We start from the raw sequence: 144,179 nt of genomic DNA on the forward strand, positions 1-144,179 counted from the left end.
GGTCTAATATATGTTAGTAGTAGCCCCTCCAGTTACCTCTCCACCACTCACCTACAGCACACATCCCTGCCACACAAGTTGACAGGATTGTTTCCTTAGGATTATAACATCAGAAGTTCTGGTTGTCCGAATTCACCTTTTTGAGGCCATTCTTGGGATACAACCGTTTATTTTCAAATTGGAAATATTAAGCCATTGTGGGGGTGGGGGTTTCTCTACTGTACGTTTGGGCTGAGGGTAGTTTATTATTAATACTATTATTGTTGTTGTTATTATTATTATTATTATTAACATTAGCTGATGTGACAGGTAGGCACATTCTGTGTTTGACATGAAAAGGCTGTTTGGAGTTTTAGCTGGATGTATGGTGAAGTTACTGAAACATTAGCTGGTGCAGACAAGCCGAAACTTGAAAACTGGGCGGATCCTCGTTAGGGCTCTTTGGCTTCACTTGTCCAAACACCTGCTGGAGAATAGAGAGAGCTCACCGGAGGATCTGCTCCACACACAGATCAGCTCGTTGCAATGGAAACGAAGATTTTCCTTGTATTTCTGTCTTCTCTGGGTGAGTAAGGCTTGTTGTTTTATGGCGAAACTGAGTTTACTTGAAAGAATCTGCAGCGTGATATTGTTTCTGTGTTTTATTATTTAAAATTTCATTTATTGCCTGCTCTATTAGAATAATGTCCTTTCATTGCCATAAAAGAGAATATATATATATATATATATATATATATATATATATATATATATATATACACAATATTAGAAATGTTTAAATTTGAAAATAAAATACACTGTCCATAACAAACTCTGAAAAAACGCAGCATTTCTGTTTCCTTGAGAAACAGCTCTAAACGTCATTTAAAAAAGGAAGGAGGGTAATTGATGAGCGGCCATTTTACAAGCATGACAAATATAAATAAAGATATTACCGCTTATACGAGCAAAGCTGAAAATGAAATAACAGTCTGCAGCGAAACTATAAAGACAAAAAATAAAGATATAAATGTATAATTCGCTAAAACTTACCTCGTATCTTATAAGTCCTTTGCTGTGGAGTCTTAAATGGCGGATGGTTGAGAGCCAACGCCCCATATCCAGTTTAAAATTTTGTGCAGGTCATTCTGTCTCCGACCTTAAATCTTTGCGCCACTAGGATTTTTATAAATCACAGTTTTAAAGAATACTTTCTAACAAAGAAATGTTCGAGTATGTGTCGGTGTTCAGTTGATATATATTCGCTGTCGATTCCTAGCGATTGGAGCCGATTCCGTGATTCCTGTCCATTGCATTATTCGATTCTCCTTTTAGAGAAATGTACCATATACTTCATCAACATTAAACTTTATCTTTGTCATATAACTATTTTTATAAAAATTGTTCTGAGATAACTTTGGAAGAAAACGAGCGGTTTTATGAGTGGCTAAACTGATGCTAATCTGTAGCTGTTGTGATTCCTGAATTTCTTACTTTATTTTTCACTTTTATAATGTAAAATATTTTAAATGGGTTAATCTGTGAGTGGCGAAAGTGTAATATATAACAGTAGGCTCAGCACTGACATATTGTAACTTAGTGGGAGATATGGGACGCTCTGCTGTCCTGGATAATTTACAGTTAATAAAACTTGTATAATACAAAAATGTCTAAACCTTTTAAGATGTTGAATTCTGTAAGTCCTGTAAAGGAACATATAATTTATTAGGTGATCTAAAAAATAAAAATATAAATAAATAAAAAATTTAAAACACCCCTTAAAATGACAAATCTGGAAGAATGGACTGTCCCCAGCCAGATTCCAGCTACATCTTTCACATTTTGGTTTGGAACAACCTGTTTGGGTTTTTTTTTAGGAGAAGCAACACCATAAATATTGATTTAAACAGTTAACATTCACATAGACTTGCACCCAATGATTCTACATAGATTCCGTACCCACCGTGACCCTGAACTGGATAAGCAGTTACAGATAATCAATGAATGAATGAATGAACATTCATATATGTTGATTAAGAACATACAATTATTTATCATGTCAACAAATAAATAGCATTTTACAACTGTCCCCAAGTTTTTGTCAGGTCCTGTCATAAAAAAAAAACACTGCCTAAAAAATGTGCAGCGTGCCTTAAACGATATTACTCCAAGGCAGTGACATAATCTGACCAATGGGAATGCAGAAGTTGATGAAACTCGAGTTTTCTCATTGAACTGTATGATTTTAAGCTTGCTTTTGCATGTTTTTTGATGGGGATGATGAGCAAAATATCCCTGAATAAAATGAAATTGTTGTAAATCCAAAACATGTCTAAAATGTTTCTGAAATTCCTTGCTGGCTTGCTAACAGTTTTGATGCATCTGACCGTCGGGCCCTGTCACGTCACAACCCTATCAAAACCCTGTATGACAGGACCTGACGTCCATGTGACGGGGCCTGACAAATGAATAGAATTTTCCCTCTTTATTATATTTATTGCATTCAATATTTATTTAAATGCACGCCATAATAGAATATTATTGATTGAATAAGCATTACAGTGTAAATTTGAATGTTTTTATGCTTATATACCAAAGTTTTGATTGTGGTCCCTCTTTTATGGAGCTATGTAGCTCTGCTTTTGAGCTATATGTTGTATATTCATGATATTTTGTCACAACTCAATAATTGTAAATTGTATTTTTGAGTCATAATGATTAATTATAAAGATTGCAGTTAAATGGCTCCAGTTAGTGCAGCTGAGAGACAAAGAAAATGTTGAGTGAGAAAGGGAGAGAGCTAGAAAAGGAAGAAAAATATTAATGAATTGAATGAGCAAGTTAAATAAGTAATGTTCATGATATTTTATTTTAAATATTCTGAGTGGATTGAATTAAATATATATATTTTTGGTCTTTTTCAGCTGTCAGTCATATTCTAATGAATCAAGTCCTCATGTATTTGGCTAAACTTGACCATATTATTCTAATATTACATTAACAATAAAATCATAGCCATAAAATAGGAATTGGTATAACTTAAGGTAAAATAAAACACCAACTATACTTTTTCCTGCATAAAATTAGTCCTGTCACAGCACCATAAGTGTTGTAAAACAGGACATTATGATATGAAAAGTTACTATTTGAGAAAAAACGTATAAATGAATATCTTTAATTGTGTAGACGAAAGTGGGGTTATATATATCTACCAATACCTGTTTGTAAAAAATCTCAATGTAAATATAGTTTTTGTAACAATACCAAGTGCTTGTGGTTACTCTGTCCAATACACATGACCAAAATGTTGTTTATATATCTTTTCGGAATTACAGAACCGTGTTAGAAATTATCAGCGTCATTAAATCAATAAAAAAATGCTATGTGTGTCCAAAATAAGACATTATTAAACCATTATTATATACACAGAGTAGTCTGTGAGCGCACCTGACATTTTAGGAGAGAAATTACACTAAAAATGTATTTCATTCAAGCATTAATACATGCTGAGATGGCATGATGCGTGTTACTCATAGTTTAACATGTGTTCCATATGACTTAATGCTCAGATTAATAAAAATAAGATACTTTTTCTCCCCAGGTTTTTCAGACATGAAATTTAACTTTCTGGTAGAGTCCGATTTAATAAATTGCCATATGTTGATACTTGGTCATTTTCAAACTAAACAAGTTAATCAGTGTTGTTTAAGCAGTGATAGTATCTGATATGTTCAGATTTACAAATAAGGAACAATGTACAGAAATGCTCAATAGGTTATTTTTTGTAATGTTTGTTTTTCTACTCTCCACAGTGATTTACCAGAGTTCTGCTGTAACTGTTGACATCCCACAAACTACATATGAATTTGCCAAAGGCGCCAACGTTACAATACCCTGTAAATTCACACCCGTGACTCCAATCAGCTCAATATCGATGGTGAATGTTGAATGGATGGCTCACCCAGATGTTCCTACTGATCCAGACGTAAGGGGTTGTGTCCATATGACTTACTGCTTTTTACTGTTTCAGTTCACAGTCGATTTTCTTCACTGTATGATGTAGAGTAGTAAAGTTGTAACATAGTGTTTCATTTAATGTCTCTCTCTTTCATCCCACAGATTGAGATAATAAATGCATTCATGTCCACCTCGGCTGCTCCAGCCATTAGTGTAGGTGATGGGTTTGAGGGCAGGGCATCTCTGCTGTATGACCTCACTAAGGGACAGGCAAACTTAATGCTCAGTCCAATAACACCCAGTGAATCTAGACTGTTTGTGTGTAAAGTCAATATTCCTGCTGAAAAGGGAAAGTCAGATACCACAACCGTTGTAGTTTTGGGTAAGTGCTACTACTAAACATGTTTTATATAATCCTTTTTTTAAAAAGTTACTCAATGTAATGATGAAATGCTCTATTTATATTTCTTTTATGAGAGTTTGAAAAGAAGAAAAACTGACAGTTACGCACAGCTCAGATTTTAGACTAACTTGGAAACATTAAAATGTGTACTTGAATTTGGTTATCTTTTTTTATCAAGGTATTAAGTGTACCAATTTAAGAAAAATTGGTGGAGAGAGAAATAGTGCAGACTATTGACTGGTAAAAAGCTGTCCTTCTAGAATTGTGGTGACTGGAGATTCTGGTGTTTTTTGCTTCTTAATGTGGGTGAAAAACACCTACAGTTGCAATAAAAGTACATTTGATTGGCATGTTCAACCAGCATTTCTCAACCTTTTTTCAATCATGACAATTCAAAAGTATGCAAAATTTCAAGTCACCCCATTCTGCAATATTTAAAAACATACTCTCAGCATCTGTCTGACAGTCAAAGCACACACACACACACACACACACACACATATATGCGTGACAACAGCAGATGAGTTGGAGTTTTTACTGAATGGTTTGCTTGAGAATAAAATGCATTTTCGGCTGTGTCCACTGTGTCGCAAACCCCTTTTGTTCACTCTGCAGCTAGTGCACAAACCACTCAGATGGAACTGACTAAATTTCTCATTGGCCATGTTTACATGCAGCCTGATAATCTGTTAATAATCCGACTAACAGTTCAATCGGAATAGAATACGTCCATGTATACACCTCAATCGGATTAGAGCAGTCTGATTGGGGTCATTGCGTTTACGTTTTCTTTGAATGAGGTTTAATCTGTTAAATAGAAGAATAAAAGCCATGTAAACATAGTTGGTATAAGTCTCATTTTGACCATTAGCTCCTGTCACCACCACTGTTAATAAATTAGAGCATGTAGGTTTTTCTACAATTAACCACACCATGACTTATTTATCAGTGTTTGAAATGTGCATGTATATGACTCTGTGATTAGATGGAAGAGTTACTACACCTTTAAAGTGTGTGTTTAAGGTTATAGTTAAGCTTAGCACTTGATTTAAGATGTATTGGTGTGCAAACACAAGCACTTGGTCATGTTACAACAACGTGCTTGAACGCAGACCTATAACTGACTTGCAGCAGGTCCCACAAATTGTCTAATCATTCGCATGTTTAATTAACAGTGGCTCCTTCCATACCCATCTGTAAGATTCAGGGGAAAGCTGAGTATTACCAGAACATCAACCTGACGTGTGCCTCACAGGATGGGACCCCAGCACCTACATATAAATGGGCAAATTTTGATGCAAGAAATACACCACGGCCCAATCCTCCTAAATCCACTGATGGTATGTGTGTGTGAATTTAGCCAATGGAGCAAATTTTGTTTATGTATTTGGTTTCTTATTCTGTTATCTCCTGTGCATTCTTTGTCTCTGTTTAGTGAATGGTGTTTTGTCACTTTACAATATCACTGCGGACACCAGTGGTTACTTCATCTGCACCTCAACTAATAAAGTGGGCTCACAATCCTGTAACCTGACGTTGACTGTTATGCCACGTAAGAATGCTTTATTATTTAAATTTTCACTTTTACTTTCTTGACACATTTCCAGAGGTGTTGTGCTCATTTATGTCTACTGTTGATATTTATACCCAGAGGAAATGCCTTGTTTATATTAACATAAATGCATTTTCCATTACTGTACCCCAGTGGAACCGCTACCATTTTGCTGACCTACTGTTTACTTATCCTGTGGTCTGCTCATCTTTCCTCAGCCTCCATGAATATTGCCTCTACTGCAGGAATAATTGGAGCTGTTGTGGCTGCACTTATCCTGCTTATAGTCATCATTTGTTGTTGCCGCCACCATAATAACAAGAAGAAAATGGCAGAGGAATATGCCATGGGGTAGGCTACCACTTTCTCATGGGGAATAATAGATTTTTCATTAAATGTTTAACCGGGGCAATAGAGGATGTCAAAGGCAGGAGTTTAACATAGAGACTCTAAAAGGAATTTTGATCTTGGCCTATTTTCTTCAGATCCCCGGAAGCTGGCGAATACTCGGACAAAGAGCCTCACGTTGTAGAAGAACATGAGAGTAAACCTGTGAAGAGTGCTGACCAGCGCAACCAGTATGAAGACCACAGCGAGCCGGACCAGGAAAACCGTAGGGACCATTACTCTGATCGTCGAGATGATTATGATGATCGCAATCTGAGGTCAGACGACCGCCGAAGTGACCGCTATGACGACCGCCGAAGTGACCGCTATGACGACGGCCGAAGTGATCGTTATGATGATCGACGTAGCGATCGATATGACGACCGTCGTAATGATCGTTATGATGACCGGCGTGATCAGTATGATGAACGAGAACGCTACGATGACCGCCGCAATGACAGAGACCGCTATGATCGAAGAGACCGTTGACCGCATTAGACCTGCTGTTAAGCCTTCTAGGGGCTAATCATGCCTGCTAATGTTTTATATTTGTTAAGGAATTGAAAATGCTTTTGTGCACAACTGCTAAGTCAGGAATAGTGTGTACAAAACTGGACAACTGTATTGTGTACTCTGTCATGGAACCATGCAATGAACATGGCTTATCTAATCCAGTGCTTTAGTTATGTAGCGGTGTTATTTTACTATTTAAAGCTTTACTGGGTAATGGTTTAGTGGTTTGCTATTTTAGATGCTTATGCAGGCTCTGTATGAGGGATTGACTTGCATTGCTTTGCTGTATATGAACTCCTGTTTTACTCAAGTTACTTAAGACCTGAAAATGGTTCAGAGATGATCAACTGCAATAGAAGAGAGCTTCCTCAAGTTGTTTGGCAGGGTAAAACATATGAGTAGCTGTAAAGGCCATCTCACAAATCATATTTTTGGACTGTACTGAACTTTTAGGTTCCGTCAATTAAGTTTTTGTACAAAGCTCTTGTGTTTTTTGTTTTTGTATGTTTCTTTTATTTGTGTTTGGATGCAGTACGAGTTTGGATGCTTTCATCAAATTAACTATTATTTTTATTATAGATTTTATTAAAATTCTTACTTTTTAAAAAGAACTTATGTAATGGGTTTTTATCATTTTGTGAATTCTGTAACTGTGTCATAAGGTGATTAGACGCAGGAAGAGCAGTGTGATAGAACAGCTGCCTCATGATCAAATACACCCACTGCTCACTGCAGGAAGACTAACGTCAGTGACTATGGCCCTATATTACACTTGTATGAGTATCAAAAGGCAACCTCAGTATGGGGTTATTCTTGATGTAGGAAACCTGGTGGTATGAGTGAAAGGAATGAACCGGGCAATCAAAATTTCGGAGGGATGTTTTGTTCACTTCACTCGCCCAGTGGCAGAGAGCCCATTGTTTGGATAAATAACATCAGAAAAAATGGCTCCAGCCAAATTCTGCTATGTTACGTGAACAGAATGTTGGAAATTAGATGTTCATTGAATTTTGAAATCTTGCGTTAGTGAACCTGCCAGTGCTCAAACTGGCTTAAGACCATGTGCTGCGTTTAGAAAACCCACATGGTCTAAGAATTTTTATCAAATACTTTTTGATTGCCCTTTTTATAAAGTGCAGTGATGTAAATGTCACGGTGAAAATGGCCAATCATAGATGTTACAATATGCTTTTCTGTGTAGTTCTTGATAATCACAAATGTTTAAAGAAAGGACAAAAGAAAAGTAGTTTTATTTTTTATAGTTTAATAGTTATATGAATCTTGTGAATTTTCTGAATTGTGTTGGTTCCTAGTAATCAAACCTGAGAATACAATGTCAAGTTGAATACTGTGTATCATGTTTTCGAATACAGTAATGTTATCTAGGCTGAATTGTTCTTTGGCAAGATTAGTTAGCATACAGCACCAGAGCTCCACATACCCACGTTGCATATCTATTATTGCACATAAAATATTTTAATATTGTTCTCCAAAGTTCAGTGACCAGAAATTTTTAGGAAGTCAATGCTCAGATTGCAGAAACACACAAATAAGAAGTGATCTTGAAAGTAGTCCATAAGGCTATTGTTTCTGCCTCGCCCTAAACAAATGAGCTTGGAAGTGTTTTTAACTGAAGCCTTAAATGCTGAGTGGATCTATATGGCTATTTCTGTAAAAAAGAAAAATGTGACGCTGCAACATTTATTAACTAATTTCTTTGCTTAGTTCTTGCTAATTCCTGTTCAGTACAATATTTTATATTTAGCCATTTGGGGTTGGTCCTTTTTTTGGCACAGGTTTCTACATGTATATGTTTATAAATGTAATCTCAGTGGGATTCATGGCCCCCAGTTACAGAATCAGGCAAATAATGTTTTTGCCTTGTCTCACTTCAAGCTGGACATTTTTGTACTCGGTGTAACCCCAATGTTTTATGTCTACAGAAAAACTGCTTTCTTGGATTGGATACTTATAAATCTAGACAGTTAGCCTTTACATTTTGAATACTTTGTTTATTTGAATGTATAGGTATAGGTATATCCCTGCCATAACTATGAAAGTTCCATTTCAGTTGCTCATATCTCGGATGAAACCGGCTCGTAACAGGAACATGCATCATGGTTAGAGAAAAAAAAACCCAGTTCATGAGAAACTCTCAACACGTCATCAGGCAGAACTGACTTCAGCTGTACCTTCCGGTTTCTTCCACTCACCCCAAAGGCATGCACCAAGTTGTTTGTTGAAGATGTTAACATTCCAGTGGCAAAGGAAAAGAAAAACTGGTTTGTTGTAGGTCCCCAGGCAAACAAAGCTCAGCTCTCCTTCCACAGATACTGTATTATTAGGTAAACATATTACAACAGGACTGTCCCTAACAATATTGTACATCAAGTAATCATCCAATTATACTAATGATTATTCAAGAAATCAGATTATAACTGTCATCAAGTTGACTGATTATATTCATTCATTCATTCATCTGAAACCACTTATCCAATTCAGGTTCATGGTCGGTCCGGAGCCTGGAGGGGGCGCCAATCCTTCACAGGGTGACACTTTTGAGTCACCAATCCACCTACCAACGTGTAGGCAGCTGTGGCCTGGTGGTTAGTGGTTTGACGGGTTTGGTCCCCAGTGCTGGCAGGTCATGACTGAAGTGCCCTTGAGCAAGGCACCTCACTCCCAACTACTCCCGGGGCGCCGTGGCTGCCAACCCCTCCAGGCATGTGTGCTTACTGCCCAATAGTGTTCACTAGTGTGTTTGTAGATGTGTGTTTCACTGCACAGATTGGGTTAAATGCGGAGAATCTGTATGTTTTTGGACCGTAACCACACAACAGATATATAACAACAATCCGTGTTTAATCACAGACTAGGATTTTTTTTTGCAAAACCCGGGGATTTTTTATTTTTTAATGTCCCTGAATCTTTGAGAGATTTTTTAAAACAGCAGTTCCTCAGTTCCCAAATTCAGTGCAATTAAAAGATGAGGTGATGAATCATTGTTTTGAATTTTTTTTTTTTTTGCTGGCATCAAATTTAAAACTGGTATTTGTTAAATAAATAAATAAATAAATAACATTAAAACCGAATGCTGTGTACTATACCTTTTGCCTATTGAAATAAACCACCATTATACCGTTTCCATTTCCTGTGATGAGGTATTTCTAAAGGTTGTGCGCAGAGTCGGCTGTAGTCTTGATATGAGTAGGTCAGCCATATAGAAATTTTAGAATTAAAATTAAAAGTTAGAATCTATAACCACTCTGGCCTAAAAGTAGCATTCATTATATTATCATACAGCATTGTGTCCCTCAACCTCATTGGTATCCCACAATGTTACAGTTGTATGCCAAAGTTCGGGCGCCTCTGGTGAAATTACCAGAAGTATTATATCAGTTTTTAGTTAACAAATTAAAAGATGGTTGGTTTTATTTTTCATTAAACGCTGATCATTTTGTGCCCAAACACACCTTTGGTGGTGATTATAGCAGAAGAATTACATATTTCTCAATCCACAGTATTTGATATCGAGCTTCATGTTGTATTGTATAATTCAGATGTTCATACACATGTATTTATTTATTTATTAAATAAGTAGGTCTTGAACTCACAGATTAAGGTACTTTCTGTTCACCCTTTAATATTGATGGTAGTTTGGTCTGATCTACTGAGGATTTATGCTGAAAATTTCACACTAAGAAGAGAACACCAGAGGGCGACAGTAGAGATTCTATATAAAACCGTTAGGACTGTTTCACGGAGGGTAGAGTATTAAATAGAGACGTTTACTCAGCTCCATGAAGTTACACAGATTTTCAAATTCTAAATACTTCTATTTAAGTGTAGAGAATATTTCTGTTTTTTACAAGTTATTTTTTAAGAAAATCAATGTAGTGGTCTTCAGGCTTTCTTATAATGAAATAAGTTTTATTTTTACAGCACTTTAAATATCAGTTTAGTTGCATACCAATGTAAAAAGTAATAAATACAAACCTGGTTCTTAATGGTTTGAAATGTAAAGGTAATTATTTGTTAAGATCCTACAACTAGCGAGACCAAATCGTTAGAAAAGAGGAGCCTACTATAACCAGAGTTACTTCCAAATTCATTACTATCCGTTACTGATTAACATAGGTCAAGAAAGGCCTGCGGGATAAAGGCAGATTCTCCAGTAGTTTCCGATATAACTCCTACACAGAAAGTGGGCGCTGCACGGAGTGTGCAGGAAGTGCACTGCGCTCTTCACAATGAGTGTGGATTTGGTTTTAATTTGAACTTTCTGTTCCAACTTAAATGGTTGTTGTACCTTTTCACTGAGGCCAACTGCAGGGTAAAGTTGTTCAAAAAAGCTAGTTTCCGTCCCATCTTTGATACAACTGTTACATTTTGCCGCCAAAATGTTGTTTTTAATTTCTCTTCCATTTGAAATGGTTCAGTGAGATATACTTTGTCGCTGAAGTGGCTTAAATGTTCAATTCCCCTATTTAATAACCCAGCATTTACAAGTAACGGTAACTCGTAATTGCTGCACTATTTAAGGTGGACCTACTAATTCGAATGGGAGCAAACTTCAGCACAAGAATTGCTGCACTATTTAAGGTGGACCGATACATTCTAAGTGCAAGCTGAACGCTCGATTATAATTGCTGAATTACTTAAGGTGGACCGGAGTACTGGAAAGAGAAGCCAACAAGAGTGCCAGAATGTAACTGCTGTACTGTTTAAGGTGGACTGGCGTATACGAGGGAGAAGCCAAGTTGAGCGCCGGAACTGCCTAACTAATGCAGCATTTAAGGTGGAGCGGAGTGTTGTACTAAGAAAACCGACCACAGCCTCGTCAGTGTGGAGGCGGGCCGGTCCCGTTACTCTCAGTCTCCTCAGTGTGGGGCTGGAGAATAGAGCGGAGCTGGAGAATGAGGAGGAAAAGGAAAGAGGAAAATGTCCACAACTTCTACAAGGATTGTAAGACGCCTAGTTCTGAAATGTTTTCTTTGCCGAGGTGGTGGATTCCGCTGATACTTCTTGCAGGTGAGACGGTTTTCTGAGGAGTTCTCCAGAGTCCAGTGTTGGAGAAGTTAAGAGCAGGTTATTTCCCCAGCGGCAGGTTGCTTGCTTCAGACTCAGGTCTTAAGTCGCAGTTGTGTTAAAGAAGAATCTAGTTTTCTGCTAATAGTATAAATATAGCGTTTTGTTTTAAATCGTAAATGAATGTGAAATGACAGTGAAAGTATTTCATAAATCCTATCAATTTGCTGTGAAGTAGTACCATTGGTTCAAACCTATTAAACTAACGTGAAGTGTTTGTGTTGTGCTGGTCTCTGTAATGTCGTTACACTGTTCGGGAGAGAAAGTAGAGGAGCCTAAGTCCATTCACAGAGATGTATTATGTATTATAAAATGTATTATGAACAACTCTGAAATATAAATATATACACACATTGAATGCTAATGATTTTAAAATATACTTTTGAAAAAATGTAAATGTGGATAGCTACGCTACCCACCTCGTTTGTTTAGTTTTGACAGAGGTTTATTTTTAAATACAGCCATTTAAAACCCCATAAAAAATTCTTAAACATTGTTAACATATTTGTGTTTATAGGCTAGAAGACATTTCATGAGTGAAATATGCAGCCAGCACCATGGCAGGGCATTTCCATATTGTGTAATGTGGTGAATTCAGAGAACTAAGGTTTTTTATGTCATAAACGTATTGCACCAGTCCTGGGTTTTGCTGAACTTAGATGAGTTTATATGGGTTTAATCGATGACAGAAGGTGGAATTTTAACATTCGCATTAAATCCAAATTACAGCGCTTATAAGGAAATTCTGAGATGTTAAAAATCTCAAAAAGTAGTTTAATGTGAGGCACTGTTCTTCAGACACAAATTCAGTGATGATGGAACCGGACATCTGAAGGATTTGACTACTTTGAAAACTAAGATTTCATGAAATGGTAATGAATATCAGCCTGTAGCCTGAGATATTATTTTACGTTTGTTTTGAGAAGCCTTGGGTTGGTTCATGTCATTACCACTGAAAAGAATGTCTGACTCAGTTTCTCTAGAAATGAGCTGGCACTCCAGACCACTGTTTATTTTTCTGTGATTTATTTATGCAGAAATAACCCACCAAACACCAGATATCATACGAACGCTTTTTTCGAGTTAAATTTGGTCCGCACATCAAGGCTTGTTTTTTTTTAGCCCAATATTAGAAATCATTTTGATTTGGTCTCATTTAGCCAAAGGTGGACTTTATTTATTTATTAATTTATAATAATATTTTTATTTTAAGTCAAAGACATAGGGTCATCTTTTCACCTTCCTCTTTTCAAGCCAATCTCAATGTTTAGGCTCCAGGCCCAGTTGTTCTTGCTGTGTGAGAATGATAATATTTTCCTGAATACTCCTTTAATGTACTGAGAGTTTTGACCGTTTATTGATATTAGTTAAAGTCTGTTATTCTCACTTGGCCAGTGAGATGAGTTTCACTGCACAGAATGGTTCATTATACACTGAACGTGTACTTAGATACATTTAGTCTTGTGTCATTTACTTTAAGTACAGATGCCTACGCTGCACAAACCCATCATCAGAGTAAAACGGCTGATTCAGCAACTACAAGAAACCTCCCTTCACCTTAGTTCATCTCCTCATCAGCTGTTCTCCAGCTTTCTATTTCTGTGTCAACTAACATGATAAAACCATGTTTGGAATGCACTTCTCCTGTGGGTCTGTCTGTGGGAGACATCTCCACTCCAGCCCATTTATCTGATCCGGTTTAAAAAAAAAAAAAAAAAAAAACACAACCCTGGAACTAATAACATTCCTCATTTCTTCACATACAGACTGTTGTAACAGGGAATTTATTTAAATTCCAGCCAAGGCTCAGGCCCCTCCTAGAAGAGTAATAAACAGACCTAAAAACCTGCTGCTTCTTGCTGTTGTTGAACGTTATCCCCCTCCTGAAAAGGGCAGAAAAACGACAACAGTTTTTCAGGGAAAGTCTTTTGTGCTACACCACTGAAAGAAAGGACTCCTGCGTGAGGAAGGAAAAAAGAGGTCAACTTCTCTTTCCAGTCTTCTTATATCCACCCACTTCATGTTGTATGTTCTGTCTCTTGTTGCTCTGTTGGTCCAGTTCTTAAGATCTCTGCACAGACCCTTTCTTTGTCATTATTTTATGATTGTGTTGCGCAATTGGATCATTAACATATCTAACAGTGTTCTGTAACAGAACCTAAATACAGTAATAATGTATTTGTAATGACAGTCCAAATGCACTGAGTCTTCATAATCAGCAGTTTCAGCAGTAAGCTTATTTACTGTTGCTACCAAAATAATATATGGTATAATTTATTAATTATGTATGAACTGATTAATTATAATATTAAAATAAACCCTTTATTTCTTAAGTCTGATTTTAGCAGCCTCACTGACCATATCGATACACTTTGTAGCTTTACAGTTACAAACAGTATTCCATCTGTTACTCTTCAGTGGTCAGGACCTCTTTACAGAGCAGGTATGATTAAGGTGGTGGATCATTCTCAGCGCTGAACTGACACTGACATTGTGGTGATGTGTTAGTGTATGCTGTGCTGGTATGAGTGGATCAGTCACAGCAGTGCTGCTGGAGTTTTTAAACACATCGGTGTCACTGCTGGACTGAGAATAGTCCCCCAGCCAAAAATATACAGTCAGTGGTGTCCTTGGGGCTGTCTCTATTTACCAGTGATGAAAGAATACCACAAACTGTGTTAAAACAGATGACCAACTCTCTCTGACTTGACATCTGCAAAGTCTCAAGATATGTGTGCCTAATAGCGTGGACTGTGAGTGGACACAGGGTTTAAAAACTCCAGCAGCACTTCTGTGTCTGATCCATTCTGTGGTGGTAGTGTGGGGTTCTGATAAAAGAAGGACAAGGTGAATGTGGGGTAACAAAGTATGCAGAGCAGCGATTAGACCACAGTCTGTAACTGTAGAAATACAAAGTGTCCCTATACCAAAGATGGAGCTGTTAAGCGACAAAGGGTGCAGCAACAAGGAGTTTTAATGTTATGACTAATGGATGTGTATATGATTTAACTACATTTACAGTCTTCCTTAGACTTTCAGGCAAAGGAAGAGTTTAACTATTTATCACTTTCTTATGAACCGGACTTTCCAGCCCAGATGTTTTTAGGCGTGTGTGTTTTCCTAAACCCCCACCATGTGAAAATGATTATTAGACCCTCAGAAGCACAGTGGCCCAGCGGGGCGTGTTTAAGGCTGCACTACACAGACAAAATAACAGATTGTGTTTATGCTGCTGCTGGTGTGTAACAATACAAACTGACATTACCTTGATATATTCATTTGATACATTTTTGGATAGTAATAAAGAATAAAATATGCCCATGTACTGATCTATAGTTCAATGGGGAATTGAATACCATAGAAGAACAAAATTGGAAACAAAGCCTGCACTTTAAAGTGTTCCAAATTAAATCTAAATTAAAGCTCTGGCCACAAGCTGATATGTTAGGCCAAGCTAACAAACTAGTCATGATACTGTGATACTAGTAGTGCACAATGATAATGGAATTAAATCGGTATCAGTGGATAAATGCGTTTCTTTTTTTTTTTTTTTTTTTTAAGATTATTATTATTATTTTTTTAAATTATTGATTTTGAGAAATAACTTTATGCCGTAAGAAGATTGGGCCATGCACTTGTTCTAAAAAAAAAAAAAAAGAAAACCCTTTATTTATGTATTCATTATAATTGTATTAGTTTGAGTAGTTTTTGTGTCGATTTAAAAATAATAAAAAAATTTTAATAATATTTTTTTAAAAATATAAGCCATTTTTAAGTCTATGCAAGGGCTAAATAATTGCAGCTAACAATTTTCTCAGGAGACGCATTTCATCTTATTGTATGTCCATTTTTCTTACAGATTTTACCTGCTGTGCACCTTGGTACACGGATAAATCAGTACATTGAAATATTTAAACAGTAGTTTGTCCTATTTTATTCAAAATGATTTACACTCGCAGAAACCTTCATTTGGATCGCTGATTGGTCACAATGCATAGAGTGAAGCGCACAGTTATTGTTTAAAGGGTTCATTTACATATAGTATCTCATTAGTATTGTAAGACCAATAACAATGACAGTTAACATACAGTCTATTGTGCATCCTTTCTTTGTTGCCTTTCTTTGCTTATTTGGCAGTGTCATTGTGTACATCCAGTTGAATGCGAAGGTGTCTGAGCTAGTTGAGAAATCAACAGCACTTCACCTCTGTCAGTAAACCGCAGTCTTTCAGTCTAATGAGCTGTTTTTGAGGATGGTTTCAGAGGGCTGGGATAATAGGCACTTCTCAGCAGTGCTGTAATGTGCTGCTTCACCATCCTCTGGCTAATGATAATAGAGGAGAGCACTGACAGAGATTCCTGTTTTATCAGACAGTGAGTAAGAGGGCGGAAGAGGATTGTCAAAGATGATACAGTAACAGTCATATGGTTTGTTAGCAACTCTGAAAAAGAATTTTGCTCACTGCACCAAAGTTTCTTTTTTTTCTTCTTTAGAACGTCCTAAACTTTCATCTGAATTATTTACATCTCCGGCTCTGTCCTTTCTTGCTGTGTAACTCCACTACATACAATGCATATGAAAGTTTTAATAAAATGGGTTGTAAGCAACATGTTTTGAACCAGAGTCACCCACTCGTACCGCCTGGTCCTGTTCCTATTAAAAAGTTTGAAATTTTTTTAAATGAAATTTAAAATTTATAGTTGGGCAACATGGAGCCCTGTAGGTAGCATTGCTGCTACACAGCTCCAAGATCTCAGAGTCCTGTGTAAAATCCTTTTTAAGGATTTAGTACCCACATACAATGACACAATGTATATGGGTAATATTGACTTATTGAATTGCTTATGGTGTAAATATTTTCAAATTTGGAAGATGGCTAACTACATGAAATTAAACACAGATGAAAAGTGCTACAAAATGAAACAATTAGAGTTGCAAATGAGATTCATAAACAGTGTAAATCAAACAGTGAATAAAACTTACAGACAAGTTAGACGTCAACCATGTATAAACAACACTCATTTGGTCCCTCAAACATACTGCTCCACTTTGAGATGCTGAGCTTCTGAAAAGTGATCATCTGAATGCGTTTCCATACAATCATGGACATTCCCTTTAAAGCTTGGAAGTGTCTTCTCAAGGCATTTGGAATGGAACACTAAATACCAGTTTTATTAAATAAATTCAACATAAGGCCACACTGACTTTTGGGGAGGGGATAGGACTGACCTCCCCAGTTAAGGAAATGTATATTTTTGCCTCATGATATTTTGTCTCAGTGTCTTTCTCTCTTGTTCTGTGTCTCAGGTGTGTCGTGGTGCGAGGCTGTGCAGGTGACTGTGCGAGATGAGCGCAGGTTTGCTATGCTTTTCCAGTCTGTGGTTCTGCCCTGCCAGTACACCAGCGTCTCCACCAAGACGGCTGTGGTCCAGTGGTGGTACAAGTCCTACTGCCGAGATCGCACTCGAGACTCGTTTAGCTTCCCTGAGAAGCTCGGGGTGAGGGCCTCTGAGCTGGGAGCCACGTCCCACCTGGATTGTGGAGACGGCAGCCGAACGGTTCGCGTCGTCGTCTCTGGGCAAGGATCCTCCATCACCCTCGCCGACTACTACAAAGGCAGAGACATCTCCATCATAAACAGTAATATGCTGTTTTTACACTTGATTTTGTTGCTACTAAATCCCTGGTATAGTAATGTTTGTGTAAGCTAATGACACAGCAGCAGCAGAATGAATAATAGGTCTTCAATTGAAAACCCTGATTGTAAGTTCTACAGGTTCTCTCCATTATACATGAGAAGGCACTATTGTTCAAAAAGGCTTCTAAGGTCTTATGTGTTCTCGGTGCTCCTTGTAGCTAGATCATAGCCTCAAATGATTGAAGCATTATACATCTTGACTATTAAATATAGTGTTTTCAGAAATGATTTTGCAATATGTTCCCTTAAACCTTTCAGGAGCGCTGTGTGATCCACACCTTATAAATATATACAGTACAGTACAGGCTTTATTATTAATTGAATATAATTCATATTAATATAACATTTATTTTGTTACAATAGTGGTTTTTTGAAATTAAATTACATTTAAGTATTTTTCAATGTTTTTTCATATCATCAAGAATATCGTTATCACCAAAATACCCTGAAATATCGTGATATTATTTTGAGGCCATATTGCCCACCCCTACTGCTGGCACTCAATTTTAAAGTTAGTTTATCAATATTAAAATTGACAAAGCCAAGAGGTTTATGTTTGAAGGTGATGTCATGCTGCATTCAGTTCTTGTAGAACACTACGAAGAACTAGAAGAACAACGCACACGAAGCAAGGAACAATGAACGAATATAACAACACAACAAATGACCGATAACGGGAAGTGACAACACCGGAACTTATATATGTGAACAAACAAGAGACACCTGACACAGATAATGAGGGAAAATGACGAGGAAGCGGAAACAAGGTGGAGCTAGGGCGGAGATATGAACAATGACAGACAGACATAGCCACATGGAAGGGGAAAACAAACAAGAAAGTGCCAAGATATGACAATTATTGTTCATATCATTATCAGAATTATATCGTATTATTACGTGATAGAAATATAATTATATATAAATAATTATATGGTGATAGAAATTTTGCCGATATCGTCCAGCTCTAATTATTACAGTAATTAATGAAAGTCTGTGTGTGAATGTTTTGGTTTAACCCTTTATTAAGTTATTTAAATAATAACTGTTTAAACTGAGAGCAGATTAATAAGTGCTTTTATATAGCATGTATTCTGTAAAGAATGTTAATGTGCATATCTGAGCAGCATGGTGGTGCAACACGTAGTGTCCATGCCACACAGCACCAGGGTCCTAAGGTTGTGCTTTATCCCCATCTTTGGCATCTGTGAGTGTGAGGAGTGTGTTGTGATCTCCCTGTGTGGGTATCCTCTGGGTGCTATCGTTTCCTCCCACATTAAGAAACCACATGTTTGTAAGTGGATTGACTGTGCGAAATGTCCCATAGTTGTGTGTGTGCCCACGGCCCTGATTGGGATGAAGTGGTTACAGAGGATGAATGAATGAATAATGAGGACTAAGAATACAAGCTGCTGTTATCGCTGAAGATGAGCTAATGAGACTTAACAGCACTACCTTTCAGATTCTTGTGTGATGTCACCAATATATGAGGTAATTAGAGAATCTGGTGCCATTGTGCGCTCTGACAAGTGCAATGTACACATCTCTCCGGTGATTTAGTCTGTCATATACTGATATATCAGAGTAACACGTCATGGAGTGATTCGCCTAAATGTTTTAATATGTCATGTTCACTATTGCTAATATAAAAATTACCATGTTTAAATTATTTAAACCAAAACAAAAATATAGATTTTGGATAGAGGTTTATCCACAAGAACAGGAACAAATCGATGCACGTGCTTTTAATAATATAATAAATTCTTCTTGCTTGCTGTTTTTAATTTTTAGTTTCTTTTTAGTTGAATAAAATGAGAATTGTCATTTTTAATACTATACGCAACATGCCATAAAATGATAAATCAGCAGGAGAATGTTTGAATTTAGTTATAATTAAGTTACAATTACATGTTGCAAAACAAAAGCTTTAAAACATATTTGTACGCCTAACATATATTTGCTGAGCTCATTGTTTGACTTTGATCACTGGACATTTCATCATTGACTTAGCACTAGACAAAACATATGCTGTGTTTGATTTAATTCTAGATTTTGTCTTATTATTGTAGTGTGTCAGTACAGGCTCAAATCCAAATGTCCCAGGAAACTCACCAGTATATATATTCTCACCAGTATATTGCTGTATCACTTTCACTGAATCTCCCCCTAGTTTCCCTAGCCTCAGGAAGGTTGGAGGTGGAGGTAAGCGTCTACTTTCAAAACACGAGGCAGCCCAACACACCTGTTTTTCAAGCTGCTTCTGAAGAACAGTTTAGCACATCGGAGACGAGTGCATAATGTCCAAGTCTTACACGTCAAGTAAGAGATGCCTGTGCAGGTGAGCAATATGGGCAGTGATGGAGGAGGGAGGGCCATCCTACCCATCTAGAAAGAGAGAGAGAGAAAGGGAGCCTAGTTGTACTCTCTAGAACTCCTGAAATTGGGCAGCTGAGGCAACACCTGGATTGGAGCCTGCAGTCTCCTTGTGCTAGGACAACTGCACCAAAGATTGCATAAGCTTTACACGCAAACTAAATGTCCACAATGGTTGTCCTTTAAAGTACCTATACACTAATTATACAGGGTGTACACAAAAATTTGGATGTGCCTCTCATATCTGCTCAATATGTGTTCAGTGTTCACATTTTTGGATGTTAATTGATCTAAAACCAATAATTTATGATCTTGTTTAAAAGTGTTTAATCTTATATTGTTTAATCGTACATTGCAGACTCTAGATATTTTTCTGATAATCTACCTCTTTAAAATTATATATAATTAGCCCTGTCCCTTAAATCACACCTTTAAAACCATGGATTAAAATATTTTTGCCATATCCCCCTCTTCTGCTTTGTTGACTTGATGTCATGCTCTTAACAATAGCAGTATAAGTAGAATAGGCTTGGGCTCATGGCCTTTGGGTTTGAGTCACACTTGGATACAGCCTCACATATTATGAAAAGTGACTTCTTTTAAGCTGTTTTTCAGGTTCCGTCTGTAAAGCCATTGGGACCATAAAATCTTAATGAAGGCCCTGTATTTGCTGCCCTGCATGTTTAAAGGCAATGTTTATGATTTCTAAGGAAGTGCTTTTCCTTCCGGTTTGTTTACATTCAAAAGCTCCTCAGCTTCATTCAGCTTTTAAAGTGAAACCATATGTTTCAGGACAAAAAAATTTTTTTTTAGAAATTCCCTGTCCTGAGCAGAGAGAGGGAGAGAAAGCCTAGCATATAGAACTGAGACCATTTTTAACCTATTACAGACACTGGGTATTTGCAAACACCTTAGACAAAGTTCAAGCCTGCAAATAGACTGGAGAGCTATCGGATTGTTGAGAGCTATCGGAGAGGATTGTTTTTGGGTGTTTTTTTTAAGAGTAAATCAGATCTCCTGGGAAGCTCTAAAGTCAATCATTCAGGTTTGACTTCTGGTGGCCAATTGAAAACATATGATTTGCCCTGAACATCATGATTTACGATGAGTGGAGTAAACAAGTGATGGGACAAAGGTCATGGATGTGGTTAAAGTGGTTTTTTGCATGTTTATCTTTTCTAGCATTCTTCATTGGGAAAGATCCCCACAAATGCTCTTATAATTAAAATGAATGTTATTCTGAAAGGCACTTGGTGTCTAAAGTGCATATCATTCCAATGTCCTGGAAAACTCAATTTTTTCTAGCATGGATTCAAGCAGCACAAACAGCCTTCTTTGACTCAAAGGCAATATTCATGATTTTAATCAAAAACACTTTTTTAAAAAATCTTAGGATGTTTCCTTGACATTTGCTAGCTCTCCAGTGTTTGCATGCTCAGCAAAACCCCAGTGCCTGTAAATCTGAAAAACTACATTTTGAAGGTTTGAAAAGCATGAATCGAGATGAAGATATTGCTCTATTTCTGCTCTGTGGCTGGGTAATATTGACTTATTTTTGCTGTAGATGGAACTGACTTTAAATTCAGGTGCGAAATGCATGAAAGGAAACACAGACAAAGAACTACAAAACTAATCAAACTGAGTTACAAATGATTTTCTGTGGTAATTTAAACATTGAATAAAAACTTATAGACAAGTTACACTTCACCTACATACTGTACAAACAAGTTATTTTATTTCCATTTACATCCCTAGCTATTTCAGATATCATAAAGGGAAACTGACCCTAAATTTGGGAAAGCGTTAACTACATGAAAGTAAACGCAGATGTAAAGTGCTACAAAATGAAACACCTTGAATAACAAATGGGTCTCTGTGGTAATTCAAAGAGTGAAAAAAAATTCCAGCTACGTACAAACAGTAGGTTTTTTTCCCATGAAGTACTGTTTCACCTGAAAAAGCTGAATGAAGCTAAAGAGCTTCTGAAAGTAAACAAACCAGCGTTTTTACCCACAATCATAGATGGTCCCTTTTAACTGTTACTGTGATTTCACAAAATGCTTATACATTTAAATATCTGCAGAAGTATAGTCCTGCCTACTCACACAGAAGTCAATATTCACCCTTTGAATGTTTTTTTTTAAAACATGCCTTCTTCCACATGATCTTTCCATTTCCCTTTGAAGGAATGTTGTGGTTAATGGATTTGTAGAGGTAACAGTACACATGCCCCAAACAGTGATTGCATTGCAGTGGTGAGCAGGGCAAGATGGAGAGGAAATCCACTATGTTTACTGTGGTGTCTGGCTCGGTTTCAGCATGCTGAACATTTTTAACTGTGCTGCTTGATTTATACACCATTCAGTCTCACGTTCACACTGTGGGAACATAGAAAAAAGAAGATGTATTACATAGCAGTCAATAGGTTTCTCTCTCTCTCTCGCTCTCTTTATCTCTCACTCTCTCTGCTTTGTACTGTGGACGTTTATGTGTGGTGGTTCCTCTGGTGAACACAGCTATGTTCAAACAGTTTTAGCCAGTGCCAGAAGTCCTTCTGAGGACAAGTTTTCAAGGTTATCTGAATCGCAATGAGATTTGAAATTTGGAGGATACAACATTCATTGTCTGACCATCACTGTACTTGTGTTTAAAAATTAAAATTAGTCTATATTTATAAATATATTATTTGTATAAATTAACTCCCAGGCCTGTAGGTGGCCTGTACCGGTGCCGCTGGTAGTGTCGCAGTCACAAAGCTCCAGGGACCTGGAGGTCGTGGATTCGATTCCTGCTTCGGGTGACTGTCTGTGAGGAGCTGGTGTGTTCTCCCCGTGTCCGCATGGGTTTCCTCCGGGTGCTCTGGTTTCCTCCCACAGTCCAAAAACACACGTTGGTAGGTGAATTGGCGACTCAAAAGTGTCCATATGTGTGAGTGAATGTGTGTGTGTGTGTGTGTGTGTTGCCCTGTGAAGGACTGGCGCCCCCTCCAGGGTGTATTCCCGCCTTGCGCCCAATGATTCCAGGTAGGCTCTGGACCCACTGAGACCCTGAACTGGATAAGTGGTTACAGATAATGAATGAATGAACTCCCAGGCCTTTTATTTTCTGAAGATTTATTTAGGCTTCAAGTTTAATGTAGTGCCAAAGAACAACTTCCCTACTTTTCTGGATGATATTAATTAATATGTATTAATAAAACATTAATTATATTTTATTTAATTTATATTTATGTAATATATAATAATCCTGATCCTGTATAAAAATCCTGATTCACTGTAGAGAATTCTATTCTGCTGAACCATTTTGTTGATTCCATGTCATTCACGTAACCTCAGAATTGCCAAATATTGTGATGTAAATAGTTTATATTGAATATGCAATGCCGTACCTATGCTGTTTCTTCCATCCCTACTGAGAACACATCTGTACTATGTTTGAACAGAGGTCATTACAGTTATCTAACTGAAAGAGTAGGCCAAGAGTGTCTGTGGTAGATCAGTGTCCATTCTTGGCCCAGAAAGCAAGTGGGTGGACTGAAATGTCCTCTGTCAGTAATTCGGGAAGACAATGAGCCGTTTTATTGCATTTTTTGAGATACATTATATTTATCAAACATTCAGCCTCTCAGTATTCTATTGCTAAATATACCATTGGGAGTCAAAGTTCAAGAAGTCATCGTCCGGTGCTATAAAAATCCACGGAAATTTCGTGAATTATGTGCTCTGAGTGGTTTTTGGACGCTTTGTGGAACTTACACGACGGGTTGAGTGTAAAGTCGACTCTTTGAGTGAATCGGTTCACGAATCAAATGCAAACGTTGTCAAGGCGGCCGCCTTAACTGTAAAGCACTGCGGGAAACCCTGAACTAGTTCTGAGCAACTGCGTTATTTGTTTTTTGGGTATCGCTAGGTGCTTTAGTAAATTTGGTAAATAATAATACTTTGACTTGAGTTTGTATTTAGGTTACTCTCTATCGACCTCTGATAATCTAGCTGTATTCCCCAGCGTGTTTAGGTCTGCATTCTCCCTCAATCTGGGTTTAGCTCCTAATGTTGCTTCTTACAGGAAAAGCCTTCCATTGTGTTGAGTGTTTCCTGTTCCTGAAATAGTTGTGTTTACTCACTGCATGTGTACCAGGCTGAAGGAGGATCCTAGACCTCCTGCTCCCCCCACTTACAGTTTAACAGTCATAGCCAACACCTTCCAACCTCCTCCAATAATTCCACATGTCTTATTCATTTGGGACAACACGTTCTTCACTTTTCAGAAGGTGGTATTAAAAAATCTTCAAAAAATAATAAAGTTTTATTTAAAAATTTTCCTTACTTTTCACTTTCTTCAAATAGCCTACATCATAAAATTAATTTAGAGTGAAATCATCGACAACCAGCACAAATTTACTGCCTTCTAATTTATCTGATATATTCCCATGGATTGGTAGTTTCCAAATGCTTTGCTGAGAAAATTCCTTTACACCAAACAAACCCTAATTTCCACAAAAATGATTCACACAAATTATTTTACCATGTTTGGCTTCAGCCCCCATAATTCATTCTTTTTACAGAGTTCATAATGTGGATTACATTTTATTTATGCTGAAATACGTATTGAATGAAAATATGCTGAAATATGTATTAAATGTCCTTATCTGTTTATTGAAATTTTAACAACAGTTTATATTCTCAGTCGGATATAAAAACTAAACATTGTTTCTCTCTGTGTCCAGAAGCTGACCTACGTATTGGAGAGCTACAGTGGGGAGACAGTGGAGTTTACTACTGCAAGGTGGTGATCCCAGATGATCTGGAGGGCCAAAATGAAGCACAAGTGGAGCTTCTGGTTCTGGGTGAGTGATAAAATGCAGTAAGAGACAGCCTTCATATACAGGAAATAGACCCATTCAGGCCTGAAAATGAGTAAACTAACACAGGAAGGGAAAGCATGCCAAGTGTCTGCTTAGCATGTATGCTCAGGATTTAGTCATAATTTCCTCTTTAACAATGTAAAAGAAGACAAAAACAACAGCTAACTTGTAAAAACTCATGTTGTTGAACTATACCTAGAATGTTAATAGACAAAGCAAAGTGTCACATTTATATCTAAAATGACATACCTTTTAATATATACTCATTATTATTATTATTATTATTATTATTATTATTATTATTTCTCAGAAATCATTAGGATTTCTACATCTAGAAGACCATGAATGTACCTCATTGACTTTTTTCAGCCACTTTTTGTCACTTCAGAGAAGTCTTTGAAGTTATGCTGAGGCAAATGGCTAAGAAACACTACTGTTTGAAGCACTGTAGCGCAGTACTGTGTTAGAAAAATGAACATTTGGAAAGACACCACTTTAGTTTCTCATCCTCTTGGGATTTTCTCACATCAGTTGACTCTACAAAGAGGCCCATTATCACATTCTCTGTCCCCTCAGTGATTTGAGTCTGGCTGTTACACAACAGCTGTAGGCAGGAGGAGGGTCGTGAGGCACCTCTGTCTTTCACAGCCCAAGTGAATTATGGGAGCACTTCACAAAGGTCTCACTGGGAGATCACTCTGCTACGCATTTGAAGACTCAACAGAGCTATTTACTTCAGAGTTTCATAGCCACTAACCTTTTCATGTGAACTGTGCTTTAGGTATTTCATTTGTGGCTGTGTAGGTGTTTAGTCATAAAGGTCAGAAACAAAACAAGAGATTTCTGGACCAGAAATGAAGGGTACTTCAAATATCGTAATTGAGTATTCTGTCAGATCTCCCATATTACTGCGTAATTTGATGTAAAACATCTCATGCAGGCAGGGTTTTTTGTGAAATAGCGCATTGCATGTTCACACCTGGTTTGCAATAGTTAAAATGAATGTCTTTTAGGCCAATTTATGCTTTTGCATTAAACCAATGGCATAAATAAATGTGTAGGTCCTGCATGAACCCTATGCTGTAGCCTGATGCCCTCCTCCCCGACATGTCAGCACAGGCCACCATGTCACCATGTCAGCACAGGCCATTATGAATGTGATTGGTTGGCAGTAGGACGAATATGTGTTAATATCACCAAGGAATCAAGAAATATGAACTCCTCTTCTTCACGTTACAGAAGAGGAAACAACAAATTCGTGGTGAGACATTTCCTCAGTTTAGTTTGGATATCACAGGATGAATCCAGAAGCATAAATTGCCTTTACAATGGACCAAGATACACTGCAGGGGTGTGTCTGAGTCTCATTCTAGAAAAACACAACTGAAATTAAGGTATATAATTATATTATATATTATATGTATATAATAGTTCAAATACAGAATGAACCCTCATTACTTTTGTACATGGGAAAGGTGGGTTTGTGGGTGTTTATAAAGTGAATGTTCAAATGAGACTGAGATGTGTTCAGCATCAGTTTAAAGTACTATGCAACAAATGGTCATATGAATCAGTTACATTATATTTTATTATTGTATAATTTTTTAGTGCAACAAATTGTATAGAAAGCAGCAACCCACTGGAGGTCGTGCTTCATGTCACAGTGCTCTAGAATATTAAACTGATTTTAGTAAATCCACAAACTCACTGCAGACATAGTACAGTATAGTTCAGTTGTCATTACCCCAGTTATTGCTGCCAAACATACATCATTACTTACTAGCTTTTACACCTTAATTTTAATGTGTATGTGGTCAGTTGCCCCCTCCAGGGTGTATTCCCGCCTTGCGCCCAATGATTCCAGGTAGGCTCTGGACCCACCGCGACCCTGAATTGGATAAGCGGTTACAGATGATAAATGAATGAATGAATGAATGTGGTCAGTTGAATTAGATCAGAGATTCCTCAATTATAACACACCAACTTTCAGCATTGAAGTTATACAGCTTACCATGAAAACAACAAAATATAATTGCACATAGGTATTGGATTTATGTTAAAATAGACAACACATTTGATCAACTTTAGAATCAGTGTTGAATATTCTGAAAACAGACCATTCTTCACTTGAAGCAAACTTAAAATTCAGACATGTTTGACCATCTTGAAATTTTGACAGGTTTAGTAATTCAGGATTTTTCCACTGTGGGTTTCTAAGTGTTGACTAACCTATGAAAAGACTGTACTGTGTAACAGTGCATGTCAGTTAATACCAATGGTGCTTTTTTCAGGCATATCTAAATAGTATTTTCCAAGCAGATTTTGAGCAATGCCTCACAGAAAGCTACAGATTTAGTTTGCTAGACAATGTTGAGGTAGTACTTGATAATGGCAGGCTTGTCTGGGCCGTGTAGCCCTTCAGCTAGATTTGCCTTGTCTAAGAGGTGGTGTGTTTTGTATACAGGCAGCTCTCAATTTGGCGACTGCTTTATGCCTTCACAAAAGCCTTGAGGCAATGTCATGCACTGGACGATCACCGTGATTGGGTGCTACATGTCCTCACTGTTGAGCATCACCCACTTGTGGAGGTGCTCCCATGGTAACAGAAGGCATTCTCTGTTCAGAAGTGGAGGATGGCGCAAAGGCCTATTGTACAAGCTGTTAAGAGTACAAGAAAATAGAAAAGATGGCAGTGGGAACTGGGTCCCGCTTTTTTTGTGCAATTTTTAAAATAAAAATTAATTTACAATTTTATAGCATTTAAAATAGTAAGCATAGTATGATTTAATAATGTATAACACCTCCAAATTCAATAAATGCAGCCATGAATTGCTTAATATTTTAAATGCTAGTTAAATGTATTTTTAGGATCTAGCCTGGGTCAGGAATCAAACCGCAGTCTGCCTCATGAAATACAGTGGTGTTACCCATTAAGATGTACCCACCAATTTACAATATTATTTGGGTTTGATCAGTATAAATACACATACAGGTAGGTGACAAAACCAGTTAGGCTACAGCAACCCACCTGAGCATATAATTTTCTTTTGGCATGGACTAGAATGTAATCCAAATAATATTTCCTCAATTAGACTTGATGATCTTTAGTGCTGTTTCACATGTCAGTCCAAAACCTATAGCTGGGTAAATATCTGCATGTAGCACATTGTGGGGAAATGCTGTTCTCACTTGTTTGTTTACGTTCAGAATCTCCACATATTTTAAAGTGGAATGGTATGTTTTAGGGGGGAAAAAATGACCTTTGTTTATATGTGACTGAAGTTTAATTTGTACGTTTTTATTCACTGTTTAAAATACCACAGAAACTCATTTGTAACCCGAGTTTTGTAGTACTTTCAGTAATGAAGTTAGCCATCTCCCAATTTGGAGACATTACACCTTATGACATCTAAAAGAGCAAAAATATGTCAAATATTACAAACCTATGGCGCAGGAATAGAGCAATGTCCTCATGTCAGTTTGTGTTTTTCAACATTTGTGGTACTCTCTGTTGTTCAAAAACTCCAGAAACTTTGCTGTGCCATGAGCAGAGAGAGAGAGAGGAAGCCTAGAATTTACTGACACCGGTGCTTCGTAACACATTAGATTAGTTTCAAGCACGTAAACAGACTGGAGAGCAGCAAATGGTCGGAAAACGTCTTCTGAATTTTATAAAAATGTTTTTGATTAAAATCTTTAAGGCCTTTTCCATTTGATGCCACATATTACTCACTGCTTTTGTACAACACTGAAACCTCAAATGAACAATTGTCTTTAGCATGAAGGACCTTTGCACTGTAACCCTAGTATAATATCTCTCTTTATATAGTTGGTGCGGTGCACTGTACTTGCTGGCTACTGAAACTCTAGCCAGCTGAGCTCCTGCCACCAGCTCCTCAATAATGAACCCTTTTTCAGAGTCACTTCGAACTTTTCCTTGTAATCATGATCCAAAATCAAGGTCAGCTTGGCCTGCTCACCATTTTTCAGACACCACACAACAAGATAGATGTTAATTGTTTAACTGGATGTTTGACCACTTGTTCATGTTTTCCCTGTCTACATATGGAGTACAATAAGAAGTTATGTACAAAATAAATCATAAACAACTCATTATTACAAAATTGATCAGGATAATACATGAAGAAATAATATTGAAATATATAAGTATAATACTCTTCAGTCATTTACTACTATTATAGCACACTAAACAAACCACACCCAGGGCACACTGAAGATAACAGAGCCAAATAATACCTGCTAGTCATTTTGGAAGCGTAAAAGACCTAGTCCTATCATGAGATCTTGTAAGGACATGTTTCTGAGCTAGTTTGTTTATGCAAAGCCCTTTTCTCTCATTGGAGTAATTGTTTTAATGTGACCATTAGCAGAGGGAGAGGCTGCAGATAAGCTGATAAAGTATGTGGCAGGACAGTTATGGCCTTTGGTAAGTACCAGTGGACAGTATTCCTTGGACGGTTTAGACACATTTTGACACATGTTGCTAAAACGTTTTGGGGTGGGTGGTAAAGCAAAAAGGTAGATACAACTCAGTTATATTTTAATCACAATAAATATCTCCACCTGCACTTACCAACACAATAGTAAGATGAACTTAAAATGTCTTAATGTTTCTAACAGTCCATTTGCAAAACAAAGTCAGATGTAGGGAAGTTTGGGAGGATAAAGTCATTGCCAGCTTGCTGGATCAAGCACAAATATTTGCAGTCGTTTGCTGATTTATGAGCATGGTGTTGTTGATAGTTAAAGGATACTAGCTGAATACTTGTTCTCAGTCAAGACCAGAAACAGACAGCCAAAACCAAAACACGTCATAGTACAAATACTATCAAATTCAGTATAATCACATCCAATAAAAATGTCTGTATTAGGACCTAAGACCAGACTCCATGGACATGGAAACGAATTTTCTTTTTGTAAAAAATATTGTGAAATAAAAACCTTTTTTTTATCCAGGTTCCTGTCATTAATTTATGAGAAAATCAAACTCATGGAAATTGGTTTTAAATGCATGTTGTGAGACACCCAGCGACATCAGCTCATGTTTTAATATACATTTAAGTCTTTAATTTATACCCTGGTTTTCACACTGATTTGGACTAAAGAAAAGGACTGTGTTGTAATACAGTGCTGCAGTAAAATGGCAGTCCTGTTCCATTCTATTTTGAAAAGAAAGTGCTTTGGATGGAGCAGACGGACATTTCCTTCAGTCCAGAGCCTGAAGCATCGTCCTTTTGTGCATGTGGGTCAGTTTAGGAACCCGATCTTCTTCTGTCCAGTTACTCCACGGTATGAGAGTTTTCATTTTAAAGTTTCTAAACTAGCCGTCAGAGGAGACTACAGATGTTCTGGAGAACAACTACAGGGCTTTGTGTCTGTACAACGATTTCTTACACACATTGTGCAGTGAAGCTAATAGGAATTATACCCCTGACCTCAGCAGTTCACCCTTCTCTGGTGCCAGGCATAGAGAGCGAATTCCAAGCTCTCGCTGATTTAAGCTTTTTTGACTGTAAGCTCAGAGCAGCACTGCCCAGGAGGTCCTCAGTCTACATACAAGCCCCTTTCCTGAGTGTCTGCTACAACTTTGTTAAAGTGGGTTTGTTCGGAACAGTAGGGCAGTCTGTCCTGGACAACATCAAAAAGCAGTGGTGGTCAGAAAAGCAGCGAAGATTAAAGGAGCAGTAAATAATTTTACTTAAAATAGTAAAGAATATTCAGGAAAGTCGTCATGATTTCTGATGACTATCACTTACATTGATACATGAGTTCAGAAGTAATGGAGGAGAAAGCATTGGCTGTGCTCCCATTTTACTACATTGTCCCTTACATTGATGAGGTAAATACAACCCCCTTTTCTCTAGACAAAACTTTTCTGAAGCTCTGTTGATGCTACAAATCAATCTTCGCCTTGGTCGTCTTCATCTTCTGGACTTGGAGTTGTGAGGATGTCGCCACATATCTGTTTAACTTAACTTTATAAAAATATGACCATTATAATTTTTGTAATATTTTATACTTACATATTGCGGTTAAACACACATAGTAATTTTATATGATAATTCAGTTATGAATATGATAATATATCAGTTTTTGTCTATCTGAAATACAGTGAATACAGAACACCCTGAACATGACACAAGCGGCGCAAGTGTGTCCTAATTCAGCTCTCAAATCTCTGAACAATTGAACACTTCAAACTCGTGCCTTCTGCTCACCTTTCAAGAAAGTCATCATGACTTTCAATGAAGAATTTAGGGCTTATGGCAACAAATGTGACGGGGGAAAGCTTGCAGACAGCAAAATCCTGGACATATTTGGCTATTTAGAAATCACGGCCGGATACATTTTTAGGTCCCAAAAAGAGGACTTGTCCTGGGAAAAGAGGACGTTTGGTCACCGCCGAACGGTTCCAAATTTAGTTCACAAACTGGAATGTGAAACATGGCTCAACTAGTGACAGATGGTGTAGTAGCGCCACATTAATTTCTCTCTGTTAAATATGACTGACAGTTCCTACTTGCTCATGTGCATTCCACCATTGGGTGTCAATCAGTCAGGCAGTAAGTGAAAATGCCTCTTCTCATTGAGCAAAAAATATATGTAGAAATTATATACATTACATAACCTGAAAATAAATTTAAATACAAAACGCATAAAAGCATTTAGCACTAGCATGACAGGAAGATATTTTACAAGTAGAACAAAAAACCCTGTTGGCTGCCCGTCATGAAAAGAGTTTCTTGCATTTTGAACATAATCTGGAAGTCTCATTTACTGTCAGTTTTTTTTTTCCGATGGCAGTAATTACAAAATAGAATGCATCATAGCAGAGCATAATGAGAGACATGCGCTGGCCTGAGGTTCATGAGAGGGGAAAAAAAAACCTTTATTCTGTGAGCTCTGCTAAGTGGAGCAGCAGATTGTAATGAAATGTGTGATTTTGTGCCTCATTGTGTTTGATCTATGACAAATGAATTTTCTGCTCATTTAATAATTTACACAAATACCTATTAATGGTAAGATTTCACAGACATGTCGATTATTTGGAATCTTTAATAACATAATCATGCATTTAGAGGCTAAATTTATAGAATTACTTTCTGTTTTGATTGCTTTGTATTCTACAGGTAGGATCCTGATTCCTTTCTCTTTTGAATACCTTTTGCTGCATGCACCAGTCACCACTTTCTGCCACAGTTCTTTTCAAATCACGTCCTGCACTGCTTTTGCTGATTTACCCTCTGTCACCTTCTTCCTCTGGATCTTTCTCTCTTTTTCTCTCTCTCTCACTCTCTCTCTCTCTCCAGGTCAGACAGGTGTGGCTGACGATCTCCTGCCTGAGTTTGATTTGGATATTATGCCAGGTACGGGTTCCCCCCACCTGTTGCAGAATCACCCTCACTGATCACCTCACTTCCTTCTTAATAACTGCTGTGATTTCACTGGCCAATCATCAACTGAGCAGTAAAATAATAACAAGAGACCACGCTTTTCAGTGCATCCTTTCTGTACTAATAATGTAGCTGTTTACAAACCCCATTTCTAAAAAAGCTGGGACGACAGAATGCAGTGACATGTACGTCATTTAAACTCAATATTTTATTGAAAGCAGTACAAACACAATGTTTTTTTTAAATATGCCCATTTTGCAAGCAAGATGTTACAGAATGTTGGGAGAGGGCAATATGCTACTGCTAAAAACTTTAATTAATAACATATATGTGACATAATTGGGTTTTAAATGAGCATTTTAGATGGGTTAAATGGAGAGCTTCACCATTGTGTGAAACACTGCATGGGCAAATACTGAAAAACTTTAAGAATCACATTTCTCAAATACAATAGCAAAGATCCTTGATGTCTTCATGTACAGTACATACTATCATTAAAAGTTTCAGAGAATCCAGAGAAATCTCTGTATGATTATGCGAAAAGGCCCAAATTATGTTTGGGCCCTCAGGTAGCACAGAATTAAAAAAACAGACATGTTTCTGTAGCAGAAATCACTACATGGTCTTAAAAATATTTCTGAAAACCATTGTTTTTGAACACAGATTATCGCTGCAAACGAAAATGCAAGTTACTATTCTATCATACAAAAAAGATACCATATATAATCTGGATCCAGAAACACTGTCTCGTTTCATAAGCCTGAGCTCATTTAATATGGACTGAAGCAAAAAAGTGTTCTGTCGTGCGGCACGGTGGCGCAGCAGGCAGTCTCGCAGTCACACAGCTCCAGGGACCTGGAGGTTGTGGGTTCGATTCCTGCTCTGGCTGACTATGAGGAGTTTGGTGTGTTCTCTGTGTCCGCATGGGTTTCCTCCGGGTGCTCCGGTTTCCTCCAAAAAAACCCCAAAAAAACTCCCGTTGGTAGGTGAATTGGCGACTCAAAAGTGCCCATAGGTGTGAGTGTGTGTGTTGCCCTGTGAAGGACTGGCGCCCCCTCGGGAGTGTATTCCTGCCTTGCGCCCAATGATTCCAAGTAGGCTCTGGACCCACCGCAACCCTGAACTGGATAAGTGCTTACAGATAATGAATGAATGCTGCGTTCTCTGAGCTAAAGGAAAGGGACCATCCAGCTTGTTGTAAGTGCACAGTTTCAACATTTTTTTTTAAAATGTATTCATTTTTAATTGAACTATTACTTTATCTTCTTTCTATTTGTCATTATTACTATTTTAAATAAGCATATCTATTTTGTATGTGTTTATTTATTTGTGAATTTAATATATGTTTGGGTGATTGTCTCTCTGACTAATGTGTGAAGATGGAGATTTTGGTATAACTACTTGAAATGTACACTGATTTACTTTTCCTGCTATTGGGTCATCAATAAAAAGAAGAAGAAAAAAAGATGATGCAACACAGTAGTAAACATGCCAGTCCCAAGGTTTTTTGAACGTGTTGCTGGAATGGACATTCCTCAGTTTCAACATTTGAAATGCTGTCTTTGTACTACTTTCATTAAAACAAAGGGTTGCACAACAGATTTGCACAACACTGCATTGTTCTTCTGGAAATGGGGTTTGTAGAAATTGTTGTTTCTAACTACTCATTGGCTTTGTGGGAACTACTTCTGAATCAACAGATGCTCCCCTCAAACTGCAATTGTTTAACTGATCTCTATTAGATATTTTTGTGACACTGTATGATTTATTGTAAGATACATCATAGTTAAAATTGACAACAGTATGGATAACATTCAAGCATGAAGCTACTAGTATTTGGAGATAAACCATGTACTTTTGTCCAGATTTTTAGATCACAATATGCCATGTAGCCCTATGAAAAATCATAAGCAAGTAAATATAAGATTTAAACATCTTGAGAGTTTGGCTAATATGTCTTCATTTAGAGATCTTACAGAGTACAAGCTGGTGGCTATAAGCTCCTGTTACTTAATAGATAGGAATCTTGTAGCTCAAGATGCAACAGACCTAAAGATGTAAACAGGATTTCAAAGCATTTACCAGTGAATTAAAACATTGAGAGTTATCAACAGCAACCTGGATTCATCACTTTGCCATTTAGAAATTATATATGTAGTGTCTATGATGAGCTGTTACCACCATTATAATCATCTACAGTTGTCAACTGAGCCAGGTTACCTTTGTCCAATGCGTCCAATCTGATGTGACTTTGGCCACATTTGTCAGTTTGGGCTATATGAGATTTGCCTTCATTACCCTTCAGCTTGATGAGCTATGTCCTGTTTGATGGGTCTTAGTTTGTTCTTCCTCAGACTAATATAATCACTAGTGGTGAGTGCACAGTGCTGTTGAATGGCAGAATACTGCAAACCTTGCCGTCTGGACCCATACTAATAAAAGATATCACTTGGCCCTTGTCAAAATTTCTCAGATATTCACACCTATTTCTCTCACATTCAGTATATATATCTCAAACCAGCTGATGAGAACCAACTGTTTGCTTACTGTTATATCTAGAGCATGACATGTGCCTTGGTTACAAGATACTTAATGTCATTCACTAAGTGGTCTTAACATTTTGCTTCATTCATATATTTGTCTAATTATTTTTGAAGCGTCACTTTTAAAATAGAGCATGTTGCAGAGCAGGATTTGAAGGTGTTGTCATGCACTGCTAGCTACACCATTCAGATTCTCAAAATATTTATATTCTGAATTAAGCAATAACAGATAGTTATAAAAAGAACAGTACTGTTATGCAGGATCTTGAGCAGGTCTCAGTACTTAGCTACATTTCACAGTTAGTTTTTACCATAGGCAAAACCAATGTCCAGTAAATATGTTTACAGTAGAATTGGGCTGAAGTGTTCATACTGGGTGTGACTCCAAAGGAAAGAGTTAAATCAGGATAGCTGTAGTGACTAATGAGTGTGGTAATACGGGATTAAACCGCTGATTACACAAAGCAACTCACTGACAGCGCTGTGCGTCTTCAGTCTGACTTGTACGATATGGCAGAAAGAATTTCAGTGACAACTCACATTGACATCATTCATTCACTTTACAAGAACAATGTGTCAGCTTTCTCAGCTAGGACATATTAAGGAGTCTCTTATCTCTAGTGACTGTAGCAGTAATGGCAAACCAAGTCGTTCATGGCTCTCAGTGTTCCTCCCAAACTATTGTGTCTGTAGGTTTTGTCCAGAGGAGCTAGCATGTTATCAGTATTTGTCCAATAACATAATGTTACCTTTATCATAAAATCATAGAGAGCAAAGTGAGCAAAATGACTCTCTCAAAACAGTTTTTGTTATTTACATGTGCTGTTTTTTTAGCTGGTATGGGGGAGCTTACTATATATTTCCTTCAAGACATGTCACATATCTTTTGACTGCCAGTAACACAATGTCATTGTACAGTTCATCATATTTTAAGCAGATCACTAGCTGCCAGAACCTGTTACATCTATTAACTAGTGCCTGCCTTGGCTACCATCTCACCGAGTGATTAGGAAGAAGGAGGGACGTCCATGGATAGCTTTTAGACTTGTGTTAGCTAGGAAACCACAGTCTGAATTTTTAAACGCCATGTTTATTCCCAGTAAGAAATGAATGATAAATAAATAAAATAAGTAATAATAATAAATAGTAACACACATACAGCCGCTGTTAGATTTTATTTCACAGTTGATTTAATTGATTTGTTGATTAAAATTAGGATAAAAACAAAAGGCAGTAAAATCAGACTATGTTTTTATTTTTTAGCTGTGGAACTGCTATATCAAGAGCACAAGTCAGAGTATATTTATCACCTTACCTCAGTTATGGCTCCACCACTTTGAATTTGGTCCTGAATCTGATATTGAAGTTGAATAGAAAAAAAAATTTGAGCTTGCGGAATATGCATTTATATTTATTTATTTATTTTTTTCATTTAAAAGATGCTTTCAGAAATCTGATTTAGACAAATGAATGAGCAAACATAGGTGAGTAAATTGCGCGCAAATATGAAATAAGATCAACTTTCCAATTAATCAGACTTTACCCATCCCTCCTATGGTCCAACACATTTGAAGCGTCTAAGAAGTTGAGATGTTTTATTGTTTACTTGTTTACTTTGTATGTTTGCATTTTACAGTCTGCTGCTCCTGCTAGAGGGAGTTGTTTTGTTTTGTGCTGAATTAAGAATGTATTATACAACTTCTCAATTTCCTCCCTTCTGGCACTTACACCTCTCAAAAAACCCAGATTTATGACTTCAGCCATAATAGATAAACCATCCTTTCTCTGTTTTTGTTCACCATCGCTATTTACAACAAGTTTGTGGGAGTCTTTCATTGTCCGTAATTACTGGGTGTAATTTTTTTCTCTGTACTGTGCTTTATTACAGATCTACATTGTAATGATCTCTGTGTAAAGTGAAGGACTGGCAAACATACCGTGTATAGTTAATTAATTACAATTCTCTGTTTACTGATTGACAGGATGGATAATTCGTGGCTTAAATCAAGTGGGATTAGAAAGCACTGAATTGTGGTTATTTTATGTGAGAAGTTTATTGTTCTTTTTTGGTACGCTTGCTTTTGTACCTGAACTCACATGTCATTTGTGCATAGCTGCTGTTTCATCTACACATGATTATTTCACTTCCATGCTGAGTGCAGTCCTCTCTGCTCCTGAATGGAGTAAACATCTAACCATAAGCTCTGTTGTTGAGAGTTATTTATGAGCTGGTGATACCATGGTCAGGAGTCAAGGGAGAACAACTCTCTCTTGCTACTGCAGGTAATGGCCCAGTCTATTCCTCCTGTACCGAGAAGACTAAGCTAATGTAACACAATTGGCATGTAGTGTTCTCTTACAAGCTTCTTGGTGTCTATTGTCCTTACTTTAACAACAGTTTGTAAAGAAGAGGTGGCACTTTGCGTTTTGGAATCAGCACATACAAATATTCACCTTCGCAGCTTTAATGTATATGGTGCAATTGGGGACAGACCTGTCTTAAAAGGTAATGACTAAATTAAGGTAAACCTCCACCTGCTGAATCCCCCCAAAAAACAAGAGAATAAGAGAGGTTCAGCACCCAAATTATCTGGTTTGTTGTAATTATTGTTCAAGAAGAGACTAGAGGGGAGATAATAAACCAGGAAGCAACAAGTGGAGGGGTTTCTTATAAAATGTCCATAAAAGGGAGGTGTACCTAATTCACTGCTCATCTCTGTGTATATTCTAAATATAACCTTGAATATTGCCTCAATTACAGACTGTAGAGAACACATTCTACTGTTTATCTGGGTAATTTTATTGCCTTTACTCTTTATTTCAGAATGGTTATTTGTGGCATCTGTAGTTCTGGGCAGCATCCTGTTCATCCTCCTTGTGGGAGTGTGCTGGTGTCAGTGCTGTCCACATTCATGTTGCTGTTACGTCCGTTGCTGCTGCTGCCCGGAAACTTGCTGCTGCCCGCGACACTGTGAGTACCCTACACTCTCCCAGCCCTCAGTATTTACACACAGTTCTAGAGAATTCACTCCATAAATGTTAGCATCATTTTTGAGTGCTTATTCATTAGCTTTTAGGCCCCAAGACCAAGCTTTATGAACTTCTTGAAAGCTTCCATTGTGGATTATTTCATGTGAATCAATGAGCATGAATAAATTGGTGCTTTTAATCAATAAATAATACTTTAATTCTTCACACAATTTGAATTGAAATGAATCAGATTTGCTCTTAATACTGAAGCATTTGGTAATGAATATTTAAATGTAAAATAAAAATATAATTGTAAGAGCAACACCGTGGTTATATTTATTAGATTAGTAATCTTTCAATTAAAACTAAAATCACAATGTTAAAATGCAAGTACTTCCTTGTATTTTTTATTTATTTTATATGTGTATTATTGTATTATTATATATGTGACAAATTTAGACATCAGGGTGTAGTCTTCTAACTATTATGTTTGGTTTGTTGTCAGCAAACTCGACAATAATATGACAAGTATGTAAAAGATATGTTTTATTTCAGGTAAAGTAGTACTGTTCACACAATACATTTTGTCACATTCAAATCGTAGTAAAATATTGTGTTGTAATTTTCAGCACAATGTGGTTTTTCCTGAAAGTTTACCATCTGCACTTTCAACGGTATTTAAATTAATTAAACATAAACATAATTAAGCATAAAGCTCCAAGCAACCCAATTCTGTTAATTTAATTATTCTTTAGGTTTAGGTTAAGTGTTACCTATGAATAACAATTCAGGGTCCAATAACTGACTACTTGAACGGGCAGTGTTTTGTGTACAGCTAACATAAGAGTTACCCTCACAAATTCTAATGTTACTTGTCCTGTCCGTACAGGTTTAACTAAAAAGGTTTTTCAATCGAAAAACATAGAATATCATCTGTGTGTCAGTCTGTCTGTCTCTCTGCTTGTTTAATAAGATACACCCCAACGAAAGAATACGTGCTTATATCCTCTATGGCATCACTACCTAAATACTGATGTTTTGAATTGAATGCTCGAACGTGTAGGAGGTATAACAACTATTTTCAGAGTTAAATCATTTTTTTCTCCTAATGAAAACTCTTTTACAGTGTACGAAGCAGGCAAAGGTATAAAGACAACACCAACTACACCTGTAGCCATGTACCCTCCCTTCTATGTACAAGGGATGCCTGCCATGGTGCCCATTGCTCCTCCCTCTCTCATAGACCCGAAGATATCTGCTGCACCATCCATTGAGAATAACTCGTCTGCAGGTGAGTAGTTTTTTTTTTCAGGGAATGCTTGAACATGTTATCAGCCGGGCTCTGTTGACAAGTGACTATGTAAATGTGATAAGAATCCTTAGAGAGGATGCCGTTTTTGTTACTCTGCTGTGTTTTCTGTGTTGCCGTTATCAGTTCAGGCTTATCAGTGTTAGCTTGGTGAAAGGACAGTTGTAGATAGAAGTGAACAGAAGTACTTGTCATTAAAGCTGTGCTTAGTGATAACGAACAATCATTTAACATAGTTGTTGTTTTTTTTTTGTCTGAAGTGCTATACATTTGAAAACACAAGGTATTTTGCAAAAGAAGGAAGTGGTTTAGTCTTATTAAAGATACCTTTCAGAAATTAGAAATGCCTTTGCAGTCAGAATCCCTTAACTGAAAAACACTATCATGTTTGTAATTTTTGTTAAATAATATTTTGTATCGCTGCAGTGCAGCCTTCAACTTTCAGTCATGTCTGTTTGGCATTACTTTAAAGCAAATACATCACACAAACCCAGTAAGGGGGTGGCGCGGTGGTGCAGCAGGTAGTGTCGCAGTCACACAGATCCAGGGACCTGGAGGTTTTGGGTTTGAGTCCTGCTCCGGGTAACTATCTGTGAGGAGTGTGGTGTGTTCTCCCTGTGTCCGCATGGGTTTCCTCCGGGTGCTCCCGTCTCCTCCCACGGTCCAAAAACACACATTGGTAGGTGGATTGGTGACTCAAAAGTGTCCGTAGGTGTGAGCTAATGTGTGAGTGTGTGTCGCTCTGTGAAGGACTGGTGCCCCCTCCAGGGTGTTTTCCTGCCTTCCTCCGAATGATTATGGGTAGGCTCCGGACCCACCACAACCCTGAACTGGACAAGTGGTTACAGATAATGAATGAATGAATAAAACCCAGAAATTCTCTCCCCTAGCAACAAGAATCATGTCTTCTAAGACCCTAGCCACTGATGCAGAGATAGCTTTTTACAAGTAACATGATGCATTGTGGGTGCGGCACGGTGGCGCAGCAGGTAGTGTCGCAGTCTCACAGCTCCAGGTACCTGGAGGTTGTGGGTTCGATTCCAGCTCTGGGTGACTGTCTGTGAGGAGTTTGGTGTGTTCTCCCTGTGTCTGCGTGGGTTTCCTCTGCAGAGCAGCTATCAGTAGAAGTAGTAGTGGCTGTATCTTACTTACTTTATACAGCTGCACATTACACCCTTTAAGTACATTAGAGTTTATAAAGCCGAAGTAGTTTAGGGTGTACATACCAGATTTCCATTTTCATAAATAATGCTACAGTGAATTGTTTCCATTTTTACTTCATTCATAATTTGAGATTCTGGACTGATATGTGTTTATGTAAGGCTGGGCAATAATTCAACATCAATATATATCGCAAAAAATGTTTCAATAACAATGATATTATTTTTAAACACATTTTCAATACAGTATACAGTACAGTATACAATACCTGTCACTGACTGATGTTCATTACAGCGTGCTCTTGTCAGTTTGGCACACTCGATTTAAAATTTATAGTATAAAAATATTAATGTTCACAAAGCCAATAGGTGATATCATGTTTCTTGTTTGTTCCTGGAAGTTTTTCAGTGGGTTTTATGCTGTTCATATCGATATCGGAATTATATAGTATTGACCAAAATTAAGAAATATATCGTGATATAAATTTGAGCACTATTATCCAGCCATATGTTTGTGGCTTATATTCAGTACATTAAAATATTCATGATTCTAATTTCTATACTTTGAAAGCACTATTTTTTCACAATTTGAAAGCACCAGTTGCCCATTACATATGAGGTTAATCTTTTACTGAGAATAAACAAGTAAAAATGAACCGTTCCTCAATTTCTTTGAAGAATGTTTCTACTTAATCAGAGATTGGTATTTTGCTGTGGCAGTGAAGATGTGGATAAACCAGAGATTGTAAGAGTCTATTTCTCTCCCCTCTATACACTCACCCATGATTGCACACACACATGGTCTTTTCCCTGTAGTGCACAGTGGGTTTCGTCTGCAGCCGACACCAAATCAGAACTCCCTGAAGGTGCTGCAGTATGTGGAAAAGGAGCTGGCGCATTTCAACCCATCAAAGACCCTCAGCAGTCATGACTGTAAGCCTCACGTGGTACTCAGAGTGTGACCACATGCTGCATGCCCTTGCGCTTTTGTCTCTCAATTCCATTCTTCGTTTTCTTGCTTTTTTTGTGCTTCGTCAGCCTTTGGACAGTGTTCTGTCTGTACTTTTCATCTGACACTGCATGTACTGTAGACTCTGAATGGCCTTTCCTCTGTATGATCAGTGACTTTGTTAACTTCGACACTTGCTTTTATTATTTCTACAATACAGCACCAACCAGAGGAGGATGGACTCCTCTTTTTGAGTCATGATTCTTCTCAGTGTTTTGTCCTCATACCCTTAGGGATTTGTCCTGACACTTTTCCCCATTGTTCTCAAAGTGGATCTATGTAGGATAAGATACATATGTTGGTCCAGAAGGAAACTGCAGCAAATTGTAAAGCTTGTAAACCTACCTGGTTACAGTGTCTGTTGTAATAAGATAAGGAAACTACAAAAAGAAATTTGTGGCAAATTGTAAAGATTGTAAAACTATTTGGTAACAAATCTGTTATTTAAAAATAAATAAATAAATGCCTTACAGATACATATACTGCATTAAGTTATTCATACTCAGGTCACGTTCTTTGGATGCAACTATCTAATGTTTGCATGCATTTTAAATGACGTCCCAGTTAACATTCAGCCTTTCGACTAACGTTGAAACCACATGCATAATATCTGTGCTGTATTATGTTTGAAATATTAGGCTGAAAAGAAATCTTGGCTACTAAAAAGATATGACCAAGATATATATTTTAGTTAAAAAGTCATTGAAAATATGTCTAACGTGAAGCAGTTTATGTTGGTACTTGGAAGAAAGTTGTAGACTTTTTCAGCACATTTTCATCAACCTGTCAATTTCAATACATTATTTCAACATAGTTTTCAGACTTTTGTACCTTTTTAACTAGGTATCACACAAAAAAAGCATATCAATGGAAAAAACATCTATTTATAACCCACTGCATCAATTAGGTGCCTAATTTATCTTGTTCTTTATTGTTCTTTATTGTATCTTTATTGTTATCACTTTTATTGATTTACTTTTCAAGGATTTGATTATATGGTTAAAGGGGTTCATTTGTAGGGGTTTGGTTAAATATCCCTGAAGAAAATGAAATGTTGAAAGCAGCTTTAAATATATATGTGGTCACCCCTGGAATTTTATCATGTTTCTTTCATTGGCAGCTTGCAGCATGTCAGAGCTTAGCTCACTACATGAAGCAGAGACGGATTTCCACCAGAACTTTCGGCAGGTACAGAAGAAAGCCCTTCCGGCCATCCCTGATCTGGATGACCCTCCAGACCTCCTGACCAGAGAAATATCTCCTGTGCACGTGCGAAGGTCCACTCGACACCCTCACCGTGCCACCCGGCTTGATGAAGACCACACAAGGTAATGAATGGTGCTTAATGATGGAAATGTCCAGAAAAGATATTTTTGGATATTCCAGATGTATAAAATTTATGTAAATTGTTACAGATGTGAACTAAAAATTGTGTATTTGTGTGTCATTTCAAGAATATTAAGTGATAAATTAAAATGTAAGATTAAATCATCAAAGCAACACTTATGATACAGATTGAACCTGTGATGTTTGACTATGATCTTATTAAATCCCAGGTGTTACCCTCGTTCAGAGCACCTGCAGAGGAAGGAATTTCAAATGAGCGGCCGCACAGGTTCCCTAGACGAGCTTGAGGAATTTGCCATGACTTACATGCAGCGAGGTCGCCGTGGGGACTTTGGCAACATGGAAGACGATTACCGGACACGTGAACGACCGAGGGAGCGAAATAAAGAGTGGGAGCGAGAGCGGGAAAGAGACAGGGAACGAGAGTGGGAGCTGGAACGTGTTCGTCCTCCGCACTATAGCTCCAAGCGTTATTATACAAAGGACAGCCCAGAAAGACAAAGGGACCGGCCTCTGCCTCCTAGCCCTCCTCCCCTACCTGCAAACGGTAAGAGACGAGGCACATGGGACAGCGACCGGCTGATCACGCGGCAGGACGCTGGGGAGTGGGAGCGCACTCGGAAGGACTGTAGAGGGAGGAATGGTGACATTGGGCGGGACACGAGAGCGAGGGATCGTGACAGTCCACGGGACTCCAGAGGGAGGGATGGTGATAGTGGGCGGGACTACGATGATACTCTTCTTAACAGTTTGTTGGAGCGGAAGGCGAAAAGTGGAAGGAGCACATGTTCAAAAGGTGGACGACCCGAGGATGACTCGGACACACCCTCCAAGGCCAGCTCAAAAAAGAGCCACAGCAGGTCGCCTAGCAACCGCTCACCTAGTAACCGACCAGCAGAGGAGGATTCCTTGCCACCTTACACAGAAAAGGAACTGGAGCGTTTCCGTGGTGCTGAGACATCCCAGCGTCCCTTCGCCTACACTCGGCCTGCCCAGCCTCCCCAAACAGAACAGGAGGGCAGAGAAGAACAAAACAAGCCCCGCAAAGTGGTGAGTTACCTATAGGCCCCTCAGTGACACGGTTCTTAAATTTAGAGCCCTGAGAACACTCCAGGGACACTGCTGTAGTTCTAGATACCATAAAACAACCACAAAGCAATAAATGACTCTGAAGAAGTAGCCCTTTATCTTGTCACAATAGTTATAACAACAGTATTTGCCATATGAATTATTTTTTACAGTATATGCGCTCTATAAGATTTCCTCGTACTTTTTCATCAATGATTTCATATTTATTTCTTATAGACATTTGTCGATGAACAGAGTTCACAGCTTGATTCTGACCTAGGTTTTTCAGTCACTGTGCGCTTTGTGCCTCGCTTCGACAACAGAAAGTAACCTGTACACAGGTAACAAAAATGAGGAGAGAGATAAGTGTTATATCAAACGTTTATTTGCATTTCAGTTTGTCCTCCCTAAATTGTCTGGACCAACTCACACTCACTGGAACCTTAACACAACTAACATATAAAATGTTAATCTATGTCCATAAAAAATGTCAGTACATATATATATATATTTTTTTTTTTACTTAAATGAAATATTCATAAATTACACATGTTCAGATGTTCTTAAAGTATGTTATAAGGCTAGACTAATGGATTGAGCTAAATGCTTTTAGGAAGACATTGAAATGAATCCAAAATTAGTTTGCCAATTCACTTATGAACTTATTATTTATATAGCAAGATCCCAAGGACTTCAAATACTGTGGGGGTGGCATGGTGGCTCAGCAGGTAGTGTCGCAGTCACACAGCTCCAGGGACCTGGAGGTTGTGAGTTCGATTCCCGCTCCAGGTGACTGTCTGTGAGTAGTTGGTGTGTTCTCCTCCGGGTGCTCCGGTTTCCTCCCACGGTCCAAAAACACACGTTGGTAGGTGGATTGGTGACTCAAAAAAGTGTGAGTGAATGTGTGAGTTGCCCTGTGAAGGACTGGCGCCCCCTCCAGGGTGTATTCCCACCTTGCGCCCAATGATTCCAGGTAGGCTCTGGACCCACGGCGACCCTGAACTGGATAAGCGCTTACAGATAATGAATGAATGATGTGTTCTGTCATACTAGTCTCAATAAACATCGTCCCCTATCAAGAATACATGCCTGGAGTGGAAGTTAAAACTATGCCATAAAACTATTCTATAAGGCATTTTTGACTGGGGAACATGGAAAAAAAAGAGAGGAACAAATGTATTCTCTTGAGCTGGCAAAGCTCAGTGTCTGCTAATGTAGAGCCCTACTTTATCCAGTTCATAACTGTAATGAGAGGTTCTTTACTCACCAAAAGAGATCTGTAAATCATGCTATTGCTATTGTTAGGTTTGCTTATGTAGTTTGAATTTTTTTTTATGTGCAGCCAGTATTTTTGGTAATATCTTAGACCTCTGCATCAGTCAGGAGAACTTTGTTTATCATTTTAATAATGTAAATAAAAATACAAAAAAAACTACATTTTTATCACCTTTAATCACAATCTAATAATGGCCACTGTGTTTTCTATCACCATTCACTGATGTACTGGGGTTCATAAGACATCTGCCCTCACAGTTTCACCATTCACCTTCACCCCTACAATCACACTGATTAAGTGACACATTCTCCTGCAAGTAAATGGTAAGATTAATGTAAGATTTGGTCAGATTACTTCAGATTGTGATTCTGTGCCTCAGGGAAAGCACTAAAAAGATGTAAACCTGGCAGTCAAGGTAGCAATGTCTTGTGCGCACATTAAGGAAATCTTATGGAGTGCATCATTAAGAAATGAATTTGCTTACTTGTTATTGTCTTGATTTCATTAACTGTCCCTTAATTTCAGCCGTGTTTAACGTGTCCTGTTATATAAATTGAAGTTGTGTTATTATGGTTAACCCACTTACAAAGCCTCCTTTGACAGTTTTTTGCAATTTCCTTTGCTGGATCTTACTAATAGAGCACAAATACATTTCCACAGCTGCTTTTGCACATGCACCTTTCACACTTCTCTGTTTTCTCTTTTTAACAGAGCACTCTTCTAAGCCGTGATTCACTCATAGTGTGATGCCCTTAAAGGTGAACCAAGCAGTCGTTTATGGTGCTGTCACCAAGCAGGCGACACGTATTCCTCTTCAGCAAGCTTTCCACTCGCTCACTGGTCTTCGCGCTTTGATGTGCAAAGTGGTGGTCAGACATCATGCAATGCTCCAAAGACTGAAAAAAAAAATGGCATTTTTTCTTCTTCTTTTTTTATACATCAAAACTGTAGAGGAAAAGGCTTAAGTTAACATGGCTTGCTTCAAAGAAATGTTACTATGGCATTGTTTACAATCCTCAACGCATTTCATATGAAGAGCTGTTTACTTGGATTCTATGAGCTGAAAAATATGCATTTAACAAGAGCCAGAAGAACAAGAGATAATATTTATATTAAAAAAACAAAAAAAAACAAAAACAAGGATTACTCTGTGGCATTTCTTTACTTTAGAGTACCATTGAACTCAGCTTCTAACAACTCCAAACACTTCAACAAATCACAGAAGGGAGCAGAATTATTCTTGTTGAGCAAACTACCTTTCATAACAACAAAAATCAGGACTAATTGCAGTTCAAGACTATAAATATTCTTGACGGAAGTGTTATTTATAATTTAATATATATAATTTATTATTTTATATATACGCTAAATATGCTAGCTATCAGTATCACAAATCTGGTCCCACTTATTGATAAATGCACAACATAAGACATTTTCAGTTTTGGGATATTTATTCAGAGTAATCCATTTGAAAACTACTAATTCTCTGAGACCCTTTTATTCAATACATCTTTAAAATAGTCATCGTTTCTGCTTTACTTCTAGGTTACTGTGTAAAATCCATGCAGCTCTGTATTTGTATTCTGTAATTTATTTAGAAATAATTAGCCGGTCACGGTAATGTACTTTTAAATGCCTGTCACTACAGCTGACACAAATTTGAACAAGATACAGCTGGCTATACTTTATTAAATGTATGGATTGCTGATGCTAGGAAATAATCTAAAAGCACCTCTGATATCTTAGAGACATTAACACAAGTTCAGTATAATTCAGTCAGTATCCATTGTGTTATTGCATATAATTAAATGTAACGCATTACACTACTTTGTTACAGAAAAAATCACCTTACGGTAAAGCATTACTATGTAACGTTATCCTCTGCAGTGTGAAACCTGCCTTTGCCCTCCAGAGTTTGAGGTCAGTAGAAGCATAATGGGCCTAAAGTGTACACTCCAGAGACTGACTGAGTGGACACTGCAGTAACAATGAACACTCTTTGTGATGGCACATGGGGATGATTTCATGAGATGTTACTTGGAGTCACGCCTCAGTGTTTGCTGCGTGAAATCAGACGCGTCCAACTTCGGATGATTTTTTTATTTTTAGCAGTCTTTGCCACACAAAAGGCACCTTGATCTTATAAAGGCAACGAACAGTGCCTTGTTTTATGTACTGTAATGTCTAAAGTGCTGAAGAAATATTTTAATGTATATTTACTACATAATGAACTCCTTGAAATTGACAATGATTAATGTCCTTTGTTTTATCTGTGAATATTTTTTAATGTTTATACATACTCGAGTATACTGCCTTTTTTACTTTTAGAAGTTGATATTGCTGTATGCAGATTTTGTGTTGAGGTTATGCTGTAGTATATGTGCTTTTGCTGTTCTATAGTATTATGCAAATGTCAGATGCTACTCTTTCATTTATCTAATAATGAAGTGCATATTAAGATTTTCAAGTTTTCTGAAAAAAGAAAACATTTTCAAACCCACAGCAGCCTAAACAACTACATATCTAACTTATTTATTAAGTATGTTGTGTATATTGACTATATCCATTCTTTTTCAAGATACATAGGTAAATTATTTCGTCTGTGCTTCTCGTAAATATCTAAAAGTTCATTCTTAAAATGTGTTGCCACTCTGATCTCAATGACAAATTCTGATCTATGGCCTTATTTTGATTTACGTTATTACTTTTTGTTTTTGCTTTATTTTTGCTCTTTTTTTTTTTGAGATTCTTGATTCTCATATACTTTCTTTTGACTTTCTGTTTCTTTAGGCAAGCTGATAATCTCAATTAGATTTTCAGAAATATGTCCTGAAAAAAATCAGAGTGGTTTCTGGCTTTTGTACAGTGCTGTATCACTAACATAAAAAAAAGAGTATTTTCTCAGTACAACGATGGCAACCTATTAATGTTTTTAATGTGTGTGCATTTCCTTTCAGTTTTTCATGTCATACTATATCAACATGTAGTATGAAGAGATAACTCTTGTATAATGCTGTTTTGGTATGTTTGTCTTTACTGCACTGGTGGTTTTGTGTTGGGTAAATGAGACTGTGTTGTGTGTTGAGAATGACTCACGCTCTGAAATTCTTTGTCCATTGTTATAATAAGCGTCTCTCTGACAGACGTCTCCGTGCAGCAGCGTGCAGACACCTAACTGCACTTACGGCCCACGCTCGAATACGTATGTCATGCACACTTTGTAAATGTATTCAGCCACTGTTTTCTAACACTGTATCGGTGGTACATTTGTGTTGAGTTATTTGTTATTATGAATATTAGTTTACAAATTTTATATATATTGTAGAACATCGAGGACAAAACCCTTTTCATATGTTACAAACTTACTGTTATATTTTGTTGATTTTTATCATTTTTTGCTAATCTGACCTATTTATTTCACTGCAGACATGCCATCTCTCTCCCTCCAGTTATTATTACTGTGTGAACAACTATTCCGGCCCCATTCAATAAAAAGGAACTGCATTTAAATTTCATGGCATTCATCATCATTCTTACCTGACTGGTGTTTTTCTGGTGGTTGGCAGTTGAAGCAGGAGCACTTCCTCCGAGTACCAGCTCTCTGATTTCCCACACTGGATCAAGGCTCAAGGAGTTCTGGCTCTTGGAAACAGAAGAATGTTAGGAATGCTGTTGAGCAACTCTCACATTAACTAAGAAATCCAAAGATGAATGACGACACCCAGCATCAAGCAGCTAATCAGGCAACCCCTTCGGATCTGCTCCTAATTATAGAAAATTCATTACATTAAAAAAAATTAAAATATACGTAAGCCATATTAGTTAAACCTTAAGAAAATGACTTACACCAATTAGAAACAGTATTAAAGAAACTCTTAAAAAAAAACACCAGTTTCACTACAATGGCACCTGGCCAGGGACATTTTGAGGAAAAGTTAGAACCTTGTGTTCATGCCATCTACCAGAAAGTTTTTGCAGACCAAGTACGCCCTTTTTGGGAGCAGTATCCCCTCACAGCACTGGCCTCTTTTAACAGGGAAATGCACCCTGCCACACAGCAAATAATTCTTCACTGATGGTTTGAGGAATATGACAAAACAGTTCATGGTGTTGGCATTGCCTCAAATTCCTCCAAATCTCAATCTGAGCAGGATTTTCCTGATGTGATGGAAAACAATCTGATCCATGTAGACCCCAATTTGCCACTTAAAATCTGCTGCTAGCGTCTTGGTGCCAGATACCGCAGGACAGCTTCAAAGGTCTTGTGGAGTATATACATATATCTGAGCTGTACTTGTGGCAGATGGTTTTAAAGTTATGGCTGATGGGTGTATTGTTAGCCAGGTTAGTGTTTGAATTCCAGCACATAACTTCCATGTTGATTCACAGTTGTACCTCAGACAGTTCACCATATCACTGTGTTGTGAAATGACAGAGCAGCAGTTACTCAAGAGCATTTCAGCTGTGGATGTTGAGGGAGGAGGTTGTTCCTTCCTCCATCCCACCCCCAGTGACCTTGCTGGTTGAGGGGATCAAACCAGTGACCATCTAGTCCCAAGCCAGTTTCTTTAACTAATAGGCCTCTTTTACTTATTTATGCACCGCGACCCTGACATGGAGAAGCGGAAAAGAAAGTGTATGTATGTATTTATTTACGTTTCTTAATCACTGCATTTATACACCCCCTGCAAAGGGTGGCATGGTTAGGGTTAGTGTCGCAGTCCAGGGACCTGGAGGTTGTGGGTTCAAGTCCTACTCCGGGTGGCTCTCTCTGACTGTTTATCAAATTGAATGTGTTCTCCCCGTGTCTGTGTGGGTTCGTTCTGGGTGCTCCGGTTTCCTCTCACAGTTCAAAGAAACGCGTTGGTAGGTGGATCAACTCAAAAGTGTCCATAGGTATATGTGCGTATGTGACCTGTGAAGGACTGGTCCCATACCCTCTAAGCACTGGGCTATGACTGTCCCCTTTACAGAACACTGACAAGTTCTCTGGAACCCAAGAACACAAGATCAGAGCAACAGATCAGAATCTCACTAATCAATATTTCTGTCCATCCTTTGATGTACCTTACTGTTGTTACCATGTAGGAAATGCTATATAGCCAATTGTGTGAACCAACAGATCTGGTAAATTCCCCAGACAGCGAGCATATATCGCTCCACTTTCATAAAACGGCTGGCACACCATTGACTGTAGACCACTGTTGGTCCACCTTCGGACAACTCAGATTACTGTCCTGTACAGGACATAACTCATTTATAATCTCTTCAAACAGATTTTAAATTCAGAGAGACTTTAATTCTGGAAAACAAACTAATACAAATATTACCAACAACTATGAGAGATATAATAATGAGTATAAGCCTGATATAAAATGATTATGCTAAAAATGTTGACATTGTGCTGGATTAAAATTATTTACTAATCTTATTTATAAAAGATAACAAAAGAACCTAATGAACCTAAACTAAAACCTAAAAAGAACCTAAACTAAAAAATAGTAAATTGGACTGTGAATGGAAAAGTGCTAAAATGAGGCATTTTGTCTAAAATTCTGTTTAGTGGTCCACCCAGAAAATGCTGTGCAAAACACTAGTGGACCTCCAATTTTGTCCTCAGTGGGCCAACAGTGGTCCGCCATCTCCTTGCTATCAGGGAGCTGAGACAAGCTTGACAAAATTTGGACAAAAGTATGATTAATCCCTGAGAAATGGTAGTGCAGTATTAAATACTTAGAATCAAAAAGCAATTTCATACTTTATTTCATTCATAAACAAAAAGTACTTAAGATATATCAGATTAGTTTTTTTTTAGTAGTATCTGGTTAATATGGCAGATAAGGACAGTTTCGCTGCCCACATTAAAAGTAAATGAATATAATTTAGTTGACTCCAAGTGTAATAATAAGATTATCAGTGATGGTATGAGACAAAAGATTTATTTTGAATACAATAAAGAATTTTTCAAGAAACTTCCTAACACAGTTTTCAAAACCACAATGACTTTTGCTCATTCAGAATTGATCAAATGGCCCATATCTCCAAGGTAAAGTAAACCCATTTAAAACTAATAAATATGATATATCTTGTAGCTTGGTTATTTTTGAAAAAAATGTTGACTTATGTGTATTTTGTAAGTCAGAAAAAAAATCTCTGAACATTTGTTTTTTTTTTTCATTAGAAATTGGATTAATCTCAAACTTAACATTCCTTCCTTTGATGTTGATGCCATTTTATTTTATATTGAAAACTTAAGTTCAGCTTTCTCTGATGCTATAAATGTAATCATACTCTTAGGAAATACCACGTTCACTGCAGTAAGTGGAGGGGAAATAAGCCCTCTTTCCTCTGTTTCACGAATGAATTTAATTCATATTATTCTGCTTTAAGTAGATTAAAAAACTGGAAAACTGCTAGAATCATCTCACACCAGATCTCTCAAAACTTTTGATTCTAAGCTTCTCTCTCTTTTTTTTAAAATCTTCCTTAGTGTGCGCCCCCTAGCGGAAAGTTTGTGGATATAATATCCTCCAGAATCTGTATTATTGTTTATTATTCTGTATTTTGTGTTGTTAAATATGATAATAGAAAGTTAAAAAATAATAAAAAAATTAAAAATAAATAATATTATGGCAGATAACCAGCTTTGGATGGCTAGCCAACTAAGCTTAGCTAACAATAGCGCCCCTTACTTGAAATGTAAACCATTATATATATATATATATATATATATATATATATATATATATATATATATATATATATATATATAATGGGTGAGCAGATGTCCTCTTTTTTAGACTTAAAAATGTCAAGGGCGGAATTCCGGGATTTTGTTTTTCTAGAGCTTATATGTATATATATATTTGATGAATTGTTTTAATTTAATATTCTGTAAAGCTCATACCAACAGTGAGAAAGTGTTTGGGGGTAGAGAAATCTGTTTGTTACACTTCAGGCCCAAAAAAATGTTAGGTGGAAGCACTCTGTGCATGAGGGGAAGCATCTGAAAGCTGAAAGGAAAAATATGCAGCTCTTCATGACAACTGGTGTGACAAGTGTACAATAGTAGGAAATATTTTGACTTTGGCCTTGGTGTCTTGGTACAGTTTATTATACACGCCCAAAACAGACCATACTATATTCAGAGGCCCAAGCTAACATGAGCTGATGCTAATAGGATTACAAAAAAGTGGAGGCTACAGAACTAACATTACAAGTATTTCTGTGGCCTACATCTACTGACTGCCAATATTTTTTAAAAAAGCACTAGGTCGTATGAATAGCTGACACACACTGCATTGTGACATTGTCACTGTTTTGACACAAGCTTACAAACTCATACGTTCCAGGAACATGGGTGGTTTTTCATTCTCTTTGACTAGAACTGCAGGGCTTCTTATTCAAATGCTAATACTGAAGACCTCCCACTTTCTTACACCAGACACACCAGCTCAATTCAGGAAAAAACAGCAAGTGTTCATAATACCCTCAGCAGCACAAAATAAGTGGAGGTAGGTCGTATTTTGCAGAATAAGGTTAAAATTTTAGTACAGGTGTCAGACTGAAGCACATTTAATCAGCACAAACATGTATATCATAATCATACACAAGATAAGATGTAAAATATCCTATGCCTATACATTAAAGCTTTACATAGGGCCCACCCCACTCTCCTCCTACCTGCAGCCACACAATTTCTGTTATCACCCTTTGTTTAAATTCTACACCTAATCACTAAGGTTGCTGTGGTCGTTTATGATCCGATTAGCAACCAACTACCCTTAACAACCAGGGTTACTCACTGAGCCCAGCACGGGTACCCAACATTTTTAGTTTCAAATATTGACAACAATTACTTATTTATTTTTTTATATAACTGGGAAAAAAGGATTGATTTTGGATCTTGGACTGAATTATCTGAGAAAAATGCATCACAATTTTGCGTAAGACCAGGAAAAATTTTAAAAATCTCGAAAAAAAAAAAGGTAAAATGCTGCTTAACAGTTAAAAATAAATTTGAGATACCCGTTATTTTTATGACAACAGTTAAAGCTGGAGTACACCGTTAACTTTGGAAAGGTCTGCTGTAGTGTGACAAACACATTCTGTGACTGTGAGGGTGAAGAGTGGACTGCTGAATATCAACTAGAAAGCTCTCCATGCCATCTGCTGGTTGAAAACTGAATTGCTGCTCAAAACGTTCTATATAATTTAAGGAAAGTTTCTGAACACGTTGAAAATGTAGGAAGGCTAAATGTGGTGTAAAATAGAACATGGAACTTATGGACCACTTTCTAAAATAAGTTTTAACAAATAAGCAGTGTGGAAAAATTGTCATTTCAAAAATGTTTTTGAGAAGTTTCCTGGATTTAAATAGTTTTTTAGATTTATGATAATGTTTGAATTGGCTGTTGCAAAGGTTGCCAAAAGTGTATTTTAAAGCTATACAAATGTATTTTTTTATTTATTTTATGTTTATTTATTTTTGTTACTGTTATTATTTTATTTGTTGTTTATTCATTTTCATTTATATTCTATTTAATAAAATGCAATCAAATATATTGTAATGTTATAAATTCCTTATAAACAGCTTGGATTGAATCCTGCCAGACTTCTTTAATGGTGTATAGCTTTTGGCTCAACACCCAAAGAGTTTGGGTACTTAAGATCATAATATGATCTGCATGTTATATGATACACTCTCAGAAAAAAATATATACTTTCACTGGGTGTACTAACTGTTATATATTTTTTAAGTTGCCCTGATTTTAAAAATGCCGTGACTATTTTCTATTCTGGTGAAGATGAGGTACAAATCTATATTGATTTAATAGAGTGCAACTTGAATGTACTCACTTGGACCTTAAATTCCTCTTCCAGTCATTGATAAACCCCTAAAAACTGTTTACTGTTCGTTTTGAAGTCATTTCCAAGGGGGGAAAACACTTTTAGCTACAATATACTCTAGATGTAGCCTTCTACACCTTCGCCTATATATATATATATAGTTTTCTACAAGGTTACCATGATATAAAAACACCACTCAATCATGGTATAGAAATCTAGATTTTAAATGGAGGGCATCCTTAAGACCACTACTCTTGGTTCGTAAAAAAAAAAAAAAAAAAAAAAAAAAAAAAAAAAAAAAAAAGAAGAGAAAGAAAAGAAAGACCTAACTGAACATGCCTTTTTCCTAACAGAATGATGTGCCATAAGAAATAAAGGTATAATATATAGTAAATTGACATAAAATTAAATGGGTGGCTGGCAGGTAACTTTCACTTTACTTGGCCATGTGACGTCACACGATACACCTGTCTCAGGGCGTGGTCGAGAAAAGCAGGAAACAGGGAAAGGAGAAGGTAGCACTAGTTTCAGACGGAGGAACAAGGTGGCCGTTTAAAAAAGGAATAAACGCTGTTTACTTTTCAGCTACGGGTGTTTGACTGTGTTGTTGTCTATTGATTGGGGTTGAACTTCGACTGGTCGTGTTTTTGACCGTTGGAATTGGAGATAATGGCGAGGTTTTTGTTGACTTCGCTATTTTTTTGTTGTTTTCTCTCAGGTAAGACTGAACACTAAACAATTCACTCACTGGGAGTTATTTGTTAACGTTGCGCATTTTTATTTGGTGGTTTATGCCTATAAAAATCAAAAACAAGTTTTATTTTTTGCTCAGTCGAAACCGAGCGCGAGGGGAAAAACCGGTAAACAGGCAACCGTAGCAACCGGTATCGGTCACGTGACCCGCGACTGTTTACTGATGACACTCAGAAATGCATTTGTGTTTGTCTGGTTTTGTTTTGGTGCTTAGGAACCATACAATTTCGGTGTTAAATATGTTTTTATTTGAAACTGAATTATGAGAACCTTTTGAATCTTTCCAAAATGTAGAAAACTCTTGAGGAGCAGCACCAAAAGGTAATCCTGAAGATACTCCTGTACTGAGTATCTAGCAAAAACCACAGTTAAACTCTGTGAAGCTGCGTGTGGCCCCTATTGAGGCCAGAAAATGTTGTCCACAAGCTAAAGGATACCCTCTGGGGTGAGTGATGGGTGCACTGTAGAATAAACATAGGGCCAGCATGGGTAGCCCATTGGAAAACCCCTCAGTATTCTAAATTTTAAGAAGCTAGTGTCCTTGTGGACCCCATGTATAGAGATTTAAATGGCAGCCCACCTATACCACCTGTAGCGCTTGTACCAACCGACCCTTTATGCCCCTCTTCAACCTAGCTCCATGCCCAAGTAAAGTGTGCTGGCTGGGGAAAATTTTTTTTTTACCAGCAATGTATTTCTTGAAACACCTGAAAAAAAAATCATGCTTTAAAAATAAAGAAATGTTAATGTGGTAACGATAGATGACTGTTTAATATACTCAGTCTGTTTGGTTTGTGAAGTGTGTGGGAGGAAAGATAAGCATTTAGCCGCATGTTAGCCTACGCAATACAACAGTTAATTCCTCTAGGTTTAAAATGGAGAAAACCTTTTTTATTTTCTATTATTTTTTATTTTTAACACTATCCCACCAAATCTTTGCACTCTGGCTCAAGGCTAGGCTATTTATTTTATGTTTCAGTATGTCCCTATAGAGTTTAAACATTTTTATTGTTATTATTATATATTTTTGCTAAATGATTAAATTCAGGTTATTTCTTGTTTTAGCAAAACGCTGTAACAAAGGCTGTTTGTGTTGGAGTGTGTGTGTGGGGGGGGCTTTAATGGCATTTCCTGCTCTTTCACTCCCTTTCCAGTTAGACAGGTTTTAAGGAGTACATTTTCTGTCTCTCACTCTCTCTCAATGCCTGTCCTTTTGTAGTGTTATAGTTGTGATGACCACCTTTTTTATCTCCCCCTCTTGCAAAAATTCCTACTCACTAATTTGTCCTTCTCACATGCAGGAGTTCTGGCTGTCCAGGTCACCGTTCCTTTCCCCCAGGTTAGCACAACACTCTTTGTCCCAGTTACATTGAACTGTGACTATACAACTTCAGCGCCCATTCAGGGTGTGATCGTCACCTGGCGCTTCAAGTCCTTCTGTCTTGACCCAGTGCTGCAGTACTATTCAACAGGTGAGAAGTCAGAAGAGCTTCAGGTTTCGTTTGTGACTTGAACCATTGGTTTTATTTACACCATCCTCTTTGTTATATTTTCAAACATTTGTTTTCTCAATAATGGCTTCTTAACAGCAAACAAAAAATGTTTTAGGCTGTGTTATGTTCCTCCCTTCATGTAAAAGTACATTTTTATATCTTAGTCCTTCAGGAATAAATACAAAGTAAATAAAATACATATTGTCTGAAATATCTCATATTTAGTAGGTTTACTTGTAGCTCTGTGTATATCACCTATAAGGGGAAGCAAGCATTGCTTTAGCTTGGTATAGCTTTAGTGTAGTGTGGTGATATAATATAAATAAGCCTTAGGATCAATGTGCAAACTTTATTCTAGATGTTTGATAAAAGAATGTTCTTTGTTGATTTATTGGACACCACGTGTTTTAAAAAGGCCATGTTCTGCCATTCTACCTTGCTTTGAGATTTCATCTGAGATGTATTTTACTGTCTAGCCTATCAGGCCGCTCAGCAGTTGGGACAGGACCCATCCAATGACTGTCCAGATAGCCAACGCAAGGTCAGGATTGTGGCTCAGAAGCATGGCACTAACCAGGCCACCTTGGGTCCTGAGTACCAAAACCGCAAAATCACCATCCAGAACAGTAAGCATGCTCAGATTTAACTTATGGTCTAGTGCAGCATATTGCGCATAGATTGTATTTAAAATATGAGAAAATTAGTGTACATATATTTCGAGATTTCTTTTCAATTTATTCATTTTTATTGCTTTCCTCTGCTAATGAATCCCATGTCCTCTCACTCAGATGCCGACCTGTGGATTGGTGAGGTTAAGTGGTGGGACAACGGTGTCTATTTCTGCTCCGTTGAGGCTGCAGGAGACACGAGCGGTGGTGGAGACAAATTTGTGAAACTCATTGTCTACAGTAAGCTGCTTCCTTTCTGTGCAAATTAAAAACGATTTAGCTGCTTTGTTTGTAGGACATGGTCAACCTTAACATTTGAAATAATTCATAATAATATAATATATGATTAAAAAAATACTAAAAATCTTTTTTTTTTTTTTTTTTTGTGAGATCATTGAACAAGCCAATTGTGTCTCTGTGATTTCAGACTGGCTGACTGTGCTCCTCATAATCATTGGAGCCATTCTCCTCATCATTCTCTTTGGCGTCTGCTGCTGTCAGTGCTGTCCTCAGCGCTGCTGCTGCTATGTCCGCTGCCCGTGCTGCCCACAGACTTGCTGCTGCCCTGAGAAAGGTGGAACAAACACGTGATCACAACAATTGCATTATTGGCTGAGTTTCTTTAGAACATTAAATGAGGTATCAAACTCAGCTGGATTGCTTGACAAAAAAAATAATGAAGGGTTTTGGAAATATTATTAAATGTAATGATTTAATACTAATAATTTGAACTATAGATAAGAATTTTCCAGTCTGTTGTCTGTCCATTTTTATGGATCTTCAAGGACTATTAAAAAGGAGGAGAAGGAAAATGTTGATATCTCTAATCAAATCAGATCTCACCTCTCACAAATAATTAAATCAAAGCTCTCTTAATTGAACATATTAACAGATCAAATTAGCATATTGGTGCTGTCAAAACAAATCCTTGTATAGTAAAAGTGTAACATTTGAAATTATTGTAATTGTAAGGACAAACATTCTTAAATTTCAAATGTTAAAGCTCATGAAACAAGACTCTGATGGCAATCCAAAAGATACCCTCTAGGTACTTATTGTGTTCAGGGCTTGTATAATCTACATTCATTAATTCACTGTCTGTAACCGATTATTCAGTTCAGGGTTGCAGCGTGTCCACAGCCTACACAGAATCACTGAACACAAGGCAGAAACACGGGCTATATAATCTACATAGTAAACCATTTGATCATGTAGTTTTATATTGAGGCAATTAAAGGAGTTCCAGGAGTCAGGAATTGCACTGACGGCATTAGATTTTACTGTATAAAAAGTTATAATTATCTTATAATGTCATATAGACTTTGATGCTCTTTGCAGTATATCAGTTCCTAATTTTACTTTTTCACTACAATTGCTGCTGATTGTTATGTCTTCGAAACACTGAAGCGACTTGTGAAATGCAGTGTTTGGCCTTGGCCGCACAGTTTATTCCCAAGTACAAGAGCTTCCCCTTGTGTCTAGTTGCAGTATTGTACTTTCACAAATGGTTAACCGTTGCCTTGGACTGAGAGCATTGTCCACTGACCACCTATTCTTCCTGCAGCGGTGATGGAGTACAGGATGATTAAGGAGGCTCAGAAGGCCATGAACCCTTGGGCACATGGACAACCTATCTATGCCCCCCTGAGTAATCACTCGTCATACCAGATGAATCCCTTGCTTTATGCAGGTCAGTCAGTTGTGTGTGTGTGTGTTTGTGTGTTTAATGATTATAAAAATGGTGATTTTAGCGTTAGCGATTGCGAACATTGTGTATTAATATTTAATTTTTAAGTTATATTTTAAAGTAAAATGATGATAAAAAATGTTATTTAAAATGTTGTAAAATTACATTTTTAATACTATGCAGCAATTACCAAACAATGACAAACAAGCAAGGGACAAGTTGACGTTTGGATTACAATTATACCTAATAACACTGTATTAAGCAAAAATTGAACTTTGATGTTTTAGATCAGTTGTTCTCAAACTTTTTAGACCAAGTACCACCCATTATCAAACCAAAGCCTCCAAGTATCACCAATGATTTTTTACCACAGAAACATGAGGTTCTTCCTCTGGTCCGGGGGCATAAGGCAAAATCTTGCTTGAATTTGGCATGTTTTTGTTGCTGTTTATTTACTTTAAATTTGCATTATTAACACAAAATTATCTAAAATAATTACTAAAAATTATAGAGAGAATAGAGAGAAATAACTAAGAAATAACTGAATGTTTTAATCACAATTATACATTCATGAGAACATTTATTGGGCTATAAGCGTTTTGAAAGAAGTTAGTTTTTAATGTCAGTTATGTGTTTTGATAGGCTACAGGTGAAAATAGTGTGGTGCATGTGGCAGGTCACAGCAGCTCTCTCGTTTTCCTTAGGCCAAGTGTTTTTTTCTATTTTTCCTCGTGTACAGAAATCAACCAATATATCAATTAAAGTATTCCTACATCATATCCTAGTGCCATACATAGTGCACGCTTTGGCCAGGAAAAAAAAAATCAAATAACTACGTTAATAAATCTCTCTTATCTGGCGTTGTTGTTTATTGCTGTATGATCTTTTTTTTTTTTATTTTTTTTATTTATTTATTTTTTTAAATAAATTTTGGCCACTGTCAGACACTGCATATCTAGTCCTGCTGCTATTGATAATGCAAGGGCAAGTGGTGAGAACTGAAAAGACCAGAGCTGTTTACTCTTTAGCACTTATGCATTTAGAACTGTCGTCTTTGCTGCGGCCGACATGTTGCTGACACTAGCCAAATTAATGTTGGTGTGTTCATACACCTTTAGGGCAGAGGTGTGTTGCGTTTTAAGATGCTTGCTAATGCTAATAAACTGTCAAAGCAGAAAATCTGAGGGGAAAAATGTTCATCGTCTAAGACATGTACTGGAAGTATAACCAAAGACCCTAGTTTGGTTTTAGAGTTGTCTAAACCTAATTCCTCAGCATTAGAAGCTGTAGCAAAAGCATTGAGGCATTCACCCTTTTATGGAGCCAAACAGTGACAGCTGTTACAGGAATAGGAAATTCTTCCCTCACACAAACAGAGTAATTGCAAGCCTGCTGTTTTAAAATAGGCATTATTATTTAGCCTGTACAATGTCTGGAAATATGTTTATGTCGAAGTGCAGATTGTGGACCTTTTTAATGAGGTGATAGGAGTTTTCAGTTGTCTGGAGGGAGTTTATCCAGTGTTACACAAAGGAAGACATGCTGAACCACCAGCATGTATAGCATACTCATGTGACAGAAAACACACTAGGTATGTTTACATGTTCTTTAGTCTTGCTTTCCTTGGGTCCAGCAGTGCTTCTGAACAGTTTTAAAGCAATGATGCAGCATGTTTTGTCCATCTGTTGATGTCCAAAGATTTTAGTTATTACTCCCATTTTGATAATAGGGTAGTATACTGCTGTGCTGGCTTTGTGCACCTTTATGTATGAATTGAGGAACTTTGCACATGTCACACATTTTTGCAGTAATGTAATTAGTCAGTTTTGTAGCAATGAAGGCTAGCGGCTAACAACCTCAGGAATTTGGAGTAAATTTCTCGGTTGCTACGACAGCGAGCCGTTCCGCTCAGTCGCCCTGTGCTGCTGACCGATGATGAGGATCTCTTGTAGAGTTTATTTATTAATTGCACTGCTGAAAGAGCGAGCGAACGAACATTTGCGGCCCCTGCTGGCAGGGAAAAATTATTTCAACTCAACGCTTCTAGACAGTTCAACTAGGCCCTTCTAACGAGACGAGCCTCCTCATCCTCCCCTTCTGGGGGCATAGCCAAAACACCTGTAGAAACAGCACTGAAACTGGTCACAGGTTGAGCAAAGTTAAATGGTTACGTGTGGCATGGTGTGGGAATATCAAATTTACATTTGTGGTCATCTCTGCAGAACAAGCTGAAATCCATAAGCACGGGCATTTAAATCAGTGCCTGTTAGATTTTATTTATTTATTTGTTTATTAAGGTTTGTAGAACATTCTGCAGTGACCCCCTGCCCCCTGCAGTGACCAGTCAAAGTTTTGGGACCGATAGCAGGGCTGCATCAATTACAATCACCAGCTAACAAGGCTTTAAATGAACTAGCTAAATAATTCTACTTTATCCTTCCAGGTTCAGCATCAGGCAAGATCCCCATGTCCCCCTTGCCCCTCCCCCCTCCACAACCAGTCCCCATGCCCGTCGCCATGCCGCCACCCAGCATCCACGGTAATGGGAGCGCCCACGGTGCCAACCACATGCTGGACTACCTGGAGAATCAGGTGCGGGGCATGGACATGACCAGTCCCCTCCTTCAGCCTCAGCCCGCACTGCAGCAGATTCCTCCTCCACCACAGCACATGCCCCAGAACGTGCCCTTTTCCGCTGGCCCTCCTAGCATGCTCTCTGGGTTGGATGACGGCCCTGCACACCGCAGGCCCCCTGGAGCCAGACCCCCAAGTGGCTCATCTGGGTACGGCCGCCATTACCCCCCCCAGTCGGGACGCAGCATTCCCCGAAGCTACAGTCAGGAGGATATTCTGGATAACCGTAGCCGAGCAGGAGGGGCCGGCTACCGTCCACGCTCCCGTTCCCGTGACGACCTGATGGCAGAACCCCGCCGCCCGGGGCCCTCCAGACAAGACAGGAATTACACCCCACCGCACCGACGAGGATCCTGGGGCTCAGCCAGCGATGATGGCAGCAGGAGGGGAGCGGCCAGAGGACCAAGAGGTGGAGGCTGGTCAGACTACCCTCCCAGTTACAGCGAGTATGAGCCAGGAAATAAGCCGGGCAAGCGCCCTGAACGCTTCTCAGTAAGACTCAACAATGTTCCCTTCTGAAAATACTAATATATTCTAATTTATTTGTTGTTTTTATATATATATATATATATTATTTTCCAATAAAATGAAAAAAAAAAACTGTAGAGGATATGTGTTTATTTTTACTTTTATTTGAACAGATCTGTGACTAAATGTATCTAAATAAGGTTGTAGCTGTTGTCACCGATGTTGTATGTTGTAGACATTTTATGGGTTTTATGGCACCCCATCAGTTTAGAACGAGCATTAACTAAGACTTGTCTCTCTTTCAGGACAAGAGCTCACGCAGTGGGAACAGTATAGTAATCTGAAGCTCCTCTCTGACTCACTGCTATGAAGCTTATCCAGAAAAGGCCACTTTTAAACCATCGCCAAGGATGACTTTGGACTGTGATGATTTTTTTTTTAAATATATGTGTATGTGAAGGTTTTATATACCCAGACTGAGCATGCCTTGCCCTGCTCAAGAAGACCAACTGCCCCAGTTCTGACATGCTGATACTTCTACAGACCATGAACAGCTGGACAAGCAGTGGTAGGTTAGTTTTGGAGCTAAACTCTGCAGGTGGTAGACAGACGTGAAAATTTTTGAGCATCTGCAGCCTCATGCGTGCCTTCACTTTTGTATTAATTTGTAAACTTAAAGTAAGATTTTATAGCAAAGAAATTGTCTTTGCATCTGGACATCTGGTATGTCACGGTCATGAAATCTTAGCTGAAGTTTAATGGCAATAATTTGATCGAAATCACACGGCTGGGAAATCGCTCATTTAATTTAAGCCAAACTGGCTGATTTAGATGTTTTGCTTCCCAGTAGCTACATTCTAGATAGTTATTCCTCACTGACACCAGACATTAATCCAACTCAAATGACTCTCAGCACTGCTCTCTAAGTGTTTTAGCACTGACTCTGAATTTTATTTATGTCTTTTCGTTTTTGTAAGACCCATGACACATCACATTGAATATGATTTCTGCTTTCTTTTATTTGAATTTTCTCCAGCTCCACCTTTAACCTCCTGCCTCCAGTGGAGCATTTTGTTAAATGTGAGTGAGTTACAATCCGGGTGCATGAAGTACCTCACTTCTGAAAAGACCTCTAACTTAAATGTATGACGGTTAAATATAACAGTTATAGCAACTTAGCAATTACTTCAGAAATTGCTGTCAGGCAATTTTGTTTTGAAGTAACAAGTTTTGCTGTGATATTTTTATTCCCATACACATTTTTTTAAAATCAGATTTATTTTATTAATAAGATTTTGTCACTTAGCTGTTGCACTGTATAGAACATAGCAGCTTTCCCTGGTTCAGTAAGTTCTGGTTTTAGGGTTTTTGATACTCAAGATTGCTTCCCCTAGAACCAAGGATATATTTTGTATCTTGTAAAACTTAAGTTGGTAACACTTAGTCTAAAACATTGACAAATTTTTGAATTCTTTACACTTCCTGCTACAGGGAAAAAAACATCTCTTTAGTAACAAAAAGACCAGAATGTAAAATACAATGTTGTAATATATTTTTTTAGAAATACAACTTTGTGAATTTCAGAATAGTAAAACTAGGGGCCTCTAGAGAATGTGTATTTGCTAATGTTTTCACACTGCCATCACATATATCATGTTATTGTAGACATTTGTTTGAACAAATGAGCCATTAAGTTCTGTTAATGGCAGAAACACAAGCACACCAACTAAATAACCAAATTGACTTTTTGAAAGTTGCATGAAAAAGCAATAAATAGAAAGATGCTATTTTGATGGTAGCAGTACTTGGAACAAGAACTGGAGATATGGCTTCCACAGGTTCTCCTCTGGGGCACCTCCAGATTTTAAACTGACTGCAAGGTTAAAAATTGTGGCCACCAAAAAGGAATTCAGGAGATGTTCCATTTTCAGTAAAAATGAACAGATTACAAGATTTTAGTCATTAATATATTTGTACAGTGTATATAATGGTGAACTGTTGGACGTTTGTTTGTGGCATGTTGATATATAAAAGCTTTTAGATTTGTTTACGTGCGTGTAAAATATTTATTCTCCAGTACATATCGTATCCCATTATACACCATTCATTTTTATACAATAACATTTTTATTTTCCTAAAATCCAATGTTACATGTTCAATTAAGTGGTTTACAAACAATAATGAACACCAAGTTATAAGAATATGTACAGTAAATATATCTCTTCTTTTCAGCCCATTGGCTTTTGATAGATCATGGTGAAACCAAATGGGTAAATGCTCAGATATCAGTTCTTAACCTAAATATAAACAATAAGTTTATAAGCCATTGATTTTATTCTTCTGCCTAGAGAGTTTTGTATGTTATGTTCATTCTAACGAAGGAATGTTTCGCTCATGTTGAAGATTTTGATACAAGCTAAAATGAATTTCTAATAATGTAAGGCACATTGAAAGATGAGTCAGAAAAAAGAAAGCCTGTGTGTGGTGGAGGGATTTTATTTTATTTTTTACATACCTTAGTTGAAATATAAAACATGAAGGAAAATGCATTAAAAATCATAAAATGTGCAATAAAATATTTTAAATAAATGTGGTGTTCCTTTTTTTTTTTTTAAAGAAATATGTAGCCCACAAGCTATATATCCCAGACCTTTAGTCTTTTGTCTTTGCATCTGGACATCTGGTATGTCACGGTCATGAAAACTAGTCTCTGTAAAATGTGTTTTGTAATATACTACCATGATGGATGTAGTTTTGTTGATTCTTTGTGTCTTTTTGCACAAAAGAAATTAACTGCTAGAACTGCTTGTGTCTTTTTTATAATCTTACATTTTAGCAGATTGTATCACCAAATTGCAAACAGATATCTGGCACATACTGTATGTTTTGTGTCAGAAATTTGCTCTTCTACACCATTATGCATCCCAGCTTTCTCCAGATTCTGGGTGTAACGATATTCAAATTTACAGGGTAATATTTACCTTTATATATACATATATGATTCAGACAGCCAGGGTTACTTGCATCATAATTTTCCTGTCAGTTAGTAGGGTGGAGCTGTCAATCTGCATTGCAGGGGTGGATTATTTGGAGATAAGACGCAGGGACTATTTGCATATCCGTATTTCGTCACATTGTAAATGAAGGCAAATATGTAGCTTTACATCTAAACCGCTTCATTAGTGTATGTTTCTGTTGGAAAATTGTATTTGGATGAACTGAGAAAAGGCTTTATGGGTTTATTTAATGGGGCATTTAAAATACTGGGATAAACAAAACGTTAAGGCACACTTTTATGTTATGTTTTTCCCCCAATATGTAAAATAGCACTTGTTCACTTGTGTAAAAAGCAAGGTGTTCACTACGCAGTGCACTAGATATGGAGATTGGCGCTGTTTGGAGCAGTGCGCATGCGCAGCGATTTGCTGGTCGCCGTGTGTATGACGCTTGTGGAAGGTGGACTCTATGCCACGTCGGTCTGAGAGAGAGCTTGAGATAAACTCAGAAACACAGACTAACACTGCTGACTTCTCAACTTAATGTTCGCCTTTTCAACAGCAGATCCACAGGGAAAGATTGCTCTGTTCAGTGACTCTGCACTACATACAAGAAGAGCAGCTCATTGTAAACATTTCACACATCTTCAGCTTGTAGAGAAAGAGCAGCTTGGTGCTTCTCCTCTTCACCAGGATTGACTGATGTCTCTGACTGATGTGTGAGTATTTTTACCTCTGTATCTTCAAGAACAGACCTTCGGAGTTCACACAGAATTAAACTCATTGCTTTCACGGGTGTAAACACAGCACAGCGCTCTCCGACACACAACTCCGCGTAGCTACAAGTCGGTTAGCTCTGAAGCTAACCCCATTAACAAGCGAACTTACTCAGAGAAACTTTGTTTCCGTGTTTTATCAGTATTTCCAACCCACATCCGAGTGTTTTAAATACAACATTTTATTCAGTTACTTGCACATAGTCATGCTTTTATTAATGCCGAATGTGATTTTTAAACACGATGCTGATGCAGCCTTCTTATTATTCAAATTTCACGTTCCACCTTAAATGGTGCAGCTGTTAACAGTAACTGTTGCGCCTTTTTAAGGTGGAACGGGAAATTCGAGTAAGGACCCCAGTCTTCAGCGTCGACTCAACCCGAACCCGTTGAAAGTATAGAATAAAGTCAGCTACAGGTTGCATTGATAGTCTCATGCAAAGGCTGAAACCTGCTCAAACGACCTTAAGTTAAAAATTCCTCTACAGAAACATCTATATTGCGTTTTCAGCACATTCTGTAGGACCCAATTTCAGGTCATTAGCTAGATGGTCTGAACATTTTGGAGAAAAAGTAAATACCTTTAATTCCCATTATACATTACTTTTATAACATAAACAGTAGCTGTGCATTTTTTTATCTTAGTAGTTTATTTCATAGTTCATGTTAAGTAGAGCTTATTTTGCTTTATGATTGAATGTTTGCAATTTTTTTTAAAATCTGAAATGAAATTACCTTTTCTTGCTATACAGTGCCTTATGATGTGTGCTCATATAGACAAAATCCTGCAGGCGTGGAAATTAATTAACCAGTAAAAATCTCTGTTTTGTGCCACATGCTTTTAACCGTCCATTCAAATCATGATGGATAAAATCATGTTCTTCACGTTCCTTTACACATTAATGTCACATTTAAGGAGGTGATATGTGTTCTGATTTTGGTTGGTTGTTTTCTACAAATGACAGCCTAAGGTTTTAATTTTGAACACTGCATATACTTGAAGTGCTACTCTGTCATCTAGTTGTGGCTGTTGTCATGTTGACAGCACAGTTGTCTCTGATTGGTTCATCTCTGGTATGTCTAAGCTAAACGTACCTATTAAAAGCTTAAGACAATGTTCTTTATAATGTAGGCTAGAATTAAAATAGCTGCTCTTGTGATTTTGAAAGTTGCAAAATTTTGATTTTTTTTTAATTAAAAATAAACCAAATTTCAGCACTATAGCTGTATCTCCACTTTTAAATAATATTGTTCCTGACAGAAAAGCCACAGGTTAAGAGCTACACTTCTGACACTAAATCATCAAGCTGAAAACATGCCATGTTAACCTGAGACGTCTTGCATCATATTAAAGGACCTAGTTTTAGGTCCTAATTCCCGGAACAAAGTCATCATTCAGAACGGAACTACATTTTGATAGTGTTTAAATGAAGTGAAAGGCTGTTCTATTTTTTTCCCACTGACCTATTTATACCTTTGGCTATGCTTCGTGGGTATTTAGTTTATGTGTAAAAAAACATTTTCCCTAACACACACACAGAAAAAAAGGCAGTTGAGTTTAGTTGCGCATGTTTTTGTCCAGTTCCTCTTTTTACTGTATGTTGCTTTTCAGTGGCTGATAAACCACAGAGACTTAATTGTGCTAACTGCTATGTTTCAAACGTATAGTGAGACAACCAGTAAACACTTCATGAGTCGAACGTCACCAGAGTCTCACTTTAAGGCTGAACCATATGAACAAATATATTTGAGTGATTATACTCAAAAGGCACACCTGTTCATCCAATGTTTCTTCTAGGATTAACACTAGCAGTAGAGCTTTGATCCTTACTACAGTAACAGATTTTACTCTTCTTAGAACACTTTACACTAGACCTTGAAACATTTTCTGTGAGGTTTTGATGGTATTCAGCCATGAAAATGTTAGTGAAGGCAGTTACAAATGCTGAATAATTAGTTCTGGATCACAAACAGCACTTCAGCTCCATACTTGTATTGAATGGGGATGCATCACCCCAAAAGAGAGTGTTTATTTGGGTGGAAACAAATGTATTTAAAATGTATGTAGCTGTGATGTCTTGTAAACTAAATATGCTTTTAGAAGGTTATTTAATTTATTTAGTCTTAATTAAGTTACCCTTCATTTTTAACAAACTTATGTTGATGACATCTAGGTCTGCTCTGTTGTCCTTGCACATATTTTTCAACCTATTTGTCATTTTCAGATTTGCTTTGTCTTTCACTTAATACAGGAATGTGAATACACAGGCTGTATCACATGCACATTTAAAACAGGCAAAAGAGAGATCACCGCATGCGAGAGACAGACGGGCCAAGACATCAAAGCGTTTCTCACCACATCTGAAAAAAAAATCTTGTGGCTGCAATAACCAGATTGCCATTCGAAGGATTAGGGTTTAGTTACTTTGCACCTTGTAACACAAATTTGCATTGGCAATCATGCATTTAATCATCCATTTCACAATAAACTTTGCTGTCATTTAATTTCTAAAGACAATCTCTACCTCTCACTCACTCATTTGCTCTAGCTCTCTCTCAGAGTATTGTTAATTTACTTAATTGAATTTCCTCTGCAACTGTGAGGCTATAGGCTTTACACTTTAAACTTGTAAATGCCTGACACCCCACAAAAAATGACTGTTTGTGTACTGCCTTAGAAGCAAACAGGCACAGTGTTTTCAAAGTTGGGAAATTTACCATGGGAATTAACAGGTAATTATGGGAATTAATGGGAATAAAATGGGAATATTCAAAGCTAAAGGTGAGAAACTTACATATAGCTGGTAAAAATATACTGAACCATAATCTTGACTAAAATAATTAGTTATGATACCAAAACAGTTGAACAGCAAAGCCGCTCCTCAATCCCAGGCACATGACACATACACACTGAAGGGCTATTGAGACCACACCCCCTGCACTCCATCACATATACAGCATATTTCCAGATGATTTCTAGAAACCTGACACGCTTCACTACTGAAAGCATACATTAGGAACAAAGCACTACCTAAAGTCAGGTACGTTCTGACAAGATTTATATTTCTATTGACAGTAATAGCATTGAAAAATTTAAGCAACTATTAAATCAAGGTGTGATCTCACAGCTGTTTGCTATCTGGTAAATCAGAAAAGCTTAATGAGCAATTGCATTTAAGAGACTAGTTTACCAAGGCTAGCAAGAGGTTATCTTACCAAGGCTAGCATAGGCTAGCTACCTATATATTTTTGCCTTAGGGGGTTTCTGTAACCAAGAATTAATAGTTAGTAGTTATTTATTTAACATCTTGAAGACCACGAGCTTTAGTGTTTTTACACTTTGTCATTTTTTTCAACAGAAGAATGCCACATGCATCAACGATGACATCACATATGTCATAGTTATTTGTATTATACCTTCGTGTCTGCTGTTGACAAAAAAGGGTACATTGATAGTGTATGATATAGTTCCTTTAAATTATCCAATATTTCCTATTAATTCCAATAATTTCCCTTTTTTTTCTCCAGACTTTGGTTCTGATTAATTTATTGATGGATTGCTGTGGCGTTGCATGTTAGCCTCTGAGCTCCCATGTAAAACAAAAAAGAAAAGACTTCACCAGGCATATCTTGGCTTTAGGTGGTGTGAGAATGTGTACATTTGATTTTTCAGTTAACATTTAGATCTGAGATATGTTCTGGAAGCTCACCATTCTCTGTACATGTGACTCTCAAAACATTGGCACCTAGAGTATCACTATGGCTAAAAGCCAGTATTATGATAATAATTGACCAGTTGTAATATATAATAATATATAAAAATCTCAATGTCACTCTTTCACTGATGTGAAGATTCCAAGCTGTTCATTTTTGCTGTTCTTAGTCATAAAGGTTGCCATTTTTTGGGAAAAGCAATATTGCCATGAGCAAGTTTTTATTTTTTTAATTGCTTTTGTCACCCCCTACAAATCTGTCTCTCAAAATTATTCAGGTTGGTTGCCGGTGGTGCAGTGGGGCACAGATATATCTGGGACATTTCATGACTGTGCTGCCTTTCTAGTTTTAGTTACAATGTCCTAAGACCCTTTCACACATGCACGGTAACCCAGAACTTTTCCAGAAGTTACCTGGAGGAGCTGAATTTGTGAACGCAACTCTCCATATCAGTTGTACCAGACGTTACATTGACTTTATCCTGTCAGCTCCCTAGTACAAAGTTCAGGTGATGTCTGAGTGAGCATGTGTGAAAAGAGCTGGTAAAGTTCCAGAGTAGTAGGTACTGCCCCAATATTTCCAGGTATTACAGCACATCTGACGCTGCTGTGTGAACTAAATGTGTGAAACGGAAACTTCAGAAAATGTCCAGGCTTCATATGTGAAAGCAGCTCTAGTGAGGTCTGCTAGGGCTACAACTCACACTTTAATTATTCGTATGGTGTCCAGTCACACTAACAAAGATGATGAGGCAGCACAACCAGAACATGTCTCAAGGTTCTCAGATCCCTGCTCATCATGGAGCAGCTCACGTTCACGTCAGCCGGCACCCACTCCATTACTGCCCTGTGGGTGTAATAAAATTCTCAATTTAAAAAATCTGAATCATGTTCACATCCATTGCTTATTACTTTTTCCTTCTTAACTTTCTGTTGTCTGATTTGTGAGATTGTAGAATGCTGATCACGTGTTCCTTTCATGATTTTCAGAGCAGACAGGATGTTGGCATCCTTTGACCCTGCAATGCACACATGTATTTCATTTTGTCTAAATGTTATTTTCATATTTTGTTCTGTCCTCTGTCCAGCGGCCGGGCAGCGCTGGGCGAGGCCGTGAGGACGTGGTCACTAGGAGCTGCTGGGGTTGTGGTACTGGTTGACGTGGGAGCCGGACATGCCCGGGGGCCGCAGGGGTCCGAGTAGACAGCAGCTCAGCCGCTCGGCGCTGCCCTCCTTGCAGACTCTAGTGGGGGGTGGCCTCAGCAACGGCACGGGACCCAGGAGCAGGTATGACCTCAGATACTATGCAATACATAGTATAGTACAGGATACACCAGCCACAATTTACTCACCACAAGTCCCACCTTTTTATTATCAGAAATGATAAAAGGCTGAAAAAACCCCCCCAAAAAACATTGTGGTATTTGATGTGTATCGTTGAGCCTAAAATATCTCAAGATTAGCTTGTTTTATACTAGAAATCAGAAAGAAAGGTCCACAAGTTAAGACAAGTTGTGCAAAAAAAAAAGCCCATTAAAAATGCAGCATCTTTGAACATTGCACATATAGGAATTTAACATATTAATATTTTTAAAGCTAATTAATTGCTTACCAAATTGGCAATAACTTCATCCCATAATTCACACTTGTACAGTGTAGTGACGGGTTTGATAAGGCTAGTGTCGCTGCTATTGTGTTCAGACAGAAGATTGCATTTTATTTATGCTTAAATATGTTTTAAATATCATAACATAACTCTTACCTTTTTTTTCTTTTTTTAGTCATGAGCTGTGCTACAGTGTGAATTTTCTCCTCCATGACACCTATACGCCGCAAAAAACTCACACAAAAATAAAATAGAGATCTACCCAGATATTATAATAAACAAAAAAAATGTTCCCTTTTGCACTACACTTTTGTGCACACATTTAAATATCCATAATTAAAAGCTCCAATCTTAAAAAGGGACATTGCAATTTATTGTGAATATTAGCAGCAAATTGTCAGATTAATTGGTTATTTTTCTTTTTTTTTTTTTTTTATCAAGTGACATCCGCAGTTGTTTACTATTTCTGCATTCCTAATGAACTATAACCTAACACATTTTTCCATTAAATACTGATATGTATTGCCATGTAATATAAATTATGCATAGGGTTATTATATCTCAAAAATCAGCTGTGCTTGTGCAATAGGTTAAAAATTGCTATACGCGACGATAATGGTATGCGGGTTATTAAGCCAGTGTTCTTGTTGCCACAGATGATACTGGACGATTATGTAAACAGCAGGACCCTTCCTCCTGGTGTAGTTACCCTTTAAGTCAATTACTTTTCCACTAATTGTTTTGTCAAAGTGCCCCACTGTAGTCTACTGGCTTCTTCTCATTGTTGACATGTGGACAACCAAAGGGGGTTTTGCAGATTGTGGTCTGTGGCTTTGTGGTTAGAGAAACCATGCTGTAGTACATGGTGGGGATGGAAAAATGCACTGATTTGGGCTGTGCCCAAAATGGATTCCTACTCCACAGTTGGCATTGTGCTGTCCGGGGAGGCAGGGGTTGACTCTTATTTAATGATTACCGGTAAAATCGGACTTTGTACTATGATGCTTTGCTACCAGTCTTTGTCTTGAAACGATTTTGTTCACATTTGTATTTAGAAGTTTTTCTACTTTTAAAATCGCCAAAGGGAAAACATTTGCACATAGCCAGTAGCTCTTTGAACATATGTTGTTATTAGCACAACCATTTATCTTGGAGGAATATCATTGCATCTTTTAGCATATTCATAGCTTTATTACATAAGACTTTCCTATATGCAGCAATAGAACATAAAAGCACAGGTTTTAATTTGCTTAAAGTGAAGTGTAATTTGACTAAATATTTTAAACCAGACTGCATGTCCTGGGGAGTTCAATTTCCCTTGTTCTTACAAGATATACTTCCTCCCATTGGCAGAAAGTCTGGTGCTTTTCACTGCATGTCATTGGCCGAAACCACCTGCCTTATCAGAAAGAGACACTTCTTAAAACCAACACTTATACACTTTTAACATTAAGCATGACCATGTTTAATAAAGACCAGTGTTCACTAGATAGTGATGAGAATTTAGCCACCTTGTATATATCTGTATGAGAAATAAATCCTATTGAACTATGTATATATCAGTGTATGGTAGAGAATCAGAATTCTAATTTTTAATGAAACAAGTTTAAACACGAAAATGTAAAAACCCCAGGAGAGTAAGCTAGGGGCGACAGTGGCAAGGAAATGTTGTCAGGCAAAGCCAAGACTACTTTCCTAAAGAACGCAGACAATGGTGCCACAGGGAGCCTGCTATTAGTCTACAGATTAAGACGTTACTGAGTCAGGAGCCCAGTGAAAGTGAACACACCTGAGATTCTTCTCCAAAACGGTCTACGCTAAGTTCTGACTTTAAGGTTGGGTCAAATCACCATTTTAGTCTTTTTGTTAAGGTAATAAAATTAATTTAGTTTATTTCCCTCATTTTAACAAAATCCTTTTAATCAAACCATTGGGCTATTATGCACAAAAGTATAGATCTTTGTGTCATGTTCTGTTGTTTAACCAGCTTGATGTAGACAGACAATATTTTACTGTTCATTGGAGTGTAAAAATATTCAAGTCATATACTGTGTGCAGCAGACCTTAGTCTTCATAGTAGCATTTGTTTGTATCACAGTTTATAGTTGGGTGACAGTCAAACTGCTGTTAAAATCAGATATCAGCAAATTTAGTAATGAGTGCAAATCAGCAGCAAATTTTGCCTACTGATCTCTGTTTGGACAGAAAAGTTGTGATCAGAATGTGGCATAAATTGCACTTGGGATTCAATTCAGTATGTAAGGTATAGTGGTTTGCATGGAAATATAATATATTTCTTCAAGAGAAAATACAATTTTATATAATAAATATTAAGAAAATTAACCAATTATTTTGATTTAAATGTGCAGTTTGCTCTTTGAAGTGTATGTATTAATATTATTTTACTTAGAAAATGACCATTTTCTACTTATAGTTAGATCTACTTATAGTTAGATATGAAACTAAGGGCATTTGCATTTAAAAAAACTGAAATATAAATCACATACTTGTAGCCTGCAACAAGATGCAGTGGCTTGAAATGTGCTGGTAAAGTGCATTGAGCAATAATGGGAGACACTGAAAGAAGATAACTGTAGTTACCTAAACACTTAAACACAGATAACTCTCAGAGCAAGTCCTGTAGGAGTTCTTAAGGCCACAAGCTGCTGCTGCCATATTTGTATACTAATATAGATTCCACTGCCTAATATGACAGTTTATTTTTAGAACTCAGAGAATGTAACCATTGCTGATCAAAAGGGCTGGGAAACTAAAATATAGCTTTAAATCCATTTGTCATGCATAGAGAAAAAAACAATTCAGTGAAAATAATGACCAAAAAAAAAGGAAACGAGAGTGTTACACAGGGGGAGGTTGTTTCTATGAGGTTCTTTCTTTCCTGGAAGCAATTGTTTTTTACAAAACAGAATTAAAAGTGATACAACTTTTAATACAAATGCTGTTCTAGCTCAGTGACCCCTTTAACAAATGCGTGCATGTATATATTTTTGTGTCTGTAAATTCATTGATTTGATTTAATTTTATTTCATTATTATAGTAGCTTGTAACAATCTAGGTTTCTTATTTAAATAGAACTTTTGTTAGTACATTTTTTGGAGGTTTCTTTTGATGAATCATTACGTTAATTTCAGCTCCTGTATGCTTTCCTAAGAGCTCATGGTTTTAATAGGAGAAAGTGTGAATACTTAGGGCCAAACCTACCCCCTCTGAAAAAAAAGATTTTTCTATTTGTCTTGCTATTAGTGATGGTGAAAATTTATATATATATATATATATATATATATATATATATATATATATATATATATATATATAATAGATTATAGAAATAAATAAAATAAACGATTGCCTTTCAAATTATATGATGGCTCTGAAAAATGAATCATTCAAATTTTATAGGCTTTGGCTTTCCCCTACTGCATTATAAACTCACTCAAACCCTAAATAATATCTATGTTTCATGATTGATTTTTGCTTGATAACGATGATAAGCTTTGGGTAATGGAGCTCAATAAACTTTAATTTCTTTTCTCGGTTAGCACAGCCAGCTGCACGCTATCAGGTGCATATACACATGCTATTACAGTAAATGAACATAGGAGACCGCATGGAGTTGAGAACATAAACGAGACTATAATTGGTTTTATTCAAGTGCTTGTGTATGTATTACATATATATTAAATATGTTATAGTCTCCTGTTCACTCTGTGTTTTGGCGTGTATTTTGTCTGGTATGGTGACCTCCTGTCAGAACACAAGCGCAGAAATTCTCTCCATGTGCAGAGAGAACCCAGTAGGTTTTTCTTCACTCAAAATGAAGGGAGATGTTTTCCAGTTTGTTCCAGTTTCCTGTTCGTTGCCTGACGTGGTTATCCTCACACTAAATTATTTTCTACGCTTGCAAAATTTAAAATTGGATTCGACGCTATAGATCAGGCTGCTTCTCTTAAACACAGCCAATAAATAAAAAACTCCCAAGGGTGGGACTTTTTCCACCTTGCACCCAGTGTTTCTGGGTAGGCTTCAGACCCACCACGACCCTGAACTGGATAAACGATGACAGAATTAACGTGCAAAATTGAAAATTTTCTAGCTTTCCCACTGTTACAAGCACTGTTCTTAGCGTTCTAATCAAGTGCAATATGTTTACAGTCCAACAGTTTGGAGTGTTTATTTATTTATTAATTTATTATTTAAAACTCTTTTTAAACTTATTTTATCATCCTGCTTCTTTATATGCTTTAGGTGGTAATGCCCAAAGAATGTTTTCATGACACACACTTCTTTTTTCACATCACTTTTTTTTTTGGTAAGAATTTTTTTGTTCCAGTGCAATCTTTACTTGTGCATACTGGAGAGTGAGTGTGTGTGTTGGGGTTGGACATTGAAACTGAAACACCTGGTTTTAGACCACAATTTATTAGTATGGTGTAGGGCCTCATTTTGCGGCCAATACAGCATCAATTCGTCTTGGGAATGACATATACAAGTCCTGCACAGTAGTCCGAGGGATTTTAAGCCATTCTTCTTGCAGGATAGTGGCCAGGTCACTACGTGATTCTGGTGGAGGAGAACGTTTCCTGACTCACACCTCCAAAACACCCCAAAATGGCTCAATAATATTTAGATCTGGTGACTGTGCAGGCCATGGGAGATGTTCACCTTCACTTTGTTCATCAAATCAATCTTTCACCAGTCTTGCTGTGTGTATTGGTGCACTGTCATCCTGATACACGGCACCGCCTTCAGGATACAATGTTTGAACCATTGGATGCACATGGTCTTCCAGAATGGTTCGGTAGTCCTTGGCAGTGTTGCGTCCATCTAGCACAATTATTGGGCCAAGGGAATGCCATGATATGGCAGCCCAAACCATCACTGATCCACCCACATGCTTCACTTTGAGCATGCAACAGTCTGGGTGGTACGCTTCTCTGGGGCTTCTCCACACAGTAACTCTCCCAGATGTGGGCAAAACAGTAAAGGTGGACTCATCAGAGAACAATACCTGTTTCACATTGTCCACAGCCCAAGATTTGCGCTCCTTGCACCATTGAAACCGACGTTTGGCATTGGCATGAGTGACCAAAGGTTTGGCTATAGCAGCCCGGCTGTGTATATTGACCCTGTGGAGCTCTCGACGGACAGTTCTGGTGGAAACAGGAGAGTTGAGGTGCACATTTAATTCTGCCGTGATTTGGGCAGCCGTGGTTTTATGTTTTTTGGATACAATCCGAGTTAGCACCCGAACAACCCTTTCAGACAGCTTCCTCTTGCGTCCACAGTTAATCCTGTTGGATGTGTTTCGTCCTTCTTGGTGGTCTGCTGACATACCATGAGTTTGTATGGTCGGTTTTGTGCAATAGCTTATGCTGGATGAACTGTAAGTTAGGGCCTCTCTCAAATATATTTTAAGATATTTCCTCAAACAAAGGTTTGGATGTCATGTAATTTACATAGGTCAAAGGACTCAGGAGGGGAGGAAATGTACCAGCGTTGTGTTTGTTTCCTTTATGGCAGAGAAACGCACACGCCAACGCACCAAAATCTCTCAGTAGCACAGATAACTTGCACAAGCTACGGTGTAGACTCCACCTTGATTTAATGCAGAAACATAAATTGAGTGTGCTATGTAAATGCACACATTGCAGCTGAAAACTGCTGCTGTATCAGAACAAATGTTGGCTATTTGGGAATATTTCACTGTTGTGAGGATGTCGAAGTGCAGTCAGATATTTGTGAGAGTAAAACCACTCCAATGCATGAGAACTACGAGCAAGTAAAGCCCCTCTCAAATCCGTTTGTGCTCATATTTGGGTTTCCAGAGCAATGGATATGGAGTGATATTTCTGTTTTTTTGTGGCAATGCAGAGAGAGACTGGGTTAAACAAAACAGAGCTCCTAGGAGGATTTGGGGAAAAATAAATGACTATGGACATTGCATTCCCTCACTTGCTAGTCACCACTTCCTGTAATTGACACACTGCAAAAGATGTCCCGGTATGAAGTGGTTTACTGTGTATAAATATAAAAATATCAAATTCTAAAACCAAAGCAGACAAAGTTTACTGAATCTTCCTACATAAACAAACCTGACTGGTCAATGTGACATTTTAATTGGAGAATATGGAGCAAATGAACAATTATCATATTATTAAAAAGTTTTGAGTGCATTCCAAGGTAGTCTTGATGAACACTGTTAAGGTTATATTATACCCTTTGTTCACAGATAACATGGGATGGAAGGAAGTAAATACAAACATGATGATGATGATACCTTTTAAACTTCCACAAGCACTTGCAATGTATTTCGTGTGTCAGCCATTTCCCGTCCTCATTTCCCCAGTGGAATTTTCCAATACACAGATCCAGAGACACACAATGTTGAAATCCAAACAACTTGGATTTGTAATTTTCCTATGATTCATACTTGGCTGATATAGGTTCTAAAATTATCAACACAATTATGTTGTTAGACTTTAGTTTTGATTGTATGGGTAGATGTTTATAGTCTTCTATTTAAGAAAACTACTTATATCCTTAGAATTTTCACATTTCTTGAATAAAATGGTCTAACGCACACAGACACCATTATACTGCTGCAAAACACCATAGCTTGATTAATGCAAGATTTAGCCAGCATGTTCAGTCCTGGAGCACCTTAAAATCTGTCGTCCCCTTATCAGTGTTCTACTTTTGACAAATGAAAGAAATTCAGTAAATGCAGCAATGCACTCCATAAACAGAACTGATTTATACAAATCATTGTGAGAGATGGGGCATTCTCAAACTTTCCCAGGGTGCAGATGGGGAAAACCGAAAAGGAAACGTGCCTGGAAAAAAACAAGGTCTTTGGTGGCCTGCATTATTTGTTTTTTGAAGAGGTCACCATAGTTTGTTCCGTTCAGTCCATTTGTTCAGAACTGATGACTGAATAATCAATGATTGGTAGGTTATTTAACATAAATTAATTAATGTAATTTAATATAACTGCTTTTTGCTATCCCGCAGTAGCAGTTTCTTTTTTGTTTCAGAGTATCTTTTTCTTCATAAATCATATGAGACGTAGCTACATTTTAACCAGTGTATAAATACAGTATTTAGTTTTCAACACCAAACCCAATGTTGAGATATTTGTGACGTTGGTTAATTTTGTTAATTTTCAGATTTCTTTCTTTAGAGCTTTTGAGCTGTTGTAAAAAATGATAAACAATGAGACTTGGATGCACATTTCTATGTGACAAATTGCATCGCAGGTGACGATCAGTGGCAGAAAAATTTGTCTGTGAACCACCATCAACCAGTAGAGCACAAATGATGGCTGGATTTCTTTTTAGAAACAAGTGAAAATGACCCAGAACAAAACCTAGAAATCAGTACAATGTATGCACATGGATTGTAGCAGCATAGCTATAGAACATGATGAACTAAGGCAGCAATTATCCCAGGTCTATTGTAAAATAATGGATTGTTTCTATTGTCTCCAATTTAATTCTGTAATTTTCTGTACTATATTGACTGGGAATTATAAATAACAGAAAGGAAGGGGGGGAGCGGACTTGCTGTCACACAAACTTTGGGTGATTAACTAGATGCAATATTCTCTCCCAGAAACAAGACCACCACAACACACTACAACAGATTGTTTTCCAAATTTGACCCCATTTTCTTAATGGTCTTAATATAAGAATAACATGCTGGCTCTCTCCCTTCTTCTGCCCCACAGGAGCAGTAATTCAGTGGGTCTGTCAGCCCCACCCCTCACAACCCTGATCACACCAGAGCCTGTGAGGCACTCGCGCATCCCAGAACTTCCTCTGGACAGCAGCCTGCTGTTTGAGTTCCTACTCTTCCTTTACCTGCTGGTGGCACTCTTTGTGCAGTACATCAACATCTACAGGACAGTGTGGTGGTATCCTCACAGCCACCCTGCTGCCTCTACCTCGCTGGTACACATTACTGATCTTTACTTATTTATATGTAATGGTTAGAAATGGCAGTTTGTTCAGCACTCCTCCCAACATGGAATATTTTAATTATACTATGTAATAAACTTTGTAATTATGCACTTAACATTTAGTTATCACTTAGAGAGAGTTAATCTTTGACACATTTTTTTTGTAGAGCAACTATCAGGAAATATATCAAATTATTTAAAAATTATATTTGCAGACCTCATTTCCTGATATTTTAACTGTTTATCACCTGTGAAACTACAGGTGTTAAGACAAGTGTTAATGCTCTATGCCACCACATATGCTGTTGCTGTTCTAAAATACCACAGGCAATTTCTTTGACTCATTTGTGGCCCTATTTATAGTCATGGTAGACTTCATTTTACTTCCTCACTTAAGACATTTTAAAGAAATCAATCAAAGCATCAAATAATATTAATTGAGCCTTTTGATATAAAAAAAAAAAGCAAGAGACACATAATCCATCCATCCATTCATCCATTATCCACCGCTTGTCCGGGTCACGGGGGAAGCAGTCCAAGTAAAGAAACCCAGACCTCCCTCTCCCCAGTCACTGCTTCCAGCTTCTCCAGAGGCATACCAAGGCATTCCCAGGCCAGTCGAGACATGTAGTTTCTCCAGCGTGTTCTAAGTCTTCCCAGGGTGCCTCCTCCCCGTTGGACATGCCCGGAACACCTCACCAGGAAGGTGTCCAGGAGGCATCCGGACCAGATCAACAGGCTCCTCTCGATGTGGAGCAGCAGCTGCTCCACTCCAAGTCTCTCCCGGATGTCCCAGCTCCTAACCCTGTCTCTAAGGGAGAGTCCGCATTACTGCTGACGCTGCACCGATCTGCCTGTCATTCTCTCCATCTTTCCCTCACTCGTGAACAAGACCCCGAGATACTTGAACTCCTCCACCTGAGGCCGGAGCTCACTTCCAACCTGGAGAGAGCACTTTACCCTTTTCCGACTGAGTACCATGGATTTAGAGGTGCTGATTCTCATTCCTACCGCTTCACACTTGGATGGAAACAGGTCTTGGCTCAATGATGCTCACCAATGAGACCACCAAACCAGACACTTTCCGAAACTTGGCTACGCCGATAAATTCTGCCCATAAAAATTATGAACAGAAGCGGTGACAACGGCCAGCCCTGACGGAGTCCAACTCCAACTGGAAACCAGTCTGACTTACTGCCAGCCATACGAACCAGACTCCTGCTCTGTTTATACAGGGACTGGATGGCTCATAGCAAAGAACCCAGTACCCCATACTCTCAGAAATCCAATAACTGAACCCCACTCGGATTCAGATCAGCGGGGCCGTTCCTCACAATCACGCCCCTGCAGGTCTCACTGTCATTACCCACTTGAGCATTGAAGTCCCCCAGCAGAACAATGGAGTCCCCAGAATGAGTCCTCTCCTGCACCCCCTCTAGGGTCTCCAAGAAGGCCAGGTACTCTGAACTGCTGTTCAGTGCATAAGCAGAGCCCTTTCCCCAACCCGAATGCGCAGGGAAATTACCCTCTCGTCCACTGGCGTCCCACTCTTGCGCCTCTCACCCTGGGCAACTCCAGAGTGAAAGAGTATCCAGCTCCTCTCAAGGAGACAGGTTCCGGAGCCCATACAAGAACCAGTTTCAGTAACCAAGGATCTGAATGCCAGAGTCCCCGCCTTCGGCTGCCACCCGATCCACAATTCACCAGACCCTCATGCTATTTTTAAACCTGTTTTCATGGAACAAAAACCAATTAGGCGTCAAAATATTTTCTGTTCTAAATTCTGAGATGTGGTAAAATTCATGCTAACTGGTGTGGATAAATAAAGTTCTGTGCCAGATTTCTGTGGTTATATTGCATATTTTAAGTAGTACAGTTTTACTCCTTAATTTCCATATTTATTGAGGCCTAATTTGCTGTTTCTTTCTATTCCTAGAACTTCTATCTGATGGACTACCACCTGGCCATCTTCATTAGTGTGATGCTGGCCAGAAGACTAGTGTGGACAATCGTCTCAGAGGTTCATTACTTTTTTATTTTGTTTTGGGTCTTGAACACCATTTCCTAACAGCAAATCTAATATTTTTTATTCCAATAAAGACAATATTATTAATGCCCTACTAATAGAGAACAGACAATGTAGACAGGCATATTAGTCAAGGCAGTGGTCTGTAATGATTCACTCATGAGGCTTGAATGAAGTTGTCTTGACATGTTTTATGATGTGTCACTGATTGTTTCTTTTTGCCAATGTACATATAACAGGCCTCTCAGACGAACCCCTCATCACTGGTACAGTATGTACTTCTGATAGTTGCTCGGCTGAGTCTGCTGACCCTTTGTGGTTGGGTGCTGTGCTGGACCCTCGTCAACCTCTTCAAGACGCACTCAGTACTTAACCTGCTCTTCCTGGGCTACCCGTAAGCAGATGCTAATTCTTCATCAGTACTCCTACAAATGCTTTATAATACAAACTCGTACTTTGCAGCCATTCAACAGATAGCTCTATAGAATTGTTTCTAGATGGGAAAGGACTAAACTGACATTAAAGTCAGGCTAAACAAAGTGTAATGTACATCTAGTTTTAGCTGTTCTTTAGCCCTTAATCAGTTGTGTGTGACTCTAAAATGCTCTTAAAACTCCAATAAAGCAGCTGTGTATGATACACTCATACACACACTACTATTGTAACTGCTGTGCTGAGAATGATCCACCATTCAAATTGTATCTTGCTAACAGCATTGTTTTCTTCTTTTTTGAGTATATAATTATTTAGTGTGTATTTATACTTGTAATCTGGTTCCCTAGGTCTGGACCAAACAGGAAAATAATACATTGGTACGTTTTGGTCATGTTCACACTGACAAATTAGCAACCAAACTGAAATAAGGTATAGAATATAGCCGCAAGCAGCAATTCCCGGGGTCCAAGCTAGTATTTGCTGGTAGATGAACAAAGCGCCAGCATATGAGCTTTCCCGAGAGAGAAGGGGATTTTTGGGGAAGTTTGTGTAGTGTTTTAAAGGTGGGCCTTGGTGTTCTGTAGAGATGTAGCATGAGATGGAGGAGTAGCAGTTGACGGAGAGAGCATAGAGCACAGAAGTCACTCTGGAGTTGCACACTGGTTTCTCACCCTAATGTTTAGGACCCCCAAACAGCAGATATGATGTGGAGTCGCTTGTACTGGAGTCTGTCATCAGTAGACACAGGACACTGTCTGGTGGATGTATTAGGTTGTGCTCCATCAATCCAGCAGTGATGCTGAGGGATTTAAAACTCCAACACCTAAGTCATACCTGCTGTATGGGTGTCCAGACCATTGAAGACCAGGGTGAAAGCGAGCAATATTTGCAGAGCAAGAGGTTACCATATGACATTTCCTAAAACAGGAGCCACACTTTAGGATAGATTTTGTAGTGCTTTTAAATGTGATCCTTGGTGTTCTGGTGTCTCAGTGGAGCTGGGTTGTAAGAGGGAGATGTAGTGGGTGAATTTATGGTCTGTAGACAGGTGAGGGTTGGACTTGGGTTACAGAGACAGCACAGAGCACAGAACTCACTCTGGTTTTTCACCCTAAATTCTGACCCAATGTTCAGGACCCCCACAAAGCAGGTATGACTTAGGTGGTGAATAATTATCAGCACTGCAGTAACACTGACATTGTGGTGATATGTCAGTGTGTGTAGCACTCTTATGAGTAGATCAGACACAGCAGTGCTGCAGGAGATTTTAACACCTGTGTCCACTCACTGTCTACACTGTGACCCACAGCTACCTTGTTGGTCCAACTGATAGATGTAAAGGCAGAAACTGTAGGTAATCTGTTGCAGCAGAAGTTATGCTGATTGTCCTGTAGTCATTCATCAGTGGCCACAGGACAGTGTATGCTGGAGGACTATTCTCAGTCCAGCAGTGATACTGACTGCTTCAAAACTTCAGCACATAAATCATACCTGCTGTGTGGGTGTCCTGGCTATTGAGGATCAGGGTGAAAGGGAGCAATGAAAGTATGCAGAGCAAGTGGTACACCTATTTTATTGGTCCGTCTTATAGATATAAAATCAGAGAAGTAGCTCATACATTCTCAGCACTGTGGTTATATGTCAGTGTGTATTGTGCTCTTATGAGTGGATCAGACAGAGCAGTGCTGCTGGAGATTTTAAAACCTGTGTCCACTCACTGTCCACAGTGTTACACCTACCTTGGTGGTCCACATTATAGATAAAAAAGACAGAGACAGTAGCTCATAAATTCTCAGCATACCTGCTCTGTGGGCATCCTGACCATTGAAAAACAGGGTGAAAGGGAGTAATGAAAGAATGCAGAGCAAGAGGTGGACCCCTCTCTGTAATGTTAGAACTAAAAAGTGCTCCTGTGGACAGTATAGCTGAATACATGGACACTGAAAGTAGAAATAAAGAGGTGGTCATAATGTTAGGGTTAGTTGGTGTAGATCTGCATTCAGGTGTCTGTGTCTTCTGGCCTTCTCTGACTGGCAGAGAGGAGGGGAGAGGTGAAAGTCTGTGTGTGAGGAGGAGAGGGAGGGGTTGAGGGGGTATTCTGCATAACGGAAAGAAGTCTGCAGGCATAGATGAGGTGTAATGGAAATATATTTGATCAAGAACTAGTCTCTGGATAAGAACCCAACATGGACATATGTGGTATCATGAGAATCGTAAGAACCTGAACCTTAATAATTGTAAAAAAAAACGTGAACCGTTCATTACTATGTGATTGCAGCCTCTGCTTAAAATCTGCTATGGAGCTTCCTTTTAAAATTTCGCACAAAAACAGCTGTAACTCAAAAAAGCTTTAGCCATATGTTATAAAAATGAACAAGTTCTTTTCCCATGGTCTTCAGAATATATCTATGTCATCTTGCTGGTACTGCATCTCTAGGTGGCAGTATAATCAATAATAATAAAAAAAACCTATGCGATCAGTTTCTGTGTAATTGTAGCGCCCCATGTCTGTGCAATTTGGTCACATTTGGCATACTACTTCAGAATACTGACATACACGTGTGTACGAAGTTTTGTTTGATTTGGGCCAAGTTTGTTTGAGTTATAGCTGAAAGAGCGCATCACGCTACACCCATGCATATTTGTTGAATGCTATAACAGCGTTTAAAAGTTCAACATTTTTTTGATAATTATTTACCTACAGTCTATACAGAATTCAAAGACACCTGTTGTATATTGATAAGACGAATTTCCAGGGAGGAGTTCGAAAAGCTCAATTTTTACATACCTGACTATTGTGGATTTTTTGACAATAGTTGTAATTGCAAAGTTGTAAGACACTATGCAGAGTATTTAGTAAAGCAAATTGCTTGTCAATATGACTAATTTTCGCTGAGATATTCCATATTTCCACTTTGAAAATTTGAATTGCGTCCCCTAGTTATGAAATCAGTTATGAAATTATGACATATTTTTATGTGTTTAGGGAGTGATGCCATGGACATATATGCAAGTGTCATGATGATAGGACCTTGTTAAGCTCGTCAAACAGCAGCTGAAATCTAATTGGCCGATGGCGGCCATGTTTTTTTTTTTTTAATATGACATCATTGGCATAAAATCTGATTCAGGATATCTTCCACTACACGCATACCAATTGGCATGTCAAAAGGACAATCTTGTGAAACGTAACAAATTATTTGTTGTTATAGCACACCCTAGGCTTGCAGTTGCTCAACAAAGTACTCATATCTTCCAACCCTTATAGGGATCAAACATGTGAAGTATCGTAACATTCGGGGAAAGCGTTTGCGAGTTATAGCTGTATTTGTCTGATTTTTGGAATGCGAGCTCCACCCCTGTAATTGGGCAGAGTCTCGAAGCCGAGAAGTGATGAAATTCCAACTTTTTTTTTGATAATTATTAAAGTTCAGGTTCTTAGGAATCTGCTGATACCACATATGTCCATATTGGGTACATTTCCAGGGACTAGATCAAATGTGTGTGATTTTGCATATTATGCAAATTAGTTCAAAATCTAAGTAGGCGGAGCTTATGGGTTCTTTGGGCTCTTTTGTAGGGTCTGACCTGAGGAATCAGGGGAAAAAAAGAATTTCGTCTCTACACCACATGGGGTAGGAGATACAGGCGGCAATGTGTTCTGCATCGCTATAGCGCCACCATCAGGCTGATCAGGCTAATTCTTTGCGCCTGAGTAGCGGGAGGGTTTACTACCAGCTGACCAAACAACAAGTCTGTAGGACTTACGGTTTGGGCTGCCCATCGTGTTTCATCGGAGAAAAAGAAAAAGAAGAAGAGGAAACCGATCAAAAACAATAAGGCTCCAGCACGGGCAGTGTTTGGACCCCTAATAAATATATAACACTGGCGAAACATTATACATCAGTTCTAATTATACATTAGAAAACAATTTATAACTGAGGTTTGACACCCTCTCAGTTTAAAATCAATGGGATTTATATTTCAGAGTCATTATTTGCATGAGCCAAGACTAAACACATAAGACATATGACAGATAAACTGACCACTTTACACTGAACCATCAAGATGACCGTGCACCACAATTCATGGTTTTGTCTTCTGACATTAGAACTTTTTCTGCAGCATTGAAAAGAGTTTAAATCATTTGTTCTAAACCAAGGATTGTATTTGCTAGATTGTGATTAAATATATAATTTTTTTTTTTAAAGTAACCTAACACCAAAAGAACACCTAACACTTTCATAATGTGGCTGTATGTAAATGACTTGCATAACAAAGGAATAAACATTGTTTTAACTATTAAAGAAGAATGACAGGGATGTAAGTATTTGGCCTTTAAGATTTAAAGCTGCCAACTAATTGCTTTTTACAGCTCAAACTATGTGGTGAGATCCAGACACTTCGGGGAACTCCCATATCTTCTGTTGGAATTTTGTTCATGTGACACAGGCTTGTAACTGTGTGTGTCACTGTATAAAGTGGTGACAAAAATATATTTTTTTTGTACATATAAATACACATTAATATTGTAAATAACAAATAAACACATCCGTCAAATTTATATTATTTTATTATATTAATAAAAACTAGTCACAGATAATACCGTTAAACACAATTAATCTTGATATAGTGTATCTAGAATTTTTCTGATTAAAGCAACTGAAGGTAGAGTTGTTACTGTAAAATTACAGCAGGGTTGTGCAATGATTGTGATTGTTCACTCCCCTGTAATAGGGAGATTAGAGCATCTGTTGTTGCTATTCTGAGTTTAGTGCTGCAGAAACTGAACTATGTATCTTTTGGAGGACTGTAGGGAACCACCTCCCCCTTGATTTCAAGTGAATTACACTCAGTGAGGACAAGGAGCAAAAATACCTCATCTTTAAAGGAATACTATGGAAGACTTTTTTTTTTGTTCTTTTGTTTTTTTACTCCTGTGGCTCCCCCTAGTGTAACTCATTTTTACAGCACTGTATTGAAATCAATAGGGATGGAGGGTATCCTACCCTCCTCCATAAGTTACACTGTGCAGTTTCTGAAGTGAGGCGCTCGGAGTAATAACAACAAATGCCAAATCCTCCCTATTTTAGCTTAGTGAAGCATCACAATGATTCTGAAGCTGTAATTTTAAGGTAAGAATATTACGTAGTGTTCCTTTAAAGCAATGTATATTGTTATAGCAATATGTGACTGAATTAAAAAATCATTCAACATCATCAAAGAAACGATAATCACTGTCTTGTGCCAACTACACTGCAGTCTCAGATTCTTGCCCTCATTACTGCTTTGAATTTCCATTGTGGTGTTGCTTTTTTAGATTTCTGCTCATTAATTTATTCAGTTTTCCCACAAGCAATGTCCAGTATGGAGATGTCCTACATTTTCATTGTTACTGATATTGGTGGTATTGCCAGAATCAGCACTGTGTTATAATGAGCATCTTGTTTACTGCAACTTTAGTAGTAAACAAATAGACTGTGAAAGTAGCTGGGAAAACACATAATTTAAAACGTGTGTATATAAAAGAGAGAGCTATGATTTAAGAGGCAATCCGGAGTGTGGATAAAGGCTTATGCCACATCCATGTAAATTTATGTTTTATAAATGCTTGACCCTTCTCTATTAACTCAGTTTACCTTTACTCTCTTTTCTCTTTCAGGTTTGGTGTGTATGTGCCGCTGTGTTGTTTCCACCAGGAGGGCCGAACACAGCCGGCTCAAAGCGACTGTGGCTTTTCAGAGCAGGAAGGAGCAGACAGCTCTCTGCTTCGGCCAAAGGACTTCCTGGCGCTCCTGCGCGAAAACTTGCGAGAGCAGTTCTCCAGCCCCACCCAGGTCCCTGCCCACACCTGCCCCCCCTCACCTGAGCTTATACGCAACGAGGTAGAAGAACTCAAGAGTGACTTTAACCGCCGAATTAAAGAAGTGCTCTTCAACTCGCTTTTCAGCGCATACTATGTAGCCTTCCTGCCACTTTGTTTCGTCCAGGTGAGTACTCACGCATGTGGCTCATGGCTGTATAGACAGAAACAGGAAGCGGTCAAACCTCATGCCACGCAGTCTTTTACAAATGTCAAGTGCCAGATCAAACTGTACAGGTTTTAGAAAAGTATTGTAAATATTACAGATAATTAGAAAATTGTATACATGGACACTATGTATTTATGCCAGGCTTGACATTTGTATTTCTTTGTATTTGTATTACTTGCCAAGGTTGTATTTCATTGATTGTTTCATAGTCAAATAGATTTTACTGAATATGAAACTGCATTACTATGCAAATATATATTAAATATAATTGTTAAATGCTTGGCGCGGTGGAGCAGCAGGTAGTGTCGCAGTCACACAGCTCCAGGGACCTGGAAGTTGTGGGTTCGATTCCCGCTCCGGGTGACTGTCTGTGAGGAGTTGGTGTGTTCTCCCCGTGTCCGCGTGGGTTTCCTCCGGGTGCTCCGGTTTCCTCCCACAGTCAAAAGACACACGTTGATAGGTGGATTGGCGACTCAAAAGTGTCCGTAGGTGAGAATGTGTGTCTGTGTTGCCCAGTGAAGGACTGGCGCCCCCTCCAGGGTGTATTCCTGCCTTGTGCCCAATGATTCCAGGTAGGCTCTGGACCCACCACGACCCTGAACTGGATAAGCGCTTACAGATAATGAATGAATGAATGTTAAATTCTTATTCTTATTCTGTTCTATTTTTATTTACTTTTTATATAAAAGCGTATAGACACTGGCTTTGAGGTATTTCCTGCAATCCTTAGCAAGATAAATATATGCACCACAATTTCTAACTGTATAATCTTTGTGGCATTCGCTGTTCTAAACTGTCTGAAATATAAATATAGCTGTGACCAACTTTCTATGCGATATCAGACAGCCCGTTTCCATGTAAATTGTATCTGCGGAAACAGATATCTAAGCCGTGTCTGTGAATCCTCTCCAGAATACACAGTACTACGACATGCGCTGGTCCTGTGAGCATTTGATCATGGTTTGGATCAATGCGTTCGTCATGTTGATGAGCCAGCTCCTGCCGCCCAGCTACTGCGACCTGCTGCACCGCTCAGCTGCTCACCTGGGTCGATGGCAACGGCTCGAGCACGGCTCGTATAGCAACGCGCCGCAGCATGTGTGAGTAAATCTCTATAGGCTTGATCAGCTATGCCATATGTGATGTCCGAAATTGTAAATTCAAATTTAATCAAACATGGGTGATAATATTTATGAAAACAATAGCCTGTGTGTGTTTTTGACGTATTTTTATGGTAAAAGCTGAAAATGAAAGTTGTCTAGCATTTTGGTTTGGAGAGTTGGCTCTTTTCTGTGCTGAAAATATGCACTTTGTACGTTTGAGAAAAATAATTTCAGGAATTAAATTAATATTCCAACTTCAAATCAAGCATTTGGAAATAACAAATTAGTTCCTAATTAGGAGATTGAATAACTTTGAAATCATTGTGATAACATTTTGCCCAAATTTTTAAAATTAAAACTGTATCGTTCATTTTATTCTGATAGCATATTTTGTGTTGTTTCTCAGGTGGTCTGAGGGCACAATCTGGCCACAGGGGGTCCTGGTGCGACACAGCCGCTGTCTATACAAGGCCGTTGGGCCATATAACGTGGCCTTGCCATCCGATGTCTCCCACGCCAGGTTTTATGTGAGTAGCTCGTACACATGCTCCGTGGTTGAAGGTGCTGGAGCCATTTACATTACAAACACGTTTCAGTTCTAAGCGACAGTTAATAGCAAAGTCAGAAAATAATTGTGACTTGCTCTTGTGGTTTTTAAGTTTTGGTGTGTTCATTTAACATGTGGTTAACTGTAGCCTCAGTGCAACTCATTTACATTTTACGGTGACATTTTTAGGCACATGGTGGACATTTGTGTGAAACTGAGTTGAAATCTTCAGCTGTAGTTTAAGACGATTTCTGAAGCATTTATGAAATACATACCATCGGACATATTAGACCAGGACCTTTTTTCTTCAAGATGGTAACTTTAAAAGAAGAACCAAAAATTTGGATAGTTATGGGGCCATTCTTGATGAGACTTTGACACATTGCAGAGGACAGCTTTGAAAAAAGGGGAAAATTAAAAAATAAATGAAATAAATAGCCTTGTTTTAACAGTGACAATATACTAAACATCACAGTGCAAATCCTTACACAGTAGAGAACATTTCAATATGTTTGTTACTGTACAGTTCTTGAATATACTCTCATTAATTCAGGAATATGTAAAGCTCCTAAGGGGAATGTATGTTCATGTATGTAGAGTAATGTCTGACCTCTCTCAGTATTGAAAACGACTGAATATTAGTATGTGTGTTGTCACACCTCTGAGGCACCACATGCTAACAACTTGACAGATTCTTAGTATAGGCTTGTTAGATCGTGCCAAAGTGATATTGCCATATTTCACTCGGCGCCATCACACATCTCACAATGTAGTGTTTGAATTGACATCAGCTTTGAAAAGTCCTTTCTGATTTTCACTTTGAGATTTCATCATTTATGCTCTGTACCCAAAACATCAAGTTCTTTAACAAGATATTTTTAAAAATAATCATATCCTCACTTTCCCCCATCAGTTCCTGTTCCATAAGCCATTGCGGATCCTAAACCTGTTAATCGGGATTGAGTCGACCGTGGTGCTCTATCAGCTGTATTCTCTGCTGCGCTCTGAGCGTTGGAACCACACGCTGTCGCTGGGCCTCATCCTCTTCTGCAACTACTATGTGCTTTTCAAGCTGCTGCGGGACCGTATAGTGCTGGGCAAAGCCTACTCCTACCCCCTCAGCAGCAACAGCCTGGGTCTAAAGTCACAGTAAAAGCCCCAGCCAGGAACTTTGGAGGAAAACAGCGTGCCAGAAAAGGAGTTAAAGGACTGTGAACTCCAGCTGTTTATTTTGATACGGTTCTATTTTCATGCAATGTTTATCTATTTAAAGAAATATTTTATTTTGTATACTGTTACACGAATGAACACAGGGCATTACGTTTTTTTGTGACGTGATGTCGTTTCCTCCCCGCCGCAATACAACAAAAAAAAAAAGAGAGGGGGGAAAACTGTCGCAGCTGGGGAGGAGTGCCGAGGCCTTGTAGCATGCGTCTCACGCAACGTCCAAATTTCTGCCAAAGATGCTCTTAAACAGGCAGCCGGTCAAGTCCCGAGAGAGTCTCAAATGACCAATCATGACGGAGGATTGAGGAGCAGATGGAGTCCAGTCCATTGCCTGTATAGTGAATGCTGTATCATTTTCATTTTCATTACTGTATTTTATAATCTGTTTATAGCCTGACATAGGGGCATTTTATCAGACCAACCCCCAGCTCCAGAAACAACAGAATGATGCTCCTTCAGGTCAGGTTTTTTCTTTTGTTTGTTTCTTTGTTTATGGCGCGCTTTAGCTGAAGCGACTCTGTTTTCCGTTTTATTCATGTCTTTCTCTGTGCCAAATCCCAGGATGCTGTGGGAGCCTTTCTTGGTAATTTGGTCCAACATTCTTAATGGGCGTGGCCACACTGATGCTGGTTGGGGCCCATGGTCTGTCAAGCTTGCAGTATTTTTCAAACAATGCAACATTATTTCAAAATGCCATGGCATCTGGAATAAACAGAAATGGTTGAATTTCTTCCTTTGTCTCATTGTTTGTGTGTATGCATTTTTTAAAAGTTTTTAACAAATAGTTTTTTTAAGGGTGTAGTTTCAATGCTGAATAATGCACAGATACAAATGAGTATATGTAAATGGATGATTGTGACAGCACAAAACACTTTTGTTATTGTGTAGTTTTTATCTACTGGAATCGAGAAGTGAGTGGTGAGACAAAAAGGAAAGTTGCCTTATTCAAAAGCATTTAATGTATTCATATAGTACATTGTAAATTACCATCATGATCCAAAGCTGGAAATGACATCAAAGAAATAGTAAAATAAATTCAAAGTGCTTCTGGAACAGATTTCTGCTTATAAATTTCAGTTGCTTATGTATGTACTTAAATACTATTTTTTTTTTTTTGCCATTATTTTGCCCTTAATGGAAGGAAAAAAATAAAACATAAAAACAGTGTAAAAGGGGAGCACCTCCAATAGTGTTAAATTGCAAGCCTTGTATACCACATGCTAAACTACTTTGGACCACTAGGGGTAGCTACACTCTTTAAAAAATACAGTTGAACCAGTTTTACTCCCTAAAAGAGGTTCGAGAGTATGAACAACCTTTTTAAGCTTCACATAATTTTTATACCAATATAAGGATTTTTCCATAGGTTCCTTTAAACTTAAAAAGGTTCTTCACATTCACACATCAGAACACAAAAAGCACCTTTGGTTAACTGCAGTACATTCTTACACAAAAAAGTGGAACCTCTACAAAGGCTTGAGCCTTCAGAATGGCTTTCAGTGCTTTCTACAGAAAAAGTCCACGGACATTAATAACCAGCTTTCAGTCACTTAAGGATGCCTTTTATGACAGCTCTCTTCTGATAATGCACAGTGGTTAAGTATTTGGCTACATTAAAAAAAAAAAAAAAAAAAACACAGCTTGTTGGCCTATAAGGAGGAGTGCTAGACTCTAGTCACTTGAACCTAAGTACGACAGTGCAAATGTTTTTTTGTTTTTCTGATTAAGAGATTTAACTATGAAAAAAACTATTCTAGGAATCAGCGTGGGTTTTGGGTATGTACAGTAAAAGCGAATGACTTTATGCTTATTTTTCAGTGCTTACATGCCAGTGTTTCATAAATACACAAATGTTTCATTTTTATCTGAACAATGCACAGGCAGAACAGATCTATCCATAGGTTGCAGTCATGTGATTTTGGGAAAAACCGATATATTTATCTCATACTCCTTCCCTACTATGGAGAGGGTTTCACAACAATCAAAAAGCCTACTGCCTTTTTGCATCAGAGTGGTCAAGGATCTCATTTTGTTGCAAAATAAAGAGAAAAGATTGTTATCTACTGTTAACCCTATTAGCATTTTCATCATAGGATCTAATGGAAAACTGTTAGCACGTGATACTCTGTGAGAGAGGTTTCAACAACCTCTGTAGGGCAGAGTGTCTTGACATAAAATAGCAGTTTCTAAACTCACATAGTGTGTGTATGTCGAAAATAATCTTAGTGAGCAAATTAGAGTGTAATTACAGTTTGGGTGCAGTATTTTAAATTATATTTTCTGTGATGTGCATTTGTAAAAAGTAAGGCACTATTTGTGATGCAGCCCAAGCTCCTAATCTGCAGCCAGGCTTCTAATTAATTGGCCAGGCATTCATACTTGTATTTCTTTTTTTTGGCATCTAAATGGGGACTAATAGTTGACAGAAACAATTTAAACATCAAATTTTTTATTTGAGTTGTGTGTTTGAGTAATGATAATGTCCCCAATATAGCGGCTATGATACACATTACCTGCAACCAATGGATATTTGAAATTGGGAATGTTGAAGCTTTAGTTTAACCATCTCTACAGTCCACATAATTTCCTTTGATCCAGTAGCAGATCTGGGCATATTTTAGGGGAGTGATGCGCACTGCCACATTAAACTCCTGGGGGGTGCCATTGAGGTCCACCCACTGGTGTCCAGAGAAGACCCCGATAACCTTGCGCTCCCAGCGGCGACGTCTGCGATCCCACATGCGAGCGTAGACCCCAGAGCCACTCGCCCCAGGCTGGGCATCGCAGTGTTGATAGAGTAGGTCGTAGGTTTCGTCCCCGGCCTTGCAGAAGCGGTAAACCAACTGGCCCAGGCGGTCATTATCAAACCCAGAGAACTGCACTCTCCGGCCTGGAAGCTGCTTGGAAGAAGGGCTGACTCCCAACTTCATGTGTCTGCGTTTATGAGCTTTCTTGAGCTCCAGAAGAGCATAATCGTAGTCCATGCCGATGTCATTGGCATTGCCCTTGATCCAGCCTTTGGGTACGTGGGTCCGCTTGACTCGGATCCACTGAAATTTCATCTTATGTGATGTGGGAGTTTTTGAAGCATCTGTGCTATTGTAGAGTGGAGTATCCTTTTGCCGCGGCTTGAGGAATCCGACCCTCAGTCTCTGCGCACCTTTTACGTAATTCTTTCCGTCATGGATGCAGTGGGCTGCTGTGAGGACATGCTTGTCGCCTACTAAAGTGCCAGAGCAACCAGTCGACAATTTCACGGCTGTTGAAAAGGGATAGTTCAGCAAGAAGTCCTGACCTACAATGCTGAAGCGCCCATCATGCCCAAAGATCTGGCGCTTGGTTCTAGAGTGCACCCGCTCAGCAGCGGGGCTCTTCTGGAGCGAGTTAATGTCAAACCCATAGATTCCCACGGCTGTCTCAGTCAGCTGGCCGTTGGAGTGGAGAGTCTCGTATGACAGGAAGTGCCGGAGGTCCCAGTAGCTGGGGGTCGGGGCTTGCTTGTGACACTCTGGGCTGCAAGAAGAAGTCACCTCCAGCTGAGCTGGGCCAATGAAGTGAGGAGACGGCCCCTCCTCAATCTGCTGGGGGAGGACCACCGGCACACGCTGCAGGGGCCAATTGGGCCTCTCCAAGGAACCTGGCTGAGCACACAGCAGCAGGAGAAGTGGGAGCAGGACGAGGCTGAACAGGGACGCCATAGCGGGAGTGCACCTAGGGGGGTGGTCAGTAAGCAAACAAGGACAAGAAAGTGAGCTCTTATTCCGAGAAGTGCACAAGATCCCCCTAATTACCAAACGCTTTCTCACTATCTTGCCACATCTTCACAGTTTTAAAAAAGCATGTGCATTCTAAGAAAATGCACTGTCATTTAATCTTGGTTTCAAACTTGGATGTTGGACAGCTCCTTGTGGGACTTTAGAACTACTTCCATGGTCTTGATCCCCTGCCTGGTGCAATTCACTCTACAGCTATTTCGTATTCATCAATGACAATCTGGCAAGCTAAAGGGAAGAGTAAACAGTGACTGTGGTCGCATGTTGAAGCTGCTAAAATATGGTTCTGAATGAGCGCTGTGGTATTTTTAGCCACTGGTCTTGTGGGAAATAGGGGACCAACACTCTTTTCCCCACTCATTTCTTCACTCACACATTTCTGCTGTGTTTAGGCAGATTTAACAGCGATAGCTAAATAAATGAATAAACTCTTGATTCTGTGCCAGTTGGAGGCCTGGGGTCAAGCTCTCTAGCTTCACGGCGCCAAATGGATTGCTCCAGAGCCTGGAAATATTTTACTGGTGTGGGAGGACATGAAACTACACATTCTATGCCTGCTCTTAATATATTTAAAAGGAACTGCTTCAAAACCACTGGCTTAAAGCCATGATGTGGGAGGGTAAAACAAAAATGTGATAGCACCCGTACTGAATTTCTCAAAACACTGAGGGTATGCGCTGGAGGAATGCAGATCATGATGGATAGAGCTCTGAATGTGAACACAGTGAGAGGAATTATATTGCTCTTAATTGTTAGATTCACCATTGTGATTTAACACTGAATCCCATGGGGTTTCTGAATCCATGGAGACAGCTCTGCGAACATGCTTCTTATAAACTGATAGATCTTTAGTAAGTTTCAGTACGAATGATACATAGTCTAGAACTGAGGGGCTCTTAACCTGCAGGATTTACTTTAGCTCATGAATGTACATAATCATAATTGTCTAACCAACTATTCCTTACAGTACTCTGTGAACACAACCTCAGGAGAACAACACAACCCTAGACAGGTGGAGATAATGGATCAATTCAGTTGATCGTCCACTTCAAGTGACAATGTAAAGTAAATCACTGGTGCTGTTTTAAAACCACCATTCAGAGGAGCCTCCTCTAAATTTCCCTGCTCACAAAATAAACACAGACCACTCTGAATGATGAAAACTGGGAACGCATGGTTACATCAGGATCATATCAATACTGCCAGATGTTTGTCTGAAAAAAAATGAAACATCTTTTCAGTTGGAGCTGATATATTTGCATACGAAATACTAATGGCATCAGCAGATGTGTAAAAAAAAAAATAGACATTACAAAAGAGATCATTACAGTGTTGATGCAAAGCACTGCTTTCAAAAAGGAGAAATCTACACTACACTTCATGCAAAATCAGGGATGGACAAATGGCAATACCTGATCACATTTACTTACTTTTTCTTACTTATTTTGTAAAATAATATTTTCATTAACAAGCTCTGTTAAGAAGAAGGGTGTTCATGTTTGCACAGAAATGTACATCAAACCCAAAGTTAATTTACTTACAAACAAGGAATTTTATACTGCTACTCAAGTAAAAGTTTACATATTATACTTTGCCATCCCTGTAGATGATTCAGAAAGCTCAACTTTAGAGTAAAGCGTATTTTAGAATAAATATGGTTATCCTTTCACCTGTACAGACAGTTTGGGGCAGGTGTCACTGAAGTGTCACTTCTGTAGAAAAACGCCTGAGAAAGTCTGGGTTTTTAATGAGAGGCGCGGGTGAGCAGAATGCTGCTGCGGTTATGTTCTCTCCCTCCTTCCTCGGGTCTCATCCCGCTGAATTTCCCCATAGAAACTTCCCGAAGACTTGAGAATCTCCAGTCCATCAGTGTCCATGAGCGGAACAGGAGGACGACTACTCAATTCAATTCAATCTCTCTCTCTCTCTCTCTCTCTCTCTCTCTCTCTCTCTCTCTCACACACTCTCCCACTCACACTCACACACACACACACACACACACACACACACACACACTCAACAAGCTTCGTATATAAAAAAAACCTCGGCCACATGACTCTAAAAGGCACCCGTATTCATAAAAGCCCCGCCCTCATTCAAACGCATCCCGCTCGTGTTAAGCACCCTTTTTCAAACAAGCACCGAACTCATGCTAATCCCACCTTCATTCAGACAGCTATTACTAAACCGTGCTGTTCTCTCTGGTTTATATTCAGCAGCTCCACGTCTTTAAAGGTGGAACAGTATGTTTCAGGAGGAAAAAAGACGTTGTTTTTTTACGTGGCTGAGGTTGAACTTGTCCATAAGGTTTTAGTCACTGTTTGAATTACCTCAGAATCTCATTTCTAACCCGAGTTGATTAGTTTAGTAGGACTTTCTTTGTTTACTTTCATGTAGTTAGTGCAAAAGCAAATGGTGAGGAAAAATCCCCTGAATTTTATTAAAAAGTGTTTTATTGATTAAAATTGTGAGTGTCGCCTTTAAAGAAAAAAAAAACAAGTTTTAACAGCATTCCACTGAGGATGCTTTTCATTCATTCCACGTGGACAACAGCTGTGGCTTAATGGAGCATTTCCAAAGTTTGGCGAATGATTTAAGAGTCTGCCAGTTTCCCACGGCCACGAATACCGAGACAGACATATTTAGGTCTGTGTCTATTCCTTGTGTCCTAGGACCAAAGACATGAAATAAGTCCTTGGAGATTTTGTTTTAAGACTTTTGGAGGACTCTCAAGTGCCCAAAGCAGTTTGACGGCTGTGAGTTTATCTGACATCATGTGAGGTGAGAGGCCACTTTGTATGGCATCATGATTAAATGATTATGGTGCATTTTGTCATATTTTCTTCATATATATATATGTAAATTACAGTTAAATATATATTACATCCATGAAAATTGTGTATCACAACAACCTACACTATATGTCAAAACGTTTGTAGTCATCCCTTGCATTTACAATTCTGAAATGAAATGGGTTTATGCATCAGCCTTGGATAACAATGTGAACTTTAGGGTTATAATGCTTCCCACCCATCTCAACATTAGTCCAGAACATTGCTAATGGTCTCGGGGCCACTATGTCCTCAAAAAAAAAAGTTCAAATCAAATGTAAAAAGTAGAAGCTGTTTCACAATTTAAATAATTAAATAAAGTATGAAAGGTGTCCACAGACGTTTTTGCTTAAGTTCACTGATAAAAAGGTTAAATTAAACTGGTCAGAAAGAGATAGCAACCTAATGGGCAGCTGTATGAAATCTCTATGGGACCAAATGTATGGAGGGTATAAACTGCTGCCTGTAAATTTAAATTTCTAATTTTGACTTTGGAGAGAGGGTAGACATGGAGGCAGGCCACAGACAAAAGGAAGAGGACAGGGAAAATGACAGGGATTCCTCCACCCTGATCTTGACATTAACCCCAGTGCACTGGTGGGTGTTGCCCTGATGAAAGGCCAGTCTGTTGTGGACTATTGGCTTGGTCGCCATGGAAGCACTGAAGACTGCCAGTTTGCATTGTCACCCACCTACTCCATCTCGCCTAAGCGTCTTAGGACATTTTCTTGGCCTGAATGTCTGAAAGTCCTGGTGGTAGTACAAACTGTTTCTGCTCTAATGTAACTCCAGTTTACTGATTGTTCAGTATTTTTCCAAAAGCCTGGAAAGAAAGCTTTGGAAAAATTGATGTGAAAAAGAAAACTCACAGCGAAAGAAAAACATTTTTTACTCATAACAATTGATCCATCGTGTACAACTCATACAAACTGATCCAACCTGTGCAATACTACATCAAAATGTAGCCCTATGTAAACCCCAGCACAGACCATGCTACACTAAGGGGTGGGTATCTTAATGCCAGCTAATAGCTTGGAAGCCTTAATGGTCCAAGTGGAATAACAAAATGGTCATGTTAATAGGTTGTTGTCTGTTTTATTATTTTGACGTAGTAATGCAGATGCAGAACTAGGTGTTAAGGAGCAGTGCTATTTTGACTATGCACAAGCTGTGAGAATAAAATGCAGAGGGAGTTGAAAGTCCATGGTGGGAGAGCAGTTAAAGTCTCCCACAGAACTGGACATCAGCCAGATCTTCTATAAAACGGCTCGTAAAACTGTGAGCCAGCGGAATTGAAATGGAATGATAAACTTCTCTCCATTAGAGAAAATCTTCACATCTCTCATAAAAGTACACCCAAGTTTTTTTCATTTTACTGTGGGGGGACTCTTCCTGGAAAGCAAACAAGAATATCTATCTGTTTTCTCAACTCAGCAATGTAAAAGTGTACGAGCTCTTGATTCATGGATCATCAGACAGAGCTAAGCATTGCCGCTCTGACTTTTGTGGTATACAAGGTGGGTTTGAATAAGTGCCACAATTAAACATATCTATAACATTTTTCACGTTGCTTGACCTCTTTACTGAAAAAAAAAATACACAAAGACTTGCATTTTAAAATTTACATGCTGAATTAAAATTTATTATAATAAATTCTGTGAACGTGCCAAAGCAAAATGCAAGGGATGGGATTGCATTTCAGCTGAGAACAGTGCTGTATTCGTGCCACAATTGAAAAGCAATCACTATCCAATCACAGTCTTCTACCGAATTTGGGGCGTGGCTCTTCAAGGGTTCTAGACCGTAGTTGCCAAAGCCTAGGACATGGAACGCCGTTGGTCTCTGAACGTGTTGGATTATCCGTGTTAACACGTGGTGTATTATTTTGTGTTAACGCTAAGGTATTTACGTGTTAACACGTTAAGTTTGTGTATTTTGTGAATCATGATACTTTACTGCCACCTACTGGTGCATGGCGTTATTGCTGAAACAACATAAAGCCTTAACTTACCAAATAACCGAAAAATTCCCGTGTTTAATGTTCTGAACAAGGTTTTTTATGAGATTTTTTATAAATATTATACATATATAAATACGTTTAAAAGCGCACACACCCAAAAACACACACACACACATACACACAGGGGTTGGACAATCAAACTGAAACACCTGTCATTTCAGTGGGGTTGGACCAGCCTGGTGGGCAATCTTCAATAATTGCACATTGCACCAGTAAGAGCAGAGTGTGAAGGTTCAATTAGCAGAGGGTAAGAGCACAGTTTTGCTCAAAATATTGCAATGCACACCAATCCAGCCAATAGAGTCTCAGTCCCTCCTACAGGGGTTTGTTTTGCTGCGGTGCTGAGAGCAGCAGGTCAGAGCGGAGATCTTACAGCTGCTTTTAGAGAGAACTAAGGTCAGTGCCGTGTCCTGGAGAAACTACATTTTATTCTCCATTAACACATCTGTGATGACAATAAAGCTTGACTGACTTTAAGAACCAAGTAATTCTTTATACATAAATATCACATTAGATACGCCTCTGGCATCCATGAATCACAGGCTAGAACCCTTGAAGAACCACGCCCCAAATTCTGTAGGGGACTGTGATTGGATAGTGATTGCTTTTCAGTTGAGGCACGAATACAGCACTGCTCTCAACTGAAATGCAATCCCTGCTTTGCATTTCGCTTTGGAAACGTTCACAGCGCCACACAGTGGAAAACAATACGCTTGAGATGATTGAATTTTAGCAATTTGTGTTAAATTCTGAAACGAATTCAGCATTTTATACTTCAAATGGAAATCGACAAGTATTGTTTTTTCTAGTAAGAGACAGTGACATTTAATCAGTGTAATGGACATTTGCTTTTCGTTATGGCACGTTTTCCGCACGTCTGTGTTTAAAAGTAATCTCATGTGTATTGGATTTCAGTGAGACGTTTGTTTCTGAAATACCTCACGATGTAAATCAATACAGCTGTGTACTTTTTGCATTTTGAGGTGACGGTATTCAATTCTGACATTAATTCAGCATGTAACTTTTAAATGCAAATCCCCATGTATTGTTTTTCAGTCAAGCAACGTAAAAACAATGTAATAGCAGTTTTGCTTTTAATTTTGGCACGTATTGTTCATGCTACTTTAGAAAAACAATGACGTGTGTGGATTGCATATTGTCCTATTGCAGTGATTTCAGCTTTTCAGCTACTATGGGCTCTTTAAACTTGTATAGTATTGCATACAATGAGCAAATAAATGACAGTATACAATGTAAACAATTTAATCAATTAAATGTTATTGTGACATGAAAGGTCTAAATGGGAGCTGTTTATTATCAACAGGTGGGAATGAGGATGGTGAATCAGAAAACCGTACCTTTATTTTGACGTGTATAGTTGCTTACAATGAATAATAATGAGAGAGTTGAAACCTAATGTTTGTGACCATGAACTGTTGATTGCACTACCTCTGGATGCAGGTCAGATGCAGAGTGGTGATTGATTGTACAGGATGGAAGCAGAGGAGTGGTCTCTAGACTTCACCCTAAAGAACCTAAAAGTCCCCCCACCCCACCCCCTACAACACTTCCCCTCATGAGTCATATACGAGTCAAGGCCACTGGGGAGAGCCTGAGAAACCTCGAATGAGGATCATGAGTTCACCAGCAGACTGTGTCCCTAGTGTGGCTTTAAACAGAGGGATTGGGAATGGGGGGTGGGGGGATTAGTGGTTCTGTGATCACATGTAGAACGCTGAAAATGATTAAGACCTAAAGGTTTTGACACGGGACTAATGTCCGTTCTTACTGAAATCCATGGGTGTTGCGTGTTCAAGGGTGTCCTTTGCTGTCGGAAAGTCGGTCCCAATGGAAAACATCTTGGACTTGTTGTGCCAGCAATGTCTAACACTGTCACAGCCTGAGCGATGAAGTTTGTAGAACAGTGTCTGCCTCGGTTAGGACATGCTTTCATGGAAATGAGTGAAGCGTACACTTGATTAATCGAAGGAGACAAGGGGCTCTGAGGGCTCTTTAGAAGATATTTTGGACTTAGCCGTATGTTTGGAAGGCCACCAAGAGCTTTCTCATCACCCTTCATTGCATCGCTCATGCTCTCTCTCTCTCGTTCTCTCTCTCTCTGGTTATTGTCTGCTGTCTGGCCTGGTGCTCTGGTCATAATTTCGCACAAGACGTAAGCTTTGTGGGTATAACGCTAAGAAGAAATAAAATTGCCATTGTTTAGACACTGGTGGGGCTGCTGTCCTCTGGCAGTGTTGATTGGACAGAGCCACGTGTCTGCTTGATCCAATCACGTGTCCTGGCCATTTAGGGCTAACTGTTTTTGAGGCTGCGTGAGTGAACATCTGACTAAGATAATGTTAGAAAATCCCCTCCTGAGTGTGTTAGTGCCATAGCACAGATGCACTTTGTTTCTGTTTGTTATGAAAGAAGCCATTTGTTGTGGAGGAATGGTGCTTGTTGCCCAGGAGACAGGCATTCCCCAGTGTGTTGCCCCACTTAATTAAAGGCTTTTTTTTTGTATGCATGCATTCTTTTTCAGTCACTAACTATCATATTTAGGGATTAGCATCTATATCTCTTCCAATCTGTTTCTTTATCCTTCGTCAGATTGCTGTCGGATTCCTTCTGATATTACAGCTGTCCCCATCAAAATAACTGGACCTATGGAACTGCAGAAGAATCTCAAAGGTCACATGAGGAGGAAAGCACTATGAAATCCAGAGGAATGCAGGCCTGGATGGAAAATTATATCTGAGCCATATTTCTGCTTAAAACAAAATGTGTACAAACACGTTTTAAAAGAGAAAACAGATCATTGTACTTTTACATTCTCCTCATTCAGATATTTACACCAGGAGCAATGAAACTCAGGGAACGCCAGATTTCCTACAGAGCGTTTCTAGACAACTTGTTGTACTGGGCCACATACAGAGTTTAGTGGGGCACAGCTGGACCCCTCTGCTTGCCGATCAGGTGTATGGGCCGAACTGCATCTAGTACATCTAGTGCATCTAGTAAAAGTCAGTTTACCACAAATGGTTAAAGGGGTGGTTTCCATACAGGGATTAAGCCTTGTCCTGGACTTCTCAGGATTATGAGCTGTGGTTTTTAAAATGAAAGGAGGACATAGCCTAGGACTAGGCATAATTCCTGTCTGGGAAACCACTCCAAAGTTATTCAACACTAAAATGGTTGTTACTCTGCCAAGGCTGAGAAAAGATACCACAATTTTTTAAATTAATTTCATTACATTTGTTTATGTTCATTTTCTTGAACAAATAACAGAAAGAACTGTAAAAATCTCCTCAGTTTTGATCATTATTCCTAACATTGCATTCACATTTATGTGGCATATAGGGTTGTGGGGGGACATACACATGGGGTACACTGAAAATATGAGAGATTTGTGTAATTATTTACATTCTGCAGTTCCCAATTAAATATGATATCATCTAGAATTGAACAATTCATAAACAACTGTCTTTAAAATAAACATCCTCATGCTAGGAGGTTTTACATGCTCTTGTATTATTATTTTATGTGGGCAGGGATTACAAGACTGTTTGATTTAGTGGTGTAATATGTGTTTTTGGTAAGTTATACCAGTAATATAAGAGGCTGTCATTACCTCATCTGTTGCGTGGCCTACTTAGAAATATTTATAAATATCCATTACTTTGTGCAAATAAATAAAATAATAATAATAAATTGGCTACGACTGAAAGTGTCAAGTGACTTAAAAGTGGCATGGGAAATATAGTGCCTGGATTGAATTTGCATGGTGTGTCCTGTAGTTCTGCTCATCAATCCAGGATAAAATTGATTTTATTGAGGCATAGCAACAGTCAGTTGGATCTAATGATGCCCTTGATTTAAATAAAAGTTTTCATGTATTCTGACTCAGTACTCTTCCTTCAGTTTGGGCTGTGAACATCAAAAATTGTTCAAAAACAGAGAAAAGACACCTCTATACTAAACTTTCTGTTGGCATGCCTTCAGGGTTCTGGTCATAAGTTAGCATTGAACTGATAGTGCTTCACATGAACATTTTGAGGCAATTCTCATTCAAACACAAAAATTTGAAGCTGTTCCAAGACATTCTTTGTCAATTTATAATGAGTTTATTATTTGAATATTTCTGTCTCATCTCATTTTACACGTGGTCTATTTTAGGGTCACAGTGGCAACAGAGCAAACAAAAAAATCCCAGGCATGGTTGTCCCCGCAATTTCCTCTAGCACGTCCTGGGGGATCCCCAGGCATTCCCAAACCAAATGGGTGATGAACTCTCTGTCTACCTCAAGGGCTCTTCCCAGTTGGCCGTGCCTGATATACCTCTAGCGAGAGACATCCAGGTGCATCCTTATGCGATGCCTGAACCAACTAAACTGGCTCCTCTAAATTCTTTTACATTTAAATACTTGCAGAGTTTAAATACAGCAAATACCTCGAATAATGAGTTAAAGTGAACTAAAAATGTATTAATTTTTTTTCTTTTAGCCTTCTAATGTTTAGAAAGCCTTGAGGTCTCTAATTGAGTTCATTTCTCTGTTTTGTGTCTTTGTGTACATGCACAGCTGGAATATTTTAAAGTATCTCAAGGCTAGAGCAAATTGTTTGCATCTGTGATCTGTGCAATTTGGTGTCAGCACATAGCATAATGAGCCGTGACTATGCATGAAATCAAATCAAATGTAATTTGATCAAACCAGAACATGTTATGAATTGTCAAGTCGCTAGGCAGACTCATCATGCTGAGGTGGAGATCCCAAAAATATAGAAGCAGAAAGAAAGGAAACTGCAGACTCCAGACAGCTTTAGCCTCATCATGCAGGCGCTAGCCTGTTAAAACAGCTCTGAGTTATCTAAACGGAATCCAGACAACATGCCTTCAGGGCATTAAATCTATTTTCACTGTGAAAGCACACCTTGTTTTAGTACCCTGGGTGTTTAGCCTAATACATGGCCTTTGAATGTTTGTACAATCAGATTTGAGTCACTACTGACATACCACACCTATAATAATTAGTCTGAATATTAAAATTATTTGTCAGTCATGTATCAGGCGTATTTCGTCTGGGGCACTCAGCTGCCACTTAAACTCATTTGCCAATGTGGGGCGCACCCCTGAAAACCCTGGCCATGCAAGAGATTTATTTCAGAACCTCAAACAAAAAGTTAGGCAGTGCAAACGAGAGAGCTGGCAGTGCAACCAAAAACGGACTGTTTATTAGAAAAATTCTGATTGGTGAGAAATAAGCAATGAGGACAGGAAGCAACATTACAAATAATCAGTTTAGTAGTTTTCAATAGTTTAATCAACAGTAATCAGTAGTTTACATGATTACACATAATTTATTAGTTTTGTGTAAAAGTAATTTAGTTTTGATTGATATTTAAGAAGTGTAATTATATTTTATTAGAGCTAATCTGATTCCATAGAATTCCCCTTGTAAAGACAACAAAGTCCAAAAATGATGACAATACCGAGGATGTGCAGACGGTAAACATATCACAGGCCACTGTTTTGTTGTAGATAAATCCACATGATGAATCACATGCACAGCTGTGCAGCCAGACAGCTCTCGGGCCTGTGAGATGCAGCAGTTTTTGGGTGGAGTGGTGGTGGTGGTGAGCCAACTAAGTTCTCACCTGAAAACAAAGAGTTGATGAGTCATGTGTTTGGATCATGTCAGGAGTATACACTGCCTCGTGCTTGCTGTTTGTGTTGAGCCTCTTTTGCATGCTGCTAAAGTCCAATTAAGGATATTCCCTGATACACACAATGGTATTAAAAACTCCCTTGACCACATACATGCACACCTTGGGTCACTGTTTGTGAATTTTGTGTGTTCTCCCAGTATCTGCATGAGTTTCCTCCTAGTGCTCCTGTGTCCTCCCAAACCCCCCCATTAAGCATAGTGGCATTTGGCATTAAGCATAGTGAGTTTAGGCTCATGTGGCTGTACAAAATGAGCAAATGAATGCCTTTATCAGTAATAAGTGAATCTGGCATTCTGCAAACCTATGCCACATGCTAATGTTTTATTACTTATTAACAAGCCACTGAAATCTGGAACTTAAGCCTGTGATTCACACGTTGGTGCCTGAGCACTGATTCCAGGTTTGGGTTAGTCTCAACCACAGACTGACGGAGGGTCTGATACTTTCAGTGCATTAACCTCAACTGTCAAGATTCTGCCAGTTGCATTCTGATTGGCTCTCTGCCTCCTTCTACACGTCACACCAAAATTCAGATTTGAAAAAGTCAGATTTGCAGTTCTTGGCCACGTAATATGGCGAACGATACCAGACTCTCCCTAGAGTCTGGCAATGCGAGACTATGTGAAACCTAACAATTTACAGCTTCAGATTACAAAATTGCTATTAATCAGACAGCTTAAAAAATAAGTAACATTTGAGAGCCTGGTGTGGAATTCTTTCCATTCAGGCTTTCCACTGGGCTTGTGAATTATAACACTTATTTTATACAGTTAAATAAGCCCAATCACATTTAACTTTTTAACTGCAACCTTATAATCATGAGGCAGCATACACCCTGTCTATGAACAATGAAACTGTGCTTAAAGGCTCCAGTTCTGTCACATATTATGCGACTATTAAGGCATATTGCCATGGTGATAGCATTACTGCAGTAGATGTGTCGATCCTTCCTGTGTCCAGGGTGATTGTGTTAGTCACTGTTTCTCTGTGTTTTATAAGTTTGGATTTGATTGTGATTGAACTGGTACATCTGTGCTTCAGAAATCAACATCTGGTGTCATTGCTAGGCTGTGACTAGTGTCAAAGCTTGGGAAAGTTAAACTCTTCAAGGAACATTTCCCTTGCTTTTCAATTAAATAAAATGAAATGTTTGCTTTGCTGTCATCTGTCCACACTCATAATGTAAATACAACAGAATTGACAGCTGAATCCTTTATCTTTTCCCGTTATTGTGAAATGCATGTGAAAAAGGACACACCTATCATTTGATTTGATCAGTTTTATTTTTTTGTTTAATTAAGTAAAAAAATAATTTATTAATTTCATTTTCAAAACAATATGGAAAAAGGGGGAAATAAAATTAATTAAACAGATTGGCAGTAAATGCCTAAGATGTTTGCTAATGTTCAGAAGCTCTGCATCTTTTAAGGTGAATGTTATGTTTTAGGAGAAAAATTTCAGTTTGTACTTGTACGTTTAACTTGTCTGTAAGTTTTTATTCATTGTTTGGATTACCACAGAAACTCATTTGTAACTTGAGCTTAGTTGTGTAGCTTCTGTGTTTACTTTCATGCAGCCCAAATTTAGAGTTGATTCCTACCTAAATATTCTGAAATAGAAAAAAAAGTAAATATTACTCAATCTAGGAGCAGAAATAAAGCAATATTCTCTCAATGTTTGGAGGGCTCTTTGCCATTTCTATTCCATGAGCTGAGACACAGAGTGAGGGAGAGGAATCCTAGCATACCTGAAACATCTAATTTTATTTAAAATTTTTAATGGTACCTAAAAATGGTACTTCCAGCAGTAGAATGGAGAGCTATCAAAAGGTGAGAAAATTCCTTCTGAATTTTATGAAAAGTGTTTACAGTTGTGAACATTGGCTATAACTCTCTAACATACATGTTTCCTCCCACATTCCCTAACACATGTTAGTGGTGGATTTGCTGTACAAAGTTTCCAGTGTCAGTGTGAGGTGCCCTGTCCAGGGTGTGTTATTGCCTTGTACCCAGTGATTTCCGGTAGGTTCTGGACCCACTGCAAACCTCAACAAAAGTCAATTTTCAAAATTGGTCAGATCCCTCATTCAAAATCAATGTGGCAGATCTCATGATGTGTAAAACATTCACACTGACTGGTTAAATAAGTTGAAGTAAAATCTTTTCAAATCAAAACACAACAAATACAAAAATATTTTAAATTATTTTCATCAAGTATTTCATAAATGTGGTTCAACACTTTATACTGGCTTATATTTTGTGTTACTGCTGATTTAAAATCATCTTTACATTTTTTTAAATATTAACTGTATAAGGGTTAGAAATACAAAACAGAAGTAATTTATAACTGTTATCAGAAAATATATGCAATCCTGTAAACACACATTTTTGGTGTGAAACAACACATATAATACATGAATGAGCATAAAATACGTTGTTATTATACCATGCAAATTAAGTGAAAACTCATGAAGGAGACTGACATAAAACACTTTGGTTTTATTAATTTATTTTACATATTACTAGACAGTGCAGGCCGGCACGGTGGTGCAGCAGGTAGTGTCGCAGTCACACAGCTCCAGGGACCTGGAGGTTGTGGATTTGATTCCCGCTCTGGGTAACATGTTTATGAGGAATTGATGTGTTCTCCCCGTGTCAGCGTGGGTTTCCTCCGGGTGCTCCGGTTTCCTCCCACAGTCCAAAAACACACGTTGGTAGGTGGATTGGCGACTCAAAAGTGTCCGTAGGTGTGAGTGTGTGAGTAAATGTGAGTGTGTTGCCCTGTGAAGAACTGGCACCCCCTCCAGGGTGTGTTCAATGATTCCAGGTAGGCTCTGGACCTACCATGACCCTGAACTGGATAAGCGCTTACAGATAATGAATGAATGAATAAATGAATGAATGAATGAATAAATCAGTGCAAAGATAATTTATCTGTTTGTTCGTAGTCATTTGTTATACACATTACTGCTAGACTGCAGTTTCCCCATCCTGGTGTCTTCGAATAACTGGGGGTCCTATGTAAAGGGTAGAATAGACAATGAAAACTTGTGGAGAAATCTGTGTCAAAAAATCGTGTTAAAAGGCCAGTAGTCGAATAACAGAAAAGTGGCATTTTGCTGGATTTTAGACAATGAAGAGATTGACGTTGAAAAGCATGAAGTGAGATGAGGATATTGCTCTATACCTGCTCCATAGGTGGGTAATATTGATTTATTTTTGCTTTAGACAGAACTGACTTCAAATTTGGGAGAGTGCTAACTGCATGAAAGTAATCATGGACCTAAATTACTTCAAAATTAAACAACTCTAGTACCAAATCAGTTTCTGTGGTAATTCAAACAGTGAATAAAAGCTTACAGACAAGTTAAGCTTGTTTTTCCCCCACAAATATACCATTCCACCTTAGAAAATGAGGAGCTTCTGAACATAAACATACCAGAGAACAGTGTTTCCCTTCAATTGTGGACATCCCCTTTAACCCCTGTGTTATGGAGTATAGTAAACTAGAGGTACTGTATAGCTAAAGTTCTGCCAGTAATAAAACAACTATAATGAGGGATTTTTCTGAGGAAATGGAATGAAATGGAAAGGCAGAAATTATTCTTTTACTGTGAGATGAACTGCTAATAAGTTACTGAAAAGTTCCCATATATGACCTCTCCCTCTCTGTGACTAATATTCAGGAATGTCTGACACACAGTATTTCCCAAAGTCAGAAAAACAGGATGCATGTCAAGTTTGAATGATGTTTTGATGGTAAGGGTTTCCATCCTCTCTGGCTGCTAAATATATCATTGCTCTACAAAGAAAACATGAATCTACATTTTTTTTATTTGTAGTTTACTACATCATTTGAACACACTGTGTGAACATTTCATGATGAATGAACCAATAGAAATGCTCCATTTACTCTGAATACAATATTTATACATTGTCTTCCACTGAAAGTTAAGAATGTTTTTTCCTTCTGCTATAAAATTACTATTTTGGAGATGCACGTTATCCTTGGGACAGCGACAATAAGTATTACGTGTTTTCCCCCAGAAACCCCTGCAACATCATAAAATGTTGGGCCAGGCACAGTATAAGACTAGAAATAGGATTGTGACATTTTCAGAATACATATTAAATCTCATGCATGTGTGTGAAAGGGGAGATTACAAGCCTAGGACTTTATTCAGGCTGTTATTAAAAATAATTATAATGTTTCAACATTTTAAGCACAACATTCCTTTAAGACAATTTTAGATATACCCTTCACTGAAATCATAACTCCCATAAAATTTAAAAGACTGAGTGCTTCGTGATGGATCCACGGAGGAGTTGTATTTGCACATTGACTGCTGGATAATGTATTTGAGTGAACACTAACAGAAAAAATCATTAAAATGATGCCAAATTGGCTGTAAGATGTACATAGCAAGAATGACCCTTTAAAAATTAATACTAGGTTTTTTAGGTTTGTGTGTAATGGCAGATGCAATCATTGATGTTCTATTCCAAACTCCTTCGGTTTATATTCAATTATAGCTCAGTTTCCCAAATAAATTTGGGATGCTACGTATGATGGAGTTTTAGGGCCACAGTGTTGAAAAAAAAAAAAAAAGATTCCGAGAACAAAGTCAGAATTCTGAGAAAAAAATCTCAGAATAATTCTGAGAACATTTTCAGAATATTTGAGTAAAAAAGGTCTGTATAATACAGAGAATATAATCTGAATATTTAGAGAAACACTGTTTGGGTTATTATTTATTACAATATGTAAACAGAGAAACTAATAGTCTGTGTGCCATGAGTGAGTTGTGAAAGAAGCAGTCAGTGAAGTGAGCAGAATTATTTATTAAACGCTTCCACACGACATGGCGACCCCGTCAGTGCAGCACCTGACTGAGATGCATAAGGCATTAGTTTATTGTACGAGTCTGAGCCGTAACGGTAACGCGGTGGAGCCTCATGGGCAAACCAGAGTTCTACTCGCTCTGGATCTGGATCTTCTCGTGATCATTAATTGTATCATGTGAAACTACATGCCATGGGTTTGTGCACCGATTCGGGGTTTAAATACTAATCACACTGTGGTCCTGATGTAGAAGAGAACTGAGTGTTTATTCCTGAAATCTATACCAACACGCTGCATTTCAAAGTTACACTGTGTGTCTGCTCCATTATACGTGCAGCGAATTATTCTGACATTATTCTCTGAATTATTCCCAGATTTTTCTCAGAATTATTCCCAGAATTAATCCAAGAATATTCTCAGAATTCTGACTTTATTCTTGTGGGGTTTTTTTCTTTTCTTCAACGCCGCGGCCCTAAACATCGCAAGGAAGTGATCCACAAGGGTGTGCTATTTTTCTTAACATCTATGAAATTTAGTTGTTACATCAATCACTTGAATCATTTCTTAAAAGAAAATAAATCTGTGCCCCCACTCCCTCTGGAATCCATTCAATTGCAAAATCCATATCACACACAGAGGGGTGTACTCACAACCCTGTACTGTTTCACCCAAAACATTCCTCTTAATGACTTTGTTGCCCCTTGTAATATGCTTATATCCAGGATGAGTGAATTAAGTGCATGTTTTAAAGGCATTCCGGGAGTCCATAATGTCTAGTAGTCTTTGCGTTCTTGAATCATACAAATATATTCATCCACTGTGTATTGGGTTTCCATATCAACGCAGTTCATGTTGCTATTATTGAGTGAGATAAGCAGCTGCAGTAACCAAAACAATGTGGTCTGGTGATGCAGTTTCCTTGCACTGTGATCAAAAGGCAATTATCTTGTCTTGTAACCTGAAACCATTTCACTTGGTTACACTCATGTGATTCTTATAGTGAAAATAATGCATTATATCATCATCATAATCATCTTCTTCTTCATTGTCGTTTAATCCATTTCAGGGTCAAAGTGGCAACAGGGCAAGTACATATTGAGTAAAAAATTATACTTTATCTTTTATGCTTTATACTGTTAACTGTATTGTACTGAATTATAAAATGGGATCTGAGACACTGTGTGTAGCTGCCACTTCCTACTACAGTGTACTTAAACGCACCATTCACAGTTTCTTCACCATTTGTTACTTTCCAGTCTGTTTGCGCACTGGATACCCGTCTAATGTTTTTACAAAGCTCTGTTGTCAGTAAATGAGTGCAATAAATAAAGTGGCTCTGTCAGAAATTTAAGTTTCCTCTTTCTCTCACAGCTCATGGCACAAAAAACGGCAAAGGGCCCTCCAAATGTTTAAAATCATGAAAAGGGATGAGGATATTGCTTTATCTTTGCTCCCTAGATGGGTAATACTGACTTATTTCTGCTGCTTCAGGGAATCCACTCTAAATTTTGGAGTGCTGTAAAACTAAACAACTCCAGTTAGAAACAAGTTTCTGTGGTAATTCAAAAAGTTAACCAACATATCCACCTTAAAAAATGTGGAGCTTCTGAACATAAAAAAAAAAAGACAGAGAGAGCTGCAGGTCCCCACAATCTAAGAAGTTCCCTTTAACTAGAAGAATGGATAAACTAAGTGCTGAATAATTACTTGGCTAATTCAAATAATGGCTTGTTAAGGCAGAGCCAGCTAGTATGCTAATCTCTATACTGTATATGTAATACAGTAACTGATACTCTTGAGCTACTAAAAATCATGAAATTATTGAACAAAATATATACAGATAAAAAGGTGCCAAATGCTGGCTAGGTAGTCAACCCACAAAGTATTGAGACAGTTTGAGAAATGGATTTCCTGTAAATACTGAAAGACTTTCAAGGCTCTGAGTTGGCGCATCTGTAACAAAATTAAACTTGTAGTAAGGGGCTTATTAAAACACAAGTACTGGGACATAAAACTATAACAATATGCAGTTCAGACAGGGACACACAGGTCACCATATTTAGACTACAGGGATGTTATTTTCTTCATGAGAAAGAGATGCACATTGTGTTCATATCGTAAAATGTCCTACATTGACCATGTCCGCAACCGTTTAAAGTTGTTACAGGCCACAGTTCACTGTTAAATTTTATATTACACGTAACCCCCACATCTAATTCTGTCTCTCTTAAAAGAAGTCATAAATGTTGTGTCTGCTGAAAATGTCCTGTCCCTGACATTGGGTATCCTCATGAAAGCTGCCACCTGTCACCTGGCCCTGAAAACTTGAGCTTGATTGGAGTTCTGTTACTTGAAGTGACATCCAGCCCCAAGTTATCACATGCTTAATGCCTGTAAATAAAAAGGGGGATTCATATTTTATTCAGAATAGTTTTTTGAGAAATTAATCTGCTAAAAATATAAATATGTTTAGGTTATACATTATATCACCAAATGTTTTCTACACTGTAAATGAAGGTTATTCCCACCTTTTGCTACATCAACAGTTGATTTTCCTAAAGGAAGGATTTTGACTAGGTTTTGGAAAATCTGTAATTATGGAACATATCTATAATTATTTTCATCCTTGAATTAGTGAGGTCAGGTAATGAGGATAAACGACTGGTTCTGGATCACAAAAAACACATAAAACACCATCTCGTCACAAAGATACTGTACAGAGAGCCGATACATTTTGGCCAGATCAGTCTCACATTTTGCACTTACAGCTCAGTTACGGCACTGGTGAGTGTTGTGTGGGTCAAATGTTATGAGCCAGGCTTGACTTGGTTATGGCACGTTTTGTGTGGGCCAGACATGAGCCAACATCTGATTGTGTGTCGACATCTGGCCCATATAAGATGAAACTGTGGCTGAGTTGAGGTAGCCAGACTCACTGACACAACACCATCGCTCCAGACCAAATGTGGTCCATAAGATAATTGCAGATGTGCCACATTTGGGACACAGTGGGCCAAATATTCTTTGCTATCTGGGTGGATGATGGGCTGCTGCGTGTTGCCGTGTTCTTGGCCTTATCATTAGGTGATCGATCAATGATGATGCCTCACTCATATGTGGCAGAGAGCCCTAAGACAGCACAACTGAATTTGGCCTCTTCTCTCCCCTCATCTCACACCATGTGCTAGCCTGCAAGGGCCCATGTCTGATGTGTGAGATCAGTTGGTGCTGTCTTCTGCCACATTGGAACATCCAGCAACATTGCATTAGTGGCAGAATGAAAAGTATGTGGTGGTTGACATCACAGGTCTCGGAGGAGGCAGATTCTTGTCCTACCCTCCCAGCTTTGGTCTCATCATGTGTGACAGTGGAGTTTGGCTAATAGCTAATGGGGTGGAACTGGAGATGAAAAAATGATTGGGTATTAATTCAGCAAAAAAACAGGGTATTTACAAAAATATATAAGATGGTGCTCCATCTCTCTACATAACGCAATTCCACTGCTCCACACTTTAATGGCTGTGTTGGGGGGCCTAAACAATGTTTCTCAGAACTAAGGTATCACTTGGTATCAAGTTCTCAATTTCTCAGTGATGACCTCAAAGCTCACAGTTGCAACACTTGCAACTTAAATTAAAAAATCTTATTACTGAAGCTGGCTTGTGCCCCTATGAATTGTGACTGCAGACAAGGAATTTCATCATTTGAAAGTGTGCATTCGGTGTTAGGGAGTAACAAAATATGTGAAATGGAGTTACATTCATTCATTCATTATCTGTAAGCGCTTATCCAGTTCAGGGTCGTGGTGGGTCAAGAAACTACCTAGAATAATTGGGCGCAATTTGGGAATACACCCTGTAGCCAGTCCTTCACAGGGCAACACACACACATTTACTCACACACTCACTGAGACTTTGAGTCGCCAATCCACCTACCAATGTGTGTTTTTGGACTGTGGCAGGAAACCGGAGCACCTGGAGGAAACCCACGCGGAGACAGGGAGAACACACTGAACTCTACAAAAGGTCGTCACCTGAGGCAAGGGCAGAACCCTGGACTCTCAGGCCCTGTAGCTGTGCAATAAGTACATCACTTCACTGTGCCACATCTAATGCCACAAAATGTAACACATTGCAAACACACTGAACATTAATGAGAATATCTGACAATTCATTTATTCATTCATTATCTGTAAGCACTTATCCAGTTCAGGTTCGCGGTGGGTCCGGATCTTACCTGGGATCATTGGGCGCAAGGCAGGAACACACCCTGGAGGGGGTGCCATTCCTTCACAGGGCAACACACACACCTACGGACACTTTTGAGTCACCAATCTACCTGGACCATCGGAGGAAATCGGAGCACCCAGAGGAAACCCACACGGACACAGGGAGAACACACCACACTCCTCACAGACAGTCACCCAGAGCGAGACTCAAACCCACAACCTCCAGGTCCCTGGATCTGTGTGACTGTGACACTACCTGCTGCACCACCGTGCCACCCCCTTACTGGGTTTGTGTGATGTATTTGTTTTAAAGTAGTGCCAAACAGACATGACTGAAAGTTGAAGGCTGCACTGCCTACCAACGTGTGTTTTTGGACTGTGGGAGGAAACCAGAGCAACCGGAGGAAACCCACGCAGACACAGGGAAAATACACCAAACTCCTCACAGACAGTCACGTTAACGGATTACATTAAGGGGTTTATCCATTTAACAAGTTTATTCACTCTCAGATTAAATTAAAGCGAGCATTTCCTAGAAACCATTGAAATAAATCACACAACATGTTTTCAGTTCCGTTAGTTGCCTTTTGGGTCATGAAGCTGACACAACACAAGCAGTAGTATTTATTATCTTGGATATTTAGTGTTTCACATTTAAGCAAGTTAAATTAAAGTGTAATATAATGCGGTGGACCCTGTTTGCAGCTATTAACTTGATTTTAGCGTCCAAAGACTCCTCTTCCAAAGAAGCGTCTTGAAATTTCATTTCGTCTTTAATCCTTTACAGTAAGTGTTGTAAATATTCAGGATAATGCTACTACATTCAGCTAGTTGCTACAGTAGAATCCACAGCACTTCATAAAGGAAAACTATGCTATTTTTACCTTAAAATTACAGTTTTAAAAATTCTCTGCTGACCTGGGAGAATATAGCCTCTGTCTTTGTTACCTTGTGCTCAGCACTGCAGAAACTGCACTATGTAACCTTTTGAACACCCCACCCCTTACAAAATGTAGAATTTCTGTCCACGTTTGATCACTCACAATAGTTTCCTTGAATGGAAAAAGTAAAATTCTTTAAAAAGACCCATAGGACATTTTAACTATAACTCCAGTTGTCATATACTCAAGAATGGGTAAAATAAACAGATGTCTTCTTTATTCAAATCAAATGCACTAGTGGGTGACTCGCCGATGAATATGCATTGAAAGTCCCTAAGATTATTGCAACAATATTGTCCCTGGGTGAGGGGCATTACAATCATTACATATAACTTTTTTTTTTTTTTTTACTTTAGCATTGTATATATTAACAGCAAATTTAAATCTGTTACAGTTATTGAATCTTTGCTTAAATGTCTCTCTTTCTGGTGCTCTTTACAAGAGTTTCTTCAGAAATGCAAGCCTATGCTTCATGTTCTTGGTATTGAGAAATACATAGTGTGCTGAGGCTGAACTTAATGACCATTCAACACATGGCAGCTGCAGTTTTCAAAGCTGAATTAGCCACTGTTCTACTGTTGCACAATATCTGAGACTTACTGTTCAACAAATAATGCATGCTATACTTATGGAGAAAAACACTGCATTATGCACACATTTGTTTCATGGTGTTTTAGTTACAGTTCATTTAGTAGGAAAGATGTGATTATTTCCTAGACATTTGAGTAGTGCAACTGTCTATGCCTTTGCCCTATTCAAAGCCTTCCTCCTCATTGGGAGACTGTGAATTTAATCCTTGATGATGCCGGTGCAATCCAAAGTTTGGGGTCTGAAAAATCATTATGGATAGCACCAAATTCCCAAATGCTGTGGGTGCTAATTTGCTGTCTAGTGTGTGTGTGTGTGTGTTTGCATGTTCAGGACTACAGTTTCCCCAAGAAATGATGCATTTGAATCTGATACTTCCATAACATTTGTGTTAAATTAAAACTGAAAATTTTGAAAAGTTGTAAAATTAGTAGTGGTGCTCATCTGCCTTACTGTTATATTTCTAATTCAGAAGAAGAGAACTTTAGGGTCAGCATCCAGCTTGAACACTTTCCCGAGCAAAGTGTGAAGTCAACACTCTTTTGCCTACTCAGTTTGTTTTGGACCAACAGAGTTCATGATTCTAACTCTGTGGGGGGGTGGAGGACCTGTGTGAGTCAGTGTGGGGGTGTTGAGAAAATTATTCCTTGGACTTCCTGCATGGATCCTATGTCTGTTTTAGAGGAATGTGTCCAGGAGAGGCTGTGAGTACTGGGGGCCAGTTGTGAGGTTGCGTGCAGGAAGGCCTTTTACCGTGGGTTTCGGATCACATTAAGCGTCCCATGAGCAGAGGCGAGGAAGTGAGCCTGTGAAGGATGATGAGTCAGCCACTGGCTTGTAGAGGCAGCTACAGAGGACTGACAGACAAGCACGTGAGCTGTGAGCAGATGGGACAATCAGGGCCAGATGTAAGTACTCGAGAAGGTGCAGCCAAAATATGCCTTAATGTGGTTGCAATATGAATTGAACAGTGAATTTGCCAAGTCTGTGATTAATCATACAAATTGTGCATGAGACCACTAACTGGGGTATGCTTGTCAAGTTCAGGGTTAGAGTTAGATGCAGTGAATCTGTGGAACAGTCAAAAAGCAAAGAATCTCTGTCCCACTAATATAAAAACATTCTTAAATATTAAAAAAATCTGTGAAACGGTCACAGGGAAAGTTGGAAATACATTCTGGATTCAGTCTCTCTTTAAAATGTGCCCAGATTGGAATAAGCACATTTCTAGCACAGTTAAGGGTGGGGTGCTTTAAACTTTGGCGTTGCTTTGAAGAGTTAGCTTCCTCCCAGTTTTAATTGTGTCCTGTTCCTGCCCGTTAGCCAGGACTCCCTTAGTCACACAATGGTGCCAAGCTCCAAGGGTGAAAGCTAGCAGATGTTTCTTTTAAATAATTTGTAACACCAGTTCATCTTTTATACAAGGCCATTGGATGATAGCTCAACACGCTTGTAGGAGAACACTCCACATTCACAGGTGGACACTTCCAAAGAGAGGTAAATTTATTCAATGTGTTTGGACTATGGGTGGAAACTCATGCAGACACAGGGAGAACACACCAAACTTCCTAACAGACGATGAGCCAAGGTAAGGTTTAAACCCACAACCCAAGAACCCTGGAGCTTGGTAACTGCCACATTACCTGAGGGGCACATTACTATGACCCATATAAGCACCAAGAAATTACAGATCAACAGAAAAAAAATCACCTTCATTGATTTTGCAACTGACTTGTTGATATAAGCATTAAATAATTTACCCTCATTCTACTGACATGGCCTAATGGGCTTGTTCTTTCAATGACCAGCTTCAAAAGAAATATGAATTCTTGAGAAAAGAGGTATCAGATAGCAGCAAAGCGGTGTCCAGACATGTGGAGCTAAATAATTATAATAAATATATAAATAACTCAAGTCTGATCCCTTGGCTGCTACTCATGAACAACAACTCAGCGCTGCCAGCTAACTGTGAGTAGAAAATGAGCTAATGTATTTGAACAGCTGCAATGTATGATACTTTTTTATTTGTTTTTAATTTAAATGAATCAAGACTTACGGAAACCTCAACCTGGCAACAAAAAAATCTGGCCACCCCATCCATAAGGGACTTTATATGTCCCCCAGTTAGGCAAATCACTTCTTATAAAACCCTGCACCTCCAACAGAAAGGATTCCATATTCTGTTGTTTGTTGTTGTAGTTATTTTGCTGTTGTTGTCCAGTTCGGTTTGGGCAGTGTGTACTTTAGTCTTTTTTGCTGTTTACTGTACGAGTACGGTAACTTGTACAGTATGTTGTTAGTGCTCACTGTCCTTGAACGTCTTGTTCATATTTATGATCCGCCAGAAGTTTCAACTGGGTGGGGCTTTTCCTCAGTCTCTCTGTTCTGGACTTGCCTGTAAGTAAAGAGCAACAAAAGCCACAATGATTATAGTTTCTGCTTTGTATTCAACTTCCTTGAGGTTGAACTACGTAAAACACTTAACTTTCATTAAAACTTAAAGGAGCACTAGTTATGTTTTGGTATTTTTGCTCCTGGGCTCCCCCTACAATTGCAGAGTGCAATTCATGTTGTTTTCTTACTGTTCACCAGAATTTACGTAATGCAGTTTCTGCACTGCTGAGCCCAGAGTAGCAACGACATGCCACATTACCGAAGAATTCAAACTCAAATGCCCGTTTTTAAAATAACATGATTGTTTAGGCCTAGTTTGCCCAAACTGTGCCTGTAAAAGTTTTGCCGAAGTCTTAGAACATCCGGCCCTCTGGGTCTTCTTCTCTGATGTATATGTTCGCAGTGTTCTTGAACACACTGTGGAAAAAATGCAAAAACAAATGCAGTATGAAATGTCCAGGTCACTCCCTGTCTGATACTCGCATTCACTGAGACCACCACCTCATTAAAACTGCAGAGAGCTTGAGAGAGTCCCACGTTAACCACTCACAACATCACTCTGAGATCACACGCCGTTTTATTAGTTACCCATTGTTCTTCACTTTTTATGTTTTGGCTCTTATCACACACAGAACCAGAAAAACTGCAGCCAGATGGGCTTGATTTATGAGGGACTTTCTGCAGTGTGTGTGTGTGTGTGTGTGTGTGAGTCTCTTCGTAGCATTGATATCAATCAAATAATTTTCAAGTAATGACCTTTAAATTTATTGTTTTATAATGTTTTAAACGTTATGAATGTTACTTGAAAAGTAGGACACATTTTATGTATTTAGCTATGCGAGCTTATACTATCTTTATACTTTATACTATCTATAGCTAGTCTGCACTGGTTAGCATTGTGCTTCTGATGAGGGGAGAAGGAGAGCCATACTTCCCACCCAGAGACAGTGGGTCTGTTGGACTCCCATACTTGGATGGCTAAGGACTCACAGGATCCAACAGGTAATTTCACAATGGCACTGCTTCTTTCTTTCTTTCTTTCTTTCTTTCTTTCTTTCTTTCTTTCTTTCTTTCTTTCTTTCTTTCTTTCTTTCTTTCTTTCTTTCTTTCTTTCTTTCTTTCTTTCTTTCTTTCTTTCTTTCTTTCTTTCTTTCTTTCTTTCTTTCTTTCTTTCTTTCTTTCTTTCTTTCTTTCTTTCTTTCTTTCTTTCTTTCTTTCTTTCTTTCTTTCTTTCTTTCTTTCTTTCTTTCTTTCTTTCTTTCTTTCTTTCTTTCTTTCTTTCTTTCTTTCTTTCTTTCTTTCTTTCTTTCTTTCTTTCTTTCTTTCTTGTGTTGTATAATTAAAGAAGAATACAGATTTTTCATTGGCTTAGCTCATGTAAACATTAGATTTCCTGTAACAGATATGGCCATTATTTGGCTTGTTCTGATGCCCTCATCACCTGGATTTCTATAGCTCCCACATCCCTCAGGTTTCACAGTTGACAGATTTCCAAAGTCTACATTCAAGTAAGCTTTGTCATTCCTTCTCAACACCAATGTATTAAGTGAAGAAATCCAGGGCTCTGTTACTACCTCCTCCAAATATACATAGACTTTGTCAGTATTAGCCAAGTATAATTGTGTCTAGTATGTCACTGATAAGAACAGTTACTTGCTCACCTTTTAGATTAAAGTATACTAATAGCACAGTTGAATAGCCTTGTTTAGAAAGCTTTTTTTTTAATTATTACAAATAAATCTAAATAGCTAAGTACACTGTGGAAAAAGCATAACAGACAAAAACACAATGCTTCTCATAGCTCACATTTAAATTTCTCTGTTTGGAACAAATCCTGAAATCTATTTATGTGACATTTGTCAGATGTTGGGTGGCACAGTGTCACACAGCTTCAGGGACCTGGAGGTTGTGTGTTCAAGTCCAACTTCCGGGTGACTGTCTGTGAGGATTTTGGTGTGTTCTCCCTGTGTCCACGTGGGTTTCCTCCGGGTGCTTCAGTTTCCTCCCACAGTCCAAAAAACACACATCGGTAGGTGGATTGGTGACTCAAAAGTGTCCGTGTGTGTGTGTGTGTGTGTTTGTGTGTCTGTGTTGCCCTGTGAAGGACTTGTGCCCCCTCCAGGGTGTATTCCCGCTTTGTGCACAATGATTCCAGGTAGGCTCTGGACCCACCACGACCATGAACTGGATAAGCGGTTACAGATAATGAATGAATTTTCTCAGTAATCTTCAGTTTGTTTTCAATGTGTTACATTTTGTGTTACATACTTATCACACAGCTACAGGGCCTGAGAGTCTAGGGTTCTGCCCTTGCCTCAGGTGACGAGCTTTTGTAGAGTTCAATGTGTTCTCGCGGAGTCTGCTGCCAAGCCACTTGGGGTTGCAATGGTCAGGGTGTTTTTAGTGCCAGTCCTAACCCCAGGTGGAATGTTAGGGTTGTGACAGGAAGGGTATCTGCTATAAAACCACTATTCAAAATTATTGAAGCCTGGTATTGTATTTGTGGAAATAACTACCCAGATGCGTTACCAAGATTGCCACAGAATGGACAACTTTCGTATAAGGACTTGATTAAGGACTAATAAGCAAACTGTGTGTATTTCATTGTTTACAGTGTTTATTTCTCCATAATAAATTAGTACTTACTCTTGTCTAATATAGTGCTTAGTGTTAGTGTGTAGGGTGCTGTTTAGAGCACGTGAGACTGTGTGAGGAAAGTGTGAGTGGGAGGTCAGTGTGACCCATGGCCCTTCCTGAGGGGAATGCCATGTTCTTGCTGCGTCACTCCTCCCAAGCTGCAAGGGGTTTCCCAGCTACTTACACAAGTGGAATAATGTGTTTTGCACATTATTTCCACTTCAGAGCAGCATGATATTTGTGTTGGATTTCCGGTGCAGCAGACAGTAGCGTTACTGTTTTTTCCTTTGATTGTGTGTGCAGGACTTTGGGTGGAGCAGTGTAATGTTGTAGACCTCTTTCCATGTTGTTTCCATCCCATTAAATATGCTTGGGTAAAGCACACACACAGGTTTGTTTTTATACCTTGTTGGGATATGGATCATATCCTAATACTTAGAATTTATCATTTTATGTGGCAGGACAAACAAAATCACAAAAAAAAAAACACATTTAACTGAAAATTGCCTAGAAGCTTCAACACACACACACACCAGTAAGCCAATGTGCATCGAATGGTTCAAATATTGTATCGTGAAGGCAGTGCTGTGTATCAGGATGACATTGCACCAATACACACAGCAAGACTGGTGAAAGATTGGTTTGATGAACATGAAAGTGAAGTTGAACATCTCCCATGGCCTGCACAGTCACCAGATCTAAATATTATTGAGTCACTTTGGGGTTTTTTGGAGGAGCGAGTCAGGAAACGTTTTCCTCCACCGGCATCACGTAGTGACCTGGCCACTATCCTGCAAGAAGAATGGCTTAAAATCCCTCTTACCACTGTGCACGACTTGTATATGTCATTCCCAAGACGAACTGATGCTGTATTTGCCGCAAAAGGAGGCCTTACACCATACTAATATATTATTGTGGTCTAGAAACCAGGTGTTTCTGTTTCATTGTCCAACCCCTGTATATATATATAAATAAAAGAGTGTGCGCCCAATGATTCCATGATTCCAGGTAGGCACAGGACTGACTGTGACCCTGAACTGTTTACAGATAATGGATGGATATCAGTGGTGGATGCTGGTCTTTCAAGGAGGGGAAGCTCAATTTCAGCCCACATCATAAAATCCATCCATCCATTATCTGTAACCGCTTATCCAATTTAGGGTCGCGGGGGGTCCAGAGCCTACCTGGAATCATCGGGCGCAAGGCGGGAATACACCCTGGAGGGGACACATCATAAAATGTGTCGGTTTATTTAAACGTAAATTCTATCCTCTGTTCCTTTTTAAAGAAAATGATCTGTGACCCTGTCGTACCAACAAGGTGTCTTTTCCAGGGACTTGACTAGTGTCCTCTCAATGGCCAGCAGAGCTAGGCTGCTTAAACGGCTTTGGCCCATGTGAAGTGTGTCCACCTGTGAGTGCTTTGTGACGGTGGAGGGGCTCAGCAGCACCCGCTGGACAGAAACTGCAATAGAAGTCAGAAAGAGTGATAGAAGTCAGCCTCCAAACACAAGCAGCTACAAAAAAAACACCACCAGAAATAGATGCTCGATTTGTCACTAGTCGTTTTTAACAAAGAAAATTCCGATAAGAGGATTAAGAAAGTCTGGTTCAACTCAGAACAGAATGAAAATTTTAAGCTCCCACGAGTCTTTACACCAAAGGATTGCTGATTCGCTCATTTCGCTGTCAATCAAAAAGGGATTCAGCCTCAGACAGATCATCCAATCATGCAAGCCGAGGCCAGCCCACTGCCCCATAGACCCCCAGAGACGCTGCGCGTCCGATGGGCGGGACAAAGCCCAGCCTTTATCCAATGACTCGTCTCGTTTCGCTGCACTTCGCTGCTTCGGAATTGAACTCTGTGGACAAGCACTGTCTTTACCAGTGATAAGAAGCTGATTCTGAACAAAAATTGAGCGCATTGTAGTACATATTTATTTAGTGACATGTACACACAACAGAATATATTTGATCACTTATTTTTTGACATTTTAGGGGAAGCTGAGCTTCCCTTGCAGTCTTAGAGCAATCGCCTCTGATATATAATATTAATTACATTTCGACACAATTTTTTCAAGACCTTATTTTTTACGGCAATTACACTCTTTTTGTGAGATTTGCCTTGCAAAGATAATCTGCAGAGGTGTTTTCCCAAATCTCCAAAGTTCATTGTTTGCTTGAATTTCCTCATGAAGCTAAGTTTGATAAGTACATCTTGGTCTTCTCAGTTCTGTGCATGGGATTGTTATCCTGAACCTGTACTGATCCTGTTATCCTCCAACATGCTTCACTTATACTCCCTTCTGTTACTTTCAAAGACCTCAGATTTAGCTTCATCAGTTGTTAAAACTGGACTTCACAATCCTAGAAAAAGGAGGAAGCCCCTGGTTTATCACAGTGGATAAATGGGAAAAAATACTGTGAAAATCACATACATGTTTTTTTTCTTGTTTTGATTTTACACTGTTGTTAAGATGTAAATTGTCTTTATAATCATTACTCTAATTTTTTTCTATCATATTGAAAATCAAATAAAGATATTGAGAAAAAAACTGTGCTGAAATTTTGGAGTTATGATGGATTTTGTCTTATATTTTTTGTCCGGTTTATTTACAATAAAACTCATTTCTGACCCACAGTATTCAGTAGTCTAATCACAACTGACCCTGATTATCTGATGGTGGCAGTTGTTAGGTGGTCCACATTTTTCTATACCATTTTATTTGTAAGTTTTTGAGATTGTTGTTTTTTCTTACTTTCATTATTCATGTGCAAGTATGTTTGGCTTTTTTACTTTTAAAGTCAAAACATTCACACATATCACTCTTTTCATGTTTTATATCATGCTGGGGACATTTGGCTTTACAAAGAATTAAATACAAAACCACACCCTGACATATGCACCCACTATTAGTGTGTGCCACTTTATTGATAGCATGTTTGTGCCAAACCCACTTCTCAATCTTTAAATGGTCTTCTGCTTGTGTTGGGCCAAAACTGTCAATAGATGTGACCTTGTCAACATTTACGAGTCCTTGAGTATAATAAAGTCATTCTGACTTTATTTCAGTACTGGAGGAAAAATCTGTTTCTAATAAGGCAATGCTGAGTAATAAGTCTTTCTTTTAAAACCATTTGGACGTTTTCCTCTTTCAATAACACTCATGTCATTGCTGAGTATGCCAGAAATTGGCTTGGGTTAGTGAAGGCTGAGCACTGCAGGCTTCCATATCCTACTGTACATTACTTCATTAGAACAACTCCCGGCTCCATTTGTTACAAAACCGGGCCAGATTTCACTCATAGAGCTCATCTGTGCTCTAATGTGGGCACAAAGCTGGCAAGAACATATGGTGGAGTAATTGCCCTTAGCTCTTGTATCGGATGTGCTGCTGCGTCTGGGTGTTAGGAAACTGAATGAGCTTATCACATGATTTCTTCTGAATTAAAAAGCATTAATTGGATGCACTTCTTGGAAGGCTTTATATCATAGTATGGTGTATATTTAGGCATTGGTATCACTGTAAGTGATTTGTCTATTGCCAAATGTATATGGACACATGTACTTTTGAAACTTCTTCAGAATTTAAACTATTAAGAGGAAGTTTCTGCCCTTATTTGCAGCTTCTACTCTTGTGGGTGGAATGTATACTAGATGTTGGAACACAGTGCTGCTCTACAGCCTCTACAACTTCAATGCAGGTGTACAAATCCAATTCTACACACACAAGTACAAAAATATCATACTCTTTTATTTTTACTCCACACACACTCACACCTACGGACACTTTCGAGTCGCCAATCCACCTGCAACGTGTGTTTTTGGACTGTGGGAGGAAACCGGAGCACCCGGAGGAAACCCACGCGGACACGGAGAGAACACACCAACTCCTCACAGACAGTCACCCGGAGCGGGAATCAAACCCACAACCTCCAGGCCCCTGGAGCTGTGTGACTGCGACACTACCTGCTGCGCCACCGTGCCGCCCCATTCTCAAACCAATATGTGAATCTGTGCAATATGAATTACACACGTGTATTTTTAAAAAGTTATTTTTAAGGGGATATTTGCCTTGCACAAACACGAGTCAATGACTACACCTGCTCAAATCTGTGGCTAAGAGTCACAAATGCTCTTTTCCTCTTTTTCGCTCACACGTGACAACTTCTTCACACTCTCACTTTTGCACTAAATATCTCAGTCAGTGTGGTGCAAAACTAATGTGAGCATCTGTAGAGCCAGGGGAGAGCACTGAGATCAGAAAACTATTCTGACAAATCAGAGAACTCATTACGCACATGTCGAATGCTATTGGCAGATGGTTAACACTATGTTGAATGTGTTCTCCTGCTTTTTCTTTTGAGGTTTTGGATGCATTTAATACAAGCTGAGCCTGCACAACTGAACCATGTGTATAGAATGGTTTAGTTAAAAGTAGCTCAAAAAATCATTATAACTTTTGGATAAATATGGTAGGTTTCAATATTTTAAATGAATTAGAAACTGTTAGAAATGAGCAGTGGAGTGAAGGAGTTTCCATTGTGTATTTTATGATTGTCATGCTGGGCGCCTTTAAAGAAAAGTCAGTCAGTTTCAATCTGTGGGAGCCAGTAACAATAAACACACATTAAATAGGTTTACATGCAATTTAATCTTGTTATGGTGTCAGAAGGGAGCCAGACCATCTTGTGAGGAGGGGGGACGGGGGTTGGCAGTAAAGGTCTTCACTAGTTTATGAGCCAGTATAAAGACATCTTTGGTCTTTGACAGGCATCCCAACTTCCTTTCCCTGGACAAATGCCCAAAGTTTATTTATATCCTAAAGGCATGTGTTTTCACAATATATCAAGTGTCTTTTAATGAAGGGTGTAGGACACAACATATGGCAGTTCTGAGCCCTCTGTCTTCCATGAGTATGGATGAATAGCCTTTTACATTGATTTACTTGGCTTATGGTGTCAGTTATAGGGCAACATCAGTTTTTCCTAATATATATAATTAAGTTTGACGGTTGACAGGCTAGGTAAATGCTAAATAAAATCACCTTTTCCACTGCCTGTGCAACATAATTTGGGAATCTGGAGCCCAACCCACAAACTGTGAAATGAAATAACCCAGTCAGAATTTGTCTGAAACCATATGATAAAACCAGTCCTTCTAAATTTTTTCTGCATCTTACATAACTGGCAGACACTTTAGAGTTGTCCCACCACCTTTTGTGATATTCTTCAATTATAGTGTGGCCCATATTTATGCGAGAGCACAAAGATGAGATATAAAGGTATAAAAGAAATACAGACATTTCATTAAAAACCCTGGGGAACTGTGAGAATTTGTCCCCTTTTAATAAGAAATATTCCTCCCCACATCATTCCATTTTTTTGTTGACACAATAACAGGCCATTTTGAATGCATTATGATAGTGATGTCACAATCATGAACATATTTGCATATGACAATCCAGTTGATGTAAAGCGCTTCAGGATTTTGTTCGACCCCACCCCCAACCCATATTAGAAACTCTAAAACACAACTTATTACACCTATGATGCCATGTCAAATGAAGACTATACTCAAGCTCTGTTGCAATCTTGGACTATAATAATTATGACTGCTGGGCAAGACAAAGCAAGACATTTAACACCATACTTTCTCTTGTTTTTAGTCTCTGAAGCACAGTACACTTACACACAATTTAATTGGGAATGCCAGGGTGCTCAGGGCAAGGCCATGTGTATTATCGGAATTCAAACAAGGTATGGTGGTGGGAGGAAACCAGAACACCCAGAGGAAACCCACACAGACACAGGAAGAACATACAACATTCCTCACATATAGTGACCCCAAGGATGTGTACAATAAGGATAGTACAATGCAGGGTGACACTGCCTGTTGTGCTTAAATATATAGTATATAGTATATTTATACTGTATTTTGTTAATGCTACACTTCATTACACTCACCTACATTAAGATTAGTCCTCTCTTGCATTTTTAGTGTGAGTCTGACCTTAGACCTTGTTTAACAATCTTTGGGTTCATGTGCAGGGCCTGCACAGACTAGCTGACCAAACCTAGTGCACATTTGCTGGGCTACATCAGTTTTTGTTAATAAACATTGCTCTCAGAGGCTAATATCTGAGGCCACTTTATTTGTTTTGGCCTGTTGACAACTCAGAAAGAATCACTAGCCTTAAGGTTTACAGGCTCATCATTAATTTAATTCAATCTGCAGAGGCCAGGTTAAATCTTATTTGGTTTTGCTGGGAATTTGAATGATAAATATGCTGATCTGCATTGTAAGATTGTCATAAACATCAATAATAACAATGTTTTGCTGTGACTGGCTAGTCTGTAGTGTGTATATGTATATTCAGGATTATTTGCCAGCATGATTCTACAAAATCTCCACACTCATTGACCATTTTATCAGGTCCACTGACCACACAGGAACAATTTGTAGATCTACAAATACAGACCCTACCTGTTTCTCTGCATACTTTCTTATCCTCATTTGACCCTGTTATTCCATGGACTCCAACTGGACTACAACAGAGCAGGTTTGATTTATCAATCTCAGCACTGTACTGACACTGACGTGATGGTGTGTGTTGTGCTGTTACAAGTGGATCAGATGCAGCAGTGTGCTGCTTGAGTTTTTAAACACTGTCAACTCTACCTCATAAGTCCACCTTGTAGATATAAGTCAGAGACAGTAGCTCATCTGTCGCTGCACAATTTGTGTTGGTTGTCCTCCAGCCATCAGTGGACACAGGATGCTTTTGGTTGGATATTTTTGGTTGTTGGACCATTCATTACATAACTATACATATATACAATACATTTGAAGAACGGTAAACAAATCAGTGGATGTCTTCAGTCCCCAAAAGGTTATTAAAATGTTGGAAAATAATGAATCCGATGTAAAGGGATTAGTTAGTATTGGAATATGTAGAAATGCAGGAAACAACATACTAAGCTTAATTAGCTTTTTTTGATGCAAGGCCTACGCAGCCTTTGTAGATTCACAGAATGAGGTCACAGTTCATGATGAATGTGCAAATTAAGTCTGTCGCATACACACATAGAAACCTCCAGCTGTGTGACGACTGTATGACTTATAAAGCACATCAGAGAGCACTAAGAGTAAACAATCACATTGCCCAGAAAGAGGCCTTGGGGTTTGCAAAGCAATGGTCAATGTTTCTGGGTTCAACCCATGCAATAAGCCCCTCCAGTTCTGAAGCTGTTAGTGGCTATAGAGCTTCCCTTCTCTTGCCAGGGGTTCAAGCACATTCTGCATGATGATTCAGAGCTACAAACAAATTTACATGAATTAAGTCATTACACCAAAACCATCCAATTCTGTCCCCGTACACAATCACATTCACAGAAGAACCTGGCTGCATTAGGCATGCTTAAATCATTTGTATGTGGGACCCACCCTGTGGTTATAAGATGTTGAAATGGAAATCTTTCTGCTAGTGATTAACCACAGCTTCACGATTCATTAAAGCTGAACTGTTGAGGCATTTATTTATTTCTAGAGATGTGATACAGATATTTCTAACTGTAGAATTGAATCTGTGTCAATTGTTTGAAATTGATTGAGATTAGCTGATGCTGAAATTGTTGTACAACCAAGAAGAATAAAGCGTAGCTGCTTAGCTCTGTGGTGAATCCAGAAGAGTCACTTAAAGCAAATTATCATGGGCTTAATGTATTGTAAGAATCTTAATGCTAACTGGACTGCTGTAAAAACACAAACAAAATTCCTGTACCAAAATGAGCAGCCACTACTCAAAAAGTGTTCTTGGCAAACGTAGTGCAGATGACTCAGTACTTTCAACTGAGAAGACATTGCCCTTTGTCCTCATCAAGCAGAGTGCTTGAAAGTGAAGCGTGTGTTTTGAATCCAGACGCAGCTTGTTGTCTCTTTATTAATGGGAGCTGTGGCTCCAGCATAGTTTGTCCATAATGAGACAGAGTTTCAGAAAGTGGTGGGGAGCCCAGAGCAGTGAGTAAAACTTAGGCATTAGTAGGTTTTCAGTGGGGACAACAGAAGCCAGTGTATACAGTAGGTTTATTATGTATGTATTATGTCTTATGGCGCTTTTCCACTGCATAGAACCTACACAACTCTAACTGACTCTTTTAGGTTTTCAGTCCCAGTTCCCCCGGGGTTCCAGCTGTGCAGAGTAGGTATTTAATGGTGACGTGTAAACCTTGCATGGCGCTGATAGGCCAGAGCCATGTCAATCACCACAAAACGCAGAGCTCATTCAAATCAAGCATAAACTTGCTGCTTTCATATTTATTTTGATCAGACTCACAACGGCAGCTCGTAACTTTACCTCCAGGCCTTTTGTACAGGTGTATATGGATGTTTCCTCAACATTTGCTACTTTCCAGTCTGTTTACATGCGCAAAACTGGTCTAAAATGTTTTCGAAGCCCCTGTGTCTGTAAATGGTTAAAAATAACACTGTGTCTGGGTCTGGTATGCTAGGATTTCTCTCTCTCTGCTCCCAGCACTAAAACTTTTTAACCAAATTTTAAAAAACATTGTGGACATCTATGTCACTCAAATCAACTCAAATGTTTCATCCAGGCAAGGGCGTAGAATTAGCATGGACGGAGGTGACGGGTTCTCACCAATTATTGAATTGTCCCACCAATAATTTGATCCCCTCCAAAAAAAAAAAAAAAAGACAGAAAAAAACCTGATCTTTCAACGTCTCATTAACCTAGAGGTGCAGAGAGGGTTAAATCACATTCTCTACACGAGTCCTACCTCCCAGTAACATTCGCTGTGCCTTTCCCTGGTATCACTATCCAGACTATGAGCCTCTATCCACCAATCCCCACCAATGTCAAGAGCAGATCTTGCATCCAGGCAGTGTTAAACTCACCACTCACCACAGCCCAGAGGAAAGAAATGTGATTGTGTGTGTTTGTGTTTTTTTTATGATTTATATATATAAAAATCATTAAAAAAATCATTATATAATCATAAATAAATAAATAATAAAATAATTGAGACCCAAACTTATGTAACTTAAATAGCCTCTGTGTACAATAAGATTATTCAGGGGAAGCAACCTCTGTGCCATGTTTTTTAATCTGATTTTACACCAGAAACCTACATTGTCATGTTTTTTTCTGCTAGGTCTAACTTAGGTTATACATAACAGAAATATATTTCCCAGACGGGGCAGACAATATGTATGTAACATGTACAAAGATGGTGTGTTTAATAAAGTGCCGAATACACAAGGCTTTGTTTAATGCTATCACAAACCAAATAGTTTTGTTAGATCAAAGTAACTGACTGAAATAGGTGAGGATTCAGCAGAAGATACAAATGTGGAAGAATTTCATGGAAGCTTATAAATCGAAGGCTGATTTTTAAATGGTTAAAAAGTGAAGTGTTATTATGCATGGTCAGGAAAATGGCCTTGCAATGACAGATGTTTGCAAGAATAAGATCATGCAATCACACTGGGTGGGGCAATACAATGTAGGATTAGGAACAGGCTTGAGCAGAAATACTCTGGCTGTTCATCAACGTCCTTGAAGAACTTCCAAAATGATGTGGAAATGAACTGGAGGCCATCAGAAATGTGCTATCATGCCAGAAAAAAAATCCCACTGGAAGGGCTCATATCTGCTTTTGTTAAGTGGAGACTTATGGAACATGGTTTCATTTGAAGCAACTCCCATTCATGCTAAGAGATGTAAGAGGCAGAGAGGCAAGGGTCTTCTGGATCATAGACATAGGTCAGATAAAAAAAATGTTGAAGATAAGGCAGTCACAGGTCATCGTCAGGAGAAGTAGCACTTGGAGACCATTAATCCTGCATTTCTGGGAGGGCGTTAGGAAGCTCAGCTTGGTTAGAGAGCTTGTACTAGTGGCAGAAAAGAATGTGTAGAGTGGGTGGTGTCTACACTGGCTCCTAGCCAGACTTCTAATGTGTTGTTTTAATGGTTTCTTTGAGGCCCTCTCGCCCTGAATACCACAGAATATATGTTCTCCCATTAACAGATTGTTAAGTTCAGCATGTGGCAGCACACTGACCAAAAAGGGGTTTCTTCTCATTGGAACATAAATCTAATCAAGCAGAGCTGGGCCACAGGTGCACAAATGTTTGGAATATCAATATCTTTACCTTTGTTACTTAGAAAAGATTTGTCATGGTTTAACTGGGGCAAAACCATAGATACAGACGTGGTCAAATACAGACAGCAGCCTAAAGCCTAGTGTTGTATTTTTTCTAACTAAATACAAATACTAAATACAGCAAATAGTAGTGAAACATTCATAGAATTTTATATTGGATAAAAACTGTGTACATCTCCTTCAACAGTTACCCTAGCTGACCACTAGATTTGTAGGACACTGTTAGAAAACCTCATGAGAAAACTATCAAATGCAAATAGGATATATCATAATTCACATTTCCCTTCCTGGATCAGGGCCTTGTCGTGGCGGAAGGGCTTGTGTGGTCTCATGACCTCCAGGGCTATGTCGTCGGGTCTCCCATGGCGAACAGGTCTGGAGTGAAGATCCAGACAAACATGATCCAAAAGCATTCCTATGAGTACACACATTAAAATTCAGTGTACCCTGCCCGGGAAAGGGTTACCGGGACCTACCCCTAGAGCCAGGCCTGGGGGTAGTGTCCAACGGCGAGCGCCTGGTGGCTGGGCAGCCCACGTAACCCGGCCGGGCTCAGCCCGAAATGGCAACGTGGGAGGATCATGTAGGCTCACCACCCGCAAGATCCAGAGTAGGGGTGCGGTGCAATGCCCATCGGGCACAGAGCGGGGGCAAGGGGGCCCCTGGCATCGTGGAACTTGTCAGCGGAAACTGGTTCTTGGTACGTGGAACATAACCTCACTGGGGGGGAAAGAGCCAGAGCTGGTGCGTGAGGTTGAGAGATACCAGCTAGATATAGTTGGGCTCACCTCTACACACAGTGCAGGCTCTGGAACCAAACTCCTCGATAGGGGTTGGTCTCTATCTTACTCAGGAGTTGCACAGGGTGAGAGGCGCCGGGCGGGTGTGGGGATACTCACAAGTCCCCGGCTGGCGCCTGTACAGCTGGAGTTTGTCCCAGTAAACGAGAGTGTCGCCTCAATGCGGCTCCGGCTTGCAGAGAGGAAAACTTTGACTGTTGTGTGTGCGTATGCACCGAACAGCAACTCAGAGTATTCGGCCTTCTTGGAGGCAGTGACTGGAGTTCTAGAGGGGATTCCATGCACTGACTCTGTTGTTTTGCTGGGGGACTTCAATGCTCACGTTGGCAATGACTGGGAAACCTGGAGAGGAGTGGAAGGAGCACTTTGAGAAACTCCTTAACCCGAGAGACATGCCTCCTGTACAGGAGGTAGGGCCAGAAGTGTCTGGGGGGTCAGATTCCATTTCCTTGGCTGAAGTCACTGAGGTGGTGAAAAAGCTTCGCAGTGGCAAAGCTCCAGGAGTGGATGAGATTCGCCCAGAGTTACTGAAGGCACTCGATACTGTGGGGCTGTCTTGGATGACACGTCTATACAATATCGCATGGACCTCGGGAACGGTGCCTTTGGATTGGCAAACCGGGGTGGTGGTTCCTATTTTCAAAAAAGGGGACCGGAGAAAGTGTGCCAATTATCGTGGCATTACACTTCTCAGCCTCCCGGGGAAAGTCTATGCCAAGGTGCTGGAAAGGAGAATCCGTCCGATAGTCGAACCTAGGATTTTGGAGGAACAATGCGGATTTTGTCCTGGCCGTGGAACTATGGACCAACTCTTTACTTTTGCACAGATGATTGAGGGGGCGTGGGAATTTGCTACTCCACTCTACACATGTTTTGTGGATTTGGAGAAGGCATATGACCGTGTTCCCCGAGAGATTCTGTGGGAGGTGCTCCAGGAGTATGGGTTGCCAGGGTCGCTCCGGCGAGCCGTACGGTCCTTGTACTCTCAGAGTTTGAGTTGTGTTCGCATCCTTGGTAGTAAGTAAGGCTTGTTCAGGTTGGGCATTGGACTTCATCAGGGCTGTGCCTTATCTCCACTCCTGTTCCTGATATTCATGGTCAGGGTGGCGCGGCGTAGCCTGGGACAGGAGGGCTTCCGTCGAGGAGCTCAGGAGGTGGCATCTCTGCTTTTTGCGGACGATGTTGTTCTTCTGGCTTCTTCGCACGGAGGCCTCCAGCGTTCACTTGAGCAGTTTGCAGCCGAGTGTGAAGCGGTCGGTATGCGGATCAGCACCTCCAAGTCTGAGGCCATGGTTATCTCCCGGAAACAGATGGCATGCTCCCTTCAGGTAAGGGGTGAGAACCTGCCCCAAGTGAAGGAGTTCAAGTATCTCGGGTTCTTGTTCACGAGTGATGGGAAGAGGGATGGTGAGATTGACCGTAGGATAGGTGCAGCGTCTGCAGTTATGCGGTCACTGTACCGCACCATTGTGGTGAAGAGAGAGCTGAGCCATAAAGCAAAGCTCTCAATTTACTGGTCAGTCTACGTTCCCACTCTCACCTATGGTCATGAGCTCTGGGTAATGACCGAAAGAACAAGATCGCGGATACAAGCGGCCGAAATGAGCTTTCTCCAACGGGTCGCTGGGCGTACTCTCCGTGATCGGGTGAGGAGCTCAGTGACTAGGGAGGAGCTCAGAGTAGAGTCGCTGCTCCTTCGCATTGAGAGAAGTCAGTTGAGGTGGTTTGGGCATTTGATCAGGATGCCTCCTGGACGCCTCCCACTGGAGGTATACCAGGCACGTCCAACTGGAAGGAGGCCCCGGGGTAGACCCAGGACACGCTGGAGGGATTATATCTCCCGGCTGTCCTGGGAACGCCTTGGGATCCCCCAGGAGGAATTGGTGGATGTTGCAAGGGACAGAGACGTCTGGGCTTCTTTGCTTGCCCTGTTGCCACCGCGACCCTGAAATGGAGAAGCGGAGAAGAAAATGATGATGATGATGATAATTCACATTTAACTGATAATATTAACACTGTAATAAAAGTCAATCAGAAATACACAAAATATCACTGTAAACAGTTGGACATTTCAATCCAACAGAAACTTTTAATGATTTCATTGTTTTTTATTTCTGCAGGGTGGAGGTCCAGATTTTACTGTACATTACTGTATATTACAATATTGTGCTCAAAAATTAGTTTACTGTCACACACCTTCAGGGTCCTGGGGCTGTGAGTTCAGACCCAGCCTTGGGACACTCTCTGTAAGGACTTTGGTATGTTTTCCCAGTGCCTACATGGGTTTCCTCAGGGCACTTGGGTTTCCTCCCACAATCCCAAAACACATGTTGGTAGGTGGATTGGCTGTGTAAAATTGCCCACAAGTGTGAATGTAAAATAGAAGACAGAAACATTGTATTGTATGAGTGGTAAACTCCACAGGGAGGACAGATTTCCTATAAGAATGTAACCTGCCTGACTGCATTGTGTCAAATGTGAAGTCAGGTGGGGAAGGCATAAACCTTTGGTTGTTTTCCAGGGGTTAGTCTAGGACCTTTAGTTACAGTAAAGGGAAATCTTAATGCTTCATCACCATACCAACATATTTTGGACAGTTGTATGCTTCCAACTTTGTGGGAACAGTTTCTTTTCTGTTCCACATGACTGCACCCCTGTGCACAAAGCAAGGTCCATAAATGCATGATTGGGTGAATTTGGCATGGAAGAACTTGACTGGCCTGCAAAGAGCCCTAACCTTCAACTCATCCAACATCTTTGGGATGAACTAGAACAGAGATTGTGAGGTAAGCCCAGAACGGGTTTGGTACTGAGCTAAAGAAAATTTCGGAATTTTGAGAATTGTAAATTTCATGTAAAGCAGTTAATGCACAGAATTCTGACTGCTGACCAATATTATGTTGTAAAATCATGATGAGTAAAAAATATGCAATAAACAAAATTTTTGGGATTTATTTAGTTGTGGTGTGTGATTGAGTTTTTTTATTGCAATACGTTTGATGTTTATATTGTGTTAGTGTGATTATGTAGGTTTGTTGGGGGTGCTCTCAGTCGTGTGAAATATGATCAATGTGTAAAATTTCTTGAATGGGACATGGAATAGGTGCGGTGTTTGTTTGTATCAGTCTACAGGTAATAATAACTACATTATATGTACAAAAGTAAGGAGACACCTACAAATTACACCTACTCGAGCTTTATAGCATCCCATCTCAAATTCATATGCATTAATGTAAAGTTGATCCCCCTTTGCAGCTATAACAGCTTACACTCTTCCGCAAAGACTTTCTACAAATTCACTACAAAAAGAAGTGAATTAATGAGGTCAGACACTGACTTTTAATTATTATATGCTTTGTGTAAATTAGCCACAATTTACACTCTGTAACTGATTCATCAACTGCACTAAAATATATCCACTTGTTTCTATATAGCATGAAGGTTTCATTAAATCAAATAGTGAGTGGTTCTTTTTTCTTGGAAATTTTACTTCTGTCAAATCTGCAGTTTGTTATGTAACTTTGATGAATAAGGGCCATTGTGTAGATACAGATTGTCATAGGATAACATTTGTCTAATTAGCTAAATCAAAGATTTATCTTCATCAACATGCCATTAAATCTGGACTGAACCATCACTTTAAGAAACATTACATTAAGCAAATACCAAAAGAATTTTAATCACCTTAACAGTAACATAAATAAAATAAATCAAGTGCTGCAATGTCGATTTATTTATTTATCTTTGATCAAATTTGAATTAAGGGCCCAGAATATATAATGTTTTCATGTGAACATAGTTTGGATTAGGAATGTCTTATGTGGTTGAGCTTGAATTACTAAAATAAACAAGTGGTTAAAAATGTCAACAGATTGTAAATAGAGTTCAGATATATCACAGTGTAGCACTACTGACACCACACCCAAAAATATTGCATATTAAAGACATCATGCTTAGAATTATATTGTAATTAGGAGGATATGAACACGTTTCCTGATGTGGCTGTGGGTTTTTGGATTAAATAAGTTAAATGGATTCTTCCTATGCTCAATATAACCTCCTTAGGGATCTTCACATTCTGACATGTTGATAAACAGGATGTAAACAGTGCTGAAAGATTTTATATATGGTAATGGAAAGATTACTTCATATCTCACATGCTCAGATCTCTGCATGGTACACTACAGAAACAAGTATTGCACTCCGAATCCATAATATGATTCTTTCCACAGCTTTCCACTGGAATTTCAGTAACAAAATTCAGACACAGAAACATTAAAAGCCAGCAAGTGCCTATGTAAATTGGTGAATTTTATATAGTAAAGTATTGAAAATGTAGAGGCGGCACGGTGGCACAGCAGGTATTGTCGCAGTCACACAGCTCCAGGGGCCTGGAGGTTGTGGGTTCAATTCCTGCTCCGGGTGACTGTCTGTGAGGAGTTGATGTGTTCTCCTCATGTCCACGTGGGTTTCCTCCGGGTGCTCCGGTTTCCTCCCACAGTCCAAAACACACGTTCGTAGGTGGATTGGCGACTCAAAAGTGTCCGTAGGTGTGAGTGAATGTGTGTGTTTGTGTGTGTGTGTCTGTGTTGCCCTGTGAAGGACTGGTGCCCCCTCCAGGGTGTATTCCTGCCTTGCGCCCAATGATTCCAGGTAGGCTCTGGACCCACCACGACCCTAAATTGGATAAGCGGTTACAGATAATGAATGAATGAATGAAAATGTAGAAATTTGCTGTCATTCAACTCCAGGGTCCTGGGGTTGTAGATTTGTAGATGGTGACTGTGAAAAGTTTGGTGTGTTCTCCCTGTGTCTGTGTGGGTTTCCTCTGGGAGCTCCTGTTTCCTCCCGGTCCAAAAACACATTTTGGTAGATGGATTTGCTCAGTGTAAATATCTATAGGTGCGAATGTGCAAGTGTGTGATGTAGGGCTGCCCCAAATACTATTTTTTGGGCTTGAATACATACCCAGTGAACAAATATCTGAATACCCAAATACTATTGTTCAGAAAATAAGCTCTCAGCGCCCACTGTAAAATTAAAGCTGCACTTAAGTTCCCAGCAAGGCTCCGGTCGCTGAGTCGTAACTTTTGCATACATGGTGCTACTAAGAGCACGGAGTGTACACAAATAAAACAGAGCTTCTTAGAGGTGTTCTAATTTGAGGTGTAAAGCTAACCAAATGCACTGTAGCTTTGACATGCTTCATTGTAAGGAGGTTGCTGTAGTGTGTTAGTTTTTTTAGGGTTAGTTCAAAACTTTTATGTTGAATACACATGGAGTGGAGGTTTGCCATTATCGCCACGTTTAACCAAAAAAACGAACATTCAAATCTCAAAATAAACCAAATACCTACCCAAAGAACGAATATCCGAATATTTGGGGCCAGCTTTAGTGTGATGCCTTGTGATGTATTAGTGTCCCATACAGGGTGTGTTCCTGCTTTGCACCCTGTGTTTCTGGGTAGGCTCCAGACCCACTGTGACCTCAAATTGGATAAAGAGGTTACAGACAATGAAGAAATTAATGAATATGCAGTTTGTCCTGCTTTGCTCAAGTAACAACTTCAGAGCGCATGGGAAGGCCTGATACGAGAAAACTTCTGTAAGAATTTGATTCCATTCAAACATCAGTGATTTCATACTGAGGTTGAATTGAATGATTATCAGATATAGCTCCATCAGTCCAGAGAAGTGTTAAACAGACCATGCAAGGTCTTTATAGCCTGTTGACACTGGAATTGAGTATTATGACCTTAAGCTTATGTGCAGCTGCTGAAGCATCCACATATTAAAAAAAACACAGATGAATGACATTCAGACTTTTATCACACTATTGTTGCTGGGTTTGTGCTGAATATTAGCACGTGTAGCTTTTTGGGAACAAACTAATTTAGGTAGGTGAAACTTGTTAAAATATCAAGGCATGTCATATCACCTCAGATATGGCTGAAAGGCCTCAAGAAGCTTTTAAAGAAGCTTATTTCAATAGAAATTTTATACAGTCTTTTTTTTGTGTATGCCTTTAGTAAACACAGTGCATGCCCTGTGTGGTTTGTGAGGTTCATAGTTTAAGAACTAATTCTGCATTCACCACCCTACAGGGATCAATATGCAATGATACGTCTGAAAAACCCATTCTTGATTAAAGAGAATCTGAGGTAATTGTGTGCATGGATGAACACTGAGTCATCTAACTTGCTCAAGATTCTTGTGGCTCTTGTGTTTCATACCAACTGACATAGCTCTCTGGGAAATATCGTCATTTAGTTTTAGCCGTAAACATAGACATAATAAAGGCACAAGTAATTTTCCACTGCTAGCTGCATAATACATTATAGCTAAGGATTCTTGTTGACATTTCCAAGGGTCCTGGGAGTAAAAAAGAGGGGAAAATGTGGACCACAACATTAATGCTTTTGTAATGTCTTTTAAAAAGGCCATTTTTAAACACATTTTAATGTAGAAATTGACGCATAAATAGATAAAGAAATACATACACATATACAAGGAAAATGGTTTAAAATCGTAAGTATGAGTATAAAACCTAGTAATGTCTTTGTAAACAAGAACTGCTTCAATTTTCTGCCACTAATACAAGGCCATCTTGGAAAAATACATATAAACATGATTAATATGGTTGTCTTGTTTTTTAAGTTTTTTCTCTCTAGGGAATTCTGACACTGAGGCCAGGTTAAGGCACTGAAAGTATGATGCAGGCAGAGCATTTGTGGCTAAGACAAGCTTATTACAATCTTGGTATTATACCAGATATTGTTACATGTAGTTCCCAAACGCCCATAGTTAAATATCGTCACATAAATTTAATCTCTTGTGACAGGAAATAAATAACTGTTCAAGAACTTTTCCTAGGGCTTTGTAATTGTACATCATTGGATTAGGCAACAATAGAAAGTACACACATTTTAATATTATTATCATCATCATCATCATCATCTTCTTTGCTGCTTAATCCATTTCAGGGACACAGTAAATATCATTATTCAATTATTCAGTGTAGCATACATAAAAGCTGTAAACAATCAGAATATTAAAATATATAAACATTTGTAAGGGGTGGCACAGTGGCGCAGCAGGTAGTGTTGCAGTCACACAGCTCCAGGGGCTTGGAGGTTGTGGGTTCGATTCTCGCTCCGGGTGACTGTCTGTGAGGAGTTGGTGTGTTCTCCCTGTGTCCACGTGGGTTTCCTCCGGGTGCTCCGGTTTCCTCCCACAGTCCAAAGACACAGGTTGGTAGGTGGATTGGCGACTCAAAAGTGTGTGTGTGTGTGTGTTTGTGCCCTCTGAAGGACTGGCGCCCCCTCCAGGGTGTATTCCTGCTTTGCGCCCAATGATTCCAGGTAGGCTCTGGACCCACCGTGACCCTGAACTAGATATGCGGTTACAGATAATGAATGAATAAACATTTGTAAGTATGCAATTTTTAACACTAGTCTAATATTTTATGGGAATAAATTCCAGTGATTCTTAATTGAGGCTAAGATCGGGGACCATGAGTTTTGTTCTCTTGAAAATAACTGTTTAGGTCTGTTGTCAAAGATACAGAAAATGGAAGCGGGCCTGTGGAATATTTTTGGAAACAGGGCTGTTCCTAGACATTTCAATAAGCAAATAAAGAGGCCCAGAAACATAGGACCCTGACAACACAGCAATTATTGCCCTAAATCATCTCACACTTTTCTCAGCTGTATAAAGTAATCTTGCGTAATGTGGTTTCTGAGATTCTGTCATCTAAACTCAGTAGTTCACCACAAAAATGTAGTAGAGGCCATCTTGAATCTTTAATTATGTCTGTACTTTTGGGCATGAAGCTTGCAGGAGGCAAACAGCTATTTCAATACTTATCTCCAATAACATCAAAGTTGAAACTATAGGACAGTTTGGACACCAAATGTGTTTTGGGGCAGCACGATGACACAGCAGGTAGTATTGCAGTCACACAGCTCCATGAACTTGGAGATTGTGGGTTCAAGTCCTGCTCTGGTGTCCTGCACCATTTCTTCACCACAACTTGAAGAAGAATCAATGAAGAAAAATTATTTTTGCCCCTTAATTAATGCTTGATCCCTGTATGATTAACTACTTTATATCAGAATGAAACAGAAAAGGCTGAACAAAGGAGAATAATGAGGTTACTTGTATTTGCATGGGCAATTATGGACATGTGAGTAACCACACTGCTGTTACTGTGAATATGTCCTGTTTAGTGTCTCTTAACTTGCTCGACAGTTTAGCTAAACAGAGTAAGGAAAAAGCAGCCCAGGGTTTCAGCTGCTCTCTCAAGGAGTTTGAGATCTGTTGTGGAGCATAACTGGAAAGATTTTTGTGCGAAAGTATGAAAAGCTAAAATGATCAATGTTGTGATGAAAAGGTTTGAATGTTCTTAGCAAACTGAAAGTTGGCAAGGGATTATTTTAATTTAATAAAAAGTAATGTATCCATCCATCCATCCATTATCTGTAACCGCTTATCCAATTTAGGGTCGCGGGGGGTCCAGAGCCTACCTGGAATCATTGGGCGCCTGAGCTTTCTCCAGATTTTATGCCTCTGGAACCCCCAATCAATGGTCAGTTTTCTCTTACATATAACCTGCCTATGTCCTGAATTGATTGTAACTTTGTCTTAAGAAATCTGTCTTTGTGTCATTTATACACCATTGTCATTTTTCATTTGTATGGGTAGTTTGATTCTCTCTATAGATTTCACACCCAATGCTGGCACCAGCTTTCAACTGTTCACCTACAATTTATATTATTTTCACAGAAAAGCATGGAATGGAATAGGAAACTCTGGAGAAACAACACATGAGCTTAAGGACACCATGCTCAATGCCAAGTGTGGTTTAGAGAGATGTCATGTTAACTTATGTGTCAGGATCACTGCATGATGAGAATGATCTACCACCCAAACAATACCTGCTTTGTCATGGTCATGTGTGCGTTTTGACCACTGAAGATCAGGGTGAAAGGGACAAAGTATGCAGAGCAACAGATCAGTGCTGGTCAGTGGGGATCACAAAAAGTTTATAAACATGGTTTATAAGCCATTTTTATGTAATGGTTGATCCGTGTACATACACAGTTGCCGTGCCTCTTTCACACACTGATAACTAAGCAGCTGCTCATTTGAGTGCCATGAATACCAGGTCCATGTGCTGGGTCGGTTTCACCACTAAAACTAATGAGAAGAGCCTAAATCATTAGTGCTCTAGATATTCTGGAAGTTTATTCCAGAGTTTGGGGCATAATAAGAAAACGCTGTCTGTTCGATTGTCAATGATGATTCCATAATTCGGATGATTAACACTTTAACTAAAGATTCAGAGCTCTTTTGAGCGCTGCTCAAATGAGCTGCTGCTTAGTTATTAGTTATCAGCGGGCCAGACTTTGGACAACCCTAGTATACACATTCAAGAGACCAAGGAGACAGAAAAGGTGTGCTTTATCTAATGTGGTAGGCTTCTTTTTATGTTCAACCAGAGTGGTATATACTCCTTTTGGTTTAGTCTGGGGTGGGCTACTGGGGTATATAAGGGGGCAGAATGGAAGAATATGAGATACTTGGAGGAAAGGCTTTATTTGTGGAGAGACTGCATGAGAGAAACATTGTAATTGACTGAGGTTAAACTAATAAGCCATCCAATATAATGAGTGGTATCTGTAACCCACTATGTTTAGCTTTCCTCCTCTTAAAAGTGTACATAGAGTACATATTTATAACTATCATTTGTATTATATATTTTTTTGTATTTTCGTCATCACAATAAAATACTCACTTTTGGGGAACTTCAATAGGACAACCCTATCCACGTTATCACAGGGGGGTTGTCACTAACAATGTGTTTGGTGGTCAGCTCAAACTATCATAGATAGCAGCTAAGCATAGATAGAGAGATGCGCAATTATCTACTCCAGTATCTTATGTAAAGAATTATAGGACCATATATTATGGACTCTATGACAAAACCACTGAGGTATCATCCATTAATAAAGATTGCCAACTGACTTTGGAGATCATTCTGTTGTGCTGGAAATCACAACAGTTTTTAGGCCAGGGTTCTAAAAAAACAGGGTTAGGAACTACTCTGTTTTTAAAAGTAGCATTTGTTGAGACTATTGTATTGTATTGTATTTATTGAGCAAGGTGTGGCAGCGTTACTGCTGGTGAGACTTTGAGGGCTTTTAAAAAGCACACGAATAAAGTAAGCAGTGTTATAAGTTGAGAGTGGGGTTTTGTGCTTGTACCATTGGGTGTGCAGCCATTTGTGGATTGGACGCAGTGTGCTCCTTATGAGGTTAAACATCTGGAGGCAAGAACAGACTCCAGCCAAGTGTCACTCAGTAAAGGTGGGATATTGATTCATTGTGCCCTGGGAAGGTGGAACTGCACACTCTACTCAATCTCACTTCCATTCATCTCTTTAAACATGAGTGGAAGAATACGCATGTTATACAACTGTTCTGAATATATAATCTGCAACTGTGATTGTTTCTGACATTTTTGTTTCCTTGTGTTTACATGTGAATACATGGGTACGCCCATGGACATGAATGATTTTCATTTGTGTCTGTGTTTGCTTTTCTCTTTCACTTTGAGGTTGTATGAATCACACTTGACAGAGATGTGCACATATGCAGAACAGCATACGTTTGGAAATGGGCCCTGGATTTCTCTCTCTTATTCTCTTCCCTTATTATATTTTGATAAAGCTACACCTGCTATTTATTTTAGCAGAGACAGTAAATGAACTCTGCTAAAAATTCTGAGCTTTTGGCAGATGGGATAAGACTTTAATACATTTTCATTCATTCATTGTCTGTAACTGCTTATCCAGTTCACGGTCATGGTGGGTACAGAGCCTACCCGGAATCATTAAGCACAAGGCAGGGACACACCCTGAAGGTGGTGCCAGTCATTCACAGGATGAAACCGGAGCACCCGGAGGAAACCCCCGCAGACACTGGGAGAACTCAACAAACTCCTTACAGACAGTCACCCGGAGCAAGACTTGAACCCACAACCCCCAGGTCCCTGGAGCTGTGTGACTGCGACACTACATGCTGCACCACCATGCCGCTCTTAATACATTTTTATTGGTTCTAATTATTTGTATTTTCATACATACATTTTTTGAATGGCACTGCCATTCATGCTAGGAGTCAAGAAAACCACAGTTGGCCTCGTAGTTGAGGTGTAGGATGGCCCTCCCACTTTTATCACTTGGCACAAAGCTAGCATTGCATAAGTAGTGTTCTCATTCAAGTTCATTATTCCAGCTTTGAAGCATCAGCTGACTGAAGTAGCTAACATATTAAAACAACCAAAAAAGCTTTAAAAATGCTTTATGCATTTTCTGGTTGAAAGTCAATGTCCACTTGTTCTCTGACTTGTTTATGTTCAGAAGCTCTGCGTCTTTTAAAGTATAACTTTATATCTTTAAGGAATAAAAATGCCTGTTGTTTGTATGTGGTTGAAGTTTATCTTTTATGTTTTTATTCAATGTTTGTATTACCACAGAAACTCATTTGTAACTCGAGTTGTTCAGATTTGTAACACTTGTCTATTTTCATGCAGTTAGCACTCTCCTGAATTTAGAGTCAGTTCAAGTCAATATTGCCCACCTATAGAGCAGGAATAAAGTAATCCTCATCTCTGTTTGTGTTTTGAATGTTTATAGATCTTTTTGCTGTCTAAAAACCTCAAAAATGTTTTTCTGCTGTGAGCAGAGAAAGAGAAAGCCTAACATAGCAAATAGTGAGAAGTGTTTATTTTATTTTATTTTATTAAAATCATGACTGTTGCCTTTTATCAGAATCAGAGTGAAGATTTATTGGCTATGTATGCTCACACATACAAGAAATTTGGTTTAGGTTACAGTAGCTCACAGTGCACATAGATTGACAATATTTCACAGCAGTAAAAAACAAAACAAATATAGTACCAAAGAAATACTATCACATATACAAACACACACTCAGAGATACACCTTTAAACTTTACATTGTGCATGTTTTGCGGTTATGTGCTGTAGTGGCAAAGTGACAAGGGCTAGTGAGTGAAGATCCTGAAGAGGCACTAGTTGCAGAATTAAGTACAGAGGATGAAATGTATGGTTTTATTATACACCAAGAAATGTAAAGTGCAAGGAAACATAAAGTAACCTTATTTTTTGCTGTTAGATCTTAGTTTACTAACTAGCAAAGGTTCAAAGTAAAGTAACTCATCAGCAGACATACACAACAGAAATCCCAGCTTGAAAACTTAAAGTAACAAGACTCTTTGCTTGTTCATTTGTTACAGTAATCCACTGGGGTTGAACAATTCACATTTGGCAGAGACATGTGCACATGTAGAAGATTTTGCAAAAGAGCCTTGGGCCTCTCTCTCTCTCGCTCTCTGTCCAGTTTATCTGTGAGGAATTTTTAAAAGGAATTCTCTAACCAATGATGGAGATGTTGTATGTATTGAAAGTGACAGATCTATCCTCTAAAGACTCATAATTTCATGCACATTCATTTCTCTAATTAAGCCATTCCTTCTTACATCATAACACAGCCCTTGACATTCTGACCATATGGATGAGCTATAGGATGTGAACTCATTGCTGTCTGTTTGCAGTTGGAAGACTTAAATCATTTATAAAGGGTCAAGAGCATTTTCTGGTAGTATCTTTTTTGTTTGATTTATTAATCTCTCATCTAACTGTTTCTCTCTGGAATTTGTGTCCTGTAGATCAGTGCATCCAAGCATTGCGATGGCAATTGAGAAACTTTGTGGTAAGTTGTTTATGTGATTAACAGGCATACCTTTAGCTCATATGGAGTAAAATGATATTGATGGGATTAAAGCCAGTGTGGGTTTCACTTTCCAACCTCTTTTTATTCCTTAACATCCCTGCACCCAAAAAACAAAGATTTGTAAATGACCTGTTTCCTGATTGGCTGGTCTGTATTATGCTTCATTCAAAAAAAAAAAGCAGCCCCGGCTGAAAGGTATGTTAGTGTAATATTATTATAAAACAAACACAAAAAAAAAAACCAAATAACAAAATAACGTTTTTTTTATAAAGTTCAGATAATGTTTCCTCAACACTTACACGTTAGAAAACTCCAGTGTTTGTACACATCCCTGGCTCATTACATGGAGGCTCGAATATTTCTATGCACAATGGCTCTAGAAACATTTGGATGATGGAAAGACCTTCTACGTTGAAAAGCATGAAAAGTGTTGAGGAAGTTGCTGTATTTTTTGGTCCATAGGTGGGTAATATTGACTCAAGTAATTTTGATTTCTTGAGG

General features: G+C 38.7%; 5 protein-coding genes across 7 annotated transcripts; 4 read left to right on the plus strand and 1 right to left on the minus strand.

Moving 5' to 3' along the window:
• The first annotated feature begins 321 nt into the window (after positions 1-321).
• Positions 322-7,402, plus strand: gpa33a (glycoprotein A33 (transmembrane), paralog a). Its single transcript, XM_066648879.1, has 7 exons — positions 322-565; positions 3,792-3,964; positions 4,099-4,318; positions 5,515-5,679; positions 5,775-5,891; positions 6,110-6,242; positions 6,377-7,402. The coding sequence occupies exons 1-7, from the start codon at positions 526-528 to the stop codon at positions 6,765-6,767; spliced, it is 1,239 nt and encodes a 412-aa protein (XP_066504976.1). The 5' UTR covers positions 322-525; the 3' UTR covers positions 6,768-7,402.
• Positions 7,403-11,595: 4,193 nt separating this feature from the next.
• On the plus strand, positions 11,596-48,405 carry LOC136686417 (immunoglobulin-like domain-containing receptor 2). 3 transcript variants are annotated; one of them, XM_066660179.1, is made up of 10 exons: positions 11,596-11,822; positions 17,187-17,519; positions 24,674-24,793; positions 32,143-32,199; positions 37,594-37,740; positions 38,866-39,030; positions 41,025-41,141; positions 42,338-42,545; positions 42,774-43,614; positions 45,620-48,405. In XM_066660179.1, exons 1-10 carry the CDS (start codon positions 11,708-11,710, stop codon positions 45,653-45,655), a joined length of 2,139 nt encoding a protein of 712 aa, XP_066516276.1. In that variant the 5' UTR covers positions 11,596-11,707; the 3' UTR covers positions 45,656-48,405. The 3 variants fall into 3 exon arrangements, with proteins under 3 accessions (XP_066516276.1, XP_066516279.1, XP_066516277.1); XM_066660182.1 differs by lacking the exon at positions 41,025-41,141; XM_066660180.1 differs by lacking the exon at positions 32,143-32,199.
• A 5,844-nt stretch (positions 48,406-54,249) lies between these two features.
• On the plus strand, positions 54,250-64,025 carry ildr1a (immunoglobulin-like domain containing receptor 1a). The gene is made up of 8 exons (XM_066660183.1): positions 54,250-54,476; positions 55,813-55,983; positions 56,481-56,630; positions 56,793-56,912; positions 57,100-57,246; positions 58,237-58,362; positions 60,803-61,485; positions 61,767-64,025. Exons 1-8 carry the CDS (start codon positions 54,428-54,430, stop codon positions 61,803-61,805), a joined length of 1,485 nt encoding a protein of 494 aa, XP_066516280.1. The 5' UTR covers positions 54,250-54,427; the 3' UTR covers positions 61,806-64,025.
• Positions 64,026-64,882: 857 nt separating this feature from the next.
• Positions 64,883-90,628, plus strand: tmem39a (transmembrane protein 39A). Its single transcript, XM_066659279.1, has 9 exons — positions 64,883-65,176; positions 70,035-70,233; positions 78,300-78,522; positions 80,467-80,550; positions 80,796-80,950; positions 86,654-86,981; positions 87,936-88,123; positions 88,533-88,653; positions 89,587-90,628. Exons 2-9 carry the CDS (start codon positions 70,121-70,123, stop codon positions 89,824-89,826), a joined length of 1,452 nt encoding a protein of 483 aa, XP_066515376.1. The 5' UTR covers positions 64,883-65,176; positions 70,035-70,120; the 3' UTR covers positions 89,827-90,628.
• A 228-nt stretch (positions 90,629-90,856) lies between these two features.
• On the minus strand, positions 90,857-95,639 carry LOC136687546 (serine protease 23-like). Its single transcript, XM_066662029.1, has 2 exons — positions 95,344-95,639; positions 90,857-93,611 (listed from the first exon to the last, which is right to left on the minus strand). The coding sequence occupies exon 2, from the start codon at positions 93,596-93,598 to the stop codon at positions 92,459-92,461; it is 1,140 nt and encodes a 379-aa protein (XP_066518126.1). The 5' UTR covers positions 93,599-93,611; positions 95,344-95,639; the 3' UTR covers positions 90,857-92,458.
• Between the last annotated feature and the right edge of the window lie 48,540 nt (positions 95,640-144,179).

Source organism: Hoplias malabaricus, chromosome 2 (genome assembly GCF_029633855.1).
Source record: "Hoplias malabaricus isolate fHopMal1 chromosome 2, fHopMal1.hap1, whole genome shotgun sequence".
In the NCBI taxonomy this organism is placed as follows: Eukaryota; Metazoa; Chordata; class Actinopteri; order Characiformes; family Erythrinidae; genus Hoplias; species Hoplias malabaricus.

What these genes read in the sequence shown, in the direction of transcription:
- LOC136686417 (XM_066660179.1), top strand. Translation starts at nt 11,708, where the DNA reads ATGAGGAGGAAAAGGAAAGAGGAAAATGTCCACAACTTCTACAAGGAT. An exon ending in GACCCTCAGCAGTCATGACT is followed by an intron (nt 41,142 to 42,337) that starts GTAAGCCTCACG and finishes TTTCATTGGCAG; the next exon opens with CTTGCAGCATGTCAGAGCTT. An exon ending in CTTGATGAAGACCACACAAG is followed by an intron (nt 42,546 to 42,773) that starts GTAATGAATGGT and finishes ATTAAATCCCAG; the next exon opens with GTGTTACCCTCGTTCAGAGC.
- ildr1a (XM_066660183.1), top strand. Translation starts at nt 54,428, where the DNA reads ATGGCGAGGTTTTTGTTGACTTCGCTATTTTTTTGTTGTTTTCTCTCA. An exon ending in GAATCCCTTGCTTTATGCAG is followed by an intron (nt 58,363 to 60,802) that starts GTCAGTCAGTTG and finishes TTATCCTTCCAG; the next exon opens with GTTCAGCATCAGGCAAGATC. An exon ending in AGCGCCCTGAACGCTTCTCA is followed by an intron (nt 61,486 to 61,766) that starts GTAAGACTCAAC and finishes TCTCTCTTTCAG; the next exon opens with GACAAGAGCTCACGCAGTGG.
- LOC136687546 (XM_066662029.1), bottom strand. Translation starts at nt 93,598, where the DNA reads ATGGCGTCCCTGTTCAGCCTCGTCCTGCTCCCACTTCTCCTGCTGCTG.
- gpa33a (XM_066648879.1), top strand. Translation starts at nt 526, where the DNA reads ATGGAAACGAAGATTTTCCTTGTATTTCTGTCTTCTCTGG. An exon ending in ATGTTCCTACTGATCCAGAC is followed by an intron (nt 3,965 to 4,098) that starts GTAAGGGGTTGT and finishes TTCATCCCACAG; the next exon opens with ATTGAGATAATAAATGCATT. An exon ending in GACGTTGACTGTTATGCCAC is followed by an intron (nt 5,892 to 6,109) that starts GTAAGAATGCTT and finishes ATCTTTCCTCAG; the next exon opens with CCTCCATGAATATTGCCTCT.
- tmem39a (XM_066659279.1), top strand. Translation starts at nt 70,121, where the DNA reads ATGCCCGGGGGCCGCAGGGGTCCGAGTAGACAGCAGCTCAGCCGCTCG. An exon ending in TGTGGACAATCGTCTCAGAG is followed by an intron (nt 80,551 to 80,795) that starts GTTCATTACTTT and finishes TACATATAACAG; the next exon opens with GCCTCTCAGACGAACCCCTC. An exon ending in AGCAACGCGCCGCAGCATGT is followed by an intron (nt 88,124 to 88,532) that starts GTGAGTAAATCT and finishes GTTGTTTCTCAG; the next exon opens with GTGGTCTGAGGGCACAATCT.